At 42.3% G+C, this 144,179-nt stretch overlaps 1 protein-coding gene across 3 annotated transcripts; it reads left to right on the top strand.

Moving 5' to 3' along the window:
- Positions 1 to 63,095: 63,095 nt before the first annotated feature.
- On the top strand, positions 63,096 to 142,209 carry SHB (SH2 domain containing adaptor protein B). Of its 3 annotated transcripts, XR_014319400.1 has the most exons (8): positions 63,096 to 63,842; positions 85,023 to 85,140; positions 104,448 to 104,663; positions 114,239 to 114,410; positions 118,687 to 118,806; positions 135,727 to 135,950; positions 140,524 to 140,988; positions 141,781 to 142,199. XR_014319400.1 is itself a non-coding variant. In XM_082784021.1 (7 exons), the coding sequence occupies exons 1-6, from the start codon at positions 63,240 to 63,242 to the stop codon at positions 135,908 to 135,910; spliced, it is 1,413 nt and encodes a 470-aa protein (XP_082640147.1). In that variant the 5' UTR covers positions 63,096 to 63,239; the 3' UTR covers positions 135,911 to 135,950; positions 140,524 to 142,209. The 3 variants fall into 3 exon arrangements, 2 of the variants coding, with proteins under 2 accessions (XP_082640147.1, XP_082640148.1); XM_082784021.1 differs by having other exon boundaries at positions 140,524 to 142,209; XM_082784022.1 differs by lacking the exons at positions 140,524 to 140,988; positions 141,781 to 142,199 and having other exon boundaries at positions 63,115 to 63,842; positions 135,727 to 137,003.
- Positions 142,210 to 144,179: the final 1,970 nt, after the last annotated feature.

The raw sequence follows: 144,179 nt of genomic DNA, 5'->3' as shown, positions 1-144,179 counted from the left end.
TTCTGTCCAAGTGCAAAATCATCACCTTTATGACTGAATAAAATCTCACCACCACAGCTGCCAGCTGCCAGCTAGGTAGAGGAGAAAGAGAGCTCTGCATTTCACAGTAATTTTAATTGTCATGGTTTGGTGAACTGGGATACCTCACTGCAACATTGCATTTCCACCACAGTCTTCTGCAAAATAAATAGATAAATAAATAATCATGATTTACATTCCCTGGAATGGCCACCTGCAAGTACACATACGCAATTACTAGTCTGCTCTTGCAACATCCTAGCTAGCTTCCCACAATCCCCGAAGCATATCTGGCACTGTGTCCCCATCATAATTAAAAGGCCATGCCTTCTATCCTGCTTCCTCCACCCTCATTACCAATGTGAGAAACATAGGAGAGAATCTAAGTGATGGTTCAGGAACCCTGGACCAAGCTTCTGGGAACAGTGAATAGAAAATGCTCTCCTAAAACAGTCAGCTTTGAACTTGCCACAGTAGTTTGTAGCCTTCAGTGACACATCAGCAACAAACAGTAAGTGGCATACTGCCAGGAATGTTATGGTTACCCAGCAAGTCTCTTATCTACCAAAAATTAAATATGAAGTTGAGGGTGACATCCAAGAGTAACATCTAAGTGTCTTACCATCCAATTTCTGGGGAATTCACAGGACTTCAGCTGTGTGTGCAGCAGCCCATTTGTGCTCACTGTAATGGAAACCCTTAGCACTCATCAGGCGCTACCGTGGCTGGGCACTGAAAAATGGCTTTGGAGCAAAAGAATGGACAATGGGATAAAAGAAGACAGGTAGGACTGTCCTGTAACTAAAACTACTAAAGCACTTTTCATGTCTGGAGGAAATACTGCAAAACACTGGGTGAATACCACCAGATGTTCATAGTATTGGAACAGTGCAACGCTTGGTGGGGTGTCCAGCTGGAATGCAGAATATGTACTTTGAAATGCCAGTGTGCTGTGAGGTGATACAATACTAGGAACATGTAATGTAATCACCATTTAACAATGTGAGGGGTGGCCCGCTGCTTGTGCAACAACTGCCTGGGATCACTTAGCACCGACACACAGCAGTATGTTTCGAGCAGAGATACTGCCATATAAGACAAACTACAAACTACAATAGTGTCACATTTCTTTGGGAAAGATAATAAAAGAAAAACAAAATCACCATACCAGCAGACGAGACGTCACTTCCATATTTTAACAAAAAATTGTGTGAGATGAGCGTGTGCCAGAGGGACACTGCTATTTAAATAACAGCATTGGCACACACAGGCTCCTTCTGTGCCAGAGGCTTCTGGGCATGCCCTCGCAGAGCAGAGCAGAGAGGAGCAGCAGTTGCACCCGCAGAAATATGAGCTGACTATGAGCAAGTCACTGGGTCTGGGAAGCGGTGGGAGCATGCTGCCTCCTCTAGACAGTCAGCTCAGTGGCATTAGTGAGCACCTGAGCCGCATTGGAAACATGGGCTAAATTGCACAGAGGTTTCTGCAAAGGAATTCCTAAAAGCGTTCTAAAAAGGCTCACAAACTCTATTGGTTAGCTGCTTACAGATCCAAGTGAAAAAGAAAAACCTGGGAGAAAGATGAAAATTATTTAGGCACAAAGGAGCTTCTGAGCTCTCGATGTATGCTGTGATGGCTTTACAAAATGTAGGTTGGTTTGAGATTTGAGTGCACTTAACTTTATCTTTTCATCAATTGCTGTTTCCATAAGCATCATAAAATACCATCCAAAAATAATTGCCAGGCTGAATAGAAGAGCTTTCTTTCCATTCAGTCACTTACAGCAGGAAAAAAAAAAAAAACACAAACAAACAAAAAACCTCTAACAACCTTATTTATACCAGCAAGGTGAGATGCATCATAGCAGCTTTATTTTAAGTCTTTCCCTTAGAAATCTACCAGTGAGTTGTGGGGCAGAAACACAATATCTACAGAAGAAGCTTAACCTGTCTTGTTCTGGTAATATTGAAATATTTTTACTTGCCTAACTGTCTTAGAGATCCATTCATTGTTTGGTAAATTTCACCATCTGAAGATTAATATATTTGAGTTACAGGACACGTATAAGCTTCACCTATTAGGAAATTGGAGCCACCTTGACATATGCCTTGTACATTCAAGTGTGGAAAGGCTGACAGTGATAAATAGTAAAAACTTACAGGAAAAGTCATGCACTTACTAGAATTGTTTTTGAGTTTTTACAGTAAACTATACATTTCTCCAAAAAAAAAAATAAATACTTCTTGTCAAAGCCTTGAGAGTAGTTTACCACCGCTAAATATATCACTCTACAGTTATGTCCTGCAAAATGATATAGGGAAAACATGGACTGTACCATGGAACAAATTAACTACAGAAATGGAGAAATACTAACTGAGCAATAACTGGCTCTTGCAAGTAGCAAACCCTCTGATTGTAAGTGAACATCAAAGAAATTGACAATGGCTAAGGGGAAGGAACAACTGTCAACAAGCAGACTTTTACTGACAGTGAGTAATACATTTTTTAATCCTGCCTACCTTGTACTGCAGGGTTATTAGGAGGTGTAATTGGCTATAAATTTTTCATCTTCGCTTAAATCTGAAGTAAAATACTGCTATATATGGTCGTATTTGTGAAACTCTGGGACCCTAAACTACTTTGGGAATGCAGCACATTGGGTACTATCAAGGTGCAGCTCCTTTTTTCTCCTTGTTAGCAGTTTTCTTTCTCCAGGGTGTATAGATGAGAACTGGCTGTAATGAATGGCTATAACTTTCTGCACTAACTACCTACCTTTACTTGCTAGTGGCAGAGCTCTTCTCCAGCAGTGACATGCAGACAGAGAACTGTAGCTGATTCTCACCTCTTTCCAGCCTATATATTGCTCAATGATAAATGAGCTAAAAGCAGATGTGCTTGCAAAACCATGTCCCTAAGCACCATGTCCAAAAAGATTTAAGCTGTTTCTATGCTGAAAGCATAAAAAAACAATATAATTAAATAAAGCATTTCAGCCAAACCATATGTGGAAGACGAGCCATATACAGCAATGTGAAAAGCATCTGGAGACAACCCTGTGGTCAAGTGACAGGCAGAGCACCTCACACCTTCCAGAGTGAGTTGTAGGTGTAGGGGCAAAAGGATCGTTCAAGTTGGGCATTCATATTGAAGCATGTAAAATCCTTAGATACGTTTGACAAACTAGCTGCAAGATCTTAGCATTTCATTGTGCGAGGCAGCTGTATACCTCAAGAGCGTTTCACAGGAATAAATCAATTTATTTCCTTTGAAAGCCTCAATATATTAATTTCTAGCAATCTTAGAAGTAAGACTCAAAGGACACTCTAATTCCTAACTAAATTGAATAGAGTATACAGGATATTTTGTTGGCTAAAAATCTTTAAAGCAACATACCAATGGAAGCCCTCTAAAATGCTGTGCTATGGGTTTTTAAATAAGTCACTTGTCCTTCTGAGCTTTTACCAATTACTCACTGATCTACAACTTCCTCGCAAGGGGTTGTCAAGAGGCAGGAGACCTTTTCTCCATTAACACCAGTGACAGGACCCGCGGGAACGGGGTTAAGCTGAGGCAGGGGAAATTTAGGCTGGACGTCAGGAGGGGGTTCTTCACAGAGAGGGTGGTTGCACACTGGAACAGGCTCCCCAGGGAAGTGGTCACTGCACCGAGCCTGTCTGAATTTAAGAAGAGATTGGACTGTGCACTTAGTCACATGGTCTGAACTTTTGGGTAGACCTGTGCGGTGTCAAGAGTTGGACTTGATGATCCTTAAGGGTCCCTTCCAACTCAGGATATTCTATGATTCTATGATTCTATGATCTGGGGGGCAAAGGAGTGGGAGGAAGCATGGTGTAATAGTGCATACTACCTCTGTCACCTATTTTGAAATTCACCTTTTTAAAATTCAAAAACAAACAGGCAAACAAAAAAACACTATGTACTTATATCTAGAGGAAAGAGTCAAATTGAGAACCTGCTGTGTAGGGAAAGAGGAAAAACAGTATGCTCTTTTTTCCCCAGTCTCTGACATTATTAGTCCAAGTGAAATTAGCAGGCTACCCCAGTGAGAAGAGTCCATTTCAGGGCATTGTGGAGAAAAAATTCAAGGGGAAGTTTAAATAGACTGTAAAGTCTGAACAGAAGGGGAAGGGAGGTTTTGGAGGTCGCAAAATGCAGAAATGATATGATCTAAATTCATATAGCAGGGCAGTGGCAGGCGGTCATGTGTTTTCTGTAGAGCTGCTTCTCTTTAGCAAATCATTTCTTTATGGGAACTTTTTTTTTTTTTTTTTTTTTTTTAATCTAGTCTCTATGTTCTTCACCCTTTCAATCTGCATCCAAAAACTTCTGCAATATCATATTCACTTCCTTCTCTGTGGTGGTTTTACCCTGATGGGCAGCTGAGCTCCACCACAAACACTCTCTCACTCCCCCTTCTGAAAGAAAGAGGGAAAGAAAATGCAATGGAAAGGGTTTAAAAGTTAAGGATGGGGAGATCACTCAACAAGGATCGTGACGGGCAAAGCAGACTCAGCATAGGGAGACAGTAAGATTTACTGCCTAGTACTAACAGGCTAGACAAGTGAGATCCAAAGGAAAGAAACCAAAAATGCCTTCCCCCCATCTGACCTCTTCTACCTCCTCCCCCCATGCAGCGCAGGAGAACGGGGCAATGGGGGCTGTGGTCAGTCTGTAGCACTTCGTCTCCACCACTCCTTCTTGGTCCCTCTCTGCCCCTGCTCCTGCGTGGGCTCCTCTCCACGGGCTGCAGCTCCAGCCCGGGGCCTGCTCCTGCGGGGGCTCTCCATGGGCCGCAGCCTCCTCCAGGCCACATCCACCTGCTCCACCGGGGGCTCCTCCACCCATGGTGGGGCTGCAGCGTGGAGATCTGCTCCATGTGGGACCCATGGGCTGCAGGGGGACAGCCTGCTCCACCAGGGGCCTCTCCCTGCACAGCCCGCAGGGGAACTGCTGCTGCCTGCCTACAGCACCTCCTGCCCTCCTGCTGCACTCACCTGGGGGCTGCAGGGCTGGTGCTCACTCCTGTCCCACAGCTGTTGTTATGCCGCAGTATTTTTTCCCTTTTCTTAAATCTGCTCTTACAATGGCGCAAACAACATTGTTTATTGGCTCGGCTCTGGCCAGCAGCAGGGCCCTTTGGAGCCATCTGAAACTGGCCCTTATCTAATATGGGGCAGTTTCTTGATTCTTCTAACAGAGGCCACCCCTGCAGTCCCCCTGCTACCAAAACCTTGCCATATAAACTCAATACATTCTCCTACCAAAACCATAAACCAAACCAAACCAAATAAATAAAGCTACGTTGAACAATAGAGCAAAAGGAAATAGGAAAAAATACATGTATTCAATTTCCTCCAGCTACGTAGCAGACAAAGTATATCTCCAGGCAGGTAGTTACAGCATTATATTTTGACAAGACTTATGAACCAGTTCATAGCCTTTTTTTTTTTTTTTTTTTCCTAGCAGATCCTCCTTACAGACATACTTGACAGTTTCAAATGAGGGAGAACTTCAAACGTTTCTTTCAGATTTTTTATCTATATTTGCTGTTGACAGCTTTACTAGATTATGAACTTGTCCCAGGACTTCCTTTCTGAATGAATTCTGTATCCAAAACACCAGCACCAGCACAGAAAAGAAACAATTGCATCCTTTCTTATTTGGTTCATATCTATCAGATGTCATTCCACTCTCTTTTCAACCTTGCTTCAGTAGCCAGTTTCTGAGACTGTTCGAGGTGCTTCTGTAGCCATCTGATGCTCCTAATGATGGTATCCTACACAATCCCATTAGTTCATCTAAAAAAGGAAATGTCAATCAATACCTCATCTGGGTCAGCTTTAATCATGTACCTCTACCAGAAAAGCACTTGCTATCAAATGTAACAGACAAGGTAAAAAAATGTGTTTAAAATACATAACCATATTAGTGAGTTGTGAACCTTTCCTTATCCTGACCTCTGAAGCACTGTACATAGAAGAGGCTTGCATATTACATAAATCACCAGTGACTTATGAAAATTGACAAGATCGCAGGAGTCAAGTCAGTTTTTCTGTAAAGCAGTGCTCCAGCCAGTTATGATTACAGCTTGTGATAAGCTCAGCTCCCACCTTTATACTTTTCTTTAGGTGGTCCCTGTAACAAGGAGCACAGGAAGTTGTCCTATCATGCAATAGACCACCCACTAAATTTTGCACGACTTTAATCATGATTGAAATAAACGTGATTTTGGCAGTTTTCCTAATAAGAAATTCACATTGATTTTAATTAGAATTTAATAGTGTAAGAACTACATTTGGTATAAAATTCTCTGGCCCAATATATGATCTATAACAGTACCTGTTGCCAATGCTTAATGAATACGTATAAGAAACAGGAGCAACAGATACAGATAAGAAACATATGTTTTCAGCTTCCAGAAAACTTCTGTGTGACACAGTAATTATTTATCAGATGCATGTCTATGTTGTGAACTGCAAATATTTTTCAAAGCAGAGACAAAAAATAAAGACAGGAATATTAGATAGCCCACTGTATAAATAAAAAAGGGATACACATACTACTGTAAGAACCATTGCCTACAGCAGTACTCTGGAAGGATACTAGCTTATATCATGCTGTATAGATTAGTCATGACCCAATACTGAAAGACAAAATTTTAGTGAGAGTATTTGAAATATTTTATCTTTCTGGTTGTTTGTTAGTATGTCTAGAAGCATACAAACTTTCAAGAAGTATTAATAGGAAGTCACAAACATCTTCTTACTCATACTCAGAGGAAAAGTAAGATATACCTCAAATAACACTGAGTCATCTAAAGAGAAGACAAGCACCTACAGCTTCCTTGAAGGTTAGTGGGAGAGATTAATACCAACTGTGATAATCAGACCATTTTCATGTTAATAGGATTTTAGAGACTTGACATCACTTTAGAAACCTGTAAGTATTTACATTTTTCTTTTGAAGGTTCATGGCATACTTTAGGAGCTGCAAATCACTTAAATCAGAAGAGAATACATGTCACTAAAGACAATTCACTGAACAGTTCAGGATACAGACTACTTGTTGGTACTAGTCAATTCCAGCACTTTAATCTCTCATGAGCAAAAGGAACAAAAAGTATACAGTACTACAGGGGAACATCTGTCAGGAAGTAAAAAATGTTTTCTTTCACTAAAATAAAAGTAAATATAAAATAAGCAAAATAAAAGCACTTTCCTACTCTGATCACTGTTCAGACTAGCTATAATTCAGACTACTTCAGCTGAATTTTTGGCAGTGCAAATCTTCTTCTGAAATGTTATTGTCAGTGACGTGACAAGTCAAAAAGACAATAAATTTGAATTGTTTTTACTAGCCAGAAATATACCTCAGTTGACTAATGTTTTGTTATTTGAAACAGTAGAAGCCTACCCTGGCAAGACATATATTATTCTGCAGTGAATAAAATTCAGATTTTCATTTCTGAAAAATATAATCTGCAAACTTTTTTACACGAATTGAATAAATTTTTCTTTCCTAATGATTATTAAGATTTTGGTTGGAATTCACATCACATTAAAACACTACCCCAGAGCTCCTGGAACTTAATTCTCCAAGTCATGGGTCATATGTTATGTTAGGTGTTTGTTTTTTTTTTTTTTTAATCTCTTTTTAAAAAATGTCTGATCTAATGAAAGGAAGGTAATTACCTGTATAAGTATTTATAATAATCACAAATAATTAACCTTTATCTTATTTTTTGGTATGTTCTGCCAACCATGACTAATAGCAGTATTTTGCAGACAGGCAAATACCAGCATTTTAAGTTCAGTTCAATTGTCCAAGTAATATTTTGACACATTGGGTTCCAGTCTACAGCATGAAGAAGAGCTGACAGATCATGGGTCTTGATTGTATCACCTTTCAAATCCATCTTCATTAGCCTAGAGAAATGAAATGTAAGTAGTTCATTACAGCTTTTATCCAGTTTGTGATCAGCTTGTGCAGTTAAGACTGCTCATTCATAAAGATGTATTGTTAGAGTCTCTAGAACCAAACATGATGAGTCTGACAAGTGAAGTCAAGTCTTATATAGTTATTTATTAGAATGTGTTTTAAAGGCTTTAGAATCTATTTAAAATAAAGGGACTTTTTTTTTTTTTTTTTTTTTTTTTTTTTTTTTTAAAGTATGCAGTTTAATTTTACTGTGTTATCTGTATTGTCTGAATCTTCCCTGTGTTACCTGAATTGTAGGTTTTAAACTGGTTTCACAGTGCCTAGAGTTTTCTTTAATGTACTGATGTAAATGTTTCTACAGTGCGGTAGTTGCCAAATCTGAAAAGACTACACAAGAAATCTTGCTTTGAAAATTGTTCTTTTAAGAACAATTTTTAAAACTGTGCAGGAAAGTAATTACATAAAGTAAAATATGCATCTACATTTTTCATGTTCTACAGAACTGCTATGGAGATCATTATGCTTTCCTGCTAAAATATCTTAGTACTATCTTTTATATATATATATAATTCAGCAAAGAAGATTCCTTCCTTTCTGAGATAGCTGATGCCTGTCAAAGCATAGAGGTTTCTATTCTTTTATACACTGGAACAAGGTAAGAGGTCAGGTTCTAATTGTTTTTACATAGACTCATAGGCTGCAGATATTTCTGCCTGATGTCAGCACAGAAGTATGATACAAATCACACCTATATCATATATGAGACATTTTCTGTTTGTGTTTATTTGTTTTATCTTCTCTTCATTTAAGGGCTACATTAAAGAACATGACAAGATCAATGCCTAACTTATATAATATTTCCTGCAATTTTGCTTGACTCATTTTAATATAGTTGACGCTTCTCTCTCATATTGACTTAGAGGTTAAACATCATAAAGCTTCATGTCTCCATTCTGAAAATATCTTGGAATTAGATACTTTCTATGAATTTGCAGTGTTTTTTGTTTGTTTGTTTGTTTGTTTTCATGAAAATGAGAATAATATGGATTTTATAAAAAGCTACAGAAACAGGGAGAATTTAAAATCTGTAATGTAAATTTTTCACCCATACCTAGCCAAATCATATTTTCACTCACTTTTAATCCTCTGAATTTACATCCAATCAAGACACAGGATGGTCCAGTTTTTGTTTTAGAAGCTAATAGGCACAGCTGAAATGATAAGCTAAGTCTATATGCATGCTGCATTTTTTCAAGGATCTGGCAATCTGCCCAGTATTTGAAAGTCAGGGAGGATTTCAATAAGTAGCACAATAAGTAACACAGCATAATAGCACCAGCTACTTATCACTCTGACTTTTGGCAATCTCTCCTTCCTGGGAAAACTAATTGATAGCCAGCTATAGCACTCACAGCTGAGCTGGGGTAGCTTGTATTAAAATTCAGGCTAAAGCTTCTTAGCACATTAGATCACAGAGGGAAGGAACAGTATTCCAGTCCATAAACAGAGTGGAGAACAGAAATAAACATCAGAGGAGCATTCATCATTCAACAAGGAACAGAACTGTTGTGCTGTGCTGTGTGTACCAACTGACAGAACCAGGGAATAGAAAAGGTCAGCGAAGGCACTGGGCTCCTTATTGCATGGCAAGTGGAAGAACTGCAAATCAGAGAGCAGTGTTACATCAAAATTGGCCTTACGTGACATTATTACAGCTGATGAACAGCAGCTGGGACAAGACTATCCCCAAGAACATGCTGACATTAAATATTAACCAAAATACCAGTTCATCATGCTCTAACCACTCCAGCAAACTTCTGTTTACCCCATAGCACACGGACAGTCCTTTCCTTGGGTAGTTGAGCCAAATTTGGAATAGCTCTCTCTTTCATTTCTTACTAGCATAGGATAGAGAGAGGCAGGAAAGTAGTTTTTTACTTGCTTTGCATTGGAAATTTCAGGATAATCTTGTCAGGCATTTATTATACCATTAGCAATGTACTCATTAGCAGAGTAATAGTAAGATTAAAATCATGTACTTTACCTTGTTTTTTAACGGGGAAAAAAAAAAAAAAAGGCACAAGACTACTTAGAAGGAAAAATACAAGGATGCATGACTCCTAAGGTGTATCTCCAATTTACAGATGTAGGGCTCAGATAGCAGGTCATGGTTTAGTCCCAAAGAGTCACTTGTAAATTCTCCTTATATAGTCTCTTCTGAGTTCCATTCCACAAATCATCTGGAAAATTACTCCAGCACGCTGGAAAAGCATGAGAAAAGACATTATGAACGTAAAGGAGAAAAGTGTTAAAAAGCATTTGATGATAGCAACTAATGTTTCACCCTAACTGCACTTCACACACACACACAAATCTGTTCATTAATTTCCTATTTGCACAACTTCAAGGCTTTTCTTGAGAAGTTAATCATCTAGTCAATGGGTCTTAAATGAAGGCAAGTATCTAAAAGTATCTAAGCCACATACTTTAATTTCCTACCACATCCAATCCAGTTGCTGAAAAGACTAATTTCATGCTGGACACAAGAGGGTATTGCAAGTCACAGGTGAGTACTAAGAATTCAGAAAAAAAAAAAAAAAAAAAAAAAAAAAAAAAAAAAAAGTATTCTGCTGGAAAAAGACTTTCTCATTCCTGGTCTTCTCATTCCTGATATTTACAAAATCTTGTCTCCATTGAATGGGCAACCACATAACCCTGCCACCAGCTGCTCCAGCTGTGAGGTTATGCCAGGACTTAGCTGTTTACTCAGCTCTATCTGCAGTGCAGTGTCAGGATCCCTGGGAAGCTGCTGGGAACCACTCCCAGAACTACTTCTGCTTTTCATTCAGGAAGGTTCATGGTACTTTTCAGGGAATTCTTGGCTGCATGAAGTTTCTACAATCCAGCTCATGAGGCCAAGAAGATCAAATACCTTTGCCTGATATATATAAATTTTTAAACCACCTCCCTAGGCAACCCGTCCCAGTGCCTGACTGCTCTTTCTGAGCAGAAATGGCTCCTCATTTCCAACCTAAACCTCCCCTAGCACAACTTGAGGCCATTCCCTCTGGTCCTATAACTGGTTACCTGTGAGAAGAGGCTGACCACCAGCTCCCCACACCTTCTTTTCAGGCAGCTGTAGAGAGCAATGAGGTCTGCCCTGAGCCTCCTCTTCTCCTGACTAAACAGCCCCAGCTCCCTCAGCCGCTCCTCACAGGACTTGCGCTCCAGGCCCCTCACCAGCTTTGCAGCCCTGCTCTGGACACGCTCCAGGGCCTCAATGTTCTTCTTGTAGTGAGGGGCCCAAAACTGAACACAGTACTCGAGGTGCAGCCTCACCAGAACAGAGTACAGGGGGACGATCACCTCCCCGGTCCTGCTGGCCACACTATTCCTGATACAAGCCAGGATGCTGTTGCATTATGTTGCAATAATGCCTGGAATTATTGCCTGATTTTGCCAATGAAATAATATTTCTGCATTTCTTTTAAAAAATAAATAAATGGTTTTTGTTTTTTGTTTTTTTTTGTAAATGAATCACATTGGGCATGTCCATCTTTTTTATTTTATACTGCAAGCAGGAAGTTCAGCACGATATTCTCTTTCTTATATTGACTTTTAGAGTTATATAAAATGAAAAAGACTTAAAATTTTCTCTGGCCTGATTTGCATCTAGCCATCTTCAGCTTCCTACCTACAAAAGGGTATGAAAAAAAATAAGAAACAAATAACCTGAGGATAAGGGACAGCACCCAAGCAAAACACTCAAAAAGCTTGCCTTATTATTATTATTACTATTATCTGTATTATCTCTATTACTATTAATAATAATCTTATTAATTTTGTGCCTAATAAGTAACAATTCAGTGAGTCCTGAGAATCAGCTCACTTGCACAATACCAATCTATACTTTCAATACTTGCTTTAGTTTTCAGTAGAGTAGTGGAGCTCTGCTACTGATCAGCAAGACAAGCTGAAAATACCTATATCCGTCAAAAATATTATTTAAAAAATGTACCTCCTGCAATGTTAAAGTTTTCCCTTCACTTCACAAGAACCAGAGGAATTCCTGTCTGGTGTTTCCATATTCATCATCCCTTTGATCTCCACAGCTGAACTTCCAAGACCACACTGAAAAAAGAAAAAAACACAGACAAAACATAGTCTGAGACCTCACCACAAAAACAACCAAAAAAAGAAAAGCTTCAGTGCTAAGATGCAGTACTGAGAGATGGAATAATTCTCTAATACCTATGTCACAGGCATATTTTGTTGAACCCTTTCAACCCTGTTCAGCCATTTGCTGAAAAAGGGCCATGACCAAAAGACACAATTTTTAAAGACAATAGATAGAGCCTTAAAGCTCAGTTTTCAGAGAGATCTGTATAGACTGTGACCAGTGTGCGCTGATACATTACCATATTTCTGTTGCCAGAAATACAACATGGCTGTTGTGGTTCTCTGAAAAGGGACTCACTTTAATGATGAGGTCAGTACGCAGTGCATGGTGGGTTTTCTTTACTCTTGAAGGTTCACTGTTTCCCTTAAATGCAGCTTGTTATTTTTCTCTCTTTGTCAAGTTAAACTTACCTCCAGTGAAACAAACAAACAAACAAACAACTGGTTCTGGTATTCCATAAATTGGAGTCCTGGTTTCAGCTGAGATAGTTTTCTCCCTAGTAGCTGGTATGGTGCTGTGTTTTGGATTTAGGATGAGAATGATGCTGATAAAACAGGGATGTTTCAGTTGCTGTAGAGCAGAGCTTGCACAGTGCCCAGGACTGTTCAGCTCCTGGTGCTGCCCTGCCAGCGAGGAGACTGGGGGTGCACGAGGAGCTGGGAGGGGACACAGCCAGGACAGCTGGCCCAGAGGGATGTCCCATGCCATGCGGTGTCATGCTCAGCAATAAAATGGGGGGTTCAGATGGGGAGGTTGCCCCTGCTCAGGGTCTGGCTGGGCATCAGTCAGCAGGTGCTGAGCAAATGCATTGTGCATCACTCACTTTATATATTCTTTTAACATTATTATTACAGATTCACAGAATTTTCTAGGTTGGAAGAGAATTTCTCTTCTTTTTGTGTCCTATTAAGCTGATTTTATCTCAACCCGTGAGTTTTACCTTCTTTCTGACTCTCTCCCCCATCCCATTGCAGGGCAGTGTGGTGGTCAGCTGGCTGGTGGGGTAAACCACAACAGCTGGGTTCAGGATGTACAACTTCTAAGCACAGAGTATCTGCATTTTCCCTGAAGCCTGCAAGCATCCACTGAAGGACAAGCCAGGCGGCTGGCAGTCTGAAAATCTGGAATACAAGATCTGCTTTCCAAGCTCAGTTCCCATAGCCAAAAGTGGAAAAACCTCTTCTATCATCTCCACAAGACTGTGTTTTGTCTTCTAATAGTGTAACTTACTGCACTGCTGGCAGGCCTGGAAGCTACACAGTGAACACAAGCAAATGGGAAGTCAGAGTCTATAAAATACAATGGGAAAGTGAATTCCAATATACTCGATGTAATTTCTTAAGAGATCGATTAAAAGTAGATAGAGGGATAGGCAAATCAAACCAGTTGGTATATCTGATCATGAAAAATCTGCTTACTAGGAATGAATTGACTACAGATTCTCAATAACCTTCTCTAAAACCTGTCATCTGAACATAATTATTGGATATGTTTGGATGCAGATGCACGTACCAATTAAAATACACATCTGCAGCTTAACATTTGCTGGAGACTGAAAGAGGAAAGTAACTGCATATTTATTCTGACATACTAGAAGGATACAGAAGAATCCACATTGTCAGCACTTACATAAATGGCACATCTGGTATAACTTGGACAACTGCCACTGTAACATTCCAGTGTCTCATGAGCAGATTCATGATACATCTCAGGCTAGAACTGTGAGAAGAGTTAGACTCCTAGATATAACAGTTCAGGTCATGTTGTACATCTTTTGCTTTTCATAGCAGTTAATCTGTAATCTGATTTTTGATAATATGAATGTACTCCACATAAATTTATCAATCCAAAATCACATTAGCTTAGAGTTTCAGTTTGTTCAATGGAGCAAGCTCAGCAGTAAAATAAAACAGTAAATTAAAGAAAAAACTTGAGGTGATACAGAGAAATCATGTAACAGAACAAGAATGCTTATTAACTGATAAAAGGAAATGAAAGTAAAGAGGAAACTGATTCCTGGTTTGTTTCAACAAACAAGTCTGTTTTGGCTAGGCTGTTTCAAAAGTCATCACTCTGCATTTCTGTAGTTGAACTTCCTCAGGTAGTGAAAAGTTCTGCTGTGTAATGTTTCCTACCTCCTTTCATAGGAAATTCTGGAGCATCTTCAAATTACAAGCTTCCTAAAATAGGAAAGCATGAACTAATCAAGTAAATTAATTTAAATTGCACATCAAATGTACATGTTGTTCAACTAGTCAGAATTATATCAAAAGCCTAAAGCACAAAAGCATACATGTAGAATGAAAAATAATATATATATATTAATATTTTGCAGAAGAAAAGGGTGTTTGAAGCATAATTACTCTCAATTTTGTTGGGCTTTGCAGAGCTTTTGTGGAATTTAGACCTGGTAGACTAAAGCATGGGTAACTGGCATTATTTAACTGCACAGTTAATTCTGGGAAAAAAAAAAAAAAAAAAAAAGTTTGTAATAATTATTTCTAAATTTTATTACATTTTGCATTGCTATTACATAATGCTACATTATGTGTAGGTGTTCCAGAACTTTGCAAACAGATAGAAATTACTACTATATATTACAGTTCTATTATATAAATTTGTGTTTTACAGTACATATGAAAAACAGGTATATACAGCTCAAGTTATTAAAAGCAATAATTTAGTACTATCATGCTCAATGCCTTTGTTATGAGCTGCTTGTTATTTTACCCAAAAGCACAGTCATTCATAATACAGAGCACTAAAATTACTTCTCTCATATTTCTTTGTAGTGATACTGTGATGAATGCTATACAGCTAAGACAGCACTACAGAAATAATTGACACTAAAACGTTGCCTGTGGGAAGCTTCATTTGAGAATTCAAGAATATTTTGTAACTACTAATTAATAATTTTTGTGCCAACAGCCATGCATATTGGTTATATTGCTAACATAGTTTTTAAAGAAGGTAATAAATGCAGTATTTTCTTACACAAATACACTTCAGTAATCTAGCAACATTCAGTGGTTGTCAGGTATTGATGAGAAAGAATCCAGTTGTCTTGAAAATTATGTCAGTGTTGAAAGGAAATAATGACCTCAGTTAACTACATCTCTCGTACCAGTTTAGGTAAAATGAAAGAACAATTATGTAATTTTTTAATAGAAAAGGAGGTGCTTGATAACTGAAATAAAAAAATGTTAGTTACTATCAGATATCTGAAATTGATAGAAGGATCTGTTCTCACTTTTTTAACGGTTTCTGGAAGCATTCAGTTTTAATACAAAAGAACAAAAGCATGTTGGTCCTTTTCCTTAGGTTTATATAAATAATATCAGTACTAATATACTAATAAGGAAAACCCTTTTCACTGTTAAGACAGTCAATTGCAGCTTGTCCAAAGGGGCTGTACTGATCAATAAACTCTTAAAATGGAAGAAGGCTCAGCAAAGATGGGCAACAGCACATTTGTATTGTGACTGAACTGTGCATAGCAATCGCTGTATTTTGCTAAGTGTACTTACATTTGTATTGTGATTTCAGTGTATTTTGTGTCACTGCTAAATTAGGAATCCCATAGAACATCAACTACCATCAAATAAATAAAATTGGTATTAAACTTTACACACTCTATGCATGAAATATGTAAAATAACTTGGTCAGAGTACAGGGCTCTGACAAATCTCCAACACTGGTGAGTTTCAAGGCCAGACTGTCTGAAGTCCTGAGCAGCCTAAGCAACAGGCTTAGGCTCATTCTGCTTTGAAAAGGGCTTCAAAGAAGATTTGTGACGCCCTGTAGTCTATTCCAACCTGAATTGTTCTACACGTCCATGATTCTAATGGTTTAGTCCTAACAACATTATGGTACTTCATCCTAAAAGAAGGTACATACTACAAGAAACTCAAATTTTATTCCTCTTCTCCCCCATTTAACTTTATTCCTTGACAATCTTCACCTTCAGAGAAATCTGGTTAGCCTTCCACTCTCGGCCCTATGAATATACTGAGAAGCAGCTTTGGAAAATTTAGTGCAGAAGGTTTTTAACATGACATCTCATTTTGCATGAATTTGAGTGATTTGCTTATAAAACAGAGAATAAGCAGATTTTTCTTTTTCAGATGTTTTGAGAATTCCAAAAAAAAAATGAAATGAAAATCAGGCATTATAGGAAAGGTTTTTTCTGTGGAAGAAATATAATTTGTCAGGGGTAGAAGATTTAGTTCTCATCAAGCTAGTACCATGCATCATCAGTTTTAATATTTATGATCCCATTTGCAGGCTGGCTCCATATCTGGCTTGTGCATTAAAAGGGGCCATTGGAATGAAGCACTTCATCTGACATTATTCCAAGTAAAAAACCGGATAAAGCCTGTCCCTGTTCTTAGGGGCTGCTCTATCTCTGTGTTGCCTCTTGCACTCTCTTTGAGCTTTGCTGCACAGTAAATTTTGTCTCCGCATTTGAAAAGGATGTAGGACAAAGCTCATTCTAAGCTCTCTATTGTAATTTCAGGTCCCACGGTTATGGGAATTATGATTAAGATCAGTCCTTCATTAATTTTATTTCAGTATAATTTTTCTGCTTAAGTCAAATCTGGACTCAGTGTTTTCAATGACTGAGAAAAGGATGAAATACATAACTTTGTAAAAAGAAAAAAAACAGAGCTGTCAAAACTATGTTTTAGAATTAAAAATATATATAATTTTACAACTTTCATTTTTACTTTAGACCTTTAAAGTCAAACAAGTGAATAATCTTCCACAGAATCCTTGACCCTTCTAGACTGTCAATGAAAGCGAAGGAAACAAGGCTTGGGAATAAAGTATAGGATTAAGGAAATAACATCAGTTAACACAAATCTCGCAAATACTTAAAAGTGTGCTTATGTGAGAACCTTAGTCTTATATTAAATAAAGTTTCTACTTTGTGCGAAAAGATGAACTTCAATGCACTCTGAAGTATGAAAGGTTCAAAGAGAGAACAATTTGTTAACATTAAAGATTTATAGTACAGATACATTAAATTAAAATTAAGAGTCTAATTCTAAGTGCTAGGGTCAGAACAAATGTGAGGAAATGAGGCATCCAATCTAACAGTTTGAATGAGGTACAGACCAAAATATTAAGAACAGTTGAAATCCTATTGTTTTCTGCAAGGTACTCAGATATTTCAGGTATAGCAGGCAGATTGATGTTGTAAGGTCAAAATGTCTTTCCTTGATATTATGGACCATGTAGTATTGGCCTTTGTTTCAAAAGTTTTTCCCCAAAGGTTTTCATGAATTTAGAACAGAATAATAATTCCCGTGGGCAGAATTCTGTGCTGCCACTTGCCAGAGGGACCAAACCTGATCATTCAGTATAGATTTCAGGTAATGCTGGAACAAAGCTGGCAAAAGCCTTAAGACACTGAAAGCATGCACTAGGCGGAAAGCAGGCAAGCCCTGCGGCAAGCATGGGAGCCTGCCAATTAGCAGCTAAACAGTGATAATGTCTATACATTTTGTCTATCAAGCTCCCACACTGCAATCAAATTTCTCATCAACTCAAACACTTCAGGCTCCACAGTGGGCACTGAAGTACTGCTGTGGTTTCACCCTGGCAGGCAGCTGAGGCCCTGGCACACAGCTGCTCATTCACTCAGCACAGGTGGGATGGGGGAGAGAATCTGAGAGGTAAAAGTGAGAAAAGCTGTGGGCTGAGATAAGGACAGCTCACTAGGTAAGCCAAAAGCCACACACAGAAGCAAAGCAAAACAAGGAATCCATTTGCAGCTTCCCACGGGCAGGCAGGTGCCAGCCATTCCCAGCAAGGCAGGGCTCATCACATGCAGTGGTTTCTTGGGAAGACAAACACCGTCACTCCAAAAGTCCCCCCTTCTTCCTTCTTCACCCCAGCTGTTACTGCTGACCATGATACCACACGGCATGGGACATCCTTCTGGCCAGCTGTCCTGGCTGTGTCCCCTCCCAGATCCTGCTGCATCCCCAGCCTCCCCAGGGCAGTATGAGAAGCGGAACAGTCCTGGGCTCTGTGCAAGCACTGCTCTGCAACAGCTAAACCTCAGTGTGTTATCAGCACTGTTGTGGCCACAAATCCAAAGCACAGCACCATGCCAGCTACCATGAAGAAAATTAACTTTATCTCAGTCAAGACCAGGCCAAGAGAGAAAGAATATAGTGTCCAACAGCAGCACTGTCTGGCATAGCCAAACTTAACTGCATTAAAAAATAAATAAATAAATAAATGATATGAACCAGGTTCCAAATGCTTTTTTTTTTTTTTTTTTTTTTTTTACCAATTCTTCCCTTGTACAATGTGATACTGTTTTACAAGAAATGATGAATTTGGTATCTTAAAAAAAAAAAAAAAAAAAAAAAAAGAGAGAGAGAGAGAAAAAGTTTGCACTTAATGTTGAAAATATCTATCATTAGGTCTAATTTTTTTAGATAGTTTTAGATAGATTTTTTTGAATAGTTTTCAGCTCTCTGATGAAAGATATTAAGAAATTACATTATGAAGTTACTGATTATTTATGTAGAAACTTCCAGTGCATTGAAATATCTTTTGATCAGCTTTATGTCCTCCATTTGATGACTTGATTAAAATCAGGTAGAAGCAGAGCACAGCAGTTGCTTCCAGCAGCTGACTACCCCTAGACTGCTCATATTTCCCTAGATTGCCTTTTTCCATTGGGGTGCCCACACCACTCCCCCACTGACAGTCAGTATTTGGGCTCTTAATAGAGCATCCATTAGATACAGCATCTGATCTCTTATGATAATCCCTGTGACCCATAAAGGGACAATGGTTCTCTAGGTCCTTGAGGGAATTTTTTATCCAACTATGCTTCATTTTAAAATTATCAGCCTTTTACTGTTTCAGAGGCAATCTTATGTCCCCTTCCCCCCACCTTGAAAGGGGTGGCAGTCTATGTTGGTTTGAGGAGACTTCATGGTCTGTGTCATCTACAAACAAACAATGGTTCTTTTGACTTGTTACTTAGTTTTTCATATGTGAAGCATGGAATCAATCTACTAGCTTGCAGGAATTCTCAGAATGTGCAAATAACAGGGCATTGCATTTCTTCTTATTAGAGTAATTCACTTTGAAGATTGACTTCTGTAAGCTCATTCTTATGTGACTAGGAAAAAGAGTACAACATCACCAAAAAGGAAGGAGAGTTCAGGCCTATCAAAGTTGCCTGAAACTGTTGCAGATGGTAAAAATTTTTGGAAGGAAGCCTGCAAACAGTGAGGAGAAACTCTAAAAAATTAAATTGTGGTCTGAAGTAGAGAAATAGACAAATCAAATGGAAAGTAAAGTAACCAACTGATAGCCTATACCAGGAAGTTCATTTCAACTTTGCCTTCTCAAAGAAATTTCCATTACAATATTTACATTTCTACTTTGCCACTTGGATAGAATTTTCATCATAACTTTCTCCTGTGACTAAAAATAGCAGTATTTATTGCAAAGAATCAGTATAGGTTGGTATACAGTATGAAGAATTTACAATATGACCGATATAATGAATTGTTTCATTGGTATCTATCTGTCACCTCTCAAGCAAAGCCAGAATGACGAGGCTCTGAAGGCAACATCAAAGTAATTGGACTTTTGTAAGCAGTGGTAATTTCACTGCTAGTTTATGATTCTTGGATCACATGCTGTCAGTCTGCCAGTTGAGACCATGTCACATCTCAAGCTTCACAAAAGCTTCACAAAAAAAAAAAAAAAAAAAAAAAAAAAAAAAAAAAGAGACACAGAGACAGAGATAGGATTATTTTCCATATTTTCCAAACTTTTTATTGGCAGAACTTGGCAGAACTGACATAAGATCACAATACAATATACAGGAACATGCAAAATGAGTGTGGGGAGGATAATAGCAGCTCAGTACAACATGCAAGGAATTGTCCAGCTGGATGTGTGCTGACTAAACAGATAAGTGAAGGCATGTCTTGAACCCTAAGTGTTTTCCTTCCATATGAAGTTCCAAAAATTCCTAAGTATTTTCCTTTCATTTGAAGTTCCAGCAATGTACAGCACCAAAACACACTATAAGAAGCAGAAAAGGTTGAAACTGTCAATTCACACATGGAAACACATGTACTGGTATAAGGTATATCGGTGGTATACTGGTTTCCCACAGTCTTACACTAAAGTTATTTCCCTGTAACAGAATGATTTGCTGATGGACACATTTATCAAACTTATTCACAGCCTCCTTTTACTACCTAAACTTTCATATTATCATGCTGTAAATCTGGTAGTAAAAGTACAAGTAAATTCAAGACACTTTTTTTTTTTTTTTTTTTAATGAAGAATTCTCCTGAGGAAGAATGGCTGCTATTATCTTTTATAAATATTCAAGGTATCTCAATTTTTCATTTCATGCTCAGTAGTCAGACTGTACTCACACAAAAGAGCATGTCAGATAGTTCAAGAGACAAATTAAGTAATAATTCATATGGAAAATTTCCTACCTTATTAATTCAGCATCATCTTTGCTGTTTGCCAGAGCCGAGTAGGTCTTTCTCTGTTCAGCAACAGATATGGACAATTTATATGTATTCAAAAGAAAACTCCAGCCAGCAGCTGAGTACACACTTCAAGGACATCAGAGGCAATGTTACTTAGCAGAAAAGACAAAAAAATGAAATTTCATTTGGAGTTGCAATAGTGTTTTTGATTGCTGAACAGTGCAAAAATGTTAATCATAAGGAACTAAATCTTCTGCAGAGATTATGTAATTGTAATGTAGGGGAATTTTGTGCATTCTCAAATGTCATTGATGTTCTAGTTTTAAAATAGTCTTGTTATTAATATGCATGTCATGACATAAATGTACGTTAGTATTTCACAGATGAATTTATATCCTGAAATTACACAGTGAATGGCCATGATTCTGCAAAAAATCATGATTTTGCCCAACCTGACACATTTCTCAACTCAGTTATAATTCCCATTGCATGCAACACAAGTGAAAAAAGGACTAAGATACGAACAAATGTAGTAGGGACCACATGAAAAATCTGTTGATGTGTATCAACCACATTAAGTCATAGAATAATGTAAAAGATTCAGCTGGTTTTCTCTTCCCATTGATACATGAGAGAATATGGTAAGAGCAGTGATGAAAGATCAACAATCATCTGTCACATATATTCAGAAATAATGGGGGCGGGAAAAAAAAAACAAAACTGTACAGAAACAACAAATCCTGATCTAGCGGTCCAAGTAGAACTCTTCTTCTTTGTCACTCACTTGAAATCAGCAGAACCATATGGACACAAGGGCCTGCCATCCTGGTGCAGCATTGCAATCATCCTGGGCAAGTTTTTCAGTACATAAACTGATGCCTTATCTGTGTTTGCTGAACACTTTTCACACAGTGAGTCATACCGGAATTAGAAAGGAGTTTCAAAGGTTAGGTTAAGTCTTCTTAAAGCTGAAGGAAGTAAAAATATCATCTACCATTTTAGAAGATGGCAGTTCCATTTAGTGGGAACAATTAATTATCTGTATGTAGGAAGGTAGCTATGAAAATATCATTCTATGTTATTTCTGGAATGGTGATAAAATGAAGTCTCCTGTTATATTTTTCCAATAGTAGGGGCAATAGGACTTTGTAGGTAAGCAGCATATTTCAACAAAAGGTTATTGATTTACTCAGTAAGTCTCCATCTTTCAAGAAGGACAATGCACAAGTTCAAGAACAAGACGAGCATTCACATAATGAAAAGAACGGAGTAGGAGGAATCAACTGTAACATATTTGTATGGCGCTGCTGTGGTGTAACACCTCTTGTGTGTTGTCAGTTATTATAAAACCAAACCCAGAAATTCTAAAAATAAAGAGTTTGTCTCTGATACTGAGTTAAAAAACTACAATGTGTTACTAACATGGCACACCTCAACTGGGCATCTCAAAATGGGAAAGAAAGCCTCAAAGTGAAGAATGGGGAACTATACTGAATAAATGTATGTGTAAATGTATACTCAAGAATACATGGCTTTCCAATACTGCTTCATTTCCAGTAGAAAAAGATTTTCCATACATCTTACAGGAAACTACTTTTCCTCCTCAGTTCTAAAAATTAAATCTCAGGGTAAAGTAAAAGAAACATAAGCAAATGTAAAAAGAAAAATAAATCATTTATTTAATCTTCACACCATCTTCCATCCACTTGCTCATTTGCCTTCTCGATACAGGGAAGATATTGAAGGCGACATGCAATCTGCAGAAGATCTGAAGGAATCATTCTTTTGGAAGTGAAGTCCTCATTATTCCAGGTCTTCTTGTCTATCACTGTTTTAAAATACTGCAGCAGGTAATGTTGTACATTCTACATATTGTAAGCACATTTTTGGATTTATTACAGGCAACATTTTCTGAAGTGCAGAGAATTTGCAGCTACCACAAAGCATCAGCAAAAGCAAATGCAGACAACATTAATGGCTAAGTAAACAAATGAGCTAATACATGTATAAAATGTCATATGTCCAGTGCAATATAAACCTGGAGACTTGCTGCAACATCAGAAATACAACTTCACTCCACCATGGGGTAAGACACCTTCAGATTGCTCAGACCTTTCTGGCTTTATAAGTCCCCTCGATTTTCACTGGAATAGCTCTACACATGCTTGGCAGTAGGCCTTAGACAAACCTATGAGAGTACCTGTAACATGACAAAGGTGAAATACATTTACTGTAGGAAAACAGAGTCATGCTACATACAGAAGAACATGTTATTCTCCTAACTGTACACAAACTTTATGTTTAACTAAGGAGCAGCTATTAGATGAGATTCTTTTGTATGCTTTGGCTCCTTTGCAACACACTAAAGAAAGTAGAGCAGCTATAACCTACCTTAAGAGACCAAAGCAGCAAAACAAAGGAGTCAGAATGTAACAGTGAATCTATCAAAACGGCTTAAAACCTGAAAGATGCTGATGTTGCCAAAAAGGCTGGTAGCCCTACAGCCACAGTTGCTATTTACCACATTGTCTTAAGGAGTACTGCCTTCAAAATAAGCTTGAACCTAATTGTCTTTCCAAACATGTTTCTGGTAAAGTTCTTATTTACAAACTTCATAACAGTTAGAGAAGATCTGAGATCATGGTTTTCCCTACCAAACTGGAAAAAATGCACTGAATCATAGTATTATAGAATGGGCTTTATTGGAAGGGACCTTAAGGACCATCCAGTCATGGGCAGGGATAACTTTCACTCGATTAAGTTGCTCAAAGTCCCATCCAAACTGAGGCTTGAAGACTTTAGAGAATGGGGATCTACAGCTTCTCTGCACAACCTGTTCTGGTGTCTCACTATCATCAGTGTGAAAAATGTATTCCTCATCTCCAATGTAAAGTTACTCTCTTTCAGTTTAAAGCCATCAGCCATTGTTCTGTCACTACAGGCCCAACTAAAAATTGTCATCTTTCTTATAAGTTTTCTTTAAAAATATGGGAGGCCTCTGTAAGGTCTCCTGAGAGCCTTCTCTTCTTCAAGCTGAACGTCTCCAGCTCTCAGCATGTCTTCATAGGAGAAGTGTTCAAGAACTCTGATCATTTCTGTGGCCCTTCTCTGGACCCACTCCAACAGGTCCATGCTTCTGTTGTACTAGGGACCTAGAACTGGACACAGTTCTCCAGGTGGGGTCTAATGAGAGCAGAATAAAGGGAAAGAACCACCTCCCTCAGTGTGCTGGCCACACTGCTTTTGATGCTGCCCAGAATACACCTGGCTCTCTGGGGTGCAAGTGCACATTGCCAGCTCATACCTAATTTTCATCCACCAGTACCCTCAAGTCCTTGTCTGTAGAGCTGCTCTCAATAAATTCATCAAATCTGTACTGATACCGGGGATTGCCTCAGTGAATGTGCAGAATCCTGCTCTTGGCCTTGTTGAACTTCATGGGCCCACTTCTGAAGCCTGTCAAGGTCCATATGGATGGACATACTTTTGTCACTGGTGTATCAGCTACACCAGTCAGCTTGAAATCAGCCACAGCTTTGCTGAGGGTGCACTTAATCCCATTACCTACGTCATAGAATCTTTGAATATCCCATATACTCTCTTTGTGGACATTAGTGGCACCAAGATGCTATCTCAGAAGCTTTTCCTGTGTCTGTGACTTCTCGGTCACCTTTCTGTTAGGTGTGGAGGCAGTTAGGTAGCACTCTTACCAAGGCCCAGAGAAAAGCTATGGTACAGCATTCCCACCCTATCACACGTGGTTGCAAACCAACCTCTGTCACCTCCTCTGGCTGCATCTTGCATTGCCATGTCTTCTCTTAAAGCAGTGCTATCCCAGGAGCTGGAATAGTTGGGGAGTAAGACAAAGTTTTTCTGTGGAGAGGAGAGTCAGAGTCTTGGCCTTTGTGTCTGGGATCCGGCTGTTCAGGAGATATCTGAGCAAGAAGACTGTGTGGCCCCCATGTGGAGGTCTTCTCCACAGCAGAGAGCTGTAGCTGGAGATCAGCAGTGGGAGAAGGAGCGAAGTGCCATGTGCTGAGTGGGGCATTGCAGGTAACCAAGATCCCAACTACCATTTGCAGTGGAGTTACTGGAACTCCTCCTCTCTTTGTGAACATTAGTGGCACTAAGAGGTGACCCCAAGACCTTTCTCCACAGCTGTCAGTGCTTGGACTGCCACAGAGCTCCTATCATCATTCACCACAGTCACCATCTGCTGCAGATTATTGCCACCTGGAAGTTTATCAGGAGGCATTACTATCTGGGGCTAAACACTGTGCAACTAGCAGAGCCCTGTCCTTCCAAAGAACACATCAGGTGGCAGCAGCCACCTTCCCATAAAAGCAAATACAGCTCCAGAACAGGGTAGACAGGCTCCAGGCACCAAAGAACTTCAGGTCTGAGTGGCAGAAAAATGATTCCCACTTCACCAAAATGAGGCAAACATACACATCACACACATCATTTTAATGAGAAAAAGGAGCCCTGGATGGCAGCAGCTAAGCTTTTCCCTCTCTGGGTGTCAATAAACACTACTGGTATATCCCCTAACACCTGTATTTCCTAGGATACGATGAAGAAGTACACTCCAACTCCAGCAAAAGCAACAAGAACCACTCTGAGCTGCACAGGAATGATAATGCCAGGGAAGACATTGCTTACTTCAGTAAAGACAAATGTTCATTGCAGAAGAGCTCATTTTGTAGCTCCTTTATGGGAAGGGAGTGCTGCAGGTATTCAGAAGCAGAACTAGTACCACCCAAAGGCATTTGCAACTAGGTGAACATGAGTGGGTTAACAAGGAGCAGTCAGCCTCGTGGACCAAGTCAAACGCTTTCCTGAGAAGAGGAATTATTATGCAGGTAGGAAGGACTGGACTTTGGTCCAGTCTCCTGCTCAAAGCAAGGCCAACTAGATCAGGATGCTCAAGGCACAGCCTCTCTGGTCCTGGTCTCATCTTTGATCACTCTTAGCATTAAAATATTTTTCATAAATCAAACTTTCCTGTATCATTGTGTCTGTCTGTCATCTTTCATGCTATTACTGCCTATCTTCATGAAGGCTCTGCCTTCTCTACATCTCTTCTGTGCCTTCACCTTGGGTAACTGCAGGCAGCAATAAGATTTCCTGTTCACCTTTCTACATCAGGCTGAACAAATCCAGTTGTCTCAGTCTCACTTTGAACATCCAGTGGCCCAGCACCCTTTCCCCCTTCTTGGCCTCCATTGGATTCACTCTGTGAGTGGCCATGTCTTTCTAACCCCAAGCAGGGCACAATATTCACATATGTTCTCACAAGGGCTGAGCAGAGAAGAAGAATCACTTGATTCTGGAATTTATTCTGGAATTAATCTGCTAAGAGAGCCCGACCAGGGTGTGGTTGTCCTTCATTGATGCCAGTTCATTGCTGACTTACATAAAATTGGTTGTCCCCAGGCTGCTGTTCCCTACAATGTTATTTTTTCTCTGATGTGTCTGCATGGGCGATGTGTCCCATCATCCAAGCAGTTAATAAAGGCATTAAACAGTGAATTTTGATCACCTAAATATTGATCCCTGAGGGCATACCACAGCCTTCCTGAAAATGCATGTTGTGGCATTTTTCTGAGCTCACAGAGGCTGCAGAGCTGCAGCGTGGGGCCTCCGGCTGCTGCCGAGCGCGTCCTTCCTGCAGTTCCCACTCCTTCAATCACGGCCCGGCCGCCACCCAGCGGCTGCTGCAGGAGCCTGGTGCACCTGCAAAAAGAAGCTTTCCCACGTTAACCACCACAGCAACCAAGCCCAGAGGAGTTATAGCAGGGACTACTGTGATTTTTATTATTGTTGTTATTTTATTTAAGCTTAATGTTAACTTAATATTACCATATTCCATTTTGTCTTCATGCTGAGTTTTCTCATTACTGAATCCTCGTAATTTGGTTATTTCAACAACAGCATCAAGGAAAATGGAAACCAGCCTGCTTGTCGTCATTCCAGATTTTGTAGTTTGTCTCTCTGGCTGCATTTCTCTTTTCCTTTCCTTATCTTAGTTTCATACTTCCCCTCCTTTTGCCACTGACTGATTTAAATTGTAATTGTTAGGAGGTAGTAGGAGAATGGGATCAATAATGGCAGAAGATAAGCAAGAATTAGGTAGGTTAGTTGAAAGGCAAATAGGTCATATTAAAGCATTGGATTGAAATAAAACATTTCATTCTGTGTGAAAGAAAAAGTTGTTGGAAGTGGTTAAACGTCTCTGACTAGAAACTCTTTAGTCTAGAAACTAGTCTCTGACTAGAAACTCTTGGGGTAGAATACTGCAAAAGCTGAAAGCAAAAGTCTGAAATGTGAGCATTTCAATGATGAAATATATTATTAAGACTGAAAGTATATGGATAAAAATAAAATAAACATACTATTGCTGTTGTTGGTAAAGAGGAAAGATGAAATATTCCTTTTATACCATTGGGATATTTTACATATAGCAGTAAGGGATATGGTTTAGTGATGGGAGTAGGTCAGGTTTGATGGTTGGTTGGATTTGATGATCTTGATGGTTGTTCCCAACCTAAATGATTCTATGACTCTATGACTGGAAAAGATCAAACATAAACAAATCATAATTTGGTTTGCACTTTGGAAAGTGAAACAAACACACGTGTTTTAATGGGAGAATGATAATGTTGGGTTTTAAGTAATTTTGTCTTCTTGAGACCATCCTGGCACGGTCTCACCCAGCCCACCTGGTGTTGGTGGGGTGAGCCTGACCATGCAGCCCCCTGAATAAGGTCCCTCCCAGCTCTCGGGAAGTTCTGGCTCAGGCTGCATGCTCTGCCTGGAAATGCTGATGCTTTCTAAGCTGGAATGAGCCAGGCTGCTGGGCTGCAAGGAGAAAGCGCTGGAGAGAATCCAGTCTTTGCCAGCCTGGAGAGGACTGGGCTCACCCAGCTTGGCCAATGGGGGACCCCTGTCTGGGGCAGAATATGAAGAAACTGCCACAGGCATCAAGCCCCTGCCCAGGCAGTCTGTCCCCCCTGACTCCCTGTTCCTGTCCTGTAACCCCATCCCTGAGTGTCCATGGGCACAACTGGGAACTGTGTAGAGACAGCCCTGGACAGGGTGTGCAGGACAGAAGGGAGATTGCCCCAGCCCCAGACCGGTATTTACACTGTCCCCAGCCCCATTCAAAGTCTCTAGGGCAGATATAATCTGGGGATCATCAGAAGCCTTTTGCCCTGGGAATACATATCCCCCATGGGACAGAGTTCAGCAAGGTTGTCTTGAGGACCTATGTCCAGCTAAGTGGATACAGATGCAAAACTACCCACACCAGGCTGGCCTGAGTGCCATTACACTTGGAAGTGGACATAACCCTCCAACAACAACAGAGGTATGACTGGGAGAAGATCCCAATCTTGTGAGAAGAGTGGATGGGGAGAAGACCTCTAGAACCTGCTGCTTTCCAGGAAACCCAGGTGTCCTGCTAAACCATCATGTCTGCTCTGCTCTAACAGCCTGGCTGTTTTCACAACACTAAAAAAAAACACGTTTTTGATTCTTCACTAGCTCCTAAGGCCCTGCTACTTCAGCAGAGAGATCTTAATTGTTTAGACTCACACCCCTACACCCTCCTTCCCACTTTGCATTGTAGGGAACCTGGGTGTCTAGGACAACCTGCTCTAAAACTTAAATTCCTTGATATTACCGGTGGAAAAGAAACCACAGTGTCCAGGAACCCCACCCTCTGTTGGATGTCCTCAGTCCACATGTACTCTACTTTCCAGAGAAACCAGGTAGCCAGGATCTCCCACCCTACACTCCTACACTCTTGTTTGCACCCTGACTTTGTTACGTTCCCACTATTGCAAGGAAACCAGATGTTTCAGATCACCCCATTCTATGGAGACATCATCCCACCTGGGACATGACTTCCCTTAAACTGTCTAACGGAGAGTGCAAAGCTCTTCTTGACAAGGCCATGAAGTTGTGTGCAAGAAGAAAGTTCCTGTAGCAGAGGACAATTGTTTAGATCTCATGTATGGGGGTTAGGTGGCAAAGTTTTGGTAGCAGGGGGACTGCAGGGGTGGCTTCTGTTAGAAGTCTAGAAGCTGCCCCATGTTAGGTAAGGACCAGTTTCAGATGGCTACAAAGTCTGTTTTTTCCTGTGACATTAATTGTTGAGTGATCTCCCTGTCTTTATCTCAACCTTTGAGCCCCTTTCATTGCATTTTCTTCCCCCTTCCCTTTGAGGAGTGGGACTGAGAGAGCAGTTGTGGTAGAACTCAGCTGCCCAGCAGGGTAAAATCCCCACAATTCACTACTCCAGTCTCCTGTCTTGAATCACAGTTGTTCCATAGTACTGCCAGTTGTAAAGAGTGGCAGCCTGACTGTAATGAATAAAACAGGGGAGAACAACACAGAGTTGCATCTATAATTTAGGATCTCTAGAAAGTATCTATTTGAATGCAAATAACCCTATCATTGCTTAGTTATCTTGCAAGTGTTTCTCAGTGTATTTCGAAATACCAACTGTAAGGTCCTGTTAAATGCACCTGAGACTGCCTCCCACCTTCAAGATCAAATGTAGCTTAGATTTCACAGATGTAAAAATACACAGGTGTTAAAGAACCTGTAAAATAAGCTGAACACATACAGAGTGTTTTTTTCCTTGACACGGTTTCTTGGTTTCCAGCAAGTAGAGGTTGTGAGTTTCTTTGGGGGTATCGAGAGTTAATTCTGTCATTTTCAGCTCAGAAAATTGATTTTCAGCCTGAAAAATTGATTGCAGGTACATATTGAATTATAATCCATTTCCTCTGCCCATACATTTTTTTTTTAATTTTTCTAGGGTTATGATGTCTGTAATAGGTATTAGTGTATACTCCTAGAGGTAAGTAAGTAAATAAATAAATAGAGAAGCTGTCTAATAAAACTCGGGGAAGATAATGAGGACATGAATAACATCATTTTCTTTTGTCAGTATAAGAAAATGTTTGCCTTATACTGAAGTAGAAATCCAGCAATTTAATCACCATTAAAATTTACCTGTGTTAGCTCTGATGACAGTGAGGTCTAAGGTGGATTTGGTTTGTGTTGAATTTATCCAAAGTTTTTTTTGCAATTTTGAAAGTTTTTCCAAATTTTGCCTTTGATCCAGAACCAAAGGAGAGCATTCTTCTTTCTTTTATCTCACTGACTACACTGACTACACTTTATCTCTTTGCATTCCTCTTTCTTTTATCTCACTGACTAGACTGGAGAGTTTTTTCTAGACACTGCAGACAGTTCCAAGAAACACCAAGGCTGTAGCAGCAGACCACTTTTACGTAAGCTCGAAAGACCACATATAACAGCGCTTTTGTGGTACTTTTTCCCATCCAGAGATAGGAAATTATTCCATGCTCGACCAGCAGGTGGAACCAAGAGATGGCATGTACTGTCTCTCTTATATTTAACTGCAGCATTAGTGAAATATAATTATCCAGGTCTGTAATCAAGAGAGGAAATGCTCATGACACTCCTTTGTAGGGCTTTTCATTCCTTAGTAGGCTTTTGTTGCATATTTTCATTATCTAGTTTCTGTGTGAGACTATTGCTCTCTGTAGGGTCTGCTCTGCTGTCATCTTTTCTTTCCAAGCCCCCAGCTCCAAACAGCAACAAGGCTGAGCTGATTCCCAGTACAGCATTCCCATACTACACATACATATAACGCTGGCCACCCAGAACACCACAAAGCACAGAACACACACAAACAGCATCAACACACACGCACACTCTGGAGCACACACAAAGCTCACCATCACTCCCATGGTCCTTCCAGCAAAGTAAAAGCACAGAATTACTGCATGGACTTGTAGACCTCTGTAAATTAAAAGATTATAGCAAAAGGAAAAGAAGTTTTTAGAATGGGCAACACATATTAATTAAAAAAAATAAAATAAAATAAAAAATAAAAAATAAATTAAAAGAGGAGAAATTGCCCATAGAATTAGAAGCTTTGCACTGCTGTTCAGTCAAGCTTATTTCTATCTTAGTTACTTGTATTTATATATATATACATGCATGCATTCATATATGTTATATTAATGAGGATATCTTGATTTCTTTAATAACAATAGAGAAAAGTGCACATCAATGGTTGGACTTGATGATCTTGATATAGCTGGACTTGATCTTGAAGGTTTTTTCTAACCTAAATGATTCTATGCTTATATGAATTTATGACATTCATGGCAACATTTTTCATTCAAAATCAACAACTTACTTTTTATTTGCCTTTTCATTTATGAGTTCAGGTGAGTCATAAGCATCATCCAGAAAAAAAGCAAGACTATGTTAAGAACATGATTTTCAAAATATCTAATTTAAAAATCTTGCTAAACTTAGTCTTGGCAGTATTTTATATAATTTATACTGTTGGAACTGTGAAATATTGTAATGTTGCTATAATAACCAACAAGATTATGGAATTCTAATATATGCTTGAATTTAGACGGCATTGATTTAAATGTTTCCATTTTATGTAAATAAAATGTAGGCAGTTATGAAAAAATATGCATGTAATTTGAACCTGAAAATAACAAAATGTATTTTTTATATTGCTTCTCCATCCTGATCCACAGATTCTCATGTTCCTTGGTCACTTCTTATTGAATATTTTTTTTTTCTAAACTGAACTAGAAGAACTTTAGGTGTGGTAGAACGACACTAGCTAGAAACTAAATGCTTTCCTAGTCATTCACACAATCTTTTTCCCCCCACTACATTAGGAGAGAGAGTCAGAAGGGCAAAAGCAAGGAAAAAAAACTCGTGGTTCAAGATAAGGACAGTGTAATGAGGGGGAGCAACGAAGGACTGGAGGGGAGAAGGAAAAATTAATCAAGCAAATGAAACAAAAGCAATCATTTATCACCTCCCACCAGTACACTGATGCCTAGCCATGGTGTGGTGGGTTGACCTTTGCTGGTCACCAAGTGCCAAGCAATCCATTCTCTTACTCCCCCTCTTCAGCAGGAGAGAGGGGGGAAAAAAATGGGCTGGGATGGTGGACCAGAGGTCTCTGTTGCTAGCAACTGGAGAGACCGTTGTGAGAGAAAAGAAATGCAAACCACTGGAGTAGGACCAGGGGACAGAGGACTCATGTCCATTTTGTCAACAACTGGAGGCAGTGAGGATGTGTGAGGGTGTGACTGTTAGCGAATGTCAGGTCAGTCAACCTGTTACTGGGTGAAGTGGCCTTGGAGCCAGGTGTGTGTGTGTGTGTGTGTGTGTGTGTGTGTGTCTTTTTTTCAGGTTTGGGCCCCTCACTACAAGAAGGATATTGATTGCTCAAGAGTGTGTAGAGTACAACAATGAAATTGGTGATGGGACTAGAAAACAAAACATATGAAGAGCAAATGAGGGAATTGGGGTTGTTTAGTCTGGAGAATCGGAGGCTGGGGTGAGACGTCATTGATCTCTACAACTGCCTGAAAGGCAGTTGCAGAGAGGAGGGCATTAGTCTCTTTTCTCAGGCATTTTGGAAGCAACAGCAAAATGCCTAGTTAAAGTTTTATCAGACAATAAAGGGCAACCCAGACCTCAAAGCCTAGCATTTACAGCACTTAAACATAGTTTCCAGTAGGATTTCAAATGTCAGGGCATGCAATTGGCAGCAGAGAAGGGTGAAATTCATAACCTAGAGAGGAAAAGAACAAGGTAGCCTGTACTTCTCTTTATCAGAGAAATACTCAGGAAAACATTGCACAATGGATAAGCATACAAAAGACCTCATCATAAGTGCATTAATGTTGATAAAACAGTGTTTACATTAGCATAAAAATAGCAGCAAAGACCACCCTGAGTTTGGCAGTACTTCCTTTCAATATGTTCATCAATATTCTCATTTAGAAAAAGCTGGAAACTGCCAAACTTCAGAATCTCTTTCAAGATATTTAGGAACAAAAAGTGATCTCAAAAAAAAACTCAAATTTCAAAAGGCAGATAAAAACAAACAAAAAGCAACAGAAAAACACCTCTTAATCCTCATTTACAAAGCCTTCCATGAGACATCAGGCTTCAATGTAGATGATAGCTTCAGTGAAACACACTGAAGCCTAGCAAGTATAGCAATACAAGAAAGTGTCATGACAAGTTTAATCTAAACTGCCACACTCATCTATAGATAGTTCAGTGGCAGGGCCTAAGTATGGTATGAGTCATAACTCACATTATTTCCTAACTTGTAGAAAGTGTGATGAAGTTTTCTCCACTCATGGCCCAAGGTAATCTTACTGACTTAGCAACAGGCAATTTGTCAGATCACTGAAACACTTCTGGAAAAGCCCAAAAAGCCCCCACAGTTCCCATGAGGATGAGGTATTTCCAAAATCACTAAAAAAAAAAAAAAAAAAAAAAAAAAAAGAGGAGTTTGGATGTGTAGTGGTTTTCCATGTTTCTTTCTTAAGTAGCTTGGAAATAATGGATAACATGGATTATTGTCTTTAGATAACATTTTAATATTTTGAGATTTTGTTTTAACCACATCTATCAATTTCAGCTAGGTGATGACAAGCTGAAAGCTATGTCATTTTCTAGTTTTTAATTAACAGAATCTTTCTCTACCTTTTTTCTCCAGAAAAGACTAGTTTAAAAAAAAAAAAAAAAAAAAGTACTTTTTTCTCGTTGTGTTGCTCTGACTCTTGGATTACTCTTCAGGAGGAGCAGCCTGAAATTAACACAACATTTTTGAAGTCTGCTGTAGCCCATGTAATTTCCAATGGTAGGGAAATGAAATATAGTGTTAGTGTACGGTATTCCTCAGTAAACCCAGAAATGGGTGTGTGATATTTTTAGAGATACACGTGAAAGTGAAAGAATATAGATTCATATACATACATACACATAAATGCAGCAAGAGAGAGAGAAAAAAATGGAGAAATCATTGTTTTTAATAAAAATACAGCAATGCTGTTGATAATGCCAAGCTGCAGGTAATGGACAGATTGGTAAAATATTAACTAATTAATTTTACTAAGAGAACTATACATCAGTATTTTATTTGTGTGTATGTGTGTTTAAGTAACTTACCTTGACATAGTTACCCATTGTTTCCCCCGATTGATTTTTTCTTAATAAATTAGAGAAAATGAGTGCTATATATATTTTCGGATGTTTAATATAAAGCAAGCACTTTATATGTGTTATATATGTGTTTATATGTGTTGTATGCTGGTTTATCCCATGGCAAAAATCACCTGCTCATCCTTACTGCCTACATTCTGGTTTTGTATCTCTCTTCTAAGACAGGAAGGTTTGAGGCTGTTGAACAGGGCAAACGTAATGGAGGAGACAGATACATCTCCTTTCACTGCAAGAGTATTCCAGTACTGCTGTCCATAGCATTTGAAACAAAGACTCTTTGTTTTTCTTGCTCTCCACTTCTCACCTGAAAAGATAATTGCAGGTTGTTAAATAATATTGCCTAGCCCTTGACTAGTTACAAAGGGGCAGGTTTGGGACAACACCTTAGTGTCACAATTTGCATCATTAACAGATTATTACAAATTGTGGTCAGCCAGCTCCAGACAAATTCTCAGAGGAATGAGTAGCACATACAGGCCTCCTAGAAAACACAGCAGTGACAGGCATCACTCCTTGACCACAGTTATGTGACATCTTTTCCTTGCAGAGTTCACTGCCCCACTGAAATTGCTGTAAAGGCTTCTGTTGAAACAGAAAATGTCATCTGAACCATGGTGGTGGATTGATCTACAGACATTCAGTACAAGAGTCCACGCAGTTTGACTCTTTTAATTCCAGATGGTGAAAAAAGTCTGGACAGTTGAAAGTAGCAGAAGTGTAGGATAAAGGGTTATGACTGTGGTAAGTTTGCCATGCACAAGTGACACTGTATTTGTAGTTAAAAAGTGCTGCACTTCCCTTACATTTACTACAGAAATAGAGGTGGTAAAAATATCAGAGATAATACTGATTGCATTTTATATGCATTTATACATACGTATATATGCATATGGATGTACCTGCATACATAAATATGAGAAGTTTTACACTGAAGGTTGATTGTGACTATGGCAAAATTTTCTTTGCCTTAGGTGACTTTTAGTGCTTTCTGGCCTCTCCCCCCTGCAATTGCTTCTCATGACACCACCCCCATCACAGCATCAGTGCTCCAGGACCAGTGTAAATATGTGCCTGTGTGTATATTAATACACATATCTACATCCACACAGAGATATATATATAGCGAGAGGCATATACCTAGGTGAATATATATAACTGGAGGAGAATTTTGAGTATCCTGCAAAAACAAATCTCTTTTTATTTTTCTCTAGGAACCGTTACAGTCAACTTCAACTAGTTGATGTGATGGTAGATTCTTATTTCACATAATAATTTCAGTAAATGACAAAAGTTAATTGTATGAAAAGCTTGCACACTTTTTCTTTGTTCTTTTAAATTATTGCCTGTTGCCTGACTTGAAGTGCATGAAAGCTCATACCTCATGTACCATACAAAAAAGGAAAGGAAGAAGGGAAAATCTCTCCTCAGTTATATTGCTTTTCAGCCGATTTTTGACATTTCACTCAAAGAAATGATTGTTCTTGCCTCCAGCTTGCTCTGTCAAGTATCATGCAGGAGCACAGCTGCGGGTGGTAGAAATAGAGGTGTTTATAATGAACTTTTTCCATCCTTCATATGCATTAACAATGATGCTTCCCAGAGTCATCCTGGCACTCAGAAATGTTATTTCTTATCTCAAAATGCCACCCACTCTTGTGGTTTTCTATTGGGACTATCAATCTTCTCAACCACACTTATTTTTTATGCCGTGTGTGTAAGTGATTTGTCAACAAGTTTGAGTTATTTATTATGTGTAGAGTTATGATAGGTGATGGAATTAAAAGAAGTCATGCTGTATGTTACAAAGACGAAAGCAACAGCAGTTGCATGCATGCAGTGAAGGCGTGCTGGAATGTTCCTGCTCCCCAGCAAGCTAAGCAGATAATCTGTTAAAGAGAGAATTTCCTAAGTAAATGTGTACATGCATACAATCAGCCTATCTCTCCTAGTCCTCTCAAATGTGTGGCACAATCAAAAAGCAGACTTTATTCTGAAGTTAATGTACACCTAATGCAGCATACAAGACCTATCTATTATTTGCCCTCAGCCTCCCCTTTGTCCTTACTCAGGCACTCTATGCTCATGCCCACCTTGGGGCAGCCCATTAGGCTCCAGCCCTGCGCAGAGTGGCTGGCCTGGGTGATGGGTTTTACCTCTGCATTTCTCCTGCTCCACTGTCCCTCCTGTCCTGGCATCCTTCTGGTTCCTCTACCAACTCTCCTCAGAGCACAGACATTGAATGCCAGAGACCTAATCTGAAAAGGAGTAGTTGTTTAATGGCACAGGTGTTATTCACAGACCATCTGGGTAGTCCATGTATTTGTGAGCTTAGGAAACTCATATGGAGTGGGATATGATATGCTTTCTGATGCTCAGGACAGAGAAAGGCTTCCAAGCTCAGTGCTGAGCCTCTTGGCCACACAATCAGCACCCAGACTGACATCGTAGGTTCCCATGTCTAGCGGTAAGACCTGCAGGCTGTGACAATCACTCACGGGTCTTCCCCACTCACAGCAGCGAGAGGCACAGGTGATGAATGAGGTTGCAGCAGAGCTCCTTCACGCTTTGTTTCTGACACAGTACAGCACGTGGAGGTCCCACACTATGCTCCATTCTGTCCTGAAGAACCCACACGACAGGATGTCTTCCTTCCAAAATGACCAGTCATTTTGTTCTGAAATATGGTGAAGTGCTGTAACCCAAATAACTTCTGCAAAGCACTTACTTATTGCTAGTGTTGTAGAACAGTAAGAATTTTAGCATACCTAAAATAATCCTGTGGCCATCAGCAAAACATAGGTTACAAGATTAAAAGGTGGGTAGGTCCCAGATTGTGAGCAGCTAGTCTGAGAAGCCTGGTATAACACATAGAGCTTCTCCCTGAACTCATTCCCATTTGAAACAATTTCTGAAAACAAAGCAAACAAAAACCAACAAAAAAATGTCAAGGTGAATTTTCAAATAGGAAGATGTTGACATTGTCATAGCAAGGTGCTGCTAATGGTTATGTGCTCCTACAGTTAAAATGGCTTGCCCTCAACTCCACTCAAATTTCTTCTGCCTCAGCGTTCACATGCATATCTCCTTCAGATTTAGTCTTTATGATAGCAACAGAGCCCAGTTGTCTTTGTGGTAGGGAAAATGATTTTTGTCTCTCCAAAACAGGCTCATTTTTCACATTAATAAAAAATAATAAGATTAAATTGACTGTTGCTCTGTCTCATGTCTATTTTCAAGTTCTGCTCAGGTCATGCTAAGAGAAACAGTGACAAGCTCAGTTCTATAGCTGACATATAAAATACTGATTTCTTTTGCTTGTATTTAACAGATTTTCATGTGTTAAGATTAAAAACAAACAAACAAACAAACAAAAAAACAACTCCAAGACAGGTAGACAGGTTCATTTAGAAAATAAAAATAAAAAATCCTCCTATTCTTGAAATTATAATCACAGCATGGCAAAGCCTAGAATAAGTATTGCCTTACTTACTCTGTAATACTATTTTAATCAAGATGGCCTCAGTCATTAAGAAACTACTACACATTTTACTGGAACGCAATTACTATTGCTGCTGCTGTCTTTGCTTCGCTGTAATTTTTGTGTGTAATTAAGCTTCTCAAGTATCAAGATGAGATGTTTTCTGTTAGTATTCTTTCTATCTCAGTGGTTTTCTCTTTCAGTAGAAAGATTACTGGCATTCCGGAGCAGCAAATCTGCCACTGATAAAATAAATAAATAAACTGAAAGTATTCACTGGGGATACATGGCAAAGTTTTAGTATCAGGGGAGCTGCAGGGGTGGCCTCTGTGAGCAAAGCCCCATGTCAGAGTAGAGCCAGCTCCAGCTGCTCCAAAAGGGACCTGCTGCTGCAGGTGAGTGAGAGGGAAGTTGTAGTGGAGCTCAGCTGCAGCAGAGTAAAACCACTACAACGTAAAATCAAAATTTCCATCTTCAAAACTTTGTCTTCCTCAGAAAAACTGATAGGAAAGAAGAATCTAAGAAAAGCTTTGCAGAAAGGTATGTTTTCTGATAGTTCTGTATCTAGTATAATTGTTTTTTTGCTGCTTTGTACCAACCTGGGATTAGCGAAAAACCCTCACAATTTTGTTGGGCCGCTTTTTGTCAGTCATGTATCCCGTGCTGTTCATTGTCTGGATGAGATCAGCTGCCAGACTGTCCGTACTGAAATTTTCCACGGAGCCCTTTGTAACCGAGGTAAGGGGAATGTAAATTTTGGGCTTTAACTTTTGGTTGTGCCTACAAAAACAGGCTTTATGAAATACATTTCTGTCCTTGAATACTGTTGTCCTTTGGGGACAGGTCATCTGGACCACTGATAGGAATCAATATGCAAGAAACATTAATGTGAATGTGAAAAATAAATATCACTGTGAATAAATCAATGTGTGTCTCTTTGTAGCAGAGGAAAACACATTTCAAAATGTGTTTTTTACACTTCAAAAACATTAATTTATTTCTAACAATGGCTATTCAGGTTCTTTTATAATTTTGCTCTTCAACTCACTCACTCCACAAACTTTGCTGTGCTAGAGGTATAGGAGAACAACAACAGTAAGTATTATGTTCTTCTGGTGCAATGTTTTGATTGCAATATAGCAAGTATTGAAGTCTCTCACATTCCTCCTTTACCACAAAAGCAGAAAGGAAGTGCCAGAACAAACACAAACTTTCTTTCAACATGGTGCACAGGAACAGTTGCAGTGACATTTGTTAATTCTGTCTTGCCAGTAATCATAATTACTTCCCACAAATAGTACTGTGCACTCTTTAAACATTACCGGTACACATTTTGTAATGCATTTATTTTCACTGATCCAATAAAGTAAATAAATGAAGTTCCTGAACAGTCACTGAAACATTTATGCCAGCAGCACATCTTTCTTCTAAGCATGCGCAGTTCAGGCCACTGCAGCGAGCATTTATCTTCCAGACATTATCAAATCTGTCTCTGCATCATTCTAGGTAGTGTAGACCAATAATCCTATTTTACAGAGTAGAAACAGGAGAAGAGGAGCAAAATGCTCTGAGATGGACAGGGAGCTTTTAGGCAGAGGTGGGAACAGATGGCATATATTCCACAGGCATTGAGTCCCCCCATATTGCAATAGCTTGGGTTCCTACTCATACTTGAGACATACAGTCCTTCCCACTGTCACCAGGCTGGTTTCTGCTCTGCCTGGGACCCAGAGAATAATAAACCAACTTTCAGGAGAGGAACTGGGCTTAGACCTGAACCTGATTTTACTTTCCACTATGTATTGCTCTGAAATTAGCTGTGACTAGATCCTAGATTGCACTTGCTCACAGCTCTGGTACCAACATTGTGCTTGGATTTTGTAACAATTAAAGCGATAACAGAAGTGATTTTGATTTTTGGAAGATATGTTCAAGTATCTTTGCCAAAACAAATGTAAATCCACCTACGTCCCTCCAGTCATTAGTACCCGGGAGTGAGGCTTTGTGTCTTTTTCTGTGCTTTGATACAAAGAATAAACACTTCTCTGTACATGAAGGACCCATCATTTGCCTTGGTACAGCAGAAGTGAGGCCACATTTCCATCCTGAAATAACACTAGACTTTTATTTATTTATTTATTTTTGTCATTGTAAAGGCTTTTAATTCCTCAGCAAAAGTAGTTTTTCCACCAGTATATCTTGTTTCGACTCTTTCTGAACCCAGATAATTGGCTTATGTAGGCTTTTTCTGGTGATTCCAAGTTAACTTAATCAGTCAGATCCTCTCTAATAAATAAGGTTGAGTCCAGTCCCATTCAAAATTAAAATGTGCTTTTATTGTACACTCGGAGACCCTCTGCGTATATATTTAACATATGAGGCACTGGACCTTGACACATATATTTTGGCAAGAGAGTGTAGCACATCTCTGAGTTGCGTTCCCTGAAGAAGACACTTGAGAGGCTTCTCAGGCATGTTATTTATTCTCTGATAGTTGGCAGGGAAAAGATGCCTTACTTCTGTGTTGCTTCCTGTCAAGTCCAGTGCTGAAGAAGCCTGAAGGAGCTGTGCAGGTCTCAGACTAATTTTTCAGCAGAGTCATTGATTTTAGACATGGTAATAATGAAAATGCTTGAGAAAAGGTGGCCAATCCAGAACACACTTGAAAGAAACACAATAACAAACTGTTGTGAATTACAAGAGGGTTCTCTCACATTGTGCATCTCATGCACAGTTAAAACCATTTCACATCCTGAGCAGCCACTTGGCTCTGTGGTGAGTGTCTTAAGCCAGGACAAGCACTGTCTTCTCCATCTCAACCTCCTACTCTGCTCAAGCAGACTGGGAAAGTTTCAGCACTCAAAAAAAAAAAAAAAATAAAATAAAAAAAAATAGGAAGGACCTTGCTAATTCAGCAGTGGCTCAGTTTCTGAACTCCAGAGACTCCTGCTTCAGTCCAGCAGTAATCTTCTCACTGGCTTATGCATTTAGGAAAACTGGAACACAACATAACTCTTTGACACGACTAAGTTAAAACCAAAAATTCCTATTCCCATTGCACCGTATAACAGAATCCTGTTGGAGAAGGGAAAAAGTACTTTTTACCAATGATAGCCTTTGCTGGAAAATGTTAATCTGAGGGCAGAAGGAATTGTGGGAGAAAGGAAAGAAATTCTACTAGCTGAGGTCATCAGACAATATACTCACAAAATTCCTGATTAATTTCCAGTCCTATATAGAGAGATTGGCAATAGCAGAATATTTGCTTTCTCCATCTACCTGGATCTAGTTTAATTTACCAGCATGTTTAGTACTACATGACTCACAGGATGAACAAAGATTGAGGAATGAGAACACCCAAACCTGGCAGCTCTGCTCACCCATCCCCATGCAATCAAAAAATATTATTGCTTAATCCATGCAAAAAGATTTCCTGTGGGGGAGGAACTGTCGGCACTTTCCCATGCTTCCAGCCTTGGCGTGCAAAAGAATTATTTCAGAATTCCTACAGTCCCCAGTGAGGGTGGCAGATGGACTTCCTCCAGGACAGTAATTTCCTATTCTGCATTGATAGTACGAGTCCTTGGTGAAGCTGTTGCTAACCGATGCTCCATTGCTAACCGATGCTCCATTGCTAACCAATGCTCCAGACCCTTGCAATGCATGACAATGACAGTGAAAGCTAATGCTTAGCTCTGATGGGACAGGGAAAAAAAATAAGTTCTTAATAATGAACAATGCAGCATGCATCCAAGTTAAATGAAGGCACAAGTGCAGAGATTTGATCCATTTTCGTTTTGGCAGCAGTAGCCCAGATTTTTCTGTCAGTAAAGATAAACCTCAAATTATGTCAAAAAAAGATAAACCTGGGGAATTTCATTCCATGTCCATTTTCATCTGTTTACAGTTTTCCTAGAGATGTTTGTGTGAATGAGAGAAAGGCCAGGACCATACCTGTGGAGCTGATAAACAGCTGAGGGCATCTGAACCCCCTGTCTGAAGGGTTATCCCTGATTAGTGAAAGACAAGGCAGTTGTCTTTCTGAGGGGGAATGAATGTCTTGGATACCTTTTTGTGGATTTCTGACAATTCTCATGAAGAGAAACAACATTATCACCACAGTTCAAAATAATAAGCACCGTGATCACTTAAAGGAACCTGGTCATTGAGTTAGGTTCTCACACATTCATCTTAGGGTAATTCATTAAGATTTAAATAACTATTTTCAGTTCCCATGTAATATCTGGGATGAGATCTGAGAGATAATATGAATTCTGCTGTTTCAGTTGGTATGGTGACTTTGGTCCATGTAGAATTTGTTCCTCAGAGATGGCCAAAAGGGGCAATTTAATGCCAGGAAAGCTCTTCCTAAGGGCCTGAAACCCATCCCAAAAAATTCTGCAGCTAGTGCATGAGCAAACACATTTTAGTTTCTACTCTGTAGGATGTTTTCCTGGTTCCAGTATCAGTATACATAGGTAAATAAATAAATAAATACTAGGATTAAACAGAGTATCTAAAAGCTAATTTCAAAATAGGGAGACGTGGGAAGGACCAGCAATCAAGTGAGGAAGTGGTGAACCAGATAACCAAGCAAAGTGTGTGGAGCAATGTGAGCAGCTAGGCCCTTCTAATAAATAAAACAAGGTTTGAGAGGACACACTCCAAGTATATGTGCATAAATAAGGAAGTGGCTACAGAGCAGTACTTTGGGAAAAACTCTCATACCTTGTCTGTGAAACCAGCATCAATGTGTGCCTCTCTGAAGTTTCTGTATGAAGTTTCTGTCATCCATGCAGTATGAGAAATAAGTATTCATAAGAGTTAGAAGAAATAAACAGAAGAATGAGAAGTTTATGTGCAGTTGCAGGGTTATAATGACATTGGACTCAAAGATTCACATGGGTATCTCACGTTAATTGGAGTGGTGCAGCGAGTGGATATAGGATCTTTATATCCCTTTTTTTCTGACTATGTCATTTCTCATTTACACAGATTACACAGTTCTTTGGGTTTGGGATTGCTCATAAAATAGAAATCAGGGTCACGGCTACAGCTGCAAATGGGAAGGTGATCAACATGGAATAGTTATCTGCTGCCTGCGCAGTTCTGAACAAAAGTAATTAGTGTAGCTCTAATGAAGGTGAGACATGAAAGAGGGAAGCCACCAGCTGAGACACTCATGTCACTAGCCACAGGAAATACCTGCTCAGGAATGAATCAATGCTTTCAATCAAAACAAAACTTTGGTTTGCCATGCAGAAACTTCCCTGGATTAAGGAAAAGGAGATTCAAAAGGGCTCTGCCAGACTCTTCTGAATCCTGGGACACTCCCAAACTTTTCTGCCCAAATTACCACAGTGGATATCAAGGAAAAGAACAAAGACCAGTAAAAGATAATTGGTTGACTCCCAAGGTGACTCATGACAACAGAGATATCCAGGCACAGACATCGGGAATTCACTGTTCTACCAAGCAGTCATTGGGCCCAAAGGACCTCCAAACAAAAACAAAAAGAACTTCTGCTCTGCCTTAGTGGTACTTGGATTTTGATCATTTATGTGCTAAACTTAGACCCTAACTGAAACATTTGTAATAATAAAACAACTTGGTGATTTAAAGAGAAGGACAAATCTTGTTCACAGAATCCCTTTTCTCTATATAGCACAAAAAGCATAATTCATTTCAAATGCTATGGAACTTCTGCAAGATCCATAAATCTGTTTTCTTTATTGTTTGTAGCCAAATAGAACTGTACAATCAGAGAATGGTTTGGGTTGGAAGTGACCTTTGAAGATCAGTCCGTCCAACCCTCCTGCTGTAGGCAGGGACAACTTTCACTAGATTAAGTTGCTCAGAGTCCCTTCTCAACTGAGTCTTGAACAATTCCAGAGAAAGGGCATCCACAACTTCTCTGTACAACCTGTTCCAGTGCCTCATTATCATCAGTGGAAAAAATGTATTCCTTATCTCCAGTGTAAAGCTACCCTCTTTCAGTTTAAAGCCATCACCATTTTTCTGTCACTACAGGCCCAACTAAAAATTGTCTCTCCATCTTTCTTATAAGTTTTCTTTCAATTTTGGGAGGCCACTGTAAGGTCTCCCCTGAGCCTTCTCTTCTTCAGGCTGAACATCTCCAGCATGATAGGAGAAGTGTTCCAAACATCTAACCATTTGAGTGGCGCTCCTCTGGACTCACTGCAAGAGGTCTCTGTCTCTCTTGTACTAGGGACCTAGAACTGGACACAGTTCTCCAGGTGGGGTCTGATGAGAACAGAATAAAGGGAGTGAGCAGTGTGCTGGCCTCACTTCTTTTGATGCAACCCAGAATATGTTTGACTTTCTGGGGTGCAAGTGCACATTGCCAGCTCATATCTAATTTTTCATTCACCAGTATCCCTAAGTCCTGCTCTGCTGAGTTGCTCTCAATAAATTCATCAAATAATCTGTACTGTTACTGGGGACTGCCCCTACCCAGGTGCAAATGCCCAGTGTGTTGCAATGCTGAGAACCCCTAGGGACCCCAATTGCAAGAAAACAAGCCACCAACCCAACAGCCTCTAACTCAATAATGGTACCTAGTGTTGAAGCACAATGCTGTCCTCCAGCAGACGCACATTCCTGTAGAAAGTATGATTGCAGAGTTGCAGAAGTCCATGTTCTAGTAACAAGTAAGATACCACCAGTCCCTGCTTGGCTTCTCTTCTTGGTGCTGTGGTGAGTCAATTCACCCACATGGGCAAACCTGTTGGCCTCAGGACATTCAGTGAGCACAGTCTTTCATCAGGGATAATAAAGAACATTCAACATTGGTCAATATATTTAATTTTATTATTATTATTATTATATTTGAAACTTATTGATCTCTAACAGCAGAGAGGATAGAGAACAAATCTACCTACATGTCATGTATTGTTTGCCTACAAGATTATTAAAACATTTTTTGAAAACCAAATGGAGGAAAGCCTTAGATAAGTGTACCTCTTCTTTCTGAATCTCTTTCACATACTCATCTGTGTACCCAAAGAGGATCTACACCTGTGGTACCTAAGTCCACGTATATGCAGTCAGCTTGCAGTTGCATACACTTGAACTTCAGCTTTGCTGACTGACAGATCAAAAGATTAAGAATAAGTTAAAAAGATTTTATTTTGGATTAGAGAGGGGGAAAATCAAGTGTGGTATTGCTCCAATACAAAGGATTAAACAGCTAATGAGAAAAGGGCTTAGAAGTGCAGAGACTTTCATTTGATGTTGTTTGCCTCTTTTAGTCTGAAAATGAAATTTCCCTGTTCATCAATAACAGTGTGCCAGGGAAAATCTCAACAGACGTGAGTCATATTCATTGCTTTCTCTGACCTTTCAATACTCTACAGAATGTTAAAGTGCTCTATTTGAACAGTATTAACTATTTTTACAGATGCTGAAGTTAGATGATTACAGCTTTTTATCCTCACTACTGTATTTTGTTCCTCTTACTCTGGTCTTTCCAGCACACAGAACCACTGTAGGACTTCATTCTTTAGCAGCTTTATAAATTTCCAGCCAGTATAACTAAAATAAATAAACAAAAGAAAATAAGAAATAGATAAAAAACAACAAGCAAATATATGCTGCACTCAGATAGTAATTTAAATGCATAGGATAACCAAGATTCCAGGCCACAGGGGTCAGTTGTGACAGCCCCTGAGGGAAGATAGAAGTCATACCAGTGCATGTAAAAGGGTTCACACAGTGATCTCTGGACCATAGGGAGATTAAGGTGTGGCATTTGGCTTTGATGTTTACCCAACAGTAAGTGACAAAACAGTCTTCAGACACATCTCTGAGAGATGGAGTAGATCGCAAACCTATAACACCTCTGCCCTCTGTGTAGATACCTTCCAGCTAGCAAGTTCTCTGTGTAATGCTTTGACATCCGAGCTCCTGTTAAGGCTTCCCTCCCGTGCAGAAATTACAATGAAAATACTGGGTGTTAAGGCAACTTCACGTGTGCAGAACACAGAACACATTCAGTTTCCTTTGAGGAAAATGATTCATCTCTACTTTATGCATAATGACAATTATCTATAGTCAGCCTGCATATTATTACGGCTCTTACTTAAGGAAGTATGTTTTTTTCCTGATCCATCATAGCATTACCTGTATTAATCACGTATCTGGGAACTCTCCACTGACCCTACTGTGATAACAGACCAGAAGGGACAGCTGTGGAAAATGAAGGCTGAGAAGTCTTTCCAGTCAAGCTGGAGAACCAGGGAGCCACGGTCCTTTTCCCACATCCTTGTGGCCAAGAATGCCAGCAGTATCTGGGCTGAATTCAGAAAAGTGTTGCCAGCAGGTCAAGGGAGGGGATCCTCTCCCTCTGCTCAGCCCTGGTGAGGCCAACCCTGGAGTATTGTGTCCAGTTCTGGGCTCCCCAGTACAAGAGAGACATGAAGCTACTGGAGCAAGTCCAGAGGAGGGCTACAAAGATACATGTAATTAGAGGCCTGGAGTACCTGTTGTACGAGGACAGGCTGAGAGAGCTGGGCCTATTTAGCCTGGACAAGAGAGGCCTGAGAGGAGACCTCATCAATGTATATAAATATCTGAGGGGAAGGTGTTGGGAGTGTGGAACCGGTCTCTTTTCAGTTGTGCCTAGCTACAGGACGAGAGGCCATGGGCACAAACTGAAATACAGGAGGTTCTGGATGAATATGAGGGGGCACTTCTGTGCTGGGAGGGCGACAGAGCACTGGAGCAGGTTGCCCAGAGAGGTTGTGGAGTCTCCTTCTCTGGAGATATTCAAAACGTGCCTGGATGCCATCCCGTGCAATGTGCTCCAGGTAATTCTGCTTGGCAGGATTACTTAATGGTAATGGTACTAGATGGTCTTAAGAGGTTTTTCAACCTTGGCCATTCTGTGATTCAGTGCTTCTGTGATCATTACAGTCACTTCAGGACTGTGTTTGGGTGGCTGTGTGACCCACGCCGTAACGCAGTACAGCAGCTCACTATCACGAAAGTTTTTCTAGAGAAGGGGCACAGACTCCATTTCCAAAATCCAGTAATCTTCAGTTCTCTGGGTATGCCTGTGAGAGATAGGAATGCAACCTGCAAGACCCTGTCTCCAGTCAGAAGTCTTGTGTCCTGCCTACTACAGATGACTTTGACTTTTCCCTGCACAGCCAAATCAAGTTCTTATCACTAAGTGTTCAGTAATTCCTGCACACTGGTGGTATCAACCAGACTGGAACTGGAGGGGAGACACAATATGATGCCACCACACAGAGGTGAGAAATTCTTATTTCAAATTCTCTTTTGCATGTAGTTTTATCCCCTACCATGTCTCCTAGCTGGGCATCACATCAGCAGTAAGCAAACTCCTTGTTATTTTAGGTTGTTTTTATGACATAAAGAGTAGGGGAACATTAAGGGGAAACTGAATTAAAAGTCGTTTGTTTATTTAACTGAATGATAGTAGGCTAAGTTTGAGACTTCTGAAAGCTCAAACCAAGCTCCAGAGTCATTTTCAAGACTGACAATGAGCTGTCTAATTTATAAGCCCAGGTTTTGAGGTGATAAAGTTAAAGCTTTGTCTTCTCAGAGGCATCCAAACCTCTCCTGTACTTCTTCCATGTACAAGCCTCAGCTTCGTGTTTGCTCAGCTTTGCAAGGCCCCAGAAGCCCAAGGTAACAGGTTTTGAGAGCTTTTGATTTCAAGGGAATAAAGTCAAATCTCAATCTTCCTGAGGATGCTCAAACTTCTCTTTCTATCTTTTTGCTGTGAACTCAGAACTTTTTGCTCAGTACTCCCTCACTGAGAAATAATACTCCCTTGCCTTAGCTTTGTACTCCCTGACTGAGAAAAATCAAAGACAAATTAGGAAAACAAACAAAAATTCCTCTTGTCTGGATCCTAAAAGTCATTACATTCCATGTGCCATGATTATAGCACGTGATTGGGAAAAACTGTGATCAATTTGCCCAGCAGTGGAATTGTTATATTTATCCTAAACAACTGTAATTTCCAGACATAGGAACCTTTGACATGGATAAATAAACTTAGTTTCACTATTACTTGAAAGAAAATAAATAGATAAAAAGCGATTCTTGGGTTTTGTGGTACAAAGAACAAAAAAAAAATCACCATCAGAAACCTATCATAGCTAGCTTACAGGACAAAATGCAAACAATGAAGAACCACTGAAAAAGATGAAAATAAGTTAAAAAGAAAAATAAAAATCACTTTAAAACTTCACATCTAAAACTTCACATGGCACTTACATCTCCATACTAAAGCTTAGTATTTCACGTCCTTCTCATTTTAGACATGTTTTCAGGATGGATAGATGTTTTTTCCTGTAAATATGCAGACATAAAAACTGTTGGGAGGGAAAAAAAAGAAAAAGAAAAAAAAAAAAAGAGGTTTCTGGGAGAACATATTTCTGGATGTGGTATTCCTCTTACACCAGATATCATTCCCTTGGCACATTTTAACTAATGCAGAAAATTCACGCAGCCCTACAAACAGACCCAAAGTGTTGTTGTGTCTATCACCGCCAATCCACTGGGGTTGTAGAGTGGAAAAGCTTTGGTTTGAAAACTAAATTGTCAAGGATTTTTGGAGACACATCTGAAATGTCCAGCTATGTTATCTCTCCCATTAATTAAATATATAAGAAGCAACATGAATAGAAATTATGGGTTGTCACCTCAATGACATTTTAATGGGCAGATCCATGTGACTGTCTCAAACAGCACTCTCAACTCCCATACAGTCAAACCTAAAACTGGCAGATATCAGTCTTCTGTAATATTGCTGGGTGTTACTGAAATGTGCTAAGACTCTCCACAGGCCCAAAAGAACATTTTCCAGAAACCATCACTGAAGTGTGTCACTCCTTGAAAACAGGAGACTGGATCTACATTAAGATGTGTCAGCAAAAACACACACTTTATCTGTGCTGGAAGGGACCTTATCAAGTTCTTGTGATGGCTAATACTGTGTTAAAGTGCAGGGACCTGTTCAGCTGGATCTGCACTTCCCAGTGCAAAGGGATCATGCCACCTTCAGACACAACGCAGGGTGTATCACCTGTCACAGCAGAGCTGAGTGATCCATAGGAACATCTTTTGATCAAACCTTGACGACAGTACAATTTACAACTCTGCAAACAGACTTTGATGACCCTACTGATATCTACAACCTCTTGATTGTTTTTAGAAATTGTAGCTTTGTTTGCCCTGGGATTTTGCATTGTGTTTTTATTATTACTGGTCATGCACCAACCTGTCAGAATTGTTGTATGATCAGGCCTAAGGGAATGAAGAATTACAAGGGTATATGGCTCAAAGGCCATAACATACAGCCTGTTAATTTGACTGGCACTTTGTACATTAGGATGTTGTGTTTTTTTTTTTTTTTTTTTTTTTTCCTGGCATGTTAGCACATTCAGACCTCTTCTGGAATAACAGGGAAAACTTACCCAATGCAATAAAGTACAAAATGCTCTGTGAAAAATCTACTTGTTATTTGATGAACAGGCTTCCACCAGATCTCTCAAGCATTCATCTCCTGACTAGTAGCATCAGAATTAAAAGAGATGGGTAATGTTTTGTGTAACACAATTTCAGCCTTGAATTAGTAGTAAAACAAGCATCTCAAGAAGCCCTGCAAAAGAGAATGACATTAGATTATGTGTTTTTCACTCAAGAAGGTATCCATGTATTAGTTAACACCATTTGCTGTACAAATGCTGACCAAGATCAGACAATTGAAATGGATGTATATAATATTCAAAGTAAACTTCAGACAATGTATGAAACACCTGGGGAAAAACTATTTGTCTGTTGGGGAAGGCTCCCAGACATGGAAAGATGGTTAGGAAAAACTATATAGGATAGCATTAAAGCATATTTTGTTGAGATTATTAACTTTGGTGGTCATATATTGGTTCAGTTGATCTTACATTGCAGCAGTGGTATGGAAGATTATTGAATGAGACACAGTGCAAGCAGAGACCAGAACAGTGATGCTGAATATATTAAAGGATAAGGAAGAAGAAAAGGAAGAAGTGCTTGGACTCATGACTATAAATGATTAAAAAATCCAGTGTCAAGAACAGGGGGTGGGTCAGCCAGCCCATGTGGTGTTTGATCCTGGATTTCCAGGAGTCATGAGAAGGATGTCTGTAGTCTTTCTGCCATACTCTAGATCTTTTGCAGAAAGGTGTTTTGAAACTCTACATCTTAAAAAGTCTCAGGCCTATGCAGGCTTCAACTGTTAAAAAATATTTGTAACTTGTGGTCTTGTCAATCAGCACTGTTTACTTAAAGGAGTGGTTTATTTGCAAATTTTCAACAGGGAAGTATGGATTAAGACTGTTCTTTTTCTCTCTGTTTTTCTTGCAGTGATTATTATCACTTTATTTTTTTTTTAAACTCATTTTTATGACAACATCAGGAGATGGAGTTTATTTGGTTACTTCATTTACTATTTATTTACATATGTACTGCACTGTACGTGTATTGTATTATACATGTATTTACATATACTCGATTATCCTTGTGGGTCCCTTCCAACTCAGAGTATTCTATGATTCTACTGCAAAATAAGTGATTTACTCTACCTCCGGTATTTAGGGTATGCTTTGACTTTTCTCTGTGATTCATGCCACAATGCAATGGGGAAATTGCACTGTTTCCTTTGAAAGGAAAATGCATTTTTTTCCCTCACCGGCTCTTCTATTGCTAGAAAAACATCAATTATAGTATTCTGATTACAGGAACAGTTATGCTATTGTCATTTTGTAACTATGTAAGAATCGTTCCTCTCTTCTTGACATCATAGGACAATTTGGAAAAGCAGCAGATGAATACACAAGATTACAATGAGACAGAAATTTCTTGCATTCAATGAAAACATAAACAGGTGGGCTACATTATCATTAGCAGAAAATTAATGGCAATTAAGGACCATAATGGCTATTCCATGCTTTGTCTCTAGCAGGTTAATGGAACACAGATCCCTGTACCTCTTACACAATAACCATCTGGGCTAACAATCAGGAGTTCAAAGAATATTAAGCTCTGGCACTCCCATTAACGATCCTTTATCGAGTTAGTGTAAAAGACCAAGTGGCATTTCACAAGGAAAGGAGTTCTAAAAGGGTGATAAACAAACTGGTTACCATGTTAAAGGTCCTCCCAAGTCACTATCCTGAAAGATAGACATGCTTGTATTCATTCCTGTTCATTTTGGTGGCAAGACTTGTCCTTCGCAGCAGGATTCTGTCACTGGAGGCTCACACATAATATAATGCTTTTTCTGTGTGTCATTGTGAAGAGGTCTGTGTCAGGAACCTCTGGGGGGGACCAGAATCCAGCCCCGCTTTATAATCCTCTCAAGATCTCCTCTTTTACTGACAGCAAGCAAAGTCACAAGCCCAGCCACTACTGCTGTGCTGTTAAAGCTTTTGGGCATGTAGTCAGTCAGCTTTTCGGTGGCCTTTGAGGCGAAGCCTTTTGCTGGGATGAAAAGAGGTGCAGTGTGATGCACACCATGCCAAGCGTCACGCAACCCATATGTTGGGTTAGGCATAATGCTCTAAGGATATACTGCAGATGTATTTTCTTTAAAATAAATAAATAAATAACATTGGATGGCAAACCTGTATTAAGCACTTAATTATCTGCCACTAAGAAATCTTCTGGTCAGGTATGCTGGGTTATTGAGGTTTAATGTTAAGGTATATAAAAGGTAAATGACCTGCCTGCAAATTGACTGAATTGAAAACTGCCCAGGTAGCCAAAGCATAAGTTAGAGTGCTGTGAGCCAGATCATCAGCTAATGTAAATTACCATAGGCCTCTGGTCCGTTCATGTTACTTCCTTATCTGCTTCACTAGAAATAAGCCTGAGTACTTGCTCACAGTTATTTCTCAGGAACTGTCTATATAACTGATAGAAAAGGGAAAAGCTTTACTTATGTTGTAACACAAAAGCAAATTCTGCCAACCAGCAATGAAGAATGACTGACAACACAATTTGTTTTCTGGGATTTGTGCAGCATTTGGCTTCTGGAGGAGATCAGAATGGATGAGAAAGAAGCATTCCCCCTTCCCACTGTCTCAGACATAGTCTTTCTCATTGTGTCTAAGAAATCTTTAACTTCCTTCATGAACAAGAACAGGCCTTTTTTTGGACTTATTACTGATGTATGGATGTGATATTAATGCCAAGCAGATAGGTCTCAAAGCTGTTACTGATCCAAAATTGTCTGCTTTCTTCATTTTTTTAAGCTTCTGCTGTCTTCTTTGCAGTGGTGGATAATTGCCACACACACAGAAAACTAATGCCTCAATAACTGAAAACATTCTTGTCCCTAGTCAGAGCACTATATCAATCAGAATCATGTCAGGAGAGGTCAAAGTATAAAGAGAGGAGACGAGAAGAAGAATAGTCATATGCATGTGGGAGCACTTTCGCTGTGGGAGTTCCTGGGTCTTGAGCAATCTATTTTTGGAGTTCTTAAATGCACAACCTTTTTCACAGCCTCAGCCTTGGCTCTGAACATGTTACTTTCTCTCTTTCCCACTCTCCTTGGGAAACTATATCTTTGAATATCTTTGGCAACATGGTGACAAAAAAAAGGATAGAGACTGCCTGTGCTTGGATTTCAGAAGTGCAGAATGGCATTACCATCCAGCAAAGAGTGTCAGCTGATAAAATCTATTAGCTCTACCAGTTCTGATGGGAAATGCATATACAGCTTTTCCTGCTTTAAAAATAAAGGGTCAGACAGCAGGGAGTTCAGAAGTCAGGAAGCATCTATATATTGAACATCCCCTTTTTCAGGCCCTTATGTTACACATGGAGTTGTCACATTTTCTCCCTTGGGCAACAAATGGCACATTTTGTGTGTTTGTTCATGTGGGGAACAGCAGCAAATTATATTTTCCTTTATTGCTGCTTGCCATTCTTCCAGCAAACATTTAGCAATGTGAGAATAAATGTCTGGAGTAGTGTGGAACAGAGATTATCCTCCCCAAGACTTGCAGTCTACAGAGAATGCTTCCCTTCCAGTTGACTTTGGGAATTTCTGTTCCACAGTGCTCCCCACTCTTAGAATACAAGTGGTTGATCATTGGAGAAAGCAAAGGTAGGCAAGTTATTTCCTGCTTAAAAACTACAGAGCGCATGTAGGCTCATCTCCTGCTAGTTTCTCTCCACAGAACCTTAAGTCTCATGGGTAATGACAGGTAGGAATAACCCTGCTTCTGGCAGGTCTGTGCCTTAAAAGCAAATGGCTGTTAATACCGACAGCTGGAGTTTTGCCAACACTGTGACATAATAACCAACATAATACCGATTGTCTATTGTTTCATTGCATAATCTTTTCTAAGTGATTAGGCTATTTAATGAAGTATGATCCTCCGGAAATCTTTTGCAATCACTAGTTTTGTTGCCTCAGTTAATTTCAGAAGCTGTCCTTTATGTCGAGTTGTTGAACAAGAAAGTCTGATCTGAATTCCTGCAGAGTATAATTTGCCCTTGTTAAAGGAAAAGTACACAAGTTCCTTAAAAGCCTTTTATTATTATTATTATTTTTACACAGCCACTGTTTTTCACTGTTCCCTATTAAAAGAGACCACAGACACTACCTGACATGCCTAGACATCTTCCATTTGAACTTGTAGTGAGTATTTTAAAGAGAGATACTGAGAGTCATCAACACTTTTTCTCCAAATAACTCTTTTCCCAAGATGGATGCACATGCACATGCACTGAACACAGCAGACTGTTATGAGGTCTTCAGCAGACAATCAGTAGACACTGTTCTCTCCAAGGACAGGCCATAAATACTCTTAAAACTTTGGTGAACTCTGAGGGCTTCAAGGGTCTCTGCTAAGCCTGCAGTAATAGTGTGCAAAAGGATAACCTCATTTCAGTGAGTTACAGTTTTTGGGTGAGTAACATTGTTTTAACTGAGAAGTCTACCATTTAACTGCATTTGAACAATCTGGCTGTGTTAAAGTTCTTTTTATGGTTTACAAGTATGAAAAATGCAAATCTGTGTCTGGATTAATAGTCAGGCCAATAGTCTTACATTGTATAACATGGCCAGGATTGGGCATCCATAAGCCATCAGACGCTAGATAAAAGTAAGCAGTTAACCTTGTACAGAGTCCGAAGGAATAAAACCTCTGATAGGAGGGCGTTGATTCAAGGCATAGGAGTCATATTAAAGGCATATTAAAGGAAGAGAAGGCATATTAAAGGCATATTAGGAGGCATATTAAAGGAAGAGAAGTGCTTTAGTTTTCCTAGAGCATATGCCTATGTACAAGCCACCAAACCATTTTCTATTTTTCTGGAATCAGAATTTCAGGCCTCTGCAGTTGCTGTGCACATGCTTTCCTGGTAGGAGCTTGAATATTGCAAAGCACCTTGGTGCTACTTGCTTATGGATTACCCTCCTCTCATGTACAAGCTGAAGCAGAAAGGTCCTCTGCTAAATAGAACTGCAGGAAAATGTTGGTATTGAGAAGCAACACCAACGTGGTGCAAACAGGAGCCACAGAGATGTTTTCTGTTCCAGCTGGGTTTGTGGACATGACTGAAAAGCTGTGAATCAGTGAACACACTAACGGGAGAAGGGTTTGTATGGACTTTGACATCAGCATATCTTTCTATATGTGACTAAAACCACAGGGCAATGTCCTGTCATATGTCATGCCACTGCCAGTCTGAACTTGCTCAATCCATTGAAGTCCACCAGGCCAGACAAATTAATGGCAAATGGCTTTTGCTGCCTCTTATAGCAGCACCTAATCAGGATTGGCAGGAGAAGTATTCTTCTTTCTTAGATCCACAATGCACAGGAAATGAACAGCAAAATCTGCAGGCCCATCTCCCAGCGGAGGTATAAAGGCAGATGTGTAGCCAATCTATATAATCAGCCTGGAGAAACTGTAGTCCCTCTTTCCACGACAACTGAAAATAAGGTGGCACAAGACCTCAAGAATCATTAATCCACTCTTCTACTTGAAGGAAGGCAATGTTAAAATGGGAGCAATAACAGAATATGCCATTTGTATTGTAGAATTGGGTAATGCTAGAATTAAAGTTGCATGCAGAAACTTAACATAACAACTTACTTGAAGGTGTTATAATCCAGCCTTTAATTACAGAATTGTGCTCTGTGTTTCCATAGAACTCAGACTTTGCAATGGCTGCTACGTGTATTTTCTGCTATTAATTCTCATTTTTCCTGAGGTACTGAGCAGTGTTTCTGACCAACACTTTCTCTAGTCTTGGTAAGGATTTTCCTGATGCTGTTAACTGTAGAATGCCTGGGCCATTGCATCCTTCCCTATGCTTTATTAAGAATTTCCCTATCTATTGGAAGAAACCTTCAATTTCTTCCACGATGACAGTACATGCAAGTTTATAAAATTAGATTAACTCTTATATAAGTCTGTCAAGAACACTGCAGAAACTTGGGTTGTGAGGAGTGTTAAATCCACAGCTTGCCGAAGAGATGCACAGTGAAGGAGAGAAGAGGAGGGTAGAATTTCATGTCCAGTGTTTTGAAACGCTCAGAAATATCAACCAAAAGCAGTATGTACCTTCATGCAAGGTAATGTTAGCAGTTGTGACTGAACAGACCTTCTTATGATGGACTCAACAGGTCCATACTCTGTAACTCTTATATCATACCTGACAAATGAATGAGAAGAGAAATTGGGGCAACAGCTCTCCTCCTGTGTATTTTGGTGCAGTTAAAAAAAAAGATCTGAAATTACCCTCCAGCTACTTGTAAGTGGTGATGCTCTGTTACCACCTGATCCTTCTGTTAGCCTAAGTTCCACATTTCAACAGCAAAGATCCTCCAGTGAAACTGCCTTAAGCCTGGCTGGAAGCAAGCAGACTTTCCCGTTTTGTAACCATTCATTAGCAAAACTCGCACACCAGTGATTTGGGACAGCTAGTCTGTCTCCCTCCAAAGATAGGTGACACATTGCTCTGTTGCTGAGGGAGTAGTTGCATCTGTGCACCTCTGCTTTCTCCGGTTGTTTCATATCCCTCCCTTGACATCTGACTAGAGTAGGTATGGCTAAGCATAGACAGAGGTCTCCAGGCTTTACTCAAGGATCTTCCTGAAGAACCAGAACTTCCTGGGAATTAATGCCAGAGTCACATTTCTTCTTGCATTCTGCAACTGGTCTTTTAAGGTAAATGTTGTGGTTAATAACTGGTTGGTGCTGTTTCAGACCACAAGAAAACCCTACTGAGTTGATTGCATCCTGAATCTGTGTTCATTAACATTGTTTTTTCCATAAGTTGAATGGTCTGACACTGGTTTACTACTCTCTTTTCTAAAACCTAAAACCTTTTACATGCCAATATCATGTGAATGATGTTCCTTGCATGCAAGATATTGGATTTCCTCCCCCTTCACAAATCCTCCTCCAGCTTAGTTCACTGTAGACTGCACATAAGCAAGCTTCTGATCTGCGTGGTCAGGCCCTGCTTCTGAATGCAGTCATTGGAAGGCCTCTGCTCTATCAGCTGGCCTGTCTGTCCTTGTACAGTGGACCTTTGTTAAAAGAACAACACTGATTAACCTGGTGAACACACTGCTGCAACATATTTTGTCCGATTTACTTGGGCTTCCTGTCATGCTTTCCCTCCTCCTATGGTGCTATTGCAGTGTGTTGACTACTTAGTAAGCTAAATTTCTATCCTCTCCTTTAATCTTAAGAGCACATTTTGATTTCTGAATTCCATCTCTCAGCCCTTTTTTTCTCCCCATGGCTTCTCATTTGTGCCATTGCACTAGAATAACATGGCTCCACTCCTCCTTTTGAATGGTGAGGGAATAGTTCCTACCCTCTGTATTCACCTTCACCAACACTAGAGGCTAATGTCTACAATGAATTCACTAAACCACATACATGGCCAAGAAAATTAAACAATTTCATAGTATTGCACACATTTTCTGATGAAATGGAGATTTAGCTAGAATAATAATGAATACATAATGCAGAGAAACAGGATAATCTATTTTTACCAATAACATATTTTGGTGCAAACAATTCCTGTGCCACTACAATGACAAACTGTATTATGGTGTTACTGCTTACTCTGCATATCTCCCTGACTGAGCAATAGTGCACTACATGAGGTATTGTTGTCAGAATTTGGTGTCCAACACATCTCTAGTGCTTAGGGGTGCAGCTGACCTCGGGGATTGTCAGTTCCAGCATTCGATCTTTGCAGCAGCCACATATATATGGATTTAAAGGGGAGAGATGTCAACAAATCTGGCTTCCTTTGCCTCCTTTTTTTTTTTTTTCCTCTTCCCCCTCCCACCAACAGTTGTAAGTGGGTGGGCAAAGCTTAGGGATGAATAGCGTGGAAGAATTGAGACACATTTTTCTTGCCTTAGGCTAGACTGGTATATGTTACAAGTGGTGTGCAGTCATAGCTGTGGTAGCTGTGTTATCCTAGAACTAAAATCAGGATAAAACTGTAGCTGGAATTTTGAGATACGGTTAATTAGTTCTTGTTTCTCTGTCTGTCATTGAGGGGGCACACTCTCAGATATAGCAAAGAGTGGCCTTCACTGTCATCTCCAGTATGGTGCAAACGGCAGCTTTTTTACATGGACTGAATACTGCACAGAAAACCCAGTACTCTGCTAGGCAATACACGGTCTCATTCACATTGTAACCACAAAGGTGCTCCAGTAGAGGTGATGTGTTTTTTGGCTTTTGTAACTCACCAGGCTGCAGAGAATTCTGGTAAGTTCCTTTGAAAACAGTGTGGTCAGGAACAGCTAAGTACCTTCAAAGCCTGAAGTGCATCACTTAAAACGAACACACGTGCAGAGCCCATGGATCAGTGTGAAGATAAGGTTTGGGAGGTGAAGCCATGCCTCATTACTGTTAGAATTCAATGGAAAAGATAAGGTAACTGATTAAGCACAACCTAAGGATAGGATTTAGTTAGACTTTTGAAAGGCTTCTGATGCTGTTTCCCACAGGAGCGTATAAAGGAAAAGAAGTAACAAAATAATAGTAGTTAAAGTTCTGTGAGGGATTAACCACTGGTTAAGAGGTTGGAAATGAGGAGAAGAAATAAATGGCCAATTCTCACCTCTGAAGGAGGTTAATAACAGCATGCCTGTGGAGTCTATGTTAGGACTGCTGATGCTCACTAATAATTACCTGGAAAAGAGTCTGAATACTGAGATGGCAAAATACATGGATGACTTAAATTTATGTAGGATACTCACAGCTAGTGACTAGTTTGAAGGCCTCTCAGAAGGATACAAGAAGACTAGGTAAGTGAGAAGCATGGACAAAAAAAACTACAGTCAACTGTAAGGCAGAAATAATGGGAAGACTCAATGTAGCACAACAGCTTTGAGTTCAGTAAGAATAATGACAACTCAGCAGGGCAGCCATCAGGTATATCCACCTGGAAGATCTGCCTGCTGTGCCAACAGAGGTTTCCAGGTCAGAACATGTTCTGTCGTATGCAGCAAAGGAGCACAGGAGCTGGGGAGTACATGCAAAGGAGAGGAGCTTTACGGGAGCACAGAATAATTTAGGTCAGATGGAACCTCTAGACCCTGCTGGTCCACCCTCCTGCTCAAAGCTGGGCCAGTAAAAATCTGCGTATTTAGGGTCTTCTCCAGCTGAGGTCTCAATTTTTGGCAATGGAGATCATCATGCCTCTTTGGGCCCCTGTAGCAGTGCCCAGCTTTCCTTCACTGGGCAGAGGTCCCATACCTTCCACGAAGTTGTGTGCAGCACTGGAGCTCAGAGCAGAAGCCAGAAATTTTGAGATCACTGCACATTACAAGACAAAGCAGGGAAATATCCTTGCACCATAGTGGCAGAGCTCCTGTTTACCCAGCCGAGTACAGTTCACACTTGAGCCATTTAACACTCAGCCTCACAGGCTGAACAAGGCCTCAGCCAAATTTTACAGCCCATGAAGAATCCTCTGCTGCTGCAGCTACATCTCTGTTAGACCTGGTTGTTTTCTGAAGGGTTGCTGGGACTGGAAATCTCAGTTCCTCTTATTCCAGAGTGCCCATGCCCAAAGTACTTCTATGATGCAGCCCATAGTGGTCACCTGGGCCAGAGATTTTCAGAATGCTTGCAAACACACTGTATCTTAATGATAGATGGCTTTATGAGCTGCTTTTGCAAGTTCTACAGAGCATCTATAGGTGACAAAAAAAAAAAAAAAAAAAAAAAGACTTCAAAATCTGACCTTGCCCATAAGATACAAGAAAAGTAAGGATAAATGGGTATGAACCACACTGGCTCTTGGAGGAAGAGATCATAAAAAAAAAAAATAAAATACAAAAGGAATAACAACTGCCTTTCTTTTCCTGCAGCATGACAATGTGGGAAGAATTGGTTTACTTAAATAACTATAACATGATGACAGCATGAGCACTCCCACCTACTCAGGAGTAAATCAGTTTTCACAGGAGGTCTTTCTGGAAGGCAGAAATATCAGATCTTCCAAGTAATTCCACATTTAGCCATACACATACACAAAAAATAAAATGTTCAGAATTTTGATGGGATGTGGGTCCAAACTGATCCAGAATCATTACCTGAATGTGGTGCAGTATGCACAACTAGGAGAAATCCAAGTGCATTATGGATGCTACACACCCTTTCTGAAATAGCCAACATTAGTCACCAAGAAAGAAGCATATCAAGAATGAGAACATTTCTGTGTTTTGTGATGGCAGTTCTTAACATGTTGAATGCTTGTAACTCTTTGCCTAGCCCAAAGCCACAAAAGCCAGAATCATTCCTACCTTCCAACCCTCTTGTGGGTATTCCAGTGAGAAGACCCGGTCAACTTAGAAAAATAATGGACTTGCTTTCTTGTATAAAAACAGAGGAATTATGTATAGCAACACTGCTTGCATGTTTATTAATCCAGAAAGTTACTTGCTCCGCATGTCCCTTGCTCTTTTTTCCTCTTTATGTTAATTAGAAATGCAATTAAAATGTACAGCATATTTATTACACATGGAAACCAGAAGCATGTGAGGAAATAAATGTCTTGTAAATTCCCAAGAAGTTGCTCCTTAACTTCATTATTTAACTAAATTAATATAATTAGCAGTGTGCACACTTAGCACAAATGTAAAATAATATACGCTAGCATGTAGTAATATACATGAATCAAATGCCAGCTCTTCTTTTGGTCTCAGTGGCAGTAAGAATCTTGGTATTACTCATTCTCAAAGTTGGAACAAACTGCAAACCCTCTCCTGGTGTTTCTGCTTCGAGAGACGAAGAGCCAAGCAGAAGCAGAAAGTTGTCTCACTGCTAATCTTCCATTCTCATAGCTGTAAAAATGAATCATAAATAAATAAAGAAATAAATACAGAAGCTAACCAACCAGGACTCATAACCCCATTGAAAGAGCTATGAAAAGATGAAGCCTGGTTCCTCCAGAGAACCATGAGACACACAGCTGAGACCAGGAGTGCTGCAGGTGTACGTGTACACCCTGCATAAGCAGACTGGTGCTGGAAAGCACCCAGGGGGCTGTGGTCCTTGCCAGCTCAGCTTGGTTCAATCTCTGAGACTGGTATGCTCAGCAGGCAACAGAAATATTAATCTCATTTCTCTGCTATGCTGTCTGGCAGATTCTTCTGTTTTCATTCACACAAAGTGTCATCCAGGTTTGGCTTTTCCTGAGGTTGTCCAGTCTCCTTATCTTTCCTATTTGCACATGCTGATGAGATCTGATGGTAGATAGATTAAAAGAATCTCTGGAGCATTAGATAAACTGCCTGGCATTAGCAGCATTTGTCTCACTTCAAGCTGCCTGTACAGGCAGCGTAGAAAATGTAGTTCCTCATTTAGCCATAAGGGACAGCTGTGGGACTGAGTCCAGGGTACTCCTGGGGCCTTCACGTCTTTCCCATGCTTCCACTCTGGAGCCAAATTCTTGGTGGAAAGACTGGCAGAACAGGAATTAGGGAGTATTTAGAGAGCTAGGCTTCTGAGTAATGAGGTCCTTGGAGTTTTAAAGAAATTGAAACCCGTCTTGCTTCAGGACAGAAACTCACACTTGCATAAGGTCCATTCCTAGAAACAGCAACTGCTGGGAGTCTTTCAGCCCTCAGAAAGACCCTGCTAGTAGCCAGGTGAAAAACTGGGCACTTCTCAGGGTGGATCTCAGGATGAAAGGCTGCCCTGAGAAGAGCAGCAGTCAGACAAGGTGCATATGCTGACAGTGCAGAGATGGGCAAACAGCAGTAGGAATGTTAAAAGGGAAATGCTTCCAGTTGCCCAGACTGGTAAGGGAGCAAGCTATGCAGCTTTCCACACAAGCTGCAGGAAGTCCTGCCAGGAAGGAGTTATAATTGAGCCTCTGTGTTCATAATGGGGGAAGCTCTGTTCATGGGAGGACACTGTAACACACAGGCAGGCTTATCTTGAGCAAGCTGCTCAATGTGATGACCAAAAGCAAGGAATTTCTTTGCATTCCAAAGAAAATGATGCTTCCTGTAGTGTGCAAATGTTCCAAGAGCAGGGTTAAAATGGCCCACAAGACTAGGGAAAAACTTAATGTGAAAATCCAATCCATCTTTAATTAACGCGTGCAGACAATTGACTTTGTTCTGCCTTCAGAAATCATGACTGGAGGTGGGCGTGTCAGGTGTATTACAGGCATGGCTCTGATGTTGGACTTTAACAATGCAAAAATGCAAGCAGGGCACTGCACAGTCAACTTGTAATGACGTGTTGATAAGGGCTTCCTCTCCTCTCCCTCATTCAGAATATAAAATACAAGATAAGAAGGCCCAAATGATTACAAGCAATAGTGCCAAACATGACTTGCTCCTTACAACTTTGCTTCCGTCTCTGAACACTGTAAAACATTGCCTTTCCCATCTGTAAAAGAGGCATATGTTTCAACTCCAGTTTCAGGCCACCCCTCTGTGCAGAGAGCAAGTTCGGACCTCTGCCTGAGGTAAGCACTTGTCCATGGCTCCTAATCAAACTGGATGGTTTTCTGCAGAGCTTTGTCCTGTATCAAGAGAACGGAGATCTTGAGCTGCAGATCCCCAGCTTGTTCACCTCTGCATTCACAGACTTGAGAAAGCAACAGGGAGGCACTCCTTTATGTGAAAGCATGGGCCTGAAAAACCCTGTCATCATTTTGAATGGTTTGAACTGAAGGGATGAAACGGGTGATCCCAAAGGGAGGAAAGGATTAACCAGCTTCTTAGTGCTTGTGTCGATGGGTCTCAATTCTGGCTGATGGAAGCCTCCCAGACATGTAATTGGTGAGGACTTTACTCTTTTTGAAGCTGAATCCCACTCATGCAGTGCAGACAGAACAGAAGAACAACAAGAACCTCCTGTCCCGGATTAGTACCCACAACTGAAGAACCACCAGCCAAGTTCTCACCTCGGTAGTTCTTTGGTCTGATTTATTTCTTTCTTGTTGCAGAGGCCATAGATGAGCCTAGAGTGATCAGCCTAAGCATATTCCTATCTCCATTTGCATATCCACTCAGTGCTTCCAGCTTTCTCCAAGGACAGACCAAATCATTACAGAGATGAGTACTAAAGATGAAGGTAATAGCAACACAGCTAGGCAGAAAAAAACCTTGGGAGAAGCTGCTACAGTTTGGGCAAACGCAGCACGTTAGTAACAGCAATATTAACCGGTCAGAACCATGGTGGCCCAGAAGGTGACAAGCCCTCCTGGCAATAAACCTGCTCAGCAGGGTGATTCACACAGGTTTCATCTCCGACTTACTGTAGCCCTTATCTAGCAGCACACTTGGGAAAGGCATCTACTGACAAGACTACATCCTGTTTGCTTAGCAGCACCTGCCCTGGCCACCAGCAGGGCTTGGTGCCCCTTGCTGGGGGCGCGGCCCAGGACCCCATCCTGCTGAAGGGAAGGAGCACACCCGGGCAGTGGGACTGGAGAGGTCAGAGGTGGTGCAGAGATGACGGGAGGCCACCAGGGCCCAACGTACCCTGGGGCACATCAGGCACGGCATTGCTGGCTGGTTGAGGGGAGGGATTGTTCTGCCCTGCCCTGTGCTGGTGTGGCCTCACCACGAGTACTGCGTGTGGTTTTGGGTGCCACAGTATTAGAAGGGCGTAAAGCCATTAGAGAGTGTCCAAAGGTGGGCTGCAAGGATGGTGAAGGGTTTAGTGGGAAGATGTATGAGGAGTGCTTGAGGTGACTGGGTGTGCTCAGCCCCAAGCAGAGCAGGCTGAGGGGAGGCCTCATGGCGGCCTGCAGCTCCCTCACGAGGGGAGCGGAGGGGCAGGCGCTGAGCTCTGCTCTCTGGGGACAGCGACAGGACCCGAGGGGACGGCATGGAGCTGGGACAGGGGAGGGTCAGGCTGGGGGTTAGGGAAAGGGTCTGCACCCAGAGGGTGCTCGAGCACTGGCACGGGCTGCCCAGGGCAGTGGTCAGGGCAGTGAACTTGGGGGATCTCAAGCACCGTCTGTGCAGACACGTGGGCTGATTTTGGGGTGTTTCCGTGCAGAACCACCAGCCCCACTCCACCATCCCCGCCCCCCGGGTGCCGCCGGCCCCGCGCCCCGCCCCGCCCCGCCCGGCCCCGTCCCGGTGGGCGGCCCCGCGCAGCCGCGTCCCCGCCCGGCGGCGCGCTGAGGTCAGCCCGGGCCGCGGTGCAGGCGCGGCGGCGGCGGCGCTCGCGATAGCCGGGCTGCGGCCGCGGGGAGCCGGGGGCCCGCAGCCCGTCGGGGGGGGACCCGCGTGCGCGGAGCGGAGCCGGAGCCGGAGCCGGAGCAGGGCGGAGCGGAGCGGAGGGCAGGGCAGGGCAGGGCAGGGCAGGGCAGGGCAGGGCAGGGGGCGGCCGGTGCCTCGGCGCCCCGCCAGCCGGCTGCTCCATGCGTGCGGCGAGCGGAGCGGTGGCGCAGGGCGGCGGGGGCGGCAGCGGCCGGCGCTGAGGGCCCTGGCGGCGCGGCGGGGACGATGGCCAAATGGCTGAACAAGTACTTCAGCCTGGGCAACAACAAGACCAAGAGCCCCCCGCAGCCCCCGCGGCCCGACTACCGGGAGAAGCGCAACGGGGCGGGCGGCGCGCCCCGCCCCGACGGGGCACCGCACCTCCACCACCACCGCCAGCACCAGCACCACCAGCACCACCACCAGCACCACCCGCAGCAGCAGCAGCAGCAGCAGCAGCAGCAGCAGCACCCCCCGCACGCCTCGCCCGGCTTCCCGCAGCGCCACCTGCGCGACGACACCAGCGACCTGCTCCGCGCCTACCGCGCGCAGAAGGAGCGCGACTTCGAGGACCCCTACAGCGGGCCCGGCTCGTCCCTGCGCAAGCTGCGCGCCCTGTGCCGGCCCGAGGAGCCCGGCGAGCCGGCCCCGCGCCTCTTCTCCTCCTCCTCCTGCGGCGCCGCCAGCCCCGCCGCGCCCGGCTCCCCGCACCTCTTCCGCAGCCAGAGCGAGCGGCGGCCCGGCACGCCGCCCGACGGCAGGTACATCTCCCCCCGGCACCGCCTCATCAGGGTGGACATCGGCGAGGGAAAGAGGACGGGCCCCGAGCCCCCCGCCGGCAAGGAGAAGGTGGGTGCCGAGCGCCGGGGGATGGGGAGCGCCGCGGGCGGGTGCCCCGAGACAGCTGCACGGCCGCTGGGACCTGTGCACAGCACAACTTCACTTCATATATATATATACACACACATATATATACTTCATTTCATATTTATATATATACACATATATGTACTTCATTTCACATATATATATACACATATATATACTTCATTTCATATATATATATACACACATATATACTTCATTTGTTATATATATATACTTCATTTCATACATATGTATGTACACACGTATACACTTCATTTCATATATAGATACACACGTATACACTTCATTTCATATATATATGTATGTACACACGTATACGATATATTTCATATATCTATCTATCTAGATAGATAGATATATGAAATGAAATTTTATCCCCGCTGTAAACTAGCTTGTGAAACTGCAGAGTAATAACCCCCCCCATCACAGGAATCCCAAGCATGTGCTGAATGTTATCGGTTCGGGCGATCTGCGTGTACACGTTGGTTGGGAGTTCATAACTAAGGCGGCTGGGCTGAGTGGTAGCGCATCCCCATGACAACCCGATAACTCGTATCCTGCCCAGGTGGAATTCTGAGTAAATCAGCTTGTCGTGGTGATGATACGAGATTAAAACAGCTATTACGTAGCCTGTCTTTTTACACCTACCTCCTGACTGGAAGCGACTTGTTTCTGGGAAATGAATCAGCGTTAAGGGTACGGTTTCAGTACATTCAGTCTTCTCGCAGTTACCTGTGCTGGGGCTACGCATCCAGTCTGAGGCAAATACTTTCAACAACTTCATACTTCAGGGAAAATAACTGCTTGGGGCAAAATGCTTCCAAGTGCAGCTGCTGTTCTTTTTATACAAAGGTCTTTTTATGTAAAAAAAAAAAGGGCGGTTATTTTTATCTTTCTATTTCAGAACCTAGTGAAGCAATTTTCAAATCAGAAATGACATCCTCACCCAACGTGCTACCTTGTGTGGTTGTGAGCGTGTGCTGCTCCAAGCCTTTCTGCGTGTTCTGAAACTGGTTTTGAGCGAGCAGCCCGCACCTTTTTAAGACAAGGTGATTCCCCAAAAGATACAGAGTGCTCATGCCATAGCCACGTTCTTCCTGGCTTTGAGAGAGATGTGCAGGAGATCTTTACTCGTCTGAAAAAGGCAGGTGTGCCTGTCCCTGCCCTCTCCCCTCAAAGCCGGGTTGCGAGGAGCTGCGCACCGTGCCTCCTGTACTGTTTGTTTCCTCCCAGCAATGGAAATGAGATTGCTATCATTTCACAGCCCTGATATGCAAGGACTGACAGGTGAACCTGGAAAGCAGTGCCCTGACGGGCAGGCAGACAAATGCTTTCGTTTCGGCAAAGCGAACCCTGACAGAACAACTCTGTCACTTGCTGAGGGGAGGAAAAATGAGGAATTCAGTGAAGAGTGTGGTGCGTTCAATGGCAAATAAAGCAGGTGGAAATAGCCTTCCTACAGAAGGGGGACAGTAAAGAAGGTGACAAATGGGGGGGAGGAAAAAAAGACAAAAAACATTTAGAGGTCAGACATTCAGACAACTTGATAAAAATGTTGAAAGCACTGAGAGGGAAAAAGCCCATGACTAGCATAGCTTAAGCTGGAAAGTATATTACAAGTGAAAGAAAATATAGTTGCAGAATAGGTCTGTCATCTCAGAAAAGTGTTAATGTTTAACAATCCAGGAGTGTTTGGTAAAGTCTTGCGGTCTGTTCCAACTTCTCTGGTCTTTTTTTCTTTTTTGAACATGCAAGGATAAAGTGCTGTTTTCCTTTACAGGGAAGTATCTTTTTCAACAGATTCAGTGAGATTTTTTTTTTAAGCTTTGTACCTGGTCATTGTGTGTTAAACTTGCAAGAGGTACTGGGATGGATAGGAGACTTTTTAAGGTGCTTGTTTGGTGTGGTTACACATAAAGGACAAATGGCAAAGTATAAATAACTGCAGACCGGTTAGTCTAAATTCCCAGGGAGAATTTAGAGTGTCCCAGTGTGTCAGTAGCAGGCAGGCAGGAAACTTTAAGGCAGTTTAATTTCCAAAAGTCTGAAAGCAAGGGCTTTATGTGAGTTCTGTACTTGCATAGGAACAAAAAACTTAGTTTCCATGGGATCTACCTCCAAAGTTTGTGGTACTGAGATCTGGATGCTAGCTAAGTGTGAGGGCTAAGGCCATTTGCCTTGGAAGCTGTCCCTCTATTATGCATGAAACAACGGCCTTTGTTGTGTTGCAGTTGGCTGTGAACATGCAGTTTGAGCCTTTCAGCTCCAGCACAAAAGTGCTTATGCTCCATAGAGCAATATTAATATCTGTATGTTATTAAAACATTTTAGTAAGCATTGAGAAGATGTTTGTCTTACTTTCTTATCAGGAAGGTCTGCATTTGATCTTGCAGGTGGGAACAAGTCATATGTATTTAGCAGAGTCTTGTAGCTGGTATTTTGGGACGCACTGAGAAACACTTGCAAGGTGTCTTAGCACTGTTAGAATTATCTATACCCAAGTGTATATTTTCTGGAGATCCTAAATTACAGATGGACATCTGTGTCATATTCCCACGTATAATCCCTTGCAGCAGGGTGTCAGGCTGCTGCTCTTTACAACAGGCTGCACTCTGAAACAATCTTTCTTTCTGCATGTGGCTCCTATTGACATATGGTTCTGTCTTTGAGCCAGAGGTCTGGAAAATAATACTGGTGGCCTCTGGCTTTGTGGTCCTGCGTGAAAGGTGTGGATATGACCATGCATAAAGGCAGCAAGCTGTGTTTTTTTTTCATGCATCTCGGACAGATAGAAATGTATTCTTCCACATACATCAGTCTGACGATCCAGGAACTATCTGTCTTAAGAAAGGTAAGGTACTCAGTTGTTACCCAAACCTGTGGAGTCCTTGGGATTTTAGGGCTGTTCCAGGTGATGTGGTGGGTTGTTTGGTTACAAGCATGCCTGGCTTCTGCAGCGTGCTGCAACAGCTGCAAACCATCTCAGCCCTGGAAACTATCCAGACTTTCAGACTTTTGGACAAAGAAAATTGGAGCAGAAAAAGGCTACCAGAAGGGATTTCGAAGCAGTTGGACACATGCAGATGGAAGGAGTGAGTGGTTGTCTTCTGAGAGAGCGTGTTGTGTATACCTTTGCAGTAAATGGGTCCAGAACACGCACAGTGCCTCAGTTACTGGCTTCAAGTAAAAGCCTGGCTTGCCCCTTCTGAACGCAGATGTAGGTATTGAATCATTTACTGGGAGACTGCAGCTGAACACGTTCCACATGGCCTCGTGCTGGAAAAGGCTGTTGCTGTGGTACGAATGCCTCTAAGGGAGCTGGGCAGGAGTGTGGACCTTTGTTCAGTTTCCATCCCCTTCTCTACAACCTCTGTGTAATGTGTACAAACCATGGCCCCTCCTGACCCTCAGCAAGCAGGAATACGTGCCTGCAGCAATCTTTTATGTGTGCCCTGTCTTCCTTCCACAGGAGAACATGGAAGACTGGTATCTGTCTGTGCTGGGATGTCACCCCTCACCCAGCACATCGGCACTGCTGCTAGCGACAGAGACTCTGAGCTGTTCTATGCTCAATTTCTGTGCTCGTTGTGTGGTACAAAGTTCTCATTCACTTTGGACTGAGAGTGGGATGCAGAATATTAAGTGTGAGGTTGAAAGTTCTAGGCAAAAGCTCAGAACAGACACAGTTGTTTTCTAAAAATGCTTGTGTTTGTCTTTCCTTGTATTGTCCATCTCTAAGCTCTCTAATTACATCCCTGGTCATTGACACTTTGACCTTGATGTTGTGTCCCTGTCCTACTCCTGGACATCAGGAATTAGCATGTGTGCCCATCATCTTGGTGGCTCTTCAGTGTGCTCTCTCCAGTGTGTCCATGTCCCTCTCGGTCTGGGGAGCTGGACACAGAACTGGACACAGAGCTCCAGCTGTGTGCTGAGTGGAGGGCAAGGACCACCTCCCTTGACCTGCTGGCAGCACTTCGACTCCTGCACCCCAGGATACCATCAGCTTTCTTTGTGGCAAGGGCACCTTGCTGGTTAGTGTTCAGCCAGCTGCTTCCCCCAGTTTTGTTCTGTCTGCAGACTTGCAGAGGGTACTCTGCCCCATCATCCACATCATTAATGAAGACATGAAACAGGACTGGACCCCGGACTGACTCCTGAGGAACTTCGCTAGTTAGTGAACTCCAACCAGCCCTTGTGCTGCTGATCACCATCCTCTGGGCCTGACATTTATCTCGTTTTCAGTCCACCTCACTGCCCACCAAGTCCATACTTCATCAGCTTCTTCTGGAGAATCTTATGGGAGACAGTGCCAAAGGCCTTACTGAAGTCCAGGCAGGCAATATCCACTGTTCTTTCCTCACCTACCAGGCCAGTCATTTTGACTTCTTAACCACGGTTTTCAGTTCTAGCTGGAGAGAGGAGGGTAAAAGAAAGAAAAAAAAACACAAACAACAGACAAACAAAAAAACCTCACTACTCATAGCTGTTGTGGCCTGCAAGTAGTTGGGATGTTTTCCGTTGGAGGGATGGAGGTCAGCTTAAAGCGAGGAGCTTGTTAATCTTTAACTCTTTAAAAAATAGCTGTGGCCTGTTTGGCATGGATGAAAAATACCTGCAGAACTGCTTTGTTCTCTGTAGCTGAATTCTGTGCTTTGATGTCAAATGGTAATGCTTGCGTTCTCATATTTTCTCCATGTGACTTTGCAAAAATACTAGATGTCGGATTACCAGTGACTGCAATCCCCAAAGTACCAAAGTGTTTCGTAGGCTTCACATGTGGGAGTGACAGTGACCACTGATGGACTTCAGCCACCTACAGCAGTTGTTTAGGACTGCGGACCGAAGGCTGCTGAGGAACTGCAGGAGGAGCACGTGTGAAAGATCACCGCCCCCCTGGAATGCAGATCTCTGCTCTTCTGAAGCGTTTCAAGATCTATTTTAATCTTGCATGTTTTAAACAACAGCGTTGTCTAATCTTCAGAGAAGAGTCACAGCAGTGTGCCAAATGTAGTTTCAAAGATCGGCATGCACCGAGTGCGATAGGAACGGCCCGGAGCTGTGCTGCACACCGTGTGGGTAGTTCCCTATCTGAACCTTGCAGAGATAGTGAGGTTGTAGCTCAGTAACTGGGACTCGTGGGAACTTTGTCAGGGAGAGGTTGCATTGCAATGGGTTCTCTTCAGGTGGTCTGAGAGTGGTGTCTCTCTATTTTCTTTCTGAGGGATCTTTGTATGTCTGTCTTTAAATAAAGTTTTATCCTCTCAGATACAACCTTTCTTCTTTAGTTTCAACCAGTATTGTTCCAGCAAACAGATTTTTGTCCATTCTTCTGTGTAATCCCCCATATTAATTGTTCAGCATGACACCCCATGGCATGGGACATCCCTCTGGCCAGCCAGGGCCAGCTGTCCCAGCCGTGTCCCCTCCCAGCTCCTGCTGCATCTGCAGCCTCCTCCTGGCAGGGCAGCACCAGGAGCTGACAGGTCCTTGGGTTAGTGTAAGCACTGCTCTGCAACAACTAAAACATCAGCATGTCGTCAGCATTATTCTCCTCCTAAATCCCAAACGCAGCACCATACCACTTACTAGGAGGAAAGTTATCTCTATCCTAGCTGAAATGAGGACAGTGTAGAAAGGAGTAAATGCTTGATTAGTGTTAAGCTGACTGGGATGATGTCCTGCCATTCAAGGAGCAAGCGCTGCTCCAACTGGCTGTGGCCAGTGTGATCTGTGGCTAACTATTTCAGGTTAGAGAGACATTCCTCTGCCTCAGTCTCCAGAGTTCCTCTCTTGTCTCCCATCCCCTGACATGTCTGCATTAAAGGAATAAGCTGGTCAGCCACAGTGCTTGGCATGATCGCCTAGCCAGAGATCTGTAGGACATCCTGAAGATTGAAGACCCTCTGCAGCTGATATAAAGCTTGAAGTTTACTAGAGAGCTCTGACAGACGTGCATCTCTGGCAAAAGCAACGCAAGGTTACTGAGACCGCAGCAGCAGTGAAGAAGATGAGCTGAGTGATTCACTAAATCCTGGAAGAAATTTTCCTAATGGGAGGAAGAGATAAATTACTTGAAGATTACTTCAAGATGGTTGAGAATCAGAAGCTACAACGTAAGAGCAACTGTGAACTGTCAAATGCTCCTAGGCTGTGGGAGAAAGGTGGAAAGTGACCCAGGGCGCTCATTGCATTTGGTGCTGGGATGAACGAGTTGTCTCCGAGGCATTAGACAAATGCTTTCCATTTTTCCCTCCCACACTCTTGTCATGAAGCGCAGACAGGGGAGGCTGGGGAGAGCTCTCTGGCTGTGTGCTGCAGCTCCCGGGTGCTGTGTTTAACACCGTGCTCTGCAGACCCGTGGGTGACTGAATTGGCCTCTTGGTCACCATGGTGCTGATGTACTGAAAGGTGGACAGATAAGTCTTATATTTTGAGTTCACTGAAGTGCAAGGGTGTAGCTGAAAGGTTTCTGGCCTTTAAGGGTGATGGAGAGTATTGGAGTGTATATGGGTGCTGTTGAGTTGGATTTGTTCTCACATTTCTGTGTCACGACATCAGGATTTCTCCTGCGCTGGGCAGCCCCTCTGGTCCAGCTCCCAAAGAGCTACAGTTAGTGGTTTCTCAACCCAAATATTTATCACATAGTGAGGCTGTGAGACCTCTTTGCTCATGAGTAAATTCTGCCACCTAATTATTCTGACCCAGAGAACTTGCCATGTTGCTTTTTGGAGCAGGTCTTGTTTCGGGTCGATGCACCCTGTTTGAATGACACAGGGTGATCCCGTTCCATAAAGAGCATCTGGACGGCACACATTACGCTGTGAGTGGGCACAGCTGGAAACCTGTACTTACTGCTTCTGTCTGGAGTTGGGTAAGTCACTTATCCTTGCCAGGGTGGGTCAGCAGAGGGTCTCACCACATGTACCTCTGAGCATGCTTGGTGGTGTACGCAGCTGCTCGATGCTGAAGTCATTCTGACTGCTGCTGAGGCGTGGGGAACAAGACTGTGATCTGCAGCATAGAGGAGGGAGACGTCAAATCCAGGTGGGATTTGAGTTTGAGTCCTTCAGCTGTCATGTAGGGACGCTGGCTCAGCAGGGTGTGAGGTTCGTGTTAAGGTTATTTTTCCCTGGTTTTCTGTGGACTGAGCTCTGAGGTATGTCTGCTCCATGAAACAGGCTTACAGACTGAAGAGTGATTTTCCATCCAGTGTAATGCAATTCATTGAGCCCTGAGCTGTGCAGGAGCAAGGTGATGATACAGAGTTTGCCACCATCATTGCAATGTTGGGAAAATTGTGGACAGAATGATTGTTTGCTCTTTGGCACAAAGTATGGAGAAGCTTTGTGGTAAAAGGCAGCTGCAGCTGGCTTGATGTACCCAGGCTGTGCTGATCATCTAGATGTATGATCATCTAGATGTGGAATAGCACTGTAGGGTGGCTCTTTTGCAGCTGGGAAATCGTGTTCAGGGTCTCCTGCCACTCTGAAGCTAGAGCACCTACTGTGTTGGAGGAGTCCACGTGCTCCTGATGCTGGAGGCAGGGTAGAAAGGGACAGGAGCTGTTTGTGGTGGCAGCTGGAGGCAAGGCTGGAACAGGCTGCGTTCAGAAGGGGCTAGCTGAGTGCAGACCAGCGGGCAGCAGGATGCTGGCTGTGATGCTCTTGGCAGGGTGATAGCCTGGAGCTACGCACCTGGGCTTCTGTGAGCAAGCAGGAGGGCACACCTCTTCCTCCCTGGTGCTGAAAGAGGAGCTGGATGGTGCTGCTGTGACTCAGCAGGTCAGAGCCCTGTCCCTGAGAGGTGAGGTGGGCTGCAGGGCTGTCCCTGGAAGGGTATCACCTTGCAGCAGCCTTCCAGGTCCTAGCACAGGCCTGCCCTTTAGCAGCTTGCCTCTGTGTGTTTCACAGTTGGTTTGCCTCTTACTGATTCTGTGTAAATTCACCACTTAATCTTCCTATCTGGGGATTGCTGTGAGGATGTACGCTGGAAAGCCAGCTGGGGGAGAGAGGGAAGAAACTCATTGCTTTTATATGGCTCTGCTGATGTGATGATTTTGACCTGGTTCCAGCAGCTGACAGAGCATGGGGACAGAAGGAAAAAGCTGCGTGCTGCAGATGCAGTTGGTGCTCTCCCAGTCTCTGTACGTCTTTGTGTCAGACAGGGGAGGCCCTGAAGCATTCCCTGCAAAAGTTTAGCTTGCCTCTGCGACCAAGCACTAGCTTAGCGTGGGTATTGGAGGAATGGATAATATTAACAGTAGTTGTGAGGCCTGTCCCTGTGGTTACACTTTTGACATTGCGTTTTTATGTCGAGCCAGCAACTCTAATTAGTCTTCAGACTGATAAAGCTAATAAATGTGGGAGACAAAGAAGAGGTATGCAGGTTAACCTCAAACGGTAGTAACACAGTCTGCATAAAGCTAAATGTAGCTATCAGATGGTGAAAGAAAAAAAAATTGCCTAAAAATAGTGCAGTATTGGAGTTTGCATGGAGAACAAAAGGCGGCAGGTGAGCAGTCAGAGTGCCAGCAGCGGGTTCATTGCCTTACAAGTTCCAGCTTCACACATAACCAAAAGATACGTGGTGGATACTACGTATTGCTTAGTGAGGCTTTCTTCTAAATTGAATGAGTGCAAAGCGGGGATTGGGGCAAATGTCCAGAGCAGTCCATCAATATAGCACTTTTATGTCTTCCGTCTTAATGGGGACTGTAATAACTGAGTGGAATCCAAATGCATGCTCAGTGACATCCTCTGGTGTACCCAGCTCCTGTCTGATCTCAGGCTGCTGCTGGAGTCTACCAATTACACTCATCTTCTTCCTTTGTTTTGCCTCAAATGTAGGTTTTCCTGCTACATATATTGAACGCAATGTTATGATATTTGCATAATATGTATGTACATAGGTGTACATAAGTATATGGTGTTTGTATTATATAGCCATAATTATTGCTTGTTGTTTTATATGCATACATATTGCTGAGAAGGAGGCTGCAGGACTTCCAGCTCTGGAGCACTTCAGAAGCTGTGTGGGCAAGACCACGAATAGCGTGGTCTGGCTTTCACATGACCCCTGCTTTGAGCAGAGCAGGACAGTGAGCTTTGGCTCTGATTTTAATTGTCTTCAGAGATCTCACAGAACGTAAGCCTTTGTTTTTGTTTTAAGTCTGGTGTTCAAAAACTGCCCTGGAGCCTGAGCGCTGCCAACAGACTTTTGTAATGTTAATACAGTGCATTTCTGTAAGGACAGCAGTGCAGGATCTAAGGTGCAGCTCTGTCAAGCTGGAGTGTCTTTTCCACTCTGCAGCTGAATCTTTGCGGTAGGTGATTGCGGAGTTAGTCTGACGTGGTCTCTGAAGTGTACAAGCATACCTTCTTCTGCAAAAGCAAGAAGGAGTGAATAGGGCTTTGTTCAGATCAAGTGCATGTGTATACAGTTGGGCATGGCTGGGTGAGTCAGTGGGAGAGAATGATATTGTGAGGACACTAAAGCAGGGTTGAACACTTGCTGATCAGCAAGAAGGAAAAAATTGTGCTTTCTTCTGTAGATTGCCCCCTGAGTTTTCACGTGGGTGTGTACAGGAGCTGAGCTGGGTAAGTCTGCCTGTTAACACCGAAGTACTGAGACAGCAGCATTGCACAACTGTTTCTACATTTGGGCCACTATAAATGCAGCTTCCTTACTGTTGTGTGACAGCACAGATATCATCTGCATTCTTCCCTTAAACTGCTCAGATAAGGAAAGAGGTCTGCATTACAGTTACTTAGGCATCTAGCTTAAGGCAGACTTGTGAGCAGTGTCAGCATTGGGACTGCTCTAATGTAATGCATATGTGGAAGGAGAAACCTATAGGCAAAATGAGGTTAGGCAATTTCTTGTGATTTAAGGGACCTTTGAATGAGAAGGCAGACACAGCAAGAACATGTGTGGGAACTTAGGTAAATGTCTTTTAGCCTGATTAATGAGAAGGAAGGTCTAGAAAGGAGAAAGGCGAATCTGTTTATTTTTAATTGTTGAGTTCTCTAGCAAACTTCTGCTTTACAAGCTGATCTTCTTGTGGTGGCCAGCTTGCTGTTGTAGAATAGGCATTTCTTCAGTGGTACAAGTAAATACGTCTTTACAAGCTCCTTTTTTCCCCATGTTCCCTGACACTGATCAGTACTGGGAGGGGAGACTTTGTGTCTCTAAACATCTTTGTACGTGCCCTTATCTAGCAATGTCTTGGTGCCTGGTTCCCAGACATTCACACAGAGCTGTGGTCAGCACTACCCCCTGACAAGGAATATGGTTTCTTTTCTTCTCTTTGCTTCCCTGTGTCACTGTGACTGTATCCCATCACTGAGCATATGCCAGTCATTGCTGTCCAAGTAGCGTAAGTAATAGGAAACCTGGCAACTGAAACAGTGTATGATGGATTTTGGTGATAGATAGCAAAGGGGCTGCCATCCAGGCCTTCCTGGCTGTGTCACTGTTTCCATATTAATGGATTGCTTTACTGTGACACTTACGGAAACAGATACAAGATGTGATTTTTGGAGCAGTTGTGCATCATGCAGGAAGTGTAGAAAACTTTGGGACAAAGCTTTCTGCTAACAGCAGTGCATGAGGTAAATCTTACAATCTTTTTTTAACCTGATATTGCAGAAGGAACAATACTGATTAACTGCTGTATCTATCCATCCTTCTGTAACTTTTGGATCTGTTGGCAGGTGCTGGAAGGTACATTTTCAAATCTAAAGTAGCTGAGTGGATGGCTGAAGGAGGGATTCTTTCCCTGCTGAAGGGAAAGCAGGTATAACTCCTTTTAACCTTTCAGCAGCAGTTTTTGGGACTGTGTTGCCCTGTATGAAGTAGGGATACACAGGAACTACAGACACATGGGATATGGGCAGCCTGGTCCAGCGGGTGGCATCTACACCCATGGCAGAGGGGTTGGAACAAGGTGGTCTCTAAGGTCCCTTCCAACCCAAGTCATTCCTTGATTCTGTGTCAGGGAACTGCGGTCACTGCCTGGGCAGCCAAGGGCACACAGGGAGGGAGACAGGGAGGCAAAAAGAGCTCTCAGGTTTGTCTCAGGTTGTCAGCAGTCGGGTTCTGTCAGTGTGAGGTGTAGGTTAATGCATTTACCTGAGCTTTGTAAACTGCAAACAGCAGTCTTTTGTGAGAACGAAGCCTTATGCATGAGTGAGTAGCCCTTGAAATGTTGTTATTAAATGCTGGTTTTTGTACTTTTTTTGTACTTTTTTTCCACCAGCAGTCCACCCTGTCTCAGAAAATTCAGAGCTACTTTTCCAAATTCGAGCTTTAGTTACGTTTTAGAGAAGAATACATTCCCCTCTGGAAATCAAAGCTATGAATGACACCTGAGACATCTTTCCAACATGCAAGTTGAGGAGTAGAAGGGAAGGCTCTGTACACAGCACAATCTGTGGAGCAGTCCTCTAGTATCATGACCTAAATTTCTGATTCCTTAGTGAGATATGCAAAATCCTGTTTTTACTATTCCTGGTCTAATGCCACCAGGATGGTGGAGATCCCTCTGCTGGCTCTTGTGGGAATTCAGCCATGCAAAGGTCACAGACTTGGGAAACATGCACATCCATTGAACTTTATTTTGAAAGAAGGCAGTACTGAAACTACAGGGAGAATTACCTGAACATGTTTGGGAATTTGGGGTTTCGTGGAAGAAAGCAGGAGTGCAAGTTTTCATTGGTTTGGAAAACAAATCTGGATGAAACTTGGCAGTTCCTCTGTATGCAGGCTGAACTTCATCTGGGTTTCGTCATCAGAGACCTTTCTGATGTGTAGCGCCTAAGCATTACATGAAAGTACTATGTTTACAGAAATATCTGCCTCGGGCGTGTTTGTGATGTGAGAGACCTGGAGATCCCTTGGGGACAGGGAGAGAAATTTGGCTTTGTCAGAAATTTCTCAGGGTTGTAAGAAGAAACAAACAAAAAAAACCAAAACGGCATGTAATGCAAAGTGACTGGTCTTTTGTGACCAGGTTTCCAGAGAGGATGAAGAATTTTCATTGCGCTGTGTTAAGTTGTGTTAAACCGTGGTGTTCCCTGACACAACTTCAGAGGGCTCGTCTTGAAGTGAGAGCTCCTGCCCTATCTTTGCTGGCAGCTGCACATTCTTGTCTGTGATATTGGTAGATTTAATTGCCACTCACAAAAGCTGGGAAAGGAAGGCTACGCAACCTGTCTTTTTTCTGTGGGGAGATTTACTTACAAAGTAATAATGAATCTCTACCCAAAAGGGTCTTTCATAATAATTCTCCCAACGGTTCAGCTAGCAGGAGAGGTCTTTTGTTTTCTGAGCATTGCTATTTGTCATAGTTTCTTTTGGATTTGTCCAGAATACTGTGTGCATAACTGGGATAGCCACTGTTAGTGGCAAGTCAATTAACAGACAGCTCTGTGCTGACGTTTGCCATTTCCAGGATAGCTTTTTGTATCTTCTTTCAGTTCAAAGAAGGGTTGTGCTTCAGTATGCCAAGTTCTCGTTTTTGTTGTTGTTTTTTTCTTGTTCCTTTTAGAAATGTGATTTTATTTAGATAGATACCTGTAAAATTATGCATTTGTGCTTGTTCTTTGTTTTCTTCCTGTGGCTTTATATGCAATTCATGTTTTTGCATATGCAAAAACTCCTTTGTGTGTAGCATAACAATATGCATGTATGTAGGTCTTACATGGTGTTTTTAAGACTCTAGAGGAACAAAGATAGCGATGCTTGCATCTTAGTTAATACCCTAGTAGAGGGATAAAACTGGATTTCATCTTGTATTTAACTTTTGAGTTTTTCCTCTTAAACAATTCTGTATTTGCTAATTGGCATCTTAGCTGGTGCTATTGTTACGAATTTGTCAGCTTTCCTGGTAATTGAGCCATGCTCATTTTCTTTCGCCTTTGAGTTTTACCAGAGTGCCTGTGTGGGAGAACTCCTCAGAGTGTTCCCTGTTGATGTCTCTGATCTAGGAAGGCCAAATACAAGTTTCATTTAATTTTATATCAGTGCACTTCTATTCATGTTTTAGAGTTTCTTTTGCTTGAAATTAATCATACAATAGGTATTACTAGGTCTACATGATTGAAAACATGTTTATGTTTTTCATCTCTTTCTGTTAGGCTCTGGAAGGTGATTCATATGATTGATATTTGCCTATTCAAATTTATAATTTCTTTCTAAGATGTCATTGGCTATGTTTCTGCATTTTGTCTTTAAATTGTCTGTGGTTTTCTTTCCCTATATGCCATTCTTCCAAAGGCAAGACTGATTCATTTTCCTTGGAAAGAAAGCTGAATGACATCAGATTAACTGCATGTAGATGGATTACTATGCAAGAGCATTTTGTGGAATAGTGGAAACGTAGCTTGCTCCATTTGAATGATTGAAAGCAAAACTTTTTTTTTTGTATGTTGTTGTTGTTTGTGTGCATATGTTTGGAAAAAGCCTGTAGGAGAGTGAAGTATGTGTCAGTTACATACCTTGCAGTCTGCCCATTGCTCAGTAACTGATAGGGTTGTGCCAAGCCAAATCCTGGTGCGGTTTCTGAAACAGCAGTCCAGGTGGCTTTAATGTTGAAGCCTGTCTTCTGCTTGGTATCTGGAACACAGGCTTCACAGACCTTGTAATGACAGGGTTCATGTGTTCATGTGACTCAGCCCAATTTTCCTCCATTGTGCTTGCACTGTTAAGATGCGTGGTCTTTCTTTTCAGTGACAGAGGGGCCAGTCCCCAGTGTCTCTGAGTCCAAGTTGTTATGCTCCAAACAGTATTTCCATTTTAAAAGCAAAGATGGCTTTACTAGATTAAATCTGAATTTCAGCAGAGAATGTATAGTAGTAACGTGTGCCTCCTGATACAAGGAGCCGCTTCTGTCTCCAGAAAGGTGAGGACATACAAGTGCTCAGACCAAAAGTGCAGCTTTTTTGCACCAGAAAAACTCGGTTAGACTTCCCAGCCACTGAGATAGTAACTGTTCTGCTCAAATTGGTGTTTCTGGAAAATAAGCAAGTGTTGAAATAGAGGAATGCCTGCAGAATAAGTCACATGCTTCAGGATCAGTTGCTGTGAGATGTGCACAGAAATGCTGTTCTGTAGGGTGGAGGGGGTTTGTTTTTATTGAGGGTTTTAGGTTTATAAAGGTTTTTTGCTGTGTGCTCTGGTTTAAAGGTGGAGCAGAAAGTTCTTGCTCTAGCAACCCTGGCACAGGCCAGGCGGTAGCCTCTCATGCAGGGCCAGGCTGGTGATAGAAAGAGATTCCACCGTCTGCTGACCAGCAGACTCAGCGAAGGGTTGTATCAGGCCCTGGGTATGTCCAGCATGTCCAGTTGGGAAGAGCTGGAGGTAGCAGTACCTGTAACACCGCTCGGGATGAGACCGAGGCCTCGGCCTGAGCTGAAATGGAGCTGTGAGCACAGTGTGTGGATGGAGGACCCAGCTGAGGCTGGTCAGATATGGAGGGTATGGGTATGAAGGCTGGCCACCCAAACTGGTGGGCTCAAAGTCCCAACAGTTACAGTTTTGCTCACCTCTCCAGTAGCACTTCATAACCCCTCTGTTTGATCATCCTGTGTCTTGTTTCCACAGCTAAAACCCTTGGGACAAATGGTGCCCCACTGAAGTAGTAGGGTCAGTGTGAGCATGTTGCAGGGCAGAATGGTGTGGAGTAGCAAAACAGACGTGTACTGGGCCTGGCTGGGATGGAGTTAACTTACCTTGCAGAAGCCCATACAGAGCTGTGCTCTGCACCTGTAGCTAGAACAGCAGTGGTATCACTCCAGTGCTGTGTCTATTGCTGAGCAGTGCTGGCACAGCACCAGGACTCCCCCCAGCCACCCAGAGCCAACAGGCTGGGGGTGGGCAAGAAGCTGGGAGGGGACATCACCAGGGCAGCTGACCTAAACTAACCAAGGGGATATTCCATACAGTGTGGTGTCACACTCAGCAATAAGAGGTGGGGAAGAGGATGAAGAGGGGGGGCTCTCATTGTGAACATCTGTCCCCCTGAACAACCACTGATGCATATTGCTTCCTGGCACGTGTTCGAGTATCACTTGCTGATGGGGAATAGACAATAATTGTTCTTTCTCACTTTGCTTCCTCATGGCCTTGCTCATTTTTTCTTTCTTTTCCTTTAACTAAATTATCCTTATCTCAACCGATAAGCTTTTTTTTTTCTTTATTTTTTTTTTAACCCCAGCATGTTTTCTCTGCTTTCCCCCATGGCTTACTTTGAGGAGGGTATTGTGTGAGAGCAGTGTGGTGGTTTATTTGGCCATCAGTGTGAAACTACAACCACCAGACATTGCTCAGAAGAGTCTCATCATGTTCATGACCAAAACCAAGTTTTTACAACTCTGGCTTAAAGTGTCTTATCTTTACTAATGGGAAGTAGTGAGTAATGGCAGAATGGCTTGGGCACTTGAGGTGAAGTGTAACGGATGTTAGCAGCAGCGTTGTGTGGCACAGTGCAACAGGTGTGCTTTGATCTCCACAATAGATCTTATTGTGTTAGGAAACACAGACTCTGAAGAGAAGTTAGAATGACCTGACTCTTAGCTCTGTCCTAGGCTCTGTCCTTGGCTGCAGGTGGTTCTTGTACTTGCAGATCTCGCAGGTGAAGTCTGGAAAGATTACTTCTACATGTTTTTGTGATGGCCTGCTGTATGGTAGGAATGGTAATGCCACTGAATCCTCTAAAGCTATTTGTAAAAAAAGAAAAAAAAGCTATTTGTAAATATGGGTAACTAATTTGCATGATATTTGCTGTATCAAAATTATTTTTAATAAAATACCATTTGACATTAAGTAGCACAGAACCACTTTTGAAAACAATTTAAACCTGTGCTTAAGGTGTTCTTTTGGTTTGGTGGGATGTTTTCTTGTTTAGTTGTGGTGGTTTGGTTGTTGTGTTTTTGTTGTTTGTTTTTTTTTTTGTTTGCTTGGAAATAGTATCCCATTGTCAGAAGCTACACAGGATTGAAGACTTGCTGTGTTTCAGGAAAGCTGGAAATTTGACAGTGATGTGGCCAGCTGTATATTGCCAGTAGGGTGACTCACTTTAAGCTTTTATCACCTGCTTTTCTGACAAAAAGAGGCAGATAACACAAACAACAGGAGCTGCAGCTTGGCATATATTTTTTTTGTTGACTGTCATAGCATGTTTGCTTTCAGGAGGTGGAATGTCCATCTTCTGTTGCATGGTGGTAGACTAAGCTGTAATGGTGGGACTGAAGTGAACTAGATTGCTACTCAAAATAAGGAGAGCTTTTCACTTCCCAGTCTTTTTCTTGCTTTTTAATTGTGTATCTAGAGCAGAACTATCAAAACTTTTTGGTAGTTTATAGTTTCACCACTGAACAGCATGCAACTTAAGTACTGGCAAATGCAGCAAATTGAGACATTTGTAATCCGAATGGCTGCCTGCAGCCATCTGGGGGTTTCCTGATAGCTGTGATTCCTTTTGGCAGCTGGGACCCATGTGAAATGTGTCTGGATTTAGCAAAGGGGAGAGCAAAGTTAACTATGTCCCAGTCAGGTCAGATGCTGTGTGTGAATGCTGTGCAGCCTGCTGCTTTCCTCAGTGTTTCCACTTAGCTGTGTCTAGGTACAGCATTAGCTCCTGAGTGTCCTGGCTCTTTGAGACTTCTGAGACATGTTATTGGTGGATGATGGATGCCTGCCATTCTCTTCCCTCTCCTGTCCTCCATTTGTCAGTCGCTAACATGAAGGACCATTCTAGAAGCCAGTCAAACAAGTTTATCCATTTGCCTTGGAAGTGTGCTTAGCTTGAGATGTGGATGTGTGCATGCAGGTCACAGGCCAGGGTCTCCTGTGCTGGCATTGGCTTCTGAACTACAGAAAACAAATGGCTGACCAGTTTGCTGGGCAGTGGGTGATGGGTTTGTATTGAGCTTAAGTGTTCTGGTGTCATGGAGCTGCAGGGGTGGCCTCTGTGAGCAGAGCCCAGCAGCTGCCCCATGTCAGAGCAGAGCCAGCTCCAGACGGCTCCAAAAGGGACCTGCTGCTGGCCAGAGCTGAGCCAGGGAGTGATGCTGGGTGGACCGCTGGGAGAGCAGATATAACAAAAGGGAAAAAAAATGCCAGGCAACAGCAGCTGGGAGAAAGGAATGAGAAATGAATGAGGACCAGCCCTGCAGCCCCCAGGTGAGTGCCGCAGGAGGGCAGGAGGTGCTGCAGGCAGGCAGCAGCAGTTCCCCTGCGGGCTGTGCAGGGAGAGGCCCCTGGTGGAGCAGGCTGTCCCCCTGCAGCCCATGGGTCCCACATGGAGCAGATCTCCACGCTGCAGCCCCCCCATGGGTGGAGGAGGCCCCGGTGGAGCAGGTGGATGTGGCCTGGAGGAGGCTGCGGCCCATGGAGAGCCCCCGCAGGAGCAGGCCCCGGGCTGGAGCTGCAGCCCGTGGAGAGGAGCCCACGCAGGAGCAGGGGGTCTGGGGGGAGCTGCCCCCACCCGTGGGGGACCCGTGCTGGAGCAATACAGGGAAAGGTGGGTCTGGTTTGCTTTTAGTTTCTCACTTGTCTAATTTATTGCTTATTACTAACAGCATAATCTCCCTATGCTGAGTCTGTTTTGCCTGTGATGGTAATTGGTGAGTGATCTCCCTGTCCTAATCCCAACCCTCAAGCACTTTCCATCACATATTCTCACCTTCTTCCTTTGAGGAAGGGGAGTAAGAGAGCAACATGGTTGAGTTCAGCTGCCCAGCAGGTTGAAGCTCCTGTAAGGTTGTTGGTAGAAAAACTCCTGACACTATAATCCTTGTCTGAAATGCTAATGAACCCCGGTGAATATGGAGGCACTTTGGCATATGGAAAGGCCTACTCCTATATGTGTATGGAGGGAGAGGTGACAGACAGCATGGTGCTCTGGGATCTTCTTACGGCGTGGAGGTGATTCAGACCACAATCTGCAGAGCCCCACTGAACAGCAAGGGGTATGCTTAGTGATTATCATCTAGTGAACAGAACTTGCTTGTAAAACTGGTAAGCAGGTGCTTGATAAGATTGGCAGGAATGTTCACAAGGAGAGAGTATTTATTTATATTTACTGGTGTGAAGCAATGTCTGGTTTGCTCTGTGTACCATAGAAAACTCTTCTAGTCAGAACCTTGCCTTTCATCAAAAGATATTGTCCATTGCCTTGATAAGGATCACACGGGTTACCTGACCTCTGCTTGGACAGCTGGTCTGTGTCTCTCATAGTGAAGCGACACTTGCCTGAATATGTACTGTCTCAGTGGTCTGTGTGCAGCATAGAGGTTCTAGTTCTCTACTTGGAGAACCTAAAAGCCATCTGGATGTGGTGCTGAGCAACCTGCTCTAGGTGTCCCTGCTAGAGCAGGGGTTGGAAGAGGTGACCTCCAGAAGTCCCTTCAGATCTCAGCCACTGAGATTCACAGTCAGTGAGTTTCAGAGTGGAAGTTTTCTCTTCTGGGGCTTGTTGTCAGCCCAGCACACCAGGCTGCTGCTTAACCATGGGCTTTCACAAGCATAATGCATAGAGGCTTGGCATATGAACTTAGTAAGGTAAAAGTCATTTCTGTAGAGATGGCACAAAGACTTGCATAGTAGAGGTGATATTCCATAATGGGATTGTGGAAAGGAGTTTAGAAATTTACATGGGGTGTGTCATAATAGAACTGACAAGCATATTAATTTGAGGTTTAATGGCATTTTGAATGAAGGCTTCTTTTGGAAAGAAGTAGAGAATTGGTAGCTGTCAACGAGTATAGAAGAAATCAAATGCTCGTATTGGCCGACTGCTGTACGTAGGCCGGGAATTTATAAATTTTAGTATAAATGGAAACTGTAACAGTCACCTGAGAAATTTTCTTACAGCTGATAGCTGTAGAGCTAATCATACTACGGACATGCATAAGGACAACTCAAGGAGAGAGAAGCAGACTGCTATTTCTGCCTGCCTTACTTCTGAAAAGTGGGTTGGGGATACATTTGTGGGTTTTGAGGGGAGTTTTTTGGGGCCATACTGGGGAGCAGGTTTTCTCAATCTGACAAAGCTGATAGGTGACCTGACTGAAAACATAATTATGGTGACCTGTACGCAGTTCCTTAGTGCTTCTGACGCTCTTATTCCTCAGAATGAGAGGAACTTGCACTCCTGCACAAACTAGGGAGGTTTGCATACCAGGGGATATGGTAGCAGGGTTTATTTCCAGCTGCAGTCAGATCTGATACAAATCCACGGATAACTTAATATATATAATAATGAATTAATGTGGGTATATGAACCCTCTTACAAATTTTTGAATTGTTAGAAAGCGGGCTTTGTTTTGTTAAACCTCTTCTGAATACCAAGTTAGTTTCTGTAGTCTTTGTGTTCATGTTAGATATTCTGAGCTCTTGACTACGTTTCCATTATGCTTAAAGCAAATCAGTCTTGATTTTTATCTTGTTTGACAGCATTTTGTCTGTGTAATTTTCGTCCCATTAGATTTTTGGCAAACGGGGAAGAAGAAATATCAAATAGTTGTCTATGCAAGACTGTTTTTTGTTTCATGTTTTAGCATAGTTATACTAAGGACCGTCAAGAATTACATGTTGACATTTGTAATAGGAGAGCAGCAGGGAGCCCGTGCTACCATCCGTCAGCTCTTGACAGCATTGCATCAGAAGCCTAAATGGATGGGCATTTCAGCTGCAGGGCTTTTAGAGATAAACCTCTCCTTTTGACGAGGAGAAATTAGTGCTGCGTGATGCACATTGTTGTCTTTGTCTTAAGTGTGTGCAGCCGCTGACACGTCTCTGACATTGCAGTTGATTTGCTGCTTGGGCATATGTCGCCGGGGCTGGGGGAGGGGGCTTCTCTCTTTTGGGTTAGCTCTTTTTCACAACAGTGAGACAAGCATTTTGGTCCCTGTGAGAAAGAAAGAACTATTTTTTCCTCCCTCTATTATCCTTGTCAGTCTGGTGGTTTCGTCAAACGAAATTTCCAAGCGTTTTCAACTTTGAGTGGAGGAAAGCACCCTCGATTTTTAATTAAAATATCGATCCAAGACAGTTCGGTATCCCAGCTGTTAACCTGTAACTGTAGGATAGCTAAGCCTTGCTCTGATATTTATGCCTTTGTGGTCAGTGATAACGAATACGTCTTCTAAAATGTCCCTTTGGGATGTGCTTGAGAGTGGTGTTTTTTGTCTCTGTCTGGTGGGGCTATTCTGGCAGGGGGAGACAGAGCAGATGCAGCTTCAGTCTTACAGCTGGCAACGTACTCCTACTTCTTTGTTAACAAAATTGGAGCTGTTGAAATAGCAGTCTGCTGTCAGTCCCACTGGTGCTGGTCTTAAAGGCGTAAAGTGAATGATGGGACAGAAAGAGACGTGATTTAAAAATCCCTCAGAAGGAGACCTGACATTCAGGGCAGGATCCTTCAGGCTTTCCCTGTGTTGAGTGCAGGACCAGGCAGGGTCCATCCCAACAGAATTGTTTTATGGTTCTGAGGTGGTTCTGGTACTGAGGGACAGAAGCCTGCCTCTGCTCTCTTTGTTTCAGACTCCTTTGCCTGTCCTGTCTTACATCAGTGCTGCCCAGTAACTCTCACATGAGGAATCTTTTCTTTGCTATGGCACCTTTGTTAGCTTTTAGAAACCAAGATTATCTCCTACCCATCAGTAATAGGAAGGGTTGGTTCCTATCAGCAGGTAAAATTGTTAGCAATACTTCGGGTTGTGTCTCATAAAGCTAAAAACAGGGGATGGAGTTTGTGCAAGTGAAAGTGTGCTTTTTTTTTTGCCAAGCATTAGCAAATTTCCGTGATGAGAGTTGCACTGGATTGAATGTGCTAAGTGATGAGACCTTTCTAATTTGTCCTTCCCAATTATTCCATGTCTTCAGCTAATGGTAAAGCATTTGACATAGCGCCTGCCTTTGTGAGATCCTTGAGATGAGCAGGGTCAAGCACGTTTCTATTTCAGCACCCTATAGTCAATGAACTTTAGCAATTTTGTGCTCTGAACTCAGATTGTACTTCAAAGATGACATAGGGTGCGGCTGTGTGAAATGTGTTTTAGCTGCTAGGGTATTACTGTCTTCTGGTTTAGATGTCTGACTTGAGATTCTAGTAACAGTTATTTTCCTGTCTTTCAGGTCTTGATAGCAGACGACTACTCAGATCCGTTTGATGCCAAAAGTGAGCTGAACAAAATGGTAAAAGGGGAGAATACTGGCTATATGGAACCGTATGAAGCCCAGAGAATAATGACTGGTAAGAAAATAAAATTACACATGATATTTAATTGCATTGCAGTTCACGTGGATATTAACTGCTGTGAAACAGAAATAGTACATACATTTGTGCAGATCTGTTTTGCATTTATCAGATTTCTTCAGCAGTTCCTTTTATCCTCATTATGAGGTAAAAATCGCTCTAGTGCCTTGCTGATTGTGTGCTTTCCTTTTCAGTTGGCAGCTCTGGCTTTGGGCCCTTATGAAAGATTAATCAGTAGGGAGAGACGAGGCTGTTGGATGCAAAGATCCTTTTTCCAGGAGAGAATAGTTAATGTGTGGAGGAACAATCTGTGAATGCTACTTAAATCTTGTTTGCTTACCAGCATTGGTGTTTTCATCTTAGAATTGTTTGGCTCTGAGCAATTAGTTCTCAAATGATTGTAATTTTTAAGAAATGAAAAAGCCTGGAAGTGAATGATTTTAATAAATGGTCAATCTGATGCCATGCACTCTGTGGTAGAATTTGGTTTAGTCAGGCTTGAAGTGTCTTTTACGTAGTGTCACGAAAAATACTGTCTTCCCAGATTTGCAGTTACATTGATTGGACGAAAGCAATCTTTATGTAAGGGTTTGGAAAGGCTTTTTGAGGAAAGGCTTGACTTGAGGCAAAGGCAGAAGCACGCTGAGAACGAATGCGTGTTTATAACAAGTTGTTATCTCCTGGCAGCCGTCCACATCTGCTGGCCTGGGCTGATACTTTTAAGTGTCTGTCCCCTCTATGCCAGACATTCAGAGAAAATCCCTCAGAATCCAGTTGCTGGTGTGTAGCGTGCTTAAAGTGTGGTTGCATATTTGCCATGTGCCTGTTCTGTGTGGGGGTTGGATGTCCCAGTATAGATACCATGTATGAGGGAGGTCCGTGATCTAACTGTCTGACATGCTGTGTATCCTGGATGGAGTGAGATCCTGGCCTGGCTGCTACCACGCGTGTCTGAAAACAAGTACAGATAGCTGAGAAGATGCTGATTTCTAAGGATGCTGAAAAGAAGATGGAGTAGAGAGAAAGAAGTTACCTGTTAAGAAGATACTGGCATTGCCCATAATACCTGTATACCATATCCTAGCAAGAAATAGGTGAAGAAAGATTGCAGTCAAAGGAATGAAGGAAGAAACAACCCAAGATAACATCACTGTGACTGGGGTTCCTTGTAAAGCTGCTACTCCAAGTTCTGACTTACTGGGCTAACAGCTCAAAAGGCTTTTCTCTCTGGAACAGCAGTATAAAATCTTTTTTTTCCCTTGCAATGACTGGGCTGTCTCTCCAAGTGTGTTGTATGATATTTCCATTGCTTTCCTAAGCATGCTTTCAATTCTTATTTTTCCATTAGTCTCAGTCTAGAGCCACCTTCTGCTGTGATTTTGGGACACGTCACAAGAACAGGCAAAGCGAGCTGTGTTGACATGTCAAGTGTCATTGCTTGGGTCTGACCTGGGAGATGTTTCGTGCTTAAGAGAGTTCCCCAGAGGAGCGGTAGCTTGAGCCACTACATTCCAGAAGTGAAAGGATGAGACCCTGCCAAGCCAGGGTGGTGGTGCCCGTGACATCCAGGCTGCTCTGGATGTCATCCATTGTTCCCAGGCAGTGCTAGTGGAGGTAAAAAATAAAAATAAAAATAAAAATAAAAATAATAATAATAATAAAAAAAGGCCTAATCTGAGAGTGTACTCCCATCAGCCTGCGCCGGGTGTCAAATGATGCAGAAGGCTCTGTTTATTTTCTGTGGTAATCCTGTACCTGAGAGGAGGAAACGTTCCCCAAATTCATTTATATGGGTATATTGGAGAAAATCTGGGTGATTTTCTTCCCCCCATTAAAGTCCTTTAAGACTGTATCACAGCCATGTGAGCTGGAAGGGATGGTGCCTTTCCACTGTCTCCTGACAACTGCATGTGTCAAGTCTTCTCCTCCAAGTATCTCTGCTTCTCAGAAGGAATTAATCGATGCTTCAGACCACATGCAATATTTGCAGTCAAATGCCAAATCAAGGCAACACAGAGTTCTGTGTTGGACCACAGACCTCATAAAACTTACCTTTGAAGAAGGATCCAATTTTAGATCATCACTCAGATGGAGATGTCAGCCTTTCAAGGTCTGGTAAGGAACGATAGCTACAGAGATGAGATAAGTCTGCATCTGTTGCCCTTTTTAATTTGTCATTTGGCTTTGAAGGCAGCCTCTTACCTCCAACTCATGATTTTTGAGTACCAGGTGCCTGACATGGCATATGCCTTCATACAAAAATTAGCTTATTTAAATTGTGAGGTTGGTTCAAGTCTCAAACTAATCTGGAGCGACCTTACCCAAAGTGTGTGTAGATTTTATTTATTTTTCTGAGCGAAGAAGCAGCATTGTCATTGGTTTGGAAGCTGACATAAGCAGACAGTACATTGGTGCTTTGATTTCTTAGAGGCCGAGCTCACAGAAATACCTCAGCTCTGTGTCCTGCCTGGAAGTTTGAAGGTACACATTGTTTTCCTTCAGCTTTCTTAGGCATCACCTAGCACTGGGCCAGGGACCTCTGCCATTGCTTAGGGCTCTGGTCCCCATTTCATGCATCTGCTTCAGGTAGGAAGGGAGAAATCCATCCTCTTATGTCACACTGCTACAGGTTTTGGTGGGTGGCATTTCTGAAAATAGTCACCTTCCCTGAGAAGTAGCATGTCGTGTGATATCCCTCATGTAGCAAGCACTGTGCTGGGAGCAGACGTCAGAAGACAGTCGTAACACTATGGTTAATATACATGCTGTGCCTCTCTTCTGTTTGGGTAACTTCAGAGGCTACTTAAGGCTCTCTCAGGACAATCAGAGGCAGATGTTTGAGTCTGTGGAGGCAGGAGTGCCATTCTGTCCTTGATGCATTTCCTACATGAAGTTAGTTGCATGGTTGTCCTGGAACAGGGTGCGTTAGGTCTTGTAGGTGGGATGTATCAACCCTTGAGATTAGTGGAAGTATCAATGTGTGTCCCTTCGAGTCAGTCCTGAATCAGCACAGCAGCATGCTGCCAATGTCCCTTGAAGACCAGAACATCTAAGTAGGTCATCTTCTAGATGTAAATGAAAAGCTGAAGTCTCCAGGATGTTGTCAAATCTGAAAGGAACGTGTCCTTCCCCATGCAAGCCTGGTGTGTGTAAAACAAATTGATCAGACCAGCTTGTGTACGTGCTCCAGGAGTGGGTGACTGCAGCAGGAGAAAGGTGTGTCCTTGATTTGAAGAGCTGAAAGAGATTTCCAGAGATGCTTTAGAGCATTTGGTTCATGGCACAGAGATTGCTGTTGTCTCGTCGTCTTTCCTGTGTTCAACATGTGCATCAGCCTAGCTGATGATATATCTTCACCATCAGCAAAGCTGTGCAGGTGAACATAAACTAAGCAAGTGCCTCCATCCAGAGGGACCTTAATAAATATGAGGCTGCACCAACAGGAGCTTTTTTTGAGGTTAAACAAGAGCAAAGGATATTGGAGAGGATTCCAAATGAAAATTTCTTGCCTCTCCTTTTTTTTTTTTCTGTGTATTTATTATCCTGTCTCTGTACACATCATCCTGGCTATGCAGCAGAAGAGCAGTGAGCAAATTTAAGTGGCTGACTCCTGGAGATTTTGTGCTTTGGATGCAGAAAGGGTGCAGCCAGTGCTAGAAGCACAAATGCCTTTGTGCATGTTGCTGCTTTTTTTTTTTTCTAGATACTGCAGTAAGAGTCTGTGCCTGAATTGTGGCTGAATCTCAAGCGCATGACAGGCAGCCTAGCCAGAGCAAGTGCATCTGTCTTAACTGGGAGCTCCCCATGGGCATGCTGGGAGCAGTAGGTCTGTCTTGCTGCAGGCTATCGCAGAAATGCTGGGAGTGTGAGGAAAACAGTATTCCCATGAACCTGCACCTACTTTAGAAGACCTTGGGTGTCAGTTTCCCTTGTAACTGGAGAGGCTGTTTTTTTGTACAGACATGTAACTTCATCTGAATAGTCACTATGGCACATTGGTGGTGAGTCAGTTCTTGTAAAATCATTCTTCCTTTACCAGGTTGCCTCTGGCATGTTGTTTGCTGGCGCCAAGTATACAGTTGCAAATAATGCAAAAGGAGTAATGATAATTATGTTGATAAATATTCGGCCAGATACATTAGCATGTAGAGCAAGAGAAGTTCAGAACAAAAATTTCTGGCCTAATGAAGGTCACTGAGCCTAGCAAACCAGCCCGTGGTCTCTGGGCACTGTAGTGGCTCTGCAGTTTAAGATTTGCTGTCTGCTTGTACTGGAACACAAGGAACAGCTGTAGCCAGCACCTAAGAGTCATTGCGTTTGGCCACCAAGCTTGACAGTTGGCATAGTTTTGAAAAGACTTTAAGCTTGTTCCCTTGTGCCTATATTTGTGTGTGCTCCATTTATAGATTCTGTTTGAAGATCTAACATTTGGCTAGTCATGGCTAGATGTTGGCCCAAAATGAGAACTTATCCATCATCAGCCCACTTCGTACGATATGTTGGATTCCTCACTAAAACTCACGTATTTATTGTCTCTTGGCAAATGGTGTGACCACATGTTGGTCGTTCTAGCACAGCAAGATTTTTCTTCACATGTGAGGTGGGAAGAAGTGTAAGGTAACTTCATTCTTGAAACTTGATGTGTGTTTTCTCTTAGTTTGCAGAGATTTGAAGAAGTTCAACAGCAGATCGAGGTGAGCTTGTGGCTAGCAACAAAATAGCTTTATTTACTTGTCAGTTCTGTAAAAGACTGCACTGAACATCTTGGAGAGCTCTTCCTTGAGCTAAGAAAGGGATATCTGACATGTCTTGAGCATACCAAGGTTTTGGAGCATGATGCTAGTGTTAGCACGTGTGTTTATAGAGCGTGGCCCTCACGTGCTGCTGGCCTGGAGGTGGTGCAGGACTCCCTGCAGCCCAGCAGCAGAAAGGAGACCGTATGTTCTCAGCAGCTCTGCTCCTTCTTTAAAGCTTGCTAGAGCTAAAGTTAATGAGAAACCTCCTGGGCTCCAGAATCTATTTGAAGTTGTTTCTTGCTTTGTTGGAAATTCGGACAGAGATTTCATTCAGCAGTTACTTAGAGGAAAGCAGATGACAGGGAGGAGGCATGCCCCAAGAATCCCCCATCTATTGTGTAATGGGAAGCAATACAGAGGAGGACTTCTTCCTTTCCACTAGTTCTGATGTGCATACATTGAGGTACGACTGAAATAACGCTGGAGCTGCTTCAGCGTGAGTCCTCACCTCCTCTCAGAGCAGAGCGACAGATCTGGCATATGCTGTGAAACTGCATCACTTCAGGTTCCTTTCCAGTGGCCACTGGGGATACTTCGCACCCTGTTGGTGACTGCAGGGAGATAAGGGCGGAATGTGTGGGGTCTCATTTCTTGTGCTGGGAGGGACTGTGATGTGTTGTGGTTGCTAAAACTGGATGCATAACTGGGGGTGGAGACCAGCTGTACATAAAATGAATAGCATTTCTCTATATTTAACTCTGTCTCCCCCGCCTGAAATGATTTAAAGCATTCTTCCTAATGTTTAAAATTATAGTGCTGCTTGCTGCTCTGGTTAGTGCATACAATCTTACAAATGTATGGAGGAAAAAAAAAAAAAACAATAACAATGACAACAACAACAAAACACTAAATTTCTCTACTCTGTGCAGCTGAGTAAATGTAAATATATCCTTATCCTAAAAGAGCATCCTCTTTTGCCTCCCCATGCTTCCCTTCCAGTCTTGGTCTGGAACTGGAATTAGGAGGGGATCAAGTGTTTTGCTATTCCATGCATCAGATTTATGGGCCAGGACTCAACACTGGAGTCAGAATTGCAAAGGTACCAAGCCTGTGGTAATTTGTTGCTCCTAATTTATAGTAGGGAATGAATGTTAAGCTCTGATGCACAGGGTTTTGTTGCCTTAGTTTCAGTTCAAAAATATACTGCCCGAAATAGGTTTAAACCAAGATTGAAATAACTTTTTTTTTCTTCTGTTTCTACGCTTTAATCTTCTCCTTATGAGTAGATGCAGTCTGGAAACGGACTAATGGTAAGACGCGAATCACAAGCCTTACTTCAGAAATGTAAATTAACTTCTTTGGGGTTTCTGTCACTTCCCATTAATACACAACCATTTGCACAAAGTAGGAGGAACAAGGTATCCCGAACTTTGGAAAGGTATGTCAGCATCATTACAGACTGAGAGTACATGTGGAAGAAACTTAACTCTTGACATTTACTTGTTTAGTGTCTGACGAATCTGGCTTGTGTTCTTCTGCAGAAAGCAAAGTGAGAGAGTGAGTGCTTGGGTGGCTGGGGAAGACAAGCCATCAAGCTCAAAATGCTACTAAACCCATGCCCTCAGTTTGAAAGACTCCCTGCATCATGTTCTGTTTATACAAAGCACTAGTTTTAAGCCACTTTGATCAAAAGGGCTACTTAGACACAACCTATTTGTTTTCCTGATGTGAGCAATGGCTGTAACATACGATGGTGCTTCTTGCTTGGTACCTGTGTGACTTGAACACGGGTCTCCCCACTCCGTCTTTCCCTTCCACCTCACCTTCTGACAAGTTGCAGATTTTCAGTCAGCTTTACTTCAGAGCGGTGATTCTTTTACATTGGATGTGAGCTGCAGGGATGCTCCTGGCAGCAGTGCGAGAAGCACCGAGGTTCCACGCAGCCCAAGAGCACTGGTCATTTTACAACTCTAGCAGCTGGTATTTGAAAAATACACAAGAGAACTGTGACCCTACAGTGAGAAGAATTGACGAGGCCTGAATTTACTGGAAATCTTGGAAATCTTCTGGCTACAAAGATGAGAGAGCTTTCATGACTGGGTGGCAGGAACAGAGCCTGTGTAACCTCTCCTGGCCACGTCGCTGGCCCTGCGTAGAGCAGCAGATTGAACAAGGTGACTTCTTGAGGTTCTCACTTGTCCCACACCCTGCGACTGGCCTGTCAGCTATTCTGTGACACTGAGAAACAGCTTTGGGAACCAGGGTATTCCAGCTTATGGGATATACATCTTTGTTTGGATTGAGTACATATTCAGCTTTGCTACTGCACTGCTGTGCTCCTAGCACTGATCTTTTTGAACGTAATCCCTGGAAAGACAAGACTGGTGTTTGCAAGGCGTAAAGAAGCAACCTGCTGAGATACAGCTTGAGGAGAGGCTGCACTGGGCCAGCACATGCATGCCTTCACGATGTTGGTGGGAACTCTGGCAGCTCTCCAGCTGGAAATATGAAGGAAATGTAGCTGACTGGTGCCATTCTGGTCGGCAGAGAAATGAAGGGAGCACTGTAAGCTCTCCCTGTAGGCTCTGGCTGGGAAGGATGTTACCCTGTACTGGCTGGAGGACATCAGTGGTATATCTTGCTGACTTCTAAGGTCAGCCCGTGATCTTCCTAGCGAGATCCTGGTGTTCTTCTGGAACAGTTCTCAAGAGAAAAACAAAGGGCTTGTTACGTGAAGGGTCAGCAGCTTGAGAGAGAAGCGAGCTGTTGTGGTTGAGCATTACAAGGTTTTGATAACTGGAGCTGGAACAGTGATGCTCAAGCAAAATAGGAGACTGGCAGCACTTCTACATCTCCTTCCAACAGTCCCTTGACTCACTGAAATGATCCTTCAGTTCTTCATTGTTTAGTTTTACTATTATCTTTCTACTTGAAAAAAAAAGCTACTTGAGAAGTGGCTTTTAGCAAAAGGAAGCGTGGTTACTAGACTCGAAGCCCATGTGAAAATGTGTGAGAGCAGCATTTTCATAAGTACCTTAGTACCAGGATTACAACTCTGGTAACAAATACCTCTGCTCTAGCTTTGACTTTCTTTAAAAACAAACAAAAAAAGTGGTGGACATTACCTGTGCTATGAGGTGAAAAGGAATTTGTACCTCTGTCTCAGCTCGCTGTGCTGAAGACAAAGGTCTTTCTTGGGAGTAGCTTTTTTTTGAAGTGTTGAAGTTTTTCTTTCTCAGAAGTATTCTCTACTATCCCTTCATATTATATTCTTTGTCATTCCAGTAACTATGTTTTTTCACTATATTGTACAGAAATGTTAAGCCAGCTTAGAGCAAAACAAATTGGTACGCTATGTACTAGTTAAGCATGTGGTGAAGATAACATAATACTTCTTGGAAGATGATACCTCTTCAAATTGTAATATTTTGTCATTTACATGCCTAGCTTACTGGTAAATGGATAGTTGTTTCTTTTTTTTTGCCTGCTGGCTTTTTGTCCAAACTCTCAAGTTCTGTAGTGGCAAAACAAGAATGGCATATTTAGGTAAATGGAGTCTGTTCTGACATCAGCTGTTAATTTGCATCTTTTTTGGTTTTGCAACCCAAACCAAAGGAGATTTTCTTATCCTTAAAAGTAAACGAGGGTTGAAGATTCAGACAGTTCTTCCTGCTTGCAACAGAGGCTGAACGTCTTGCTGCATCAGTGTACCAGCTTTTTAATACGGCTTCACAGTAGTGTCATAAAATGGGCTTATAACTTCAGCAGGAACTGTTCAGAAACCCAGCCTTTGTGCTCTGTGCATTTTATGTGGGCTTGCAACACAACATACAGCTTCTTGCCCTGTCTGGTTTCTGTCTATGAAGAGTTCTGCTTGACAGGGTTCTTTTGGAGGTGCTAACGTACCTATGCAGGCTCAGCTGTTCACTGACACTGTGGTTGCTAAAATGATTAGAGGCTATTCTTTGCAGGAGCAGCCTGCCCTTTCTAGCTGGGGGCAGACAACCCTCTTAGGTTTTTGGTCTGTGCTGATATGCTGCTATGTGCACTTGTTTCTGTCATCCCTTCCAAACAAAGCTCTGGTACCTGGCGGTGTGTTGTGTTACCATGACTGGATTTCTTGAGCACTATCAACCTGTGTGAAAAGAAGATGGGGATACTCGAGCTTGGTGTGAACTTGCTCTTGGTCTTGCCTTGCTCAGTGTTGTCACCTGTCGGTGGCACGGAGTGGAAGAGTTGGCATACAACTTGGCATTATGAAGCAGGATGTAGGTATGCAAAACTGGTGCCATTATAGGTCAGACTAGCAATTAAGAACAAACGAGGCAAACTCTGGGGAAATAAGTCTTGCCTCGAGAAAATCAGGACTTGTTTTCAATTCTGCATACATTTTCTGTGGAGTGGAAAAAGTGAAGGTCTGTCAAATTGTTGCATCTGTCTGGGATGGACTGCAAAACAGTAAAATATGATGACAGACCTGAGCCCTCGTGAGCTTTTCTTAGGTGCTGGAGCAGTTGTTAAGGCCATCATGCAGCGCCAGGTGAGCAAGAAGGTGTTTGTTCTGCTGCATCAATTGAAGTAAAAAGAAGATGGAGAGAAGGGACAAAATGTCTTTCAGATTTACCATTGCTTTTGTGTGCCCTGCATAGGACTTACTGCAACCAACACAGCTTCTGCAGTGGATGAGGTTTTGTGCTTTAAGAATGCTTGCATGCACACTCGTTACTGGTGCAGAAGCATGTACTGGAAAATAAGAGTAACTGGAAAAATTATCAGAAAGTGTTGACTCAGTCATACGCAGCAAGATCATGGCTGGAATGGATTTCTATAACATGGCACTTTCTGACCTGACCTCAGTGGAAAATACCAGATGTTACCCTTCATGATTTGTGATGCTTTTGTTACAAAGAGGGAAGAAGAGAGCTGATTAATGGTGTTTGCATGACTGTGGTTTGGTTTCCCTAAAACTGGGGTCTGTTCTTAATGATGCTCTGCTGAATGCTAGTCAGATTTATTTGCTGCTGTTAGATATCTGTGCAAGCACAAACGCTGTTGAATGATGATGTGATAGACTGTATGCTTTATAGCATTTTGTCAATAGCTGCATGCATTCAAACACCTCTTCAGGTTCTGTATTGTTGTATGAATGTATTGTGCCAAGGGGAAAAAAAAACACAGTACCACAATAGTAACAGATTTCTTTGTGACTGGTCTTTCAACTAAAAATCAGTATCTAATGAGGGGTTGTCTGAGCAGCGTGACAACTACAGATAAGTCTGCAAACAAGCACGAGGTAGTGGGTAAGAGCAGCTGGACAGTGTGGTACCGAGCTCTTGATGTTTGGAAATGCTGGGGACTGGTTTCTCTTTCCATCAGTCGCTTGCTAGGCTGATTCAATGGGTGGAGGAATCACCTGCCAAGGGGGTGAGTGGAAACATTTTCTCAGTATTTTCAGTGTCCATATCCCTGCTGCTTTCTCAGTGCTAGCAAGTTAGCTGTCTTTTACTTCATGCAAGGCCTTGGATTAGGAGAAGCAGAAATCCATGATGGGTTGTGATGACACCAGAGAAGTGTTCCTGGTCAGTTCAGCTCACGAGGAGGTAGAAGTCTAAGCAAAACCACTTCTGTCTTCACAGCTGAACAGCAAATCTAGCCCCTTCTTCATTGTGTACATTAATGACTCCTGTATGCTTGTGCAGGTCTGTGCTGGGCATGGAGCTCACTGAACATTCTAACATTTGTAGTTACATCTGAAGCCTTTTGCTTTCAGCAAGATTCATTACAAGTCCTCAGGTACTGATCAGAGCTCCTGGACTGTGCCAGTAGCTCAGTTTGGGTGACGGGGCAGAGAGGCTGCAGCTAGAACAGCACTATCCTTGGGAAAGCAAGCCAAAGTGGGCAAAACTGTAAATGATGTTTGTAGCTGATCACTATTTTTTTTTTTTTTTAGTTTTCAAAACTGCACTTAATCACTGTGGCTGTTCTTGCAGCACATAGGAAAAAACAGACTGTTTGGTATGCAGATGCTGTGTGGCTTTTAAGTCCTGCCAAAGGAGGAAACGTGTGACGAAGTACTGATAGTGCCTGCTCTTGCTGGAATCCTGGTCAGAGGGAAAGATCTCCTGCAGTAGATATCACTTCCAAAGCTTTGGCTCCTCTTTGTTTTCAGGGTGTTTTTATGAATAATGACTAACAGGGAGAAAATAAATTCAAATGGAAGTTAGTCATCAGGGGAGCTTCAGGCTATATGTTTGAGCTCGTGTTTCTGTTGTGTTTTTTTTTTTTTTGTAAATCACAGTTGACACAATCATGCACAGGCTAGATATTTCATTTGAAACAATGTGTAATGCACATTTCTGTGAATCTGACCGTGCAGCCTCTGTGTCCTTGGAAGAAATCTTCTCCAGGAGTTTTTGAGCAGTAGCCTTTCTCTCAGTGCTGCACTCCGTATGGAGAATGCTGTCAGGTGGCTAAAACAAGATGAGAGCGCATCTCATCTGGCTGAGAACACACCTTGTCTGGCTTTCGTTAAATCTGAATGGTTCTGGCTACGAGAATCTACTGTCTCTGTCTGCCACATACTTTATTTTGTTCCTGTGAGCAGCGTCGTCCCCCCTCTATCACTGGTCAGTTAGGTCTGCAGGGAGGCCTCCATCCACTTCGCGCGTTTTCCCAGGTAAAGCCAAGTTTAAAAGTTAGTGACATCTGGACAAAGGAGTTTTCTTAAACCTCCAAATATTGGGAACAATTTACATATTTTTTTCTTGATTAAAAAAAAAAACAGCTCACTTTTGCTCACATTTGGATATATCTCTATCTATAATATATATACGTTGCAATATCTCCTTGAGCGTAGATACATATTTATGCCCACTAAAACGCTTGTTGCTCAGTGCTTGCCTTGTTCCATGCTTTTGAGTAAGCTATTTGCCTGTCCAAGTCTGCTTATTGATGAGATTCAAGACAATATCTCTCTTGTGTGAAGGCACTGAGCTGCAGCTGCGTTATGAATGGGTTCTCCTTCCACTCCCCGCACCTCTCAAGGTGATTCCTGTCAAGGGATAGGACGGTGTGGCTGAAGAGAGCTGGCAAGGGGCTTGTGAGCACTGGCAGCAGCCGTGAGCTGCAAGGCTGATCAAACTGCAGGAAGCAGCAGTCACGTTTGCTGCACAGCTCTCTGCCCTGACACCGGGGAGTGTTAACCTGTTTAAAATACCCACCGCGTTGGAATTAAAATGTCCTTCAATGAGAATTGATTCTGGTTGTGCTAGCCTTAGAGCATTCTGTGGGGGGGACACTGTGGTTTGTTTCACGGGGCAGTGATAACCACGGTGCTCACAGCTGTACATGGAAATACCAGTGCTGTGCTCTGCCTGCATGCTCTGTGCCCAAGAGGGCTTCCACCCCGAATAAAGAGAGCATCCTTTCTCCTCTTTTAGGTCTTTCTGAGAAATGTGTAGTGAGTAGCTGGCTGAGCAGCAGCAACGCACCTCTGAAATATGCAGTCTGCAGAAATTTTGAATTTTGAGATGTCAGATGTAATTTTTAACCACGGCTCATTTAACAGAAAATGGGATGTTTGGGGGGTGGGGGTAGAGTTTGTAGAATAAACTTCTGCCTTCAGGGAACTGGTGAAATTTAATTTTTAATTTCATTGCATCTGCCATAAAATAATTGTGTATCCAAGGGCAGTTTTCATGTGCTTAGGTAACGATACTGCTGCTCTTCCAATCCACCAGGATTTAGGCTTTCTTCCTCTGTGCCTTGTTTTAAATCAGTGTCCCTCCACTCCCCCGGGTATCCCCCAAAGAAGAACACGTACCTCCTGTTGTCTTCAGCAGAGTATGTTTGCCTGTTTTATTTTGGAGCACAGTATCTGTGAAGGATATGGATGCTTATTGCTGCTGGTTTATTGATACTTGGGACTTCTCCCCTCTTGCCCTTGCTCTGACCCGCAGAATACTTCGTCAGGGCTGCTGGGATGTGAAGGAGCTCCACGTGCCTTTCCCTGGGGGAAGGAGTCACACCTGCAGTCCAGGAGGATTTCTGTCGTGGCGCAAGCTGTGTCAAGCCATTGCTTTTCACATCGAGGGATTACGCCAAGCTTTCAAACCACAGCAGGAGAGCAAACACCTCTTGTTCATCCCTGGAAAACAGCTCACTTCTGAGTCATTTGGCTTCTGTTTAGAAGGAAAACTGAGGGAAGATCTTTCCCTATCTAGCCTTTCCTGCAGGGTAAATGGGATTTTTAAGCACTGGGAAGCAGTTGCTTCAGTCCAAAAGCAAAACAGCCCTCACAGTTAACGGGGGGTCGTTGGTGCTCCCTGCTGCCCAGCAGCTGCAGACATCAGTCTGGACCTGGGAGCAGAGCAGAAAGCAACCTGAGTTCTGGTGGTCTGGGGTGAAATTTGAGCAGAGGTGAAACTCAGCTTCTGTTTTGAATAGACGTTGCGCTGACACGGTGGGAACTCTGCAGCCTCGGTTCTGAAGTGTTTCCAGATGATCTTACTGAGATAGGCATGAAAAGAAATGTTTATGGGGAGGCTTGGGAAAAAAGCAAGCAGTTGGCTGGCCTGTTTATGGAGGGGGAAAGGAAACAGATTCAGTGGGAGTAAATAAATGTTCTTCTGTCAAGGTGATCTTTGCATTAGCATCTGTCTGACGCCTGCGGCTAGTCACTGGCTGGTGCGTGGCCTGGTGCAAACAGCTCGCTGACCTGCTCAGAGGTTACTCGCCCCTGCAAGCTGCAAGAGCAGTGTGTGCAGAGGGCAGAGGTTCAAAAACAACTCAACAAGGCTGTTCCCTGGTGAAGAACAACATATGACAACGTATTGTCCACAAGTAGGCTTTGTTCCTGAGTTATGTTCTCAGGTACTCTTTTTTTTTTTTTTTTATGAATTGTGGTGCTCTTCTAGTTATCCCAGGGCTGTTGATAGAAACCAGAGTGCTACGGCAAGCCCCCCAAACACCTTGCAGGCTGCCCTCTGGAGCTTTTGAGCATGAAATGTTCAGATCCACGTTTTGAAAGTTGTGCTGTGACTATCCCAGATGAATACAGGTTAGTCTGTTCCCCGGCTGCTGAGTGCTCTCACTATTTAGGTCCTTGTGTTTGTACAGCAGGAGACTGAGATGCAAACAGCGGACCAAAGCAAAGGATTGTTGTTTGCTTGCTTCTAATTAAATATTCAGACCTTTCCACTGGTAATTGTGTCATTTTTCTGTGTGCCTTGAAAACTCGATTCCAGGAAGATCTGTAATTTCCCGAAATAATTGCTTCAGTACTAATAAGACCTTTTGTAGCTGGAGTTATCCAGGAGGTTTGAGTGGTACAAATGTACCAACATCACAGTGGCATTCCTCCAGGCTGGTTTTAGTTTGTTGTGCCAGGCTGCCTTCTTGCTGTGTGTAAGCAGAAAGCTACATCCAGGTCGCTAAGACTGAAGCTGTTCAAATGCTGACTTTTGGGAGGAGGGGTGTCACCGTGTACAAGAGACCCACAGTCTGAGTCCAGAGAGAGGAGGACAGAAAGCCTTACATGTGTGTTCTGTAAACAGCTCTGTCCTGCACAGTCCTCCCCCAGCACAGTGTTTAGATGTTTCTGTGCACTAAATGAATGAACGGTCTGCTGTGTTTAATTCAGATGGCTGTGCATCTGATCAAAGTCAAGTGCGTGCGTAAAGGGCTGAAAAATCATTGCACGTTCACTCAGCTGACAGCTATTGATCGGGGCATGGAGCATTGCAGAGTGTTTTGTCTCCTGCTCTAGGACAGAGGGCGAAGCTCTATCCACCAGTATGAGCTTAAATTCTGCGGTGATCTCTGTACTGGTGACTGGATGTGAGTGTAACCACAAGTGCTCTGTAGGGTCCCAGCAACAGCTTTCTGTCACCTGTCCTGCTCCCAGTCCTGTCAAGGACAAAGGTTGTTCAGAGCCCTTGCACTTGGTTTGCAAAGTGTCAGTGCTGGCTTTTCAGAAGCTGGTATGGCATGATTGCAATACCATTTCCAGTGTGTTACATTCATAGTCTGATCTGGCTCACTAGAATAAGATTTTGGTGGTAGAGAAAACAGCTGCGGGTCTGTTAGGACAGTCTAATTACACTATAAGTCTCTCAGTGGGGCATGAAGGCATTACTGTTTGCTGTCAGAGTGTTAAGGAAGCTCGTGTGCCTTATGTTGTCACAGATGCTGCGAAATCCTTGTGTGTAAAATGTTGAAAAGCTTTTCCTGTAGAAGAGCAGGGTTGGAAAAATCAGGGGATTCATCCGGTTTCCTGCTTTGTCTCTTGCAGGCTAGAACCAGGATTAGCCAACATGAGGACTTATCCAAAGCCCAGAGTTCTGGTTGCCAGTGCTTCTTCTGTCCTCATAACATGTCTCTAAAGGGCTGCAGGGGAATTACCACATCTGCCTGAACAGGAGGCTCCCTTTTGGCATATCGGCTGCAGGCAGGCAAGATGTGTTTCTGCCGTGACGCAGGAACCTCTGGTTCTACTGCCGTCACTTACAGACCTGCCCAACGGAGTCTTTAGCTCGCTGCCTCTCACCAGACAAGAAAACAACAATTTTCTCACAAGTGCTTAATGTCAGGGAACCTTCTTCTTACACAGCTGTTGCAGGAGAACTCCTGCGTTTTGTTTTACAGTTCCTGTAAGCAAGTAGCACTGCCTTCAGAATTTCTTTTGCTTTTCTGCATAGCTGTTTTCTTGATAACATATCCCCCAATTCTCTCCAAGCTCGCCTCAGGAATACAGTGCACCAGTGAGTAATGCTGGTGGGTTACTTAAGACTATTAAAAAGTTTACAGCTGGAAAGATTGCCATGAGGTTATCTGTGTGTCAAGTGGTGCTCGAGGTTTCTGTACGTGCATTTTTGTCAGAATTGCTCACCATCTGGGAAGAAAAACGTGAAGTTCAGCCATCATCCATCACAGGAACTTGTCCTCCAGATGTCTCAATTTCTGGACCTTGCTGGTCAGGTTCTATGTTTTATAAAGGTGTCCAGGCTCCTGGGGCCTGATTCTGTTATATAATGCTAATCCGAGAGAATAAGAATTACTTGTGAGTGTCTTCCAGCCCGCTAGCGAAATTGGCTCTTTCAAAATTTCAGTTGCTTCTTTTTCTACAACCTAATTAACCAATGAGCATAATTCCATAAAAAGCACTCCAAATATCAGCAGTAAGAGGATAAAAAGATAGAATTAATAAATCAGGATTTCAAAGTACTAAAATGTGAACTGAGAACAGTTATATATAACATATATAACTGAGAACACATATATAACTGAGAACTGTTATATATAACAGATACAAGTCTTCCACACTGTGTTCTTCATGTACTTTTCATTGCCATTGCTGTTTTCACAGTGGAAAAATATGCTTGACCTTTTACGTGCCCAAAGTCAGCCTTCAAATAAAGTACAAATAATACAGTTTTGGACTCCCTGGTCAGTCCAGTGACTGTTTTAGTACTCAGAGCTGTCATTGTTAGAGGTTGCATGGAAACTTTATTCTTAAATATTCAAGTCTGCACTGAGCTATCAGTGTCTAATATTGTTTGTGGTACAGTATCAACTTTGCTGCCTGCTATTGAAAGCAGCTGTTTTATATTTAACTTCAGAAATTTTACTGTTCTGCATGAATGTGCTTCCAATGTATTACATAAAAGATGGACTTGCAAGCAAATTTACAGGAAGCTGTAAAAAGACCATGTATGTCAGTCAGCCTGTGTATCTGTGTGTATGTATACTCTCTCTTCCACTTCTTCAATTTCCTGAAGTTATGGTCTTTTGTAGAGAAAGTTTTCTTCTTTAGAATCAAACATTTGACGTTTTTTAATTGTAGTCCCTGACCACAAGGCATGAAATAGTAGGTTACAACCTTCTATTAGGAGGTCATCTTTTCTGTGCAGACTGATGTTCTACTTCTGTGGGTAAAAGAAAAATGTTGAGCATAGGCTCCTCTATTAAAATAATCTTACACTCCAGAAGCCAGTGGATAAACTGTGTTTAGCACTCCAAAATCAATATAAAATCTCTGATTTGGTGGAATCATGCCTTTGTTCCTCAGTAGCGTGCTCTTCTTGGTAGAAAACTGTCTGGCTTCACAGTACAGAAAGAGAGACAGGCGCAGGCCACATTTGTGGCTTAGAAGCAATGCAGTGCATATGTCCAGGAGATTTCAAGAGAGTATCAGCAGTGTGTTTTTCTTAATGTGAAAGTTTTTCTTAGTGCAGCATGATGTCATTGAGCAAAATTATCTTAGAAAGGTAGTTGAAACAAGGACTGTTTTATTTCTGGCAGGTCAAAAGCACACGTCTTTTCAAATAACTTACCCTTTAAGGTACTCTTTCCCAGGTTTTCCTTGTATTTGAAGGTGGTGATGTGGTTATCATTTGTAACTAGGAATCATCCTGACCTGCCTTCTTGTATTTAGATCATTGTCTTTAGTGTAGGTTTCATCAGATTTACTTGTAATGCATTAATTTATTTTTTTTTTCCAAGCAAGAAGGCCATTGACTTCGTGTAGATCTTTCACTGTACTTTTGAAATAGTTTGGACCAATTGCCCTGATACGCTGTTCTTGCTGATAAAGGAATTGGTGAATGACCTTTTGGTTAATACACTGATGGGGAGAGCTGTTCTAAGTCTTTGCATCATTTGTAGGTGTTTTGTTGTATGCTTGTTTGTTGGTTGGGGTTTTTTTTTGCTCAGGTTCTTTTTTTTCTGTTCAAGCAGAGTCAGCTAGAACAGGTTCCCCGTGAATATGTCTAGTCAGGTGTCTAATATCACCATTAATGGAAACTCCACAGCCTCTCTAGGCCACCTGTTTCAGTGTTTGACTGCTATCAGAGTTTAAAAAAAAAAAAAAAAAAAGGAAAGAAAAAGGTTGCATTGATATGAAATTTCATGTATTTTTATTTCTGCCTGCTGCCTCTTGTCCTGTCACTGAGCACTACCAAGAAGAGTTTGGCTCCATCTTCACTCTCAGCCAACAGGTATTCCTTTACACTGATAAGACCCCTCCTATGATTCCTCTTCTCCAGGCTGAACAGTCCCAACTCTCTTAGCTTTTTCTCATTGGAGAGGTGCTCCAGCTCCTTCATCATCGTTGTGGCCTCACGTTGGACTCTCTGTAGTGTGTCCATGTCTCATTCACTGGGGAGCCCAGAACTGGACACAGGTGTGGCCTCACCAGTGCTGAGTAGAGATGCACTGTATCTCTACTGTGTATGTCCAGTTTGTTTAAATCTTCCCTTAGGCCCCGATTCTGATCCTCTTCCACCAAGGCTAAGTCTCCCTTGGTCCAGACTTTCTATCTGTTCTCAGGGTCTGGGGTTCCTGGAGCTGATCTTATTACTGAAGACTGAGGAGAAGAAGCCATTGAGTATCTCTGCTGTTTCTTTATCTTGTGTCACCAGGGCAGGGACCCTGACACACTTAGCCATGGACCCATATTATTCCTAGCCTTCCCTTTGCCACTGATGTAGTTTCTTCCTGACCTCACCAGACAGGAAAGCCAAAGGCCACTTGGAATCTTGTGCAATCAGATGCTGTCTCTGTATTCATCCTGGGTCATCCAACCCTGCTTCCACCTCTTATACACTTCACAAGTGTCTTGACTTGCTCATATAAAACTCTTGATAATGGTTTAGCATAATGACACGCCTGAAGACTTCTAAGACTTTTTTTCATAGACAAAATGTGAATAAACTGGCATGTTGGAAGTAATTAAATTCGTCACTGAAGCTTACCAACCTTCTATGTTGTTTCTACACAGGGTTCACAGGTAACAGCTCGCAGAATCCCAAGGCCTTCTGGCCAAGGAGAAGGCCTTCTGGAGGTCTTCTGCTATGCCCCCAGACGTAGATGGAGTGACCATAGCTTTATCTAGTCAAGGCTTTGTAAAATCCAGGGAATAGAGAAACCAGAATGGCAATGCTCTGTTCCCTTCTGTTGAGCTTCAACCTGATTACTTTTTGACAAAGTCTGTGTTAATTTAAAGGAATATGTGTTCCTTAATACAAGGTGAGAAAAGGTCCATTCAGCGCTGCTTCCATTTAATGTTCTCACTGTTGTCCCAGCTCATTTTCTGCTGGTGTTGTGCATTCTCTAGAGGTAACTCAGGTAACTTTTAATCAGCTTTTGTAATTACACTCTGAAATTCATTTTGGTTGGTATTTGAATCTGAGTTGTATTTCTGAATGATCTCTAGAAGACCTAACTGCATACACAAATTTCAGCATTCTTGGGGATTTTTGCACAGTTGACTGTAAGAGTGCTTTACAAGGCTGATAATTATTGTGTGTTTTCTCTAATCTGGCTCTTTCTTTGCCCAGGGTGTACTGATGGAGGCATGAGACTCTGCCATGGTTGTTAGCTAGAGCAAACTTCTGCTTGCAGACAGTTAACCAAATGCAGAAGTAGAATTTAGAAGTCTTGTAGCAGCTTGCCAGCTGTGCAGTTACACAGAAATAAAGTAGTGCATGGAACTTGAATGCTCTAAAATTATTAACTGTGATAAGGCATATTTGGTAGTGATACTGATGCAATTTTCTTTCTTGATAACAGAGTTTCAGAAGCAGGAAGGCACGAAGTCCCATCAGAAAAACATGCAGCTCTATGACACGCCCTATGAACCAGAAGGCAGTGGTGTGGAATCTGATTCTGAAAGTGTGGTGAGTCAACGTTTACGAGAAAGCAAATTGCCACAGGATGATGACAGGCCTGCAGATGAGTATGATCAGCCATGGGAGTGGAATAAAGTCACCATCCCAGCTCTGGCAGGTAGGAATCCTAGATTCTGACCAGAAAATTCTCTCTTTCACAGCATATATGTCTGCCTTTCGGAGAAGTCAAGTGTTTCTGCACTTCTGAAGGGTGAGGGGTGGGGACAATGGGGGCTGGGGAGAAATCTGTCAAAAACGTTTGTGGGTAGTCTCAAGTCCTTACCTGCTGCAGAAATGTGGAACGTTGCACTTACTGATTTGCTGCTTCAGGTGAGCTGTTGTCAACCATCTCAGCGCTTGGTTCATGTTACTAAACCCCCTGTTTCTATCACCCCTTAATCTCACCCCTATTTTAATGAGTATGATGCAGATAGTGTTTATTGTTGAGTGGATCTATGATGAGAGTGATGCTTTGCGAGGTCCTTAACTTATGGGCCACTTCTTAAAGGGGCAGGATGAAAAGCAGCATGTGGTAACACGCTTCTCCTCAGTGATGTTTCTTGGTGTTTGTCACTTGTCATTTTCATTCCAATCGTGAGCATTCCTGTGGATGTGTAGAACTTGTTTTCAGATCGATACTTTTGTATGGCTGAGTTTCTCCCACATAAGAACTTGTCAGTCAGGGAGACCTCACACAAAACTACTAGCTCTCTCTGCAAATATCTGTGCTTGGTGTTGGTTATTTTCTTCTTCTTAGTCCCTGATGCTGCTTCTCAGAAATGGCTAGGGGGCTTCGTTCACTGATGAGGTGATTCTAGAGGCCAAGGGCTTCTTTTATTGGTAGAGCTTCAGTGTTTACAGCAAAGCCTGGCCAAGTCATGGTTTGACCATGTTCCAGGAAGCTCCTATGGGATGCTAGTCATACATGCTTTATGATTTCCCCCTCAATTATATGTTCCTGTTAAAAGCTGTCTAGGAGCAGGGTTGTTCCCCTGCCTTTTTAGGGGTCAGCTTGGCTTCCCAAGAAGGCTTGGGAGGAAGAGCTGTATGTGGTGAGGACTGTGGGTGTGAGAAAAGACAAGATATGTGGCTCAGGAATCATGGAAGAGTACTGAGAGCAATGTTTAGGAGCGGTCAGTGTGGATTTACCGTGGGTAAATCCTGCTTGACAAGCCTGTTTGATTTCTGTATTGAAACTACTTGATCCCTTGATGGAAGGAGAGTGGTAGGTGTCATCTGCATTGAGTTCAGCTTTCAACGTGTTGTGCTGTGGCATCCTTGTTTTGTGGTTTGAAATGCTGTAGCTTAGATGGGCGGACTGCTAGATGAGTGGAAAAAATGCCAGGATCACTGAACTCAAAGGGTAGCGCTTAGTGATTCACACTCTTCCTGGAATCAGTTTACAGGTGTGATTCCACATGGGACCAGTTCTGGAACCCTTCCTGTTCAACATCTTTATCAGTATAATCTGGAGGAGGAGAGGGAATGCACATCATCAGGTTTGGAACGATGTCAAGTGGAGGGGTGAAGAGCTGCCGTGCAGAGCGTATGGGACAGGCTGGAGAAAAGGGCTGGCAACGAGCTTGTGAAATCCATCCAGGACAAATTCAAAGACCTGCACCTGGAGCAGACTAACTCCTTGTGATGAGATAGACCGAGGCTGGCAGGTTACAGCTTCAGTGGAAAGGGCCTAGGAGTCCTGAGGGAAAGCGGAGTGAACGTGGCTGGCAGTGCTCCCTGGTAGTGATGAAGGACAGCAGCATCCTGGCCTTTGTAAAAAGGAGAATAGCCAGTAGGTCAAGCAAAGTTTCCCTTTACATTTTTGGGAAAAAACATGGAATGTTGTGTCCAGTGTTGTGTCCAGTATTCTGATGCCAGAAGGATGCTAATAAATGTTGATTTCAGCAGACAGGCACCAAATTGACAGGAAAATCCAGCACATGAGGAGATGCTGACAGACCTGACTGAGCTTGCTTGGCCTGCAGAAGAGAAAGCTTTGGAGGGATCTAATAGCAGCTTTTCAGCGCCTCTGAGGAGGTCTTCCAGATGATAGAGCTAGGCTTTTCACAGATGAGCTGGTGTGTGATCAGAAGGTGAGAGACAACAGGCATAAGTTGTATCAGGCCAAGTTCTGATGTGATACAGGGAAGTTTTTTTTCCCCTCTGTGAGGACAGCCAAGGGATATTTTGCAGTCTTCATCTTTTTAGATGTTTTCATCCCAAGAAAAGGGATGACTGGATACATCTCTGAGCAATCTTATCTGATCATGTAGCAGACCCTGCCTTGGCAAGGTTGGACTAGACACTTCCTAAGATCCCTTTCTACTTGAATTATTCTGCGATTTGGCAGTTCTGCGTGCCATGATATTGCCACACAGGAAAATTGGGAGTGCGTTCTCTCCACAGTTCGACAGGGATACTGTTTTGTAAACAGTCTGTTGTGACACTGCCCTTCTTGGGTGTTCCTGGCTTGATCACCTAATAGGTAGGTGGATGTGGGTGACACGAATGTGTTTCTCTTGTAGCACAGTGTAGTACAGCAGTGTGGACTTGTTGTAAGAGAGATTTCTACCCCTCAGCTTCATTCGTTCATTTGTCTTTGTGTTGCAATTCATTTTATGTTTGCTTCCAACCTAAGCTGATGTCTGCATTATCCATCCTGAGAATGTGGCTGGGAGCAAGAGACCTGGATGAACCTGAAGCAGCTGCCTTAAAAAGAAACCTTCTGCTCAACATCCCCTGTCTTCTTTTTGGGCTCCTATAGAAGAGAACTAGGGAAATTTGGTTTCTGCTTTGTAGCAGCATGGTTTGCTTTGGCATGTTAGATGTTAATAATCTTTATAGGATTCCAGACTCAGTCAATTGCCATTAAGTATATGCTAATGGTTCTTTGGAGCCTGGATCTAAGCCACCATCCAGTTCTGTTGCACGCTGTGCAGGTATAATGTCTCTCCCCAAAGAGCACGAACTCCAGCACAAAAGCCTAACCTGTTTATGTGGCTTCCAGTAGGATATACAGATCTGCTGCTGAGCCCTGCCACGTTGGAAGCAGGCTTCAGTTCGGGCTTGCCTGAGCTGACTCATCCCCTTTGCTGAGCTAGTTAAAATGCTGGCAAGAATTGTGCTGGGAGACTGTCTGGCTGGGAGATCCTGGCCACGGCTTGGGATATCGACTGTGTGTCAAGATAGGCTAGTCAATTGGGCCATACTCAAAGGAGGCACGTATCACTAAATGTCCAGTGCCACTATGATGCTTTTGCAGATGCTGAAAGTCAGCCTGTCGCCTGTGTTTAAAACCTTCTGCTTTGGGTTTAGGCTCTGGGACTCCTTTTCTGTTCCAGGTACCACTGTCACAGCTCAGCTGAGTCTTTTTGTGTGTCCCTGTGATGGCAGTAATGTTGTCTGTGCCTAAAGCAAATGTGCAACCTCAGTCTCACAGCTGATGAGCCTTGCTACACTGCAGCACGGTCCCTAGTAAGCCTGTTAGAGGTAGGGTGTCTGCTGCCTGGAAGGATCCACAAGCTGCCCACAGTAGGGGCTGCAGAGTGACACCAGCAGTGAGTTTGCAGTAGGTCTTCAGCTGCTCTGCGTTGTCTTCCAGTGAGTTTCTCTGTTCTCCATTCCAGAGGGTTTCTGGCCCTCTGCCATTTGCTGCCATGTTTGCACCTTGCCTTTCTTTCTTATTTTGCTTCTGGTATCATCTTTATCTGCTTTTCCTTCCTTTTCTCCCACCAATCTGCATCTATGCCTAGTCTCTCATTTGTCCTTTTCCTATCTAACACCTTGTCCTATCGTGTCACCTTCTTACATCTCCTTGGGATTTCTCAGCTCCTACCTTCAGACACCAGCTCCCTATCACCCTTTCCTAGTACCTGTGTGTACATTTCTGCCCACAGGGAAGGAAATTGCTGTGATTCATTTTCTTTATCCCCATCCTTCTTAGCCCTCTTGGCTAGTGCCATGGGGATGCCTGTAGTGACTACAGGTTTCCTTGTAGATGCTCTTCAACAGCAACAACACAGTTAATTCTGGCTGGCTGCATTACCTGAGAGCCCTCCAGATATTTATCTCCATTCTCTTCACTGTTTGGCTGGATGCATGGTCTGCCATTCCTGCCTGTGTTCTTGGACAATTTGGGAAGAGAGCTATTTTTGAGCAAAGAATATTTTATTTGAAGACAAGGGTAAATAAAGCCCTTGGACTGCATAAAATATTGGGAAGGAACGCATGTTTGAATGTGACCCTGAAATCTTTAGAGGAGGAATTCTTTAGGGCTATTTATTTCTCTGCATCTCCTTTCTGTGTTGTAGCCTAGCACAGAGTTTTTACCTTGTTGAGTTTTTCTTTACGTACTAGTTTTGATAATATTCCAAAGGCTAAGAATAATGTCAGAGTTGCTGTGAGCTTCCCACACAAGGATGGTAACTGTGTGCTACCCAGAGGTCATTTTTCTTTCAAAGTATGCAAAATACCTAAAACAGAAACTTCATTGTTTAGCAATGCTGAGATACAAGCTAAATATTTACAGTACAACTCTGTGGAACCAGGGCACATCTGTCTGCGGTGAGATCATACTTTGCAGATTTCTCAATTAGTAGTAATACAGCAGCCACAGAGGTGAGGTTACTGGCTTCAAAAGTTATTGTCCCAAGAGTCATGTGTGTGCATATGGAAATCTCAGATCTTACTCTTCATGCATTGTGCATATCAAATGGAAAGGCTGAGTTTAAATTAAATCCAGAGAATAAATGTATTGGTTCCTACCGCATTCCTTCTTGTGCACCACTTGGCGGTTGTGAAGTCTTTGAGTGCTCTAATCATCTTCACGCTCAACTTTTTGATCTTTAGTGGGTAAATGCTGAAATAGTCTAGAGTGTTGATTAAAAAAAATAATCTTAGCTTTGTCAATTTTTTTCTTCATCAGGTAGTCTTTAATTAGGATATATTTGAGTGTAGATTAACGAGACACCATCTACCCAATATTAGATTTTATGATTGGCCTGTGTGTAAATATTCTTCTAAGGCATTACGTAGTTAACTTTTATGAAAGCACACATTGCTTTACAAAATTAACAGACTAAAAGGAAATTTATTTAAAAAGCATTATGATATGGTTGAATTCCTTATGGGCTCACATCAGCATGCAAAGTTCTGTTTTACAGTGCTGAGAGAGTAAACATTTTTAGATGAATTAGATTTCTGCGATGGGGTGTGTCATTCATTATAACTGAGTATGTCTTAGGTACCTGGTTATTTGCTACAAAGCAACGCATCAGGACTGGCTGCAAGCATAGATTCAAGCTGCTGTCTAACCGGTTCTCTCCTATACTTTTACTTGCTTGGAATTATAAATATTTAAAATAAGGGAAGAAGAGATTCAACTCCGAAGTTGGAAACAATGACATGTTTGCAGTGGAGAAGTACTGACCCTCTGCTGAGATATTTGAAGTGCTTTCCTGACTTTCATGTGTACTGTGGTTCTGTAATGTAGCTAGTTAAGCTGTGTGGGTTTTGCTCGGTTCTTGAGTGAGGTGGATTTCTCTGAAGATCACAACATTGTCTAAGTGTTATTAGAAATTACAGGTTCACAACTGAAGCCACCTCCTGCTAAAACTTTCCTATTTTAGAGGTTCATCCACAGGGAACAGTATGTATCTGTGATGTGAAGTGCAGACACAATGAGCTTTATGCAGCAAACGTTTTTGATTTGTTAGGTGATAGACTTAGGAAACAAGCCAAAATGGCAAGAAACTGTAGAATTATCATGGAGTCAATACTCATGCAAGTCTTTTAAGGAAAACTTTTGTACCTCTGCCATGGTTTCAAGATTTATTGGTGAAGTATGGATAGAAGCTGTCTGTCTCCAGCCTGGAGTCCGAGATGTGCCAGACCAAAAGGGTGCACAAACTGAAGTCTGCTCGGTCTGAGGGAGAGCATGTGTTTGCTGCAGCTCCCAAGCGCTGGCTGGTTCTGGTGTCGTGCAGATGCTTGCGGAGCAGGCTATGTATAGCCTTCCTCGGGGACTTCAGCTGTTCATTGCAGTGCTGAAAGATGTGTTTCTTTGTATTGGAGTGCAGCATCTTGCCTGTCTGAAGTTTTGAGTTGTTTCACAAACAGGTTTGGCTTTGTTTCGTTGGAGGCTGTACAAAGAAGAAAGCAGGAAGGAAATAATGGCTGAAGCTGAAATGCATTTTTGAAGGTTTTTATGAGATGTGGGCAGGTCTTGTTAGACCTCCTGCTGAGCTGGGCAAACCAGTTTGCCCAGAGGAGCTGAGTTTGGCAAAATAACAGGAACAAGGTAACTTTCTGGTACATAAGTCTGTCTGGAAAAGGAGATAGCAAAAAAGAGAGTCCGTCTGGGAACTTCAAGCTGACCCTGGCTCCTGCTTGGGGTGTGAGAGAGAGCAGGCATTTCCTGGTGGGCATAGCAAACCTTTGGGTAAAGGAAATGCATGTGAAATCTGCACAACCAATCTCAGTTATCACTTAAGAAAATCAGTGCTCCTCTAGTACAAAGAGGGCCATCCGCTAGTAGCTTTTACTACTCAGTGTTGCTCACAGAGCCCTTGAGGGAGGATCTCCAGGTTCTGGACTTGGCCACTTATGCTGTGTGCAGCTGCTGTTGCACAGAAGGATGGTGCCCAGGGCACTAGGGACTAGGGAAGCAGGGTCGTTCTGGCATGCCACCCCAGTGGGGAAAGCCACCAGCTACAGGGCAGGAGAGGAGAACGAGGAAGAGTCAGGGATGCAGTCGGTTCCAAAACAGAAACAGCAGCATAAACAGAAATACCACGGCAATAAGAAACTTTCCACTCTCAACTGCATGGAGTTGAACTTCTGAACCTTCACTGTATGTACTACATCTTTGGTCAAGAGCGGATTTATAGTACCCTAAAAATCCATCCTTATAACAGCATCACATGGGCCAGTGCCTGACTAGATAGCATACTTGCCAGTTTTGTCTGCCTGGATATCCCTTTCAGGCTGCTTCTTCCTGCCAATTTAGTTCACAAAAAAAGAAATAGGGCAGGAGCCAAGAGACGTGTCTCAGCTCTTCAGACAAACAAAACATTCAAAAGCATTTGAAATGTAACTTTGTGCTATTTTTGTAGAACAGCTCCTATTTCCAACCCTCACCATGTCATAAAGATATCACTGTTTACTGTAAGAACTGAGTTTCACATTTGTTTTGTGAAATGTTTTTTTTTGGTGTCTGAAAGATGTTGCTCAGTCAGTAGCAGACAACATTAACTTCACAAGTATTCAGAGTTCCCAAATTACAGTATCCAGGTGTTTTTCTTACAGTTGAAACCACTATGCTGTTCATATGTGTCACTTGCAAGTACACACATGCAATGTTTCTCCTTGTTATGCTAATCAACCTCATTACTGGATAATGAAAGCTCAATATGAATTTGCATTTTAAAATGTAACCATACTTCTGCCATGTATACTTCAGAATGTGATTTAATACATTTGCCCAATTTTGGTAATAATTGCTGCCTGCCTACTTTGCCTCTGAGAAGAAGAGCAATTTGGAAGTGTTCTAAGTCATGAGGAGAGCTTGTAAAAACAGCCAAAACAAAGTGCTGTAGAATATTTTCCTTGTCCGACACATCTCTATTCTGTATGCATAATCTTTTTGAAGATTACAGCTCCTTCCTGTTGTACAGTTGCTTTAAAGCAGTAAGCACTGCCAGTCACATGCCTAACTGGCTGTGTTGTTACAAGTCGAGGTTTGAATGCATGTGATCTACCTGCTTTAGTAGGGATTCCCTGTAATTGTTTTTGCAACATTTTTCTGTAATGCTGCTGTTCAAATTCATACAGGAGCTGACTGCTATGTGTGTGCACTGTGATATTTGCTTACTGAGCTTCCTGATACAGGGAGGTTTGTTCAGCCTGTTCCCCACTAGATGACCTTAGCAGCAATAATCCATCCACAGCTGGGAGTGTTTGTTGCTCCGCGATGAAGAAGCAAACCTCAGAGGGCAGTGAGTGAATATGGAAGATGGTGTGGATAGCTCCTTTCACTGCTTCTGTCAGGATTCAATTCTTTAATTCTTTGAAGTTATAGATACGTAGAGTCTGTAAGTGTGGTTTTTATAGGAATGAGGATGCAGACCTCGTTAGTATGTGCTTTGTTAACAAGCCATATCGCTTTCCTTGGCATCACAGAGTTTGTGAGAGAAGACTTTAAAAGTGTGCTTTGCCCTTTTCATCACTTTGTACTCTAGCCTTTCAAGACAAAAGCCTTGTGGTTGCGTTATATAAGTAGAAACATTTTTAATTGATCACTGTTTGCCAGCATTTCTGATGTGGGTAGATGGGTGTTACCTGTCTGGAAGTACACTGAGATTGCTGTTCAGATGATCCATGTAAGCTGAGGCAAGCTGGGTTCGCAATGTTCTCACTTGCTTGTTGGCTTCATTGTAGAAGGTGACTGAAAGCTTGTGTTGTGGGTTTATGTGGCAAGGCTTTGGTGGCGGCAGGCTGTAGGGGTGGCCTCTGTGAGCAGAGCCCAGCAGCTGCCCCATGTCAGAGCAGAGCCAGCTTCAGATGGCTCCAAAAGGGACTTGCTGATGGCCAGAGCTGAGCCAGGGAGTCATGCTGGGTGGGCCTCTGGGAGAGCAGAGTTATGGAAGGGAAAAGACTGCTGTGCTAGAGCAGCTGGGAGAGAGAATTGTGAAAGTGTGAGAGAAGCAGCCCTGAAGCCCCCAGGGGAGTGCCGCAGGAGGGCAGGAGGTGCTGCAGGCAGGCAGCAGCAGTTCCCCTGCGGGCTGTGCAGGGAGAGGCCCCTGGTGGAGCAGGCTGTCCCCCTGCAGCCCATGGGTCCCACATGGAGCAGATCTCCACGCTGCAGCCCCCCCATGGGTGGAGGAGCCCCCGGTGGAGCAGGTGGATGTGGCCTGGAGGAGGCTGCGGCCCATGGAGAGCCCCCGCAGGAGCAGGCCCCGGGCCGGAGCTGCAGCCCGTGGAGAGGAGCCCACGTGGAGCAGGGGCAGAGAGGGACCGAGAAGGAGTGGTGGAGACGAAGTGCTACAGACTGACCACAGCCCCCATTCCCCCGTTCCCCTGCACCGCTCAGAGAGAGAAGGCAGAAGAGTGTGGATGGGGGGAAGGTGTTTTAAATTTCTTTCCTTTGTTTCTCACTTCTTTAGCTTGCTAGTAAAAGGAAATAACGTTACTAATTTCCCTTCTCTGACTCTGTTTTGCTCATCACAGTAATTCTTGAGTGATTTACCTGTCATTATCTCAACCCTTGAGCTCTTTGTATCATATTTTCTCCCCCTTTTTCTTTGAGGTAGGGGAATGAAAGAGCAGTTTTGGTGGAGCTCAGCTGCCTACCTGACTAAAACCACCACAGCCTATCTTCATTACTGCAAGGGGTAGTTCAACAGCATCATCTCTTGCAGAAGAAAACACCAATTGTTAATATAAGCATGGGTTATTTTAACAGGATTTGGAAGGGTATGGATTTTGTCGATGGAAAGGCAAGAGTTTTAGGGCTGTATTTTGCATAGTTAGAAACACTTTAGACGATGCATCTAACTTGGTAGGTAAACCACTGTATCTTAATGTTGGTGGATGCATGTTTATTCTCCCTGGGAAGTATGAAGCTTCTCTAAATGCTACAGCTATGTTGGTCCTTATTAACCTTGCCTAGAGAGGTAATTATTGTGTATCTTGCAGCCCAATTTAATGGAAGTGAGAAACGACAAGCATCTCCTTCTCCCTCAAATGACCAGCGCAGGCATTTAAGAGCACCTGGAAGAGGCTTTAAACCCATCAGACATGGCAGCCCAGAATTTTGTGGGATCCTGGGAGAGAGAATAGATCCAACTGTTCCACTGGAAAAGCAGATGTAAGTAAGCACCGCAATTGCTTTCTAGCTCTTTGCCTCCCCACTTACAAGAGCAGCAGATGTCCTAGATCCTGCTGTCCCACTCCTTTTCCTCTGCATCCCCTGCATTACTGCACACTTAAAACTATCCTCATTAATTCTACAAACTGTAAATAACTTTTTTGGGGGACAATATAAATAGGAACCTCTCATCTCAGGAACAGTGAATTTTGTCTGCTAAATCACATGCAGTTATTTCACTTATAACCATGTTGATTACCTTGCGTTAGAGAAAGGCGGTATGTATCACATACATCCAAAATGTACTTTAAAGCTGCATGAATTCTGTGTCTTTATGGCTGCATATCATCTTTCTAGTATCTCAGACATGCCTTGTATTTCACTGTAATACTGCTCTAGTGAGAGCCTGATGAGACCAGTTACAAAACTTTACAAAAAGAGTGTTATTTCTATCCTGTGTTGTCAAAGCTGAGGATGGTATTTAGAATCAGCTTTGTCAGCTCCAAACTCGAGTTCTGGAGAAATTCTGTGGAATATTCCATATCTCTTATCCACAAGGGTGGCTTCTGTCCTGCTTCATTTTTACCCTTCTATGAGGTGTTTGGACAGACTGGCTTGTGTGGTGGAGTGACCCACTGTCCTGTATCATACTGGATGTGCAGCCTCAGAAAGGGGGCCAAAAACAAAGAAAAATCTTTGTGTGGAACAATTTACAGAGGGTACATTGATACTTGTGAGCACTGAGTCATCCAGCAGATTCACACAGTGAAGTCAGGGACTTGTCTTTAATCCTCAAGACAGTCCCACTCTAGACACTGTCATTCTAAGTTTGGTGGAGAATTTATACTCAAAGGAGAGAGAGGACGTAATTTAACATGGGTGTTAGGGTGTTCTCCGTCAGAATACTTCATCTCTGAATGGTACTGGTATTGGTAAGATCAGTGCTGAATCCTTTTGCACTTCAAATCCTTGGTCGGAGAGAATCCCCTGTCAGTTGAGTCTGAGAGAAGGTGTTTCCTGAAGTTCTTTTTCCTTTGATGTACTATTTTTACATGCAGTATTTGGAACCTTAAGCTTGAAAAAGAGATTATCTTCCACGTGGTATCATGTTACACCTACTCAACATCAGCCTTTGAGGCACCTGCTCATTGACAAAGGGCAGACTTGTGTGCAACACAGGAAATAGTGACCAATATTGTGAAATCACTTGCTGATACTACAGATAAATAACTAAAGGCTATACACTAGACTGCAAAATTTGGCCCTCAGACTTGAATACTTCCAGACCACCATAACCCCCCAAAAATACATTTAAGCCACTATGGAAAGTTAAGCATCTGTTAATTAACTTTTGACTCATAAATGGATTGTTGTGTAGATCTGTTATAGGGTAACTGCAACTTAGAAGTGGAGACTGCAGAGTTGGTTTTGTTTCCTCTAATTATTCAAGTGGTAGTCACAATATTATTTTTAATTCTTCATTTTGTAGGATCAAAACTGAAATGAATGTCCAGTTAACAGTAACTGATCAGAAAATTAATGAGTGGATTTATTGTACCTTTGATTATTCGTAATAGTTCAAAATGCTTGATTTTTTTAATAGTATGAGATTTCTTCATGGCACCATGCCATCTTTTCTGTATAAGAATGGAATCTCTTTTTTTGTAGAGAGGATCTACATGAAAAGTAGCGTGCAAATTAACAGGTGAATTTCTAATATGTCGGAACCTTCCCAAACAGGCAGAAATTCCAATGTGTAATATGTCAAATTACTCCTAGTTGCTTGTGATTAAGGAGTTTGTAACCATAAACTGAGTAACTCATGGACACAGGGGAATTGAATGAATTTGTTCTGCTTCCTCCACGTAACAGTGAAAAAAAGGAAAGTGTGCTCTGCCGTTTTGTATGTTCTATTGAAAGTGAATCCCTCCCTGCTTTGTATGCAAGGTCTGGTGACTTCCTGTTTTGCTCTGACCAATTCAGAAATGGAGTAGTGCTGTGCATCCTGTGAGCTGTAATAACTGATCACACCTACTGCATAACTGATACAGCTGTCCTGTTTGCAGTGGAGCTATGACCCCATAGCATCTGAAATCTGATCATAAGCAAAGCAAGAGATGTCAGGAAGAACATCAGTAAAACACCATCAGGATGCTTTCAATTAGTCTTGGAAAGTGTGTGATTACGTTTCAATTTTGCTTCTAGTTTTGTATTGTGTGCCTGTGCTTTCTGGGATATCTTAAAAGATATGTTTGTCTTCAGGCTGTCATGTCCCATGCTTTTGCACTGGTGTGTTTTACAAGTTGTTATTTCACAGTTCTGCGATCACATAATTCACATTTGAATCTTTGAACTTTCTGAACAAATACCTATATGTTGACATTTAAAAAATAGACACACCCAAGGCAAACAGCCCCGGTACAGTTGAAACTGCAAATTAGCCAGGAACTTTAAACTGATTGTAGCACCATGCTTATCTCAGTTAGCTGGAACAGGAGCAAGCCGAATGTCCCATTTACATGAGCATATGATTCACAAGCAATTACACTTCTCGATACTGCTGTTTACTCTCAGCTGTAGCCAGAACAGCTTCCAGGCATTGTTTCTGAATCAGATGTTCTCCCATCAGTTGTCTTCATACTTTGCTGTTTTTCTTCTGACTGTTTTGAAAGCTGGCTTTGTTTCCTGGAACCAACTCTGCATTCTTTTTCCATGAACCTCTCTGCCAACCGGGGATCACCAGGCCCAAAGAATGTACGAAGTACTTCTCTCTGAATATCAGACTCCATTTATCTCCCTGATTTGGGCTAGGTCATATTTTCTTTTGGTTTTACTTGGCCATTTAGGAAGAAAACAAATAAGAATGATTTATAAACAATAGGAATAGTTTTTAGTGTCTCTCAAATACATATTCTGATTGACTCTTAGTATTCGTATTCTTCTTCACATTCAGAAGACTGCCTAGTCCTTAACCTAGTCTTTAAATTGCTTGTCGAGAAATACTCTTCAGCAGTAAGTAACTGATGAGGTACAGAGGGAATGTTGCCTGAAAACATCTACATCTGTGCGTCAGTGTTACTTGTAATGTGATAGAGCTGTCAGGGTCTCCCTTTCAAGTCTGTCTTGAATATACAATAGTAAAACCCTCCTTGTAGCTTTCTCTAATACAGACTTCAGTTGTAGCCAGGCACAGGATGAATTTTTCTTCTGAACACCAACTTTCATTTTGCACATTCACTAGCTTTGACAGCGGAGCTGACATTGGGTCAAGATAGTCAAAAGCATGACTTCTGTCAAAAGAGCCTCTCTCTTTATTCACTTTCCTCCTAGTTGGAATGTTTCTCTTAAAGTACGTTAAGCAGATAAATGAATTTAGAACAAATGGAAGGAAACTGTTTTGCACATGGCGAGTCAGTTCCTGGTAATGACAGGCAAAGAGCATTTCTGTGGCATGCATTATCCTGCTTAGGCAGTGTCATATCGTGCTTCAAAGTGCATTTTCCAGTTGCACGAAGGGGGAGATCTCCCTCAGAGATGTGATTGACCCTGTGCAGGGCCAGGCACATTACATGGCTGGGGGAAGGGTCAAAGCATTTTGAATGCCAATACAAAAAAGCACATACTGAGAAGTTTATTTGCATTGGTCAGTTTAGTAGAGGACACATCTCTCCTTTCCCCATTCCCTTTCTTCCCTGCATACAAGGACCACATCTACTATGCAGATTCTCCAAGGATTTACTAAAAGCACTCAAAGTTGTCATAACCAAGTTTAGAACAAGTCTTTGTTAATCTTCATGTTGATTAAACAGACATTCTTATCAATTTCCTCCTTTCTCAATGTTTTTTTTTAAGTGATATTTTTCACTGTAAACTGTATTCTTCTGATATGGTTTTGTTTGCTTTTTTTTGTGTGTTCTTTATTCTTTTCTATGTAAATTGAAATACTGATATGTCGAAGGACTAAAATCAAGTAAATGTGTATTGTGGATCTCCTGCTTGCAAGATAAAGGTCATAACTTGCTGCTCTGGGTGCAAATTTCTTACAAAACTATGTACACCAGTTCTGTCACATGCTGTCCTAATCTGATTTTTTTCTTTCATCTGAGAGGCCAAGTGGAAATGTTAACCTCAGATAAGGCAAACAACATGCTTTTTATCTAATGCATTAGATCTTAAAGATGTCTGTGTGGTATTAACCATTATTCATACCTTAAAAACAAAGTAGTGAAAGCAGTATGAGTTGGAAAATGTGTATTAATATCTTCTTTTTTCCTAGATGGTATCATGGAGCAATCAGTCGGACAGATGCAGAAAACCTGTTACGTCTATGTAAAGAGTGTAGCTACCTTGTACGAAACAGTCAAACAAGCAAGCATGACTATTCTCTTTCACTGAAGTAAGTACTTGCCAGTATACATAATATTTGTAATTTACAAGCCATAATTTCTTTGGTGCAAAAAAGAAAAATTATTCATTCTGTTGCTGTGCTAATTCAACTCAGAAGGGCACCCAGAAGGTTTGAGACTGTCAGCCCCCGTGATGTATAGTGACAGTCACTGAATTAGGACCTTAAATTTGGGTGTGTTAAGGGACTTTTAGTCTTCCTGTGATGTCTGCTTAACTAAATAAACTTGATCTTTTTTCTGGGTCCGATTTGAAATGCTCTGCTGCTTCTGCTTCAGGCTGAATTAGCAATTGCATTGTTTAGGGATTTTATTCCTTTTATAAAAGAAGCTTCACATATGGAAGGAAGACTTTGTGTGGTAGAGCTGGATGGTATTGGTACAATTCTTGAAAGTAAAAAACCTAGAATCAATGCTGGAAGATCTGCACAACTGGGAAGTGCTCATTGTTCCGGTCTCAGTGCTGTTATTTGCCTCACCTACCTTGGCTGATCAGAATATATTACAGATACTTGCTTCAGTGTATGCTCATCTGCATTTCCAGCAGAGGAAGTTCTCAGGCTCCCAGGTTTTCAGTGCAGAACAAGAAGGCCTTTCACCATCATATTGGCTGTACAAGCGCAAAGGGGACTGTTCCCTTGCTTTCCTTCTTCCAAGATAGGGTCTGATGTGGAACCTATCTTCCAAGTAGGAAATAAACAGACCTATCACATTTTACAAGCACTGCTCCTGATAGTTTGACTTTTAAACAGTTTCTTCACAGAGCTGTTCTGGAAGCACATTTTACTGCTTGGATAAAGTAATACTTGATGGTAACGCTTTCAGAGGTGGTGCCAACCTATGTACGTTCTTAGGTTCATTAGAAATAAGGGGCCATGTCTGCCCTACCCTGTTTTATGCAGATGATCTAAACAGTAGATTTCAGATTGGTTTTATATCCCCATTTTGGGCTTAGTAGAAGTGCATCTGTTAATGTAGTTTTAAATTCTGTTTAAATATATATTTTGTAGAACTTCTTTAAATCTCAATTCCTGTGTTATGTTGTTGTGGTCTCTCTGTGCTGAAGAGTCCTGCCTTGAACTGGAACACACCTGCTTTAGAAATGTGGTTCAGCTGCAGTTGACCCCTTTGTCATTTGATCTGTGTGTTCTCTAATGTAATATTTCTCTAGTTACTTGCAAGCACTGGAGGCTTGATGGCACATGCTTCAGATATATATAGGCTTAAATTTTCCTCTTCGTATTCTGAAAGTCTTGAAATACGGCTTTTGTTCTTGAAGCATGCCACAGTATATCACTTAATTCTTGCATTAGCATGGTGACTCCCATTATGTAACCAGTGCACAGATTTAAGAGAAAAAGATGAGAGCATATTCTTTTGAATCTGCTGCAATTCTTAATTATCTTTTCTTTACATCACCTTTCTCTTTATTTTCTCTGTTTTGCTAGTTTAGACATCTGGATGCTGGCCCTTCATGTCCCTATAGTGTGTTGTATTTCAGGATTTTCTAAACCAGATTTCCTGATGGCACTTATCTTAAATCTCCCCATAATAAGACAATAAATAATAATTTAATAATTAAATAAGACAGCTCAATAATAAGACAGCTAAATAACTTAACTCCAATCTGCATTTTCTGTAGTGTAAGAAAAGTGGTTTTGGTACTTTCCAGCTCCCCTTCCATACATTTGTCAAAACCAGTGCCTGCCCTGGCCTCCTGATGCTGTCTACTAACTGTCTATCAGCTCCCTGTGATGTTGATCATTCTTCCATGGCTCCTCCAGAACCCGCAAAATCCTCTTAAGCCCATGGTATTGTACTTAGTGTTCATGTCTTGTCCATTAGCCATTTTTCCTTTTTTTTTTTTTTTTTTTTAATGAGCTCTTTTGATATCCAGCAAATGCAAACAATGTTTTCTCTCAAAGTATCTAGTTAAATAAAAAATAACATAATTTAACCATATATGCCAGTTACCATGAAAACTTGCTTGCTCTGCTAGCAATGTGCGTAAGTTTTACTTGCCATCTCGCTGACCATTACCATCTGTAGACCACTCACAAAGTTCATGTTCAGTGTTGGTGTTCACTGGCACCTGATTGCTTCTCATTGCCATAAGGTTCTCTTCCCTTTCTTCCCCCATTCAGGACACTAAATGTATAATTCATTGTTCTTTTTGCATCCCCTCTCAAGGAAGATGGTTATTTAAAAAAAAAAAAAAAAAAAGTAAGGCTTTAGATAGTTTTGGTAATGGAAGAATGTTCATTAAGCTCAAAAAGCTGAGTTATTAGACAGTTTTCAGGTTTCACTCACAATCCTTTTGAGGAAATGTTTCAGCCTGGTTTATCACTAGTTTTAGCTGTAGGAAACTACCCCTTCAAAGTGCCAAACATATGCTGCTATTTGGGGTTATGATTCTTTTACCCAGAGGCAACTGATCAGTCTCTGATGAGGTTATTTTGCACCCCTCTATCCTTAACTTGAGGTCATACAAATCTCTTCATTTCATTGCCATGTGATCTTACATCCTTATTAGCATTTGTCTTGCAGGACCTCTTAATCCCTACATCCTTTGTTGAAATTTGAAATGCAATGTTTATCGTTTATCGGCAAATATATCGTTTCTATAATATGCAATTTTCACCTATTTCCATTGAACTTCCTCTGAATTTGGCACTAGCTATGTTTCCTTTTTAGTATTTGTTGTTCTCCCCATTGTGAGCTTTAATTTCAAACTCATTTTGTGTTCTGGTGACGTTTTTTTGTTGTTGTTTGCTGTATATTTCCCTACCCATCCCGTCTCTGGGCATTACGGCAAATAACTGTTTTTCTTGATATCCTTCCAAGTGGTAGAATTCATGAGCATGAATAGAAGTGACTGTCATGTATTGCTGATGTGCATTCTGTTACATTGGGTGTCTAGTTTAAGTCTTCCCCTCTGTAATGATGAGAGATTTCAAGCCCATGTGTTTTTTTCACAGTTCTGTTGACTCAAGTGAATGGACTAAGAAGTATATCAGTGGGGCTGACAGTGCTCAGATGTCTTTGTGCTTGTCCCAGTGCCCCGTCTTTTAGTCAGATTTGAGACGATCTGTTTCACTTCCCATTTTCACCAGAACAAATGTGTAGCTCATAAAGTGCTCAGTACAAGGTGTTCATGGGGTAATTGGCAGAATTAACCACAGACACAATGGTAATCAGCTATCCCTTCCTCAAACTATACTGAGGAAACATACAACCTTGTTTATGCTGCCACAAGTACAATTAACTTCTTGCAGAAAAGAGTCCCTGGAACATTCAAATGCAAGGTTAAGTTATTAGTGGCAGGCAGATTTCCATCATCACCAATAGAACATGAGACTGGATCTCACATCACAAAAACTAAAATTGAAGTAAAAATAAAGGAGCTGCAGGCATCGTGCTGCTGGTGTGAGCATGCCTGAGGTTGTGTGTGGGTGCTTTATAGCAGTGTCCTCAGTAATGCCAAGGCTTTGTAACAATGTGCTTGTCCTTCTACTGCTATGCAGAACATGATATGTGTTGCTGTACCAATCCAGTGTACCATCCTCTTACTGCATGGGGCTGCATCAGGACTTGCAAAAGAGCATGGTAAAAACAGGCTTTGCTCACTTTTCCTTTGGCAGGCAGGTTTAGGGGTGCTTGAGGTCTTCTGGAGGTGTAAGAGACTTGTAAATATGGAGGCTTTTGGATGTTGCTGGATGTGCACAGTCAAATGAAGTTCAGAACAATTTCAACATTAAACTGCTGTTTCATTTTATTGGTATATTTATGATGAAATGGCAAGTCCTGACTGCACTGCATCTGATAGCACACTATAAAGATACATGATAGTTATCAGGTAAGCATGTTAATAAAGCAGTAGCACAAAATTAATTGTCACCAGGCATATGTAATTTTTTTTTTGTTTGTTTTCTTGCTTTCTTGTTATCAACTTGCAACCTTGTCATTTGTTACATTTGCCTATAATAATTTTGTTGGGATAAGGTTCTTGAATCATAGCTCTGGAGATAGTGAATGTGACAGTGGAAAAAATGAGCAGTTTTCTGTAAATAATTTGTGAGCATCCATGCTTATGAGCATCCCTCGGCTTGTGCTTAAGCTTGCCATACATACTTGCCCCAGGTCCTGCTCTGGTATGGTCTGTGCAGTGTCCCTGTTTAGCATACAGTGTAAGGCCACTTTTTCCATGGATTGACCTCCCAGGAAGCAGTCTGAGATGCTAGGGTTAGAGCACAGGCCTACGCTAATGTGGGACTACTGGCTTTGAAGGTGACTGCAGTTGTTAACTATTTCTTGCCGTGATTTTAGTAAATTCATTGTCAAGTAAATTGAAAATGATTATAGGAGGTTGTGTCGGGATATAGACTGTCCTCAAGACCTACAGTTCTGTGATTATGTTCATAGTCATCATGTCCCATGGGAGCAGCAGCCAGGTATTTGATGTCTGTTTCTCGGAGGCTTTTGGACCACAAGTCTACTAGCCCTGTTTCCCCAAAACTGTGCCGCTGCTTCTGGTACCATTACAGTAACTTCTGTTTGATTTATTTATTTTTTCCCATGTAAGCTGCTTGCTGGATAATGTGTTACTCTCCACACTGTGCTATTTATTCTCTCTACCTGTGAGAGCATTTTCTTTACCTTGAAAATTAAGGGGTGTCCTGATTGCCAGCCATGTGCCATGGTGGTATGTTTTGCAGGAAAGGCTGGGGCCTTTATTGCTGACCAGAGAGTAGGTGTCATTTTCCCTGACATGTGAAGAAAGGAGGTTCCTTCTGCTTGCAGTGTGTTATTACCTGCACCAGAATTTACTTGAAAGTCTCACTGGAGACATGTCTCTTCCCAAACGCTTTACAAGACTTTGGGAATACTCCATAAAGTTTGACTATAGCTTGATCTTTGTTCTTTTTGTTTCCGTATTACCTTGCTCCTGTGAGGGAGAGGGAACAAAATGCAAGTTACATTCACATTTGCCCAGCCATTGCTGTTATGTAGTACAACCATGTTCTGCTAGAACAAATAGAAAATAAGAGAATAATCTGGTGGGATAATAAATAAATGAAACATTTCTAATTTGTAGGGTGTTGTCATGGTTGCAGTGAAGCAGCACGTTAATTTATCAGTAAAGTTTCCTTTTCACATATACATCAGTGCCAGAATAGGACACTGTTAAATAAAACTATGAACAGAGTGAAGGCTCAGTATTTTATTGCTATTGCCAGCTAAACAAATCTCTAATAATTCAAATGTACATTGGATGAAGTTGCAGCTGTCCAACTAGAACCACATACCAGAGCAACACATTTTAGAAAACAAGTATTGTCTTCCTCTTTCAAAAACATCTGCAACCTTTCTTTCCTAAGAGGATTTCTGTCAATAATAAGGAGCTGCAACACAATATTGTCACAAAATGACAGTGAGGCTGGCATGGAGCATCAGTATCTTTTTCAGGCCAGCAGGGAAGGAAGAATAGCATGTTTCATACTTGAGTTATATCTAAGTTGTGAATGGCTTCATGGATGACTCTTGCAACATCTACATTTATCCGTGAGTCTCTTGCAGAATGCCTGCAGGCAGGAAAATGGATAGCAGTTGATAAAACTGATTTTATGTGGTGAGAAGGAATTTGTGTTGTGTTTTTTTTATATATTATTATTATTATTATTATTATTATTATTATTATTATTATTATTATTATTATTATTATTAACTCAGTGACAAGTAGCTAAATTACAGGTCTGGGTGAAGATATAATCTTGAGTGACAAAAAACCATGCTTAGTGGGGCAGTCTATCACTAGGCATACAGGGTAGGGGACCCAAGAACTTATTTCCATCTGTGTGTTCGTGCTTTATCCTATTATCCTTGCATATTTTATATGACTCAGACTCCCTGAGCTTGCACCTCAGAGAGGCTGGTTCTGGACTCACTCATCTCCTGTGGTACCTACCTCTTTCCCCCAGAAAGAGGGGAAAGATTTATAGGATGTCCCCATCCTATAAACAGAAGACAACCAGTTACTGGGTAGACTACAGTCAGTAACTCCAGGAGTGTCTATTTTGTCTGTCCTGGACCAAGGTTGAATCCTCTGAGGCTATGCTAGGTCTCCAGGACTGTAAAACGGTGCTGGAAAAACAAACAAGGTATTTAAGTGTAACAAAGAAAGACTCATAAAATTATGGACGACTGTCTGAGGTATGGGAGAGAAGGGAGTACTGCCCCACGGCTGGGCACAGACCCAAGTAAAACCTGTTGGTGTGCAGTCATTGGTCTCCAGCCAAAATGAAGGGGTTCGTGTTGCAACAGGAGAACTGGGATGCACACTAGAGTTGCATCTCAGAGTCCAGCTTGATTGGGTATTTTCTGTAGGGATGCTCGGGTTGCCTCTGGGTACTGCCTTAGGCCTATATCCTCAGTTCAGCTGTATTGAAATGGAAGTTCAGGTGGCAGCAGCAGAGACCTAAAGAAATGGGTATGCTGTGACTGGTGTGACTATGTGTGGAATGTGGGAAAACAGTGCTGAAGCTGAAGGCTGTGGAGGTGGGCCCTCCAGTCTTGCTCTGTCAGTGCACTGGAGTAGATTTGCAAAATCTAATTATTAAATTTGTTCTTTGTCATCTAATTGTGGTACATCTTGCTGTCACTTTCTTTCACCCTTTCCTCAATTTTATTATACTTTAATGTTCTGAAGTGTATGTGGCTGTCTGTGGTCGGTGTCCTCCCAATACTCTGAGCATCCTGGCTGTGGTTCTTCACACTTGCTAACACGGGTTTGGCTGGTACAAGTATGGTGGCAGGCCTGAGAAGCTTCTATGTTGCTTTTACTACTTTTTTTTTTTTTTTCTTTTTTCCCATGTGGACTATAAGCTTTTCACAACAATTTGTGTGCAGGGGATACAGTAAACCCTCTGGTGGGACAAATCTAGTGACTGTGGGCTCCCTTTATTTTTTATTGTTGTTGTGGGGGGTGGGGGGTTTGTTCTTCCTTTACACCCCTTTCCTGGTGTGCCTGTAACTGATAAAGCACACAGTTTCTATTCCTCAGACCATTAACCATCCTAACAGGCAGGCAGGCACATCAGGAGAGCTCCAGAAGCCCCAGTATTGGACAGGTATGTTATGTGAGCTGGAGGATGAGGGCACAGAGGTGATGATCTCTCCAGGATCAAGCAGTAGATCAGCAACAGGAGCAGAAGCGACATGATGTCTTATGGACCATCCACAATCCACTGCAATATGAAGAGGTAGTCAGTCTCCAGCTGGTTCTTACAGCAGATGGGAAAGTTGACATACATCTCAGCTCGTGATAGGGAGAGCTGAGAGGCAGGCAGAAGATCTGTTGACCCACGGGAGTGACTCCATGCAATAAAGTAGTACACATTTTTGAGGGAGAGATAACATCTATAGGGAAAACACTGGGGAAAATTTGAATTTATATAAACCCACATATGTACATATGAGTAAACTCACAGTATGTCCATGTTTTGTGCAAAGCATTTAATATTCAAATTTCAACTCCTGGCAAATTCTCTGATTTGTGTTGACAGCAAGCTCTTCCATGAATGTGGCTGACTTGTAAGATTATATATATGGTGATTGACTGGAAGAAGACTGTGAATTCCAGTGTTAAGCTTCTGGAACCGTGCTACTAGTGCTCTTGCTGCAAAATGTGTTTGTTTTTTTTTTTTGTTTTGTTTTGTTTTTTTTTTAAAAAAAAGAAAAATGGCATATTCAGGGACAAATAATAAAATGGACCTCTTTGTGTAATAATGCATAAATCATTCACATTAGAGAATAGAAAGATGAAGATTTAATTTAGTTTAAAAAAAAAAAATAACCCCATAGAAAAAGCTTCTCAAGGGTTTACTAAACTGCTAGCTACAAATGGTTCTCAAATGGAGAACTGAAACTGACCTTTGTAAAACGCAGTTCCAAACCTATTGGTACAGGAGCCAAAGGTACTTCTTGTTTCAATATCCAGGAGCACTGCTGCTTCCATTCTGGTTCATTAAAGCAAGGGTTACAATATCAGACTGGGTTGATACTGAAATCCAGTGAGTTACTTCTGTCTTCTGTGGTTGCATTGCTTGATTGATGACCCTGTGTTTTCCTTATTGTTTAGGCAAAAATGATTCTACTTAGTCATAAAAAATAGAGAAGTAGTTAATCAGGTTAGTGGGATGTGGAATTGCTTTGTGGGATGAGATAAGCTCTAGTAACCATGTAGGTCTGTATCTTTCAGATCATTCTTGGGCAGAAGATGCAGCATCTATCCCCATTTAGCTGTTGCTCACATTCCCTAGGCATTCATATTCACTATTGTATTTTAGGTGTGGTTGTGCCCCTCAGTGACCTTCACCAGCATGTATGTGTGAGTCAGCATTTTTTCAATTCAACATTGCACATTTCTGATATGGAGCAAAAGGAAGAAAAAAAAACACTGATTTTTGTATTTAGATGGTGACAGTGATGTAGAGTCTATTGTGTAGCGTCATGTTGCCAGTTTTGAAACAGAGAGGCAGCTCTGCTCTATTTTTTTTTGTTTGTTTGTTGGTTTTTGGTTTTGTTTTTTCCTGTCTGGCAAAAACAGAATAATGGGTTTTCCAAATTACAGCAATGTCTGGCAATGGAAATCTGTACAAGTATTATCTACATCTGAAAAGTTAGAAAGTGGTAGCACTTGCTCAATTTCACTTAATGTATCCAAATACTGCACAATGGAGAAGTCTTTGAATACCGTCTCCTCCAGCATTAGGAAAGCTTCATGTTCTGTGGTCTTTGAAGAGGGCCAGACACACGAATAGCGTGTGCCTTCAGGGCAGGAGGTGTTTGGCCCACTGATACTCTCCCAATCTTTCTGTAAACCTGTTTTTAATTACATAAGTCTAGGTAAAAAAACTTGAGACCCCTACTCATGGTGGCTGTGTCACTGTTGCCATTGAAACGCCCTGTTGCAACTCCTTAGTATTAGGTCTATTTTTTATTAGCATGTAGGGTGGTAGAAGAGGTGGAGGTAGATATATAGAGGCAAGAGGAGAGCCATCTCACAAGTATTGCAGGTGTTCAGGCACAACTCTTAGAGATACATCATGAACTGCATCACTGGAACATCTCCCTTTGTAAGCTGTGCTATGTTTCAGCCTTGCTCAATGAAATTCAGCCACCTGCTGGGCTCTAACAGCTAAAGCAGAAGCAGTAGATCAAAAAAGTGACTCCTTGGTGTACAGGGCACCAGCAAGGCTGTATCTGGACACTGCAGCTGGTGTAAGAACCCCACATAAAAGAGAGAAGTCAACATGGGAGCAAGTCCAGAGGCAGAGCCACAAGCACATAATGATGTCGTAGGAGTTTAAATAATAATAATAATTTGCTGGCATTTTGGTAGTATTCTGCCTTGTAATTGGAAGGTTACAAACTTGATACTCAGTTGTGCTGCCTGGCAGGGATAAAAGTTGACTGCTTTCTCTAAAAATGTAAGGGGCAAGAGCCTGTATGGGTTCATTTGGCTAGAGCTCATTTAGACTGCATGAAAACAGCTGGCGGATTTAGATGGCTGATTTCTATCCAAATACTGGTAAGTGTGTTGGAAGAGGAAATCCAGTGATTTGACAGTGAATGAAGTATGCCTGCTTGATGGGTGGTAATGGCTCCTTTTCTCTGGAATGAATGGTGGGTAATTTCAGAATTAGTAGTACTGCTGAATGTTTATTTACTGTAATAAAAGTCTCCAGCCTGGGGTCCTGAAGAGTAATACCATATGTTTTTGATCCTCCTGAAATCTGCTCCAATATTTAAATTTGTCTCAAAACCCTGAATGCAATTGCCTGTAGCCCTGTTTATTTGCTGGTTTTGAGGCTGTTCTGGCCACAGGGGATATGTGGTATTCAACCCTTTACAAAGTTTTATCAGGAACTCAAGAGGCTCTGCCACTGTTCAAGTGGTTGGCTTATGACAATTTTCTAAGGTTCCCAGTGCTGACATTTAACAGTTTCAGTAAGGATCTGCTTTTTCGAAGGCCCTTTGCAATGCTGTACACCACACCTGCTCTCCATTTCCTGACTTACTTTTCAGTTTGGGGAAATGTGGCTACTTTTAAATGTTAGTTTAAGACCATTTTGCGAGTCAGCTAAATGGGCAAACTGTGAGTACAAGCAAGAATGGTCTTTGCTTTCTGTTCTGTCAGATAATTTCTGCATGGTCATTACCAGTGGGGGGAGAACAAAGCTGACCTCAGAGCCTTTTGTTTCGTTTGTGGAGGGTGGTGTATATTGAAACACTGATCCCAGGGGCTTATAAACAGGTGCGTGGTTTTCCCTAAATGGCAGAAGAAACACAATAAAAGCTGTCGTCACCTATGAAATTTCAGGATTGATCTGTAGAAGAGATTCTGTTTTCAGAAATTGAGAACTCTGGACAGGTAATAGTCTTCAGATCAGTGCCACGCTTCATACCTTTTACCTAATTTAAAACGCATAAAATATTATTAGAAAATAACTGTTGTGACATAAATAAAATCCTAGTTCTCTCCTGTCAATTTAAAAGAGTTAGGGAGATTTTAGAGATTAGAGATTTTTCATAACTCTCTAAATAAGAAATTTAATAAAAGTATTTTAATATTTATTTCTAGACTGCTGTCAGTGTAAACAACTGATAGGGAGCAGGCTGTTTGCAGGCAAGAATTTTGCCACTTCTACAGAAGTCACAGAGTCGTAGAATAAGTTGTGTAGGAAAAGACCTCTTAAGATCATCTAGTCCAACCTTTAACCTAGCACTGCCTGGCACTACTACTAGACAGTAACAGTGGTTGCCAGATGCAGAATGACAGTGTCATGTGTTCTGTGCTTGAAAAATGGAAATAAGCCAGAAAAAAATATACCCAGGTAAGCCTCTTGGCTGTCTCCAGTAAAGGAATTTTTTTTTTTTTTGAAGTGATCACTCATGTAGAGAAAAAAAAAAAGCTGGATTTTGTATCTTAGAAATTTTAATTTATTTCTTTGTTGCTGTAGGTTTCCATGAAATGTCAGTTTTGTTCAAAGTGACAACATAGAATAAAATTTTGAAACAGAAAACTGTTTCAGGATGGAAAACCAAAACATTTCCAGCACTGCTACAATGCTTTTTCTGATGTTATTGGAATGCTGCTTTTTTCCCTGCCCAACTGACATTTATTAAAATGGATGCCTTGATGCAGAAAATCTGTTCTGACAAAACAGCACTTTCACCAGCAAAACCAATGTTTGGAAGGCTTGGCCAGTTTTCCTGATTGTGAGCATGAATAATGTTTCATAGCTATTCACATTTTTTTGAAAAAAAAAAAATACTAGGTTTAGTATCCAATTAATATTTCGTGAATGCTCTTTTAACACAATTCAGGCATAAGATCAAACAAAGCACAGTCTGACGAGCTGTCTGCACAATCTCTGTTCCCATCCTCACTGGGTTTTGAAAACTGAAGGAAAACGTGTGGGAAAGCTCTAATTCAAAGTCGCTTGGTTTTATGGTTGTGTTACAAAACATTTTAAACAAGGTGTGACTATTAGTCATATATCAAGGATTGTGTCTGTATAAACACCTGTCCTTGAGACTTCCAAAGCAGTTTGGTGCAGGGGTCAGTGTCTAAGAGTTTTCCTGTTCTACAATTGAAACTCATGGGAATGGTGGAAATAAGGAAGGAGTGAATATGGTTGGTAGTGTTGCTGTCACGTCACTGTCGCTGTTCTGTCAGCCTCAGTTGAACAAAAACTTGGGACGGAGCCATTGCAACATTTCAGAAATCCTAGCACGATTTGGAAGCCCCAGTGTTAAATGTGTTAAATGAGTTAAGCAAGTAAGGTTCCAGCATCTTTTGTTGCAGAAGTCTTGTGCGAGATCTATTTAAGGTCCTGGCTTTCATGAATGTGTGAATTTGGGATTGTCATTTAGGTTCTGCTCATTGTGTGGCAGGCCTGGCAGGCTCTAATAGTTATTGCTTTTGAAAAAATTGAGAAATCCAGATTCCAAAACCAGAATGATTTACTATCAGGGACATATTTTGCTTGTACGTGTAAAATTTAAGTGGATTCAAACAACACTTAGAAAACTAAGCAGAAAATGATTTACAGCCAGTTAAATCATGGCTCTTTTTCCTCATCTATCTCTGCTTTGAATTTTGCTAATCTCTCTGCTTACTAAGTTCAGGGCTTGAATTCAAAGGGCTTAGAGGAGGAGATGGAGGAGTATGACTTCCAGGTTCCTTTCTGAGCAGTGTTCCTATAATCTTCATCACTGCGCTAGCAGAAATAGCGTGGTAAGACAAGTGTAGACACATTCTGCCCATGCCAGTTACTGGGCACTGATTTTCTTCAAGCCAGGGCATACCAGGAACAAATGGGGAAGGATTGGATGTACAGCACAGCAGGATCCTTACTGGAGATGTGAACAGCTTCAACTACTTTACACTTGGAAGTGCTTAATTGGAGGGCATAGTTTCAAGGTGCTAAGCTGGCTTTCGAATAGAATAGCTCATTTGGAAAGGACCTACAAATAGCCAGTCCAGCTGCCTGACCAGCTCCTGCCAACTTAATCTGTTCTTCACTCTGGAAGATGAGAAGTAGCTTGTTTTGTATGACTAGCTGCAACTAGTGATGGCTCCGTTGGCTTACTTGGAATAAGGAAAGCAGGTAACAGGTTCACAAGGTAACTTTTGGAAACTTAAAAAGAGTCAGGAAGGGAGGGAGGAAAATATTTGAAAACATAATCTCCAGCTCCTTAATGACTTTTGCTTTCATCCAGCAGTAAGCCTGGAATAATGCTCAGTTTGAAGAGTTCTGAACATGCAGGAAAGTAGTTGGGACAGAAACTAAAACTCAGCCCATCATTAACAATATGTGGATGAATGTTGGCTGCAAACCCTAGCAGTCAGCAAATCAGTCCATTGTCTGAATGCCGTCAGTCCTTTTCCTTTGTGAACATGCATGCACGACATTGCAAAGCTTTGAAGTCAATTTCAGATAGCTGCTGCTTGCCTCCTCTACTCCTCCTCAGCATCCATACAGAAAAACTGAGAAATATACTTCTGTCTGGGTTTTGCTTTGTGAAAACCTCTTCGGACTGGATTTTACTCAGTGAAAAACATTCTGCTTTTTCAGGAGGAGAACCCAAACCCATATAAATACAAAGGTAGAAACAGACTGGGATGTGGGACTTTTTGTGCAACTATTCCACAAAAATAAATAAAATAAAATAAATTCTACCTGTATTTCAATCCACCTACAAAACACTACCAAGGGGAAGATCTGCAAAAGGAAAATCCAGTTTCTGACGTCTTCTAACTCAAAAAGCTGAAGAAAGAGCGTATGTGCTGATGGGGGGAAGACACAAAGGAGGTGGGACATGAGATAAGCATGCAGGTGGGGAATACCAGCTTTTCAACAATGAAAGCATTAGGCTCGCTGGCCAACTATTTCCTACCCATTTTCCAACATACTGCCTTGAAGAGAAAACCAGTGCCAGATGGAGGGATGTCAGAGATCTTACCGAATAATTATAGAAGATAGTTAAAAATGAAGATAACTGAAGGTAACTGAATGGAAGTAACCTGCGCAGTTTCTCATCTTCATGTGACCAGCTGAAAGATGAATCATTTGGGAAGTTCCACAAAGATCCCTGTTAGCAGTAATTTTAACAGAGGAGCTTTGGGGAAACAAAATCCCCTGGTGCGTCAGTCTCATGGAATTCAGCTTTCAATGGCTAAATGAGCTGAATGTCAGAGAGGGCTGCGGTGATGAAGTGGTGATATAAATGATGATTCAGTGATGGCAAGAAGAGGTCATTTGGTCATCAGCTTAATCCTCTTTCCCCACAAGTCAGTTTGCTTCACTATTGATTTTAACAACTGCAAGTCTGCCTCTCAAAAATCTGTAACAGACTGCTTGAAAAGGACGGATATGGGGTGAGATACCCTTGAGATTGGGTAGAAATCTCAGAAATTAGGGATGGAGCTTTTGGTCCTGTGAACACAAGTTTCATGTGGATTACATTAAGAGGGCTATTGTTTATGTAAGAAGAGAGTGGCCCCTCTACCTCCAGTCATATCAGTTTTGTATGCAAGGGTTTTTAAGTCATTCTACCATGAAAGGAATTGATTTAGTGTAAGTGTTGCTTGTATTCTTCATGAAAAATTCATCGAGCAATTACCAGGAAAAGTAAGAGGTGTAAGAGGTACCTATTAGCTGCAGGCGATAGGCACCAGCAGCTGCAGAATTACATGATGTATTATTAAATATCTCGCTTTTTAGGAGTGGATTGGTTTTGTTACTAAGGTCAATTTCATTAGCAGTATTTCATAGCCCTTTTGATCAAAAATTGCTTTTTGTTATGATAAAGAGCGACATCCAGCAGCGGTGTGTGTTGCATTGCGTTTCCTTTTCAAGATCACAGAGGTTAACGAGATGCGTTACCTGCTGGGGAGTTCTCTGTGATTGCAGTTCGCTCCTCAAACATGTTTTACTAAAGGGAGAAAAACGGGCAAGAAGGTTCTTCTTTTGATAAGAAATGGCGCTAGTCAAGCTGCCTTGTGCAGCATCGGTGTGAACCATAAACATGCTTTGGAGGAGTAATATAATCACAGAACCATTAGTGCTTGCCATACTTCAGCTGCTTTGCAGTGAAGGGGAAAACCAGCAGCACAAACACTCCCTTGTTTGTAAGCAAATGGTCTGAAGCTCTAACCACTGAACCAGAACAGTGCTCTAAAAGGAGTGAAGCAGTAAAGAGATGCTTAGCCCAAGAGAAATAGCTCCCAGCTGGCCAGGGCTTTAGTTGGATGATGGAGATGATCTCCACTGTGTCTGGCAAGACCGAAGGAAGAAGAAAACAAAAGTCTAATCCCTTTATTATTCTAAAACACAAGTTTATCAGAAGAAACTGTCTTCCCTGCTGCCAGGAGTCAGTACTGTTCTTCTGCCCAGGACAGGATAGCTTGTCTCCAGGCATTTTTGTCAGACTAGGGTGGACCTGAACACAGGGCAACAGCGTGTCTACAGCCCTGTCCTAATTAACTGCAAAATTTCTCTGCATACGGTTGCAAGGTGTTGTCATCGCTGCTTGGCAAAGATCGAGTACGAAAAGTAGGAGGTGAGCAACTTGCATACAGTCTGCATCTTGTAGTATCTGCTGTCACCCTGGTTTGACATCTCACCACCTTTGAACTTCTCAGATGTCAAAACCTGCACCCTTTCAGGTCTCTTTCATAAGTGTTTTGTGCCTTGCTTGAGACAGGGGTAGATTTTATTGTGCTTTCTTATGAAATAATTGCACAAAGCATATTTTCAGTTTCAAGAAAATTTTAGTTGAGAGTCATGAAGTTTACTTGAAGGTTACTTCTGATTCTTTCATCTTTTTGCTTTAATATCCAATACGTCTAAATGTTTCAAATAAAAATGTTGTTAAACTAGAAGCTCAGCTTAGTGATTTCTGGAAATATAAAAAATGGTAAAGATTAAACCATAGACTTCTAGAGGACTCTAGAAGGAAGTGGACATGTGGAGGTGTGTAGTCATACCCCCTAATCCTAGCAGGACTTGCCCTTCAGGTTGATGAGTGCTTTGTACAGGCAAAGGTAGAAAACCTGTAAGGATGGAAATCTGACCTCTCTGAGCCTGTTGTGGTGTCCTCACTGCAGGACCCCAAGGAGTTGCTTTCTTCCACCAGGTGGCTGCACTTTTGCCACGCAGCCCGGGTTGCAGCGGGCTGTCTTGGCTCCAGAGGCAGCCTGCTGGTCCACGTTCTGTGTCTTGTCCACCGTGGCATGGTTCCTCTTCTGGCACATCGAGCTGCAGCCTGGGTTTATTGTGTCCAAAGGCAGAAACTTTTTATGTGTCTTGGTCGAATTCCACAGGGCTTCTTTCCATAACTACTAGGTCATGTTCTTTTCCACTCACTTTCATGAACAACGTGGGAAATGGGCAAAATGAAGTGCTCCAGGCACTGTGTTCAGGACTTCAACCAGTGTGCCAAAATACACAGTCAGCAGGTGTCTTGAAGAGGAGTGTATTTCATTAAGTGTCTGTGTACAGGTGACAGGTGCCCCAGCATCAACTCTATTTCTTCTCAGTTGTGTTTTTAGCAAAAGTAGCCCGAGAAGGTCTCTAAGAGAGAGATGTTAGAAAAGTCCTGCTGACTTGCCCAGTGCAACACAGAACCTGAAGCTTCTGCTTTCCTTTTGGTAATGAAGGGGAAAATCAAACGGTGACCACTTGGCAGTGGTACCTTGTGGCACGGAGGGCAAGAAGGGCTGGCTGCAGGATGGGCTAAAGCCGAGGGGAAGCAGGAACGCCAGGGACAGAGCAACTCCGTGCAGGGAGTGAAGTTCCCCTTGCTGATAAGACACGCTGCAGCTTTCTCCTGTAGTGATTGTGTGGTGCAGGTGCTGGAGGACACCTGTGGGGATTGGAGGTGGTGCTGGGGCACAAACCCAGCACCAGGCAAAGGTGTCCTGTGCCAACATGCCCTTCACGTGCCTCTGTGAAGAAGCCTTAGGCTTCTGATATGCCAAAACCAATGGCACCCTTTGGTCCATAACTGATGTCTGGTTGTTAGGCAAATTAAATGTTCATAGCAAAAGGGAGGGGTAACAGGATTACAGGCTGTCCTGTCGCGTGCCTCTGGGCCGGTTCCAGGGTAAGACAGCATTGTCCTCAGGTCCAGAGAGTGAAGGTGCTGAAAACAAAATACTGGATTAGGTTGCCTGAGTGTTGGACTGCCCTTGGGGTTTTGCAGGTAACAGTCACTGTCTTTTGGAGTAGTCCTGGCCTGTCACCTGGTAACTGTTTTGTTCTCCTGCATCATGAATGAGCGTGTTGTGGTGCTGCCTTACTCCCCATACACAATCATGAACTAACACTTCGCTTTTCTTGCAGGAGCAGTCAAGGTTTTATGCACATGAAACTGACGAAAACCAAAGAAAAATACATCCTGGGTCAGAACAGCCCTCCCTTCGACAGCGTTCCTGAGGTCATCCACTACTACACCACAAAAAAGCTGCCTATCAAGGGAGCAGAACACTTGTCACTGCTCTACCCGGTGGCTGTGCGGACCCTATAATACCCTAGTCTCACCCCTTCCTGTGGATGGGAGGTGAGAGGTAAGCTGGGTTGCACTAAATCCATAGCCAGAATTCAGTGCTTGAGTCTTTGATGGAGAATGGCTGCCTTTAGACTCGGGCATGTGGGCTATCTACGGAATTGTGTATGGGACTGTGTGTATGGTAACCTTATGCTGCAGCATGCCCCTAGAACTGTGCTTCTGTGTAAGAGAGAGAAACCTTACTTTGGTGCAAAGGGAACAGATAGCCTTCCCAGAGCTTCTCTGTGAATGAAAATACTTCCCAACAGAAAGTTCTTACTCTTTGTTTTAAACCGAATCAACAAGTTCTTCTCAGCTGTAAAGCACCAGCAACGTTTGTTCTCTTGCTACCCTGAGAAACTTCTCCATGTGAAAGAGTAACCTGCCCTTGAGGGACACTGGGGTGTTCTTGGTGGACCTGAGAAGGAGCTTAGCAGGCAAGTCCTTGCAGCTCTGTGGTCACTCAGCTTGGTGGGGTTTGTTTTTTAATGCCCAGAGTTTATGCCAACCCCAAAGTTTCATGGGGTAGTCAAATACAGAAATCCTATTAGGCACAAAATCTTAACAGTTTTGTGACAGCAAGTCATGATCAATTATTTATGAATAGGGAATATAATTAAAAAGTAGCTTATTATATATTTTTATCCTTTTTTGGTACAATAATAAATCTATAAGGGTTACTGTCTTCATTTGCAAGTTTCATTCATAGATGCAGGTGGCTAATTCTGTTTGGGGAAGTTGCACCCTGGTGTTTTAAGTAGTTGAGAATGAGTCATTTTAATATGTGGGTTAGTATTTATGCATGAGGGTGGTCAAAGGCTTTTACAAGGCTTTTGTAGACAAAATCTTCACTTGCTTATTTCATCTGGAGCAAACAGTTGTCACACTGAGGTAGCAGACTTACAAGTGTGTGTTACACTGCCCTTCCACAAGCTGGCCTGTACAGCTGTGCCAATGAGAATGGTGGTGTTCAGCAGAGCAGAAATTTGGCTTTCTAGTGTACGAGACATTCCTAAAACAAGGTCCCTTGACACACACTTTCTGGCCAGTGTTCATTTTCCCCACAGGCAGACACCCCCCCCCACCCCCATTGTACTTTATTCACTGCCAGCAAGAAGCGCTGCAGAAGCTGCTCTCTACCTCAGTCCTGCCAACTCGGTGCCCATCCACTTGAGAGATGTTTGGTACATGCTCTGTGTGCTCGTTGAATGCGATAAGTGAAAAACTGTAATTGTGCAAAAATTGGAACTGGGGATTCAATAGCCTGCTAGTCATCACTTTTGTGCCATCTCCCACCTATATCTAGAGTGTTGTGCATTAACCTATCGGCTGTTATAGTAGCAAACTGGTTTCATGCAGTTTAGGTATTCTACGGACTGCAAAAGGACTGTGAAATTGTGTGTTATTTAATTCAGCTTTCTTTCCTACTCTTTTCTTTTATGTATGCATAGGAGTGCAAATCTGAAAAATGTAATGGAGTAATCACTTACTGCCTGTAAAAGTAGTGCTTCACTGTATTGTCTAATCTGATAAGAACCTGAAGGATGTCACACGTAATGTCATCAGTGGTGAATGTTCTGCTGCCTGTCTTTTAAGCCTGCCTTGCTCTGTTTATGGCATCCAACACAGTTTGAACAGGAGCGGATCACACATGCATGAGGAGCCCAGTGTCACTCTGTGCCACAACGGTAGTGGGTCTTGCTGCCCCTATCTCACCCATAACTTAAAGGCAGAGGTTCTTACTGTGTTTTTTTTGAGAGAAGGGTGGTACAATGAAGTTTACAAAGAGACAACATTCCTCTCCAAGAGAAACCAAACATCCCCCCCCCTTTTTTTTTTAATGTACTCACCTACATGCACTTTGTGTTTCCCTCATGTCTTCACAAGACTCTCACTCTCCCATTAACATCACCCAATTGGCAAGAGCGTACAGGCACTTTAAAGCTCATGTGTCGGAGCAGGAGTTCATGAAGGTGGCAGGGCTCACGCACGTCAGAAGTCAGATTGTATCTGCTGCAGTCTGTTCCTCTAACTGCGTGGCTCTGGCAACCCCCTCCTGCCTCCTGGGACAGAAGGATATCACTTTGCCTTTCTCACGTGTTGAAGTGCGTTTTTGAGAATCTGCCATTGTTGCTGTTCTACAGACTGGGCTTCTGTGGTGGAGGAGTAGGCATAATTGCTCTCTCTAACAGCAATTGGCAGCAGAAACCAAAATCATTGTAAACCAAGACCTTGCCCGGCTTCCTTAAGTACACTTTTTTTAGTTTGTGGAGAGGACTGTTGTACCGAATCTTTCTTGACACAGGCTGATCAAAAGTCAGTTGAAGCCAGCAGTGCCACTTTATTGCCGTCTGCAGGTTTGGGGTTGGGATCCCATACCTGACACAAATCAGGTCAATATGCATCATACAAATATGTATACAGTTTACTACGGTTTCAAGGATCAGACCATGATTCAGCAAATGGAAATCATCTCAGAAAATGTTGGTTGTCTGTGGGTAGGTTTTTTAATTATTTTTTAAAAAAACTTTTAGAAAGAAAGTACTCAGTAATTGCAGAATAAATAAAACCAGGATTTTGTTTGCACTGTAATGTTGTCTTTGTTTATTTAAGTGATTGTATGATATTTTTCCAGTGAAGGAATATTCTTCCTAGACTTTTTAATGTACATTGAAAATGCGGTGTGTTGCAGTGTGTAGTATTGCATATAGGTGGAAGATCTCGTAGTGATCATGCCTATATAGCACATTAAAAATTTATTTTAAAAAAAACATGAACATCTCCCTTTTCTTCCTCTAATTATTAATGTGTTCTCAGATTGTCTTGAACAGGGAACAGCTGAAGTGGCTTTTCAGAACAACTTATGCTTGTGTCTTAACTACGTAGTGCAAGTAGCTATTAGGCTATAGTCTGTTTTGGAGTCTGGGAAATCAGGTGGCTCAGTTCTGCCCTGAGTAATTCTCTGGATAATTGCGGCTCTGCAAGGGCTGTGCCAGAGCAGCACAGGTGCATGTATGAATGACATCGCTGTCCTGTTGCTCGAGATGCTCAGGGATGACATTACTGCTGTTTACAGCATAACGCAGCTGAATTACCTTCTGCAGATTTTAAAAGAGATGCTAATTAGGCTTCTATTTTGGTGAGTATCTTCAGCATGGTAAAAGGTCCTGAGCTGTTACAGTAGGCATGATTACACCTCACAGCTCGTTTCATAATTGGAAAAATCTTTAAAGTTTGTAGAGGTACAGCCATCACCATGGGTTCTGTACTTGCTAATAGCTTATCATCTGACTGTGAAATGAAGTCTGTGGAGCCAGGATGCACGGTGAGGGGCAGGACTGTCTGAAGTACAAAACACACACTTGTAGCTTCTCAAAGGACTTGGCCTGAGTCTGCGCTCTGAGGAAAAACATTTTTGGAATGACACATTTATGTACAGTTCCTCCCTATCCCCGTGAGGCTCAGGGTTTGCCCGTTCTCTTGCTCTCATGGCTCAGGCTGTCAACACAAATGTGTCAACACAAATGTGTCAACACAAATGTGGTCATGCTGGTAGTGGCTGCAAAAGCCGTCTTTCCTCCAAGCTCAGATTCCATATTCACCCCTCTGCAATGCTAATCTACGCTCTGGGGTAATCAGTTGGTCCTCAGTGGCTGGGGAGACAGGGGATGGTCTGCCCTTCTCCTCCTCTGCTGCTGCTGGTAATTCATGCTGTCCTTGGGTTGTACCTGGCTGTGGTGCTGGAGCAGAACAAGCAATGTCTTGGGGCTTGTGTAAAAACAACACAAACTAAAAACACTCAACACACCGCTGCACTAACTCCTGGAGAGGGGTTATTTCATGGCTGTGAAACAAAACAGAAATGAAGCAGACCTTTCTGCACTCCTGGTCTCAGCAAAGAGGGAAGGGAACAAACAGTAGAGAGTCTCCTGGTTTTTGTACAGTCTTTCCCTTTTAATCATCTGAACTGATCACACATAAAACACTGCAAATTGCTTCTTTTTTATTTCTTCTAGCTGGAGTCCCTTGTAAGAAGGAAATTGCAGCAGCTGAACAAAGCTGGGTGTCTGAAATGAAGCAAGTAGAAGTCCTACTGAAAAAGATGCTGGCAGGTTGCATGAAACAGCCATGTGAAATCCCATTTTCTGCAGTATGTTATTGCTGGTCTTAGGCATTGAGTTAACTCTGAGAACCATGTACCCCCAATTCAAAGTCGCTGTAATGATCTCTCAGTGCTCTGGACCTTGCGGTTAGTTCAGTGAGAGGATCAATCCAAGCACTGCCTGGGTTTTGTCACGTGTCTTTCAGAGTCCCTGGGTTTCACTTACGGATGCTGCCGGTTCCAGGATACAAACAGAGTAGCTTAACTGCAGCTTTGCAGAGCTCCGTTTTCTTTCTAAGCTTAATACAGAGAATGTTATTACTGGAGGGGCACAGGTAACAGTTAGGTGCTGATACCTGCAGTAGTACAGGAAAATGAAATGTTGCATCAGTGCCATACTGTTGGTGCCTTCCTCAGCCCAGAGCAGCTCACGGTGCCTACCTATTACATGAAACTGATGTGATGTTTTTGTCAATGACTTCTATTTCAGGCGGCTGTCCAAACACAAAATACTCCCACAGCATAGACGTACAACGCTATCAAGCCTCAGAAAAATCTGAGGGCTCCTACTGCTATCCACACCACTCAGAGAAGCAAATTTGCAGGACTGATACCAGCACCTTCCCTCTCGTTGGTCAAGCAGTTTTGCCACCAGAAAGGGGCTGTTAACCTGCCAGCTAAAGGTCCAAGTGCACAGGGCCTGTATTCTTATTGAAGAATAAACCCAATGATTATCCTAGATCTGTCTCAGATATCCTGGACTGCCTCCTTCTGCCAGTCCACATGTTGGAAAGGACTGTAGCAGTTGATAAACTGAAAGGAAACCCACAGGGAGCTTGATGGGCATGAGGAACGGGCCAGCGTGAACCTCCTGGAGTTCAACAAAGGCAGTCCCACACCAGGATGCACTGACCACCAGGGTATGGCAACAAATAGCCTACCAGATCCAGGAAAGGTATGTATTCATACATTACGTGAGTGAATGCATGCCAAACAACCGAGCCACAGAAGAACACCACAACACTAAAGCCAAACAAAGTATAACCCTGGTTGCAATTATGAACCTGGACTGGCAACACAAAGAATTATCAATGGTCCAACAGGCCCATGAGATGGCAGGCCATAAAGGCCAACGTGGTATTTGGTGTTGGGCCTGGTGATTACATGGAATGAATCTGCATGAAGAGTTGCAGGATTGTGTACAGAATAAAAGATAGAGTCAGTGGGAGGTGGCAGGGGTTGGGCCTGGCTGAAATTTAGCTACAAAGGCATGGAAAAGAAAAAGGGAGTAATTTAAGAGTAAACAACATTTGAACGCTATGAAAGTTGGAAATATATCATGGGGAAGATGTGGAGGACCTTTAAAAAAGGCATACTGAATGCCAGTGAGGTAGGAGCCAAGTGTTAGATGCTGAGAGAATGTGGATGCACCAAACTGGAATCAGGCACTCTCTACACAGATCTGTAACTGGTATTGTCCAGTGTCACTCGGGAGACCTGGAAGAGACTTCCAACAGAGAGCCCAGAGAGAGAGGATTTGGGGAGAGACTAGAGCAACATCAGGAGACTCCAGGGAGACCCAAAGAGACCTCAAGAAAAACCCTGGGGAGAAAATGGGGAGATTTCAGGAATGCCTGGGGAGAAACGAAGGGGACCTCATATAGGGACCTGCACTCAGACTACCCACAGCATGGCTGGAACTGCTTTGCTGACACCTGACTTCTCTCCCATGTGGTTTTCCACACAGGGAATGAAAGTTGTCTCAGGAACTGCTACAGTGACCAACCCAACTTCTCTCCTGGATTACACAGACTTCCCTGCAGAACAGAGGAGTCACATCATTAACATCAAACATATCCATGACATGAGGGTTTTGGTGTCTGACTCCATTTAGTCTCCACACTGTCAGTTTGGTCTTAAAACTGCAACAACCAACCTTGAGTCCTCTGTTCCCTATTAATTATTGCTATTAGTTGTGGTTAAATAATTCCAGATACAAATATATGTGGTATAATTTTAATAAATGATTGCAATTGATAACCACATCAGTATAATAAGGACAATTCTGAACAGTGACTTCAAATGTCCAGGATGGACTCAGCTGAAGCCCTGGAAGAAGCTATCTATTCTGCTGCCTCCATCTGTTCAATCCATATATGATCAGCTCTGTGAGATTAAAATCCATTTAAACAACATCTTTGAATTTTCTGTTCATTCATAGCCTTCTTTCAGCACAAGAGAAGTCAGCTTCCCTATGAAATCAGCTTTAATGGAAAGAATGGCCTGTAAGCTTTTACCATCTGCCTGTTACATCCACACATAGGGAATGTCCTTGTTCTGCTGCTGTTAAGGCCATTTTTCACCCTCCTAAACCAACAGCTTGGGCAGCCCCTTTTCTTACTTCATGTCCCTGGGGCAGTCATCACACCGCCTGAATTCTTCTGGGCTCAGGCCACTGTGCACAGGCTGAGTTAAAGAATTTGACTTGCCTGCAAGAGACCCTGGTGCAAAGCCCAGCGTTAGCTCTTCCGCATATGGGATCTGTTGTGAGGAAAGCTAGGAGCACCTTCCCTTCAAAACTGCTTTTAAGCTGCTGGCTCCACCTGTGCCACATTACAGCTGGGTAGCATCTACATTAATGGCTAGTCTTGTACCTCCGTCATTCTGATCCTGACCCGCTGCCTTGGCTTCCTGGCTTAACCTCAGGCCTGCTGTGTCCCCATGGACCTGCTGCTTTAGCAGTGGACTGAGACAGACCCTGCTTGCTGGCTCAGCATCCTTGCTCCTTGCAGCATGTCTTGCTGTCACTCTCAGCTCCCAGCTCACTTTCTTGTATTGCCTTCCCTTGCTGCTCCCTGACACCTGGCTCAGCTATTTGTGTGGCCAAGTCAAGGATTTCACTGAAAAGTCACCCAGGAACCACTCCCATACACAAACACACCGAGTTCCTCAGTAATCTCCATAGTTCACATAGCTGGGATACCAGAAACCTTCAGCACCAACAGAATGAAACAGCCTGCAAATTCCCCATAACATGGACTTCAGAGCCACCCACCTCCAGCAAACAATTATCCGGAGGGGCGAGAACAGTTTCCTTCCCACTCACCCATTCAGGAAAGCTGTCACCCACTCCAGCAATGCCATGCAATGTGCTGGGGAAGGGATGGGAGCTAAGAGATCCTTTACTTTTGCAAGCACCACCATGAAAGAGGAACATCCCAGGCAGCTCTTGCTTCTCTTTCTTTTCTGGTAAACTAGATCAAAATCCCATAACTCAGCAAACAGGCTACAGCATGACTGTGGGGACGCAGGCAGCACCGATGTGAGGACATTCCTAGAAGCAGAGGCAGTCCTAGCAGGCAGAACACACACCATCACATGGGAGCTTTCCCCAGTAAATGACACCAGAGCTCTACTCCTGCCCTTCCTGGCGAGCAGCACCATGAGGCTTGTGTTGGGTCTGTCTGAGCTGGAGTCACCTTTTCCCTGCAGCAGCCCGCACAGTGCTGTACTCTGCACTCGTAGCTGGAACAGCACTGATACCACTCCAGTGTTGTGTCTATTGCTGTGTAGTGCTGGCACAGCATCAGGACTCCCTCCAAGCCCCCAAGAGCCAGCAGGCTGGGGGTGGGCAAGTGATGGGGAGGGGACATTGCTGGGGCAGCTGACCTAAACCAACCTAAGGGATATTCCATAACACCTGATGTCACACTCAGCAATAAAAGGGGGGGCTCTCATGGGGGAGGGGTCTGTTCCTCCTGAACAACCACTACGCGTTTGAGGCCCTGCTTCCCAGGACGTGGCCGAACACCGCTTGCTGATAGGAAGTAGAGAATAATTTTTTCTCTCTCTGTGCTTCCGCACGGACTGATTGTTTCTTTTGTCTCTGTTTTTCCTCCCCATTCCCTTTCCCTTTAATTAAACCTTTCTCATCTCAAACCTCGAGTTCTCTGTGTTGTATTTTCTCCCCCTTCCTCTTTGAGGAGAGGGGGAGTGAGAGAGCGGTTGTGGTGGAGCTCGGCTGCCCACCTGAGTAAAACCACCACAAGCTTCAGCACTTCTCTCATGTCCTGCAGACAGCAGCAGGCCTAAGAGGAATTTGGCTATCACTGTCTGCCACCCAGGACAATGCTGCAGAAACCAGTC

The sequence above is a fragment of the Aythya marila genome (genome assembly GCF_965140915.1).
Source record: "Aythya marila genome assembly, chromosome: Z".
Taxonomy (NCBI): domain Eukaryota; kingdom Metazoa; phylum Chordata; class Aves; order Anseriformes; family Anatidae; genus Aythya; species Aythya marila.
The sequence above is the reverse complement of the archived record's forward strand: the minus strand, read 5'-3'. Positions and strand labels throughout refer to the sequence as shown.

Bases quoted from the DNA above. Each gene is read 5' to 3' on its own strand.
- SHB (XM_082784021.1), top strand. From the start codon at position 63,240: ATGGCCAAATGGCTGAACAAGTACTTCAGCCTGGGCAACAACAAGACC. The intron at 63,843-85,022 runs GTGGGTGCCGAG...CCTGTCTTTCAG, and splicing joins CCCCCGCCGGCAAGGAGAAG to GTCTTGATAGCAGACGACTA. The intron at 104,664-114,238 runs GTAGGAATCCTA...TGTATCTTGCAG, and splicing joins CACCATCCCAGCTCTGGCAG to CCCAATTTAATGGAAGTGAG.